The 104,150-nt window shown below is 44.7% G+C and overlaps 9 protein-coding genes across 16 annotated transcripts; 6 read left to right on the plus strand and 3 right to left on the minus strand.

Annotated features, from left to right (window-relative positions):
- Positions 1-16,088: 16,088 nt before the first annotated feature.
- On the plus strand, positions 16,089-17,534 carry LOC108599139. Its single transcript, XM_017985927.2, has 2 exons — positions 16,089-16,424; positions 17,260-17,534. The coding sequence occupies exons 1-2, from the start codon at positions 16,290-16,292 to the stop codon at positions 17,473-17,475; spliced, it is 351 nt and encodes a 116-aa protein (XP_017841416.1). The 5' UTR covers positions 16,089-16,289; the 3' UTR covers positions 17,476-17,534.
- Positions 17,535-20,502: 2,968 nt separating this feature from the next.
- On the plus strand, positions 20,503-24,280 carry LOC108597949. Its single transcript, XM_017984564.1, has 2 exons — positions 20,503-21,257; positions 21,319-24,280. The coding sequence occupies exons 1-2, from the start codon at positions 20,503-20,505 to the stop codon at positions 24,200-24,202; spliced, it is 3,639 nt and encodes a 1,212-aa protein (XP_017840053.1). The 3' UTR covers positions 24,203-24,280.
- A 19-nt stretch (positions 24,281-24,299) lies between these two features.
- LOC108601167 (probable leucine--tRNA ligase, mitochondrial) lies at positions 24,300-27,192 on the minus strand. The gene is made up of 4 exons (XM_017989099.2): positions 27,023-27,192; positions 25,178-26,969; positions 24,886-25,127; positions 24,300-24,830 (listed from the first exon to the last, which is right to left on the minus strand). The coding sequence occupies exons 1-4, from the start codon at positions 27,110-27,112 to the stop codon at positions 24,345-24,347; spliced, it is 2,610 nt and encodes an 869-aa protein (XP_017844588.1). The 5' UTR covers positions 27,113-27,192; the 3' UTR covers positions 24,300-24,344.
- A 268-nt stretch (positions 27,193-27,460) lies between these two features.
- On the plus strand, positions 27,461-44,653 carry LOC108599839 (dynein heavy chain, cytoplasmic). 8 transcript variants are annotated; one of them, XM_017986950.1, is made up of 15 exons: positions 27,461-27,704; positions 28,567-29,138; positions 29,196-30,030; positions 30,088-30,691; positions 30,747-30,852; positions 31,095-31,133; positions 31,294-31,449; positions 31,501-35,550; positions 35,640-35,666; positions 35,738-36,890; positions 36,949-39,057; positions 39,205-39,400; positions 40,516-40,633; positions 40,689-44,296; positions 44,356-44,653. In XM_017986950.1, the coding sequence occupies exons 1-15, from the start codon at positions 27,461-27,463 to the stop codon at positions 44,519-44,521; spliced, it is 13,983 nt and encodes a 4,660-aa protein (XP_017842439.1). In that variant the 3' UTR covers positions 44,522-44,653. The 8 variants fall into 8 exon arrangements, with proteins under 8 accessions (XP_017842439.1, XP_017842438.1, XP_017842441.1 ...); XM_017986949.1 differs by lacking the exon at positions 39,205-39,400 and adding an exon at positions 39,984-40,182; XM_017986952.1 differs by lacking the exon at positions 35,640-35,666.
- Positions 44,654-45,423: 770 nt separating this feature from the next.
- On the plus strand, positions 45,424-46,741 carry LOC108600802 (uncharacterized oxidoreductase YjmC). The gene has a single exon (XM_017988585.2). The coding sequence runs from the start codon at positions 45,523-45,525 to the stop codon at positions 46,711-46,713; it is 1,191 nt and encodes a 396-aa protein (XP_017844074.1). The 5' UTR covers positions 45,424-45,522; the 3' UTR covers positions 46,714-46,741.
- A 452-nt stretch (positions 46,742-47,193) lies between these two features.
- LOC108597948 (platelet glycoprotein V) lies at positions 47,194-49,269 on the plus strand. Its single transcript, XM_017984563.1, has 5 exons — positions 47,194-47,861; positions 47,916-48,226; positions 48,287-48,435; positions 48,485-48,744; positions 48,800-49,269. Exons 1-5 carry the CDS (start codon positions 47,194-47,196, stop codon positions 49,233-49,235), a joined length of 1,824 nt encoding a protein of 607 aa, XP_017840052.1. The 3' UTR covers positions 49,236-49,269.
- A 6,698-nt stretch (positions 49,270-55,967) lies between these two features.
- Positions 55,968-91,547, minus strand: LOC108600374 (AF4/FMR2 family member 4). The gene is made up of 7 exons (XM_017987912.1): positions 91,483-91,547; positions 81,958-82,061; positions 79,708-81,898; positions 58,789-61,643; positions 58,336-58,731; positions 57,103-57,330; positions 55,968-56,283 (listed from the first exon to the last, which is right to left on the minus strand). The coding sequence occupies exons 3-7, from the start codon at positions 81,893-81,895 to the stop codon at positions 56,152-56,154; spliced, it is 5,799 nt and encodes a 1,932-aa protein (XP_017843401.1). The 5' UTR covers positions 81,896-81,898; positions 81,958-82,061; positions 91,483-91,547; the 3' UTR covers positions 55,968-56,151.
- Positions 86,952-87,434, minus strand: LOC108597946. The gene is made up of 2 exons (XM_017984562.1): positions 87,429-87,434; positions 86,952-87,248 (listed from the first exon to the last, which is right to left on the minus strand). Exons 1-2 carry the CDS (start codon positions 87,432-87,434, stop codon positions 86,952-86,954), a joined length of 303 nt encoding a protein of 100 aa, XP_017840051.1.
- A 10,491-nt stretch (positions 91,548-102,038) lies between the features above and the next one.
- On the plus strand, positions 102,039-103,298 carry LOC117134763. The gene is made up of 3 exons (XM_033293406.1): positions 102,039-102,074; positions 102,137-102,289; positions 102,844-103,298. Exons 1-3 carry the CDS (start codon positions 102,066-102,068, stop codon positions 103,180-103,182), a joined length of 501 nt encoding a protein of 166 aa, XP_033149297.1. The 5' UTR covers positions 102,039-102,065; the 3' UTR covers positions 103,183-103,298.
- The last annotated feature ends 852 nt before the right edge of the window (positions 103,299-104,150 follow it).

Raw genomic sequence — 104,150 nt, forward strand, 5'->3', positions numbered from 1 at the left:
AACATTTCTCGAATTGCGCACATTTTTTAATAAAGCGCAACAAATACGAGCTGGCGCTGGCGCTGGCTCCTACCTCTGAGTTTATAAAAGGATAACGTACACATCCTGCCTGCCCGCCGTCTCGTCTCGTCTGTTGTAAAGCCGTTGCTCTCTCTCTTCTTTTTATGTCTGTTGTAGCTTGGCTGTGTATTTATTATGCCATCGCTCTGACAAGCAACGCACTTGCGCTCGTCATTGAACCTGATTATATGTTGACAATAATAAAAAATAATAATAATAATAAGCCAAAACGTGTGCCAATGCACATAATAAGATACTAGCGCTGTTGCTGCTCCTTTGTGTGTATTAATGTTGGCCAAGTTGAGGCCATGAAAGCTTCAGCTACTAAATTGAAATTTTTCTTGCCAAGTTTTTAATCTTTTGCTTTTAACTAACATTAACGCATATCGATATAATCCATAAGCCTATCGCTAGTAAGTAGTTAAATAATTGAATTCACTGTTATTTAAGCACACATACGAGTAATTATTAAAATATTTTTTGTTGCTAGTGCTGCTCATTGTTTCAAGTCAAGTGAAGCATCAACAACCGCCAAACCGACACAGCGCACAATTATCGCTGCAATTAATTGTGGCAAATTAATTGGAAATTTGATTAATGGTCAAAATGCTAACGCAGTTGGAGTTGTGGTGCCCTGTTTACCGTTTACAAGGCATTCAACTTTGACCAAGGCTCACTTGGCAGTGCAAGTAGCCTGTGGTTACATCTGTATCTGTGTGTGTGTTTGTGCGACGCTCAAGTAGTCGTGGGAATAGCCACAGTCTGAACTTAAACCCGCTCCAACAACTGACAGCGCATTGGGCTGTCACGTGCCTAAAGCTGCAGCAAGCGCAATTTGCCGCACGCTGACGACTTTGCAGGTGTCATGATGGCCTGAACGTTGCGCCGTGCCGCTGCAGTGCGTCCTAAAGCCATGCGTGACAAATATTTATTAACTGTCAGTGTGTCGAGGCGAGCGCTTAGAAAATTGTTGCAATAACAAAACAGTAGGAAATGAGAACAAATCAACTGATGCAGCTCATCAATTGTCACAAATAATGATTACTACGCATTTTTGCAACAGTTGTCGCTACCCCAGTGGAGTGGCAGTGAATGGGGTGAACTGCTCCGTGTGTGGGCATGACACGCATCAACTTGCATTTAGTTTGTCACTGAGCGGGGCTGGGGCGGCAACAATAGGGCAACACGCCAGTCACGTGACCTCAATGCTAAAAATAGACAAACTCTGCACAATACGAAGAAGCTTTGCTAATATCATTAAACTTAACATCAACATCATTATTAACAAAGTCAAGCGAGCAGACACTTATTGGCAGCGCATTATGCGAGGACGCTGTGTCATGCCTGCACGCTCACACACACACACAGACAACAAACTGCAGACAGCTTTAAGATGGCGGCAGCCTCAAGAGAGAAAGAGAGTTCCCTATAGCATAGGAAGTAGCATGAGCTTTGCTTTCTATGGTCAACATACAAATTTAAAATTCATTGTTAACGATTGAAAATTTCTTTTAAATTTGAACTATTCTTTACTTTCCAATATGCCTTTATCTATATATTGTTATATATGCTTGTTATTTGCTTTGCATGCAGTGGGAGACGCATTTTATCCATGTGATTAATGAGCTGGCTGTAAAAAGACGTCGCGAGTTGAAAAATTACAGCCAAATAAACGACACAAGGGCGGCCTGGACGGTGCGGCATTTAAAAAAAAAAACAGCCTGTCACACGTGAGCCAACAGAAGCGTGTTGGCATTATCTTGGGCGATGGATCAGCAGCAGCAGCAGCAAGGACAACAGCAGCACGTAAAAGATGCAACAGGACGCGCAAAAGCAAATGCCGTGTGATTTACACGCAACTCAGCGCAGCGCTAGAGTTTAAAGTAAAGACGTCGAGGGGTAGCAAAGGGCAAGCGGGTTACTGTGCAAATTAGGGGTTGACGTTGGATTCGACCCATACAGGCAGCAGCAGCAGCAGCACTACTGTCAATTGAAAACGTGCCAACAATTTGCAACGACGATTAATCGTGGAAGCAGAGCCAAAGTTACTGCTCCGTTGAGGGGAGCGGGGCGTGCGGAGAGGATTGAGCGTTGGCTGCTGTTACATTTGTGCATGTCGAGCGCATTTAGCGTTTTGTTTACGACATTACGCCAGTTACCCATTGGTCTGGGCAAAGTTCTGTCTCCTTGGCTTAGATGTCGTAGACGTTTTGACTAATTTGCGTGGGGGATTCTATTGTGCGTAAGCCACGCCCACAATTGGCTAGCGAGCACTGTTTGACGGACGTCTAATGAGCACTTAATTCCCAGCCGCTAATTGGTTTGCCAAAGGATAAAAGAGCATTAAGTTTGAAGTGTTTATGGAAAGCGTTGCGAGCATTAATTTCTACCCACTCATATATTTGTGCTATATCTTTATCAGCCATAATGCACACACACACACATACAGTCATAAAAAGCAAGGCGTGACCATCATTAAAAGCTTTTGTATGCAATTACATGCAGCATTGAGCAATCATAAATTAGCTTTTGCATAAAATAAATTCAATTAAAATTAACAAAAGGTATAAAATGCAAAACGTAAATTCTGTTGAAAAACTGAATTTTGCATTTGCATTTAATGCCAACAATCATCAATGCAAATGCCAAAAGTTTCAACTCTGGGGATAGGTGTAAAATCTAAATTTTTTCTATATATATTTTTCTATATTTAACGTTAAAGTTTGGTTAACACTTTGCCATGTCTGCACATTCTGTTTAGTTACTTAGCTACACAAACATTTTGCAACAACAATTTGGCAAATATTTGTTGCAAATATCTTGCCAGCAACTATCTCTCTGTGTGTGCGTCCAGTCCACTACGCGTGGGCTTCTAACATATATATACTATATGTATATTGCCATGCGTAAGCGTAAAATTTTTGGTTCTCAACGTCGTCGTCGTCGACGTCGTCATCATCATCGTCGTGAAGTTTATAGTAAAGTTGACTTAAAATATGCTAGAAAATATTTACTCATGAGCTTGTTTAGTTAATCCATAAAAACTTGGCATGTGGCTGCTGCTGCTGCTGCCTGCTGCTTGCCAAAAAGACAATGCAACATTTAAGAAATTTTAAGCCGCAAGCAGCAACTGCAAAATGAAGCCGAGTCCTTTTATTTTGTTTTGTTTTTTGGACTGTCGCTCTAGGCTCTAGGCGTTCATATGATTTTGCTATGGATTTGACTTTATTTTTTGTTTTGCAGCTTTTAAGGCGACAGTCAAAGAGACCCCAAAATTGCCTGCAGGCTGCGACTAAAGCCTCTGAGTTAGATAGACAGGCAAACAATTGCTGTTTGTATCCCTCTAGCCTAGCTTTGGCTGCTGTACAAATTAGTTTCTAATACCTTCAAGTCAAACAGTAGAGGGCCAACAAGCAAACACAGTTAGACAAACAGCTTCGGCCCACTGCAAGCGACACGCCCACAAAATCAGTTGAGCATATGTGTGCGTGTGTGTGTGTTTGGTAGTGCGTCTGTGTGTGTGTTTGGTTCTCTAATTACAAATTTCAAAGCGATTGATTTAAGGCAAACTGTATTTTAAATAGTTTCGTTTAAAATGTTAGCAGCTGTTGAAGACTGCGTAACTTTGTGGTTAACAGCAGCCACGCCCAAACGCCCCCCAAGCTTAAACATGTGGCCGTTTTTAATGAGCTTTCGTCGCTGTGCGCTACGCTCGTTCGTTGTTATGCTTTTGGCTAAAAGTTTTTAAATTAAATTTCAATTCAAACTTAACCAAAATACGCAGCAGCGCAGTATCAAAATAAATAAACATCAGTCGTTATCAAAATTTATAACATTTGCTTTGTAATAACAATAATAATAAAAATAAAATAAATTTGTAAGTCTAATTTTTGATCAGCGCCAAGCTATTTATTTACTGTTGACCTTGGCTCAAAAGCTCGCAAGCAAGCGTTATTATTTTTCAACAGCCAACAATAATCAGCTACAAATGAGTTGTGGCAGTGGCAGTGGCAGAGGCAAAGGCAGAGGCAGTGGCAGCATAAACTAACAGAACTTATGGATCATTTGCATAACATTGCGACGAAAGAAAGAGTTGTCGGCAAGTTGTGAAGCGCGTGTATTTAAAAAAGTTGGCACAATGGAAAAGCCAGCACAGCGAACTGCTTTATGAAAGAAAATTATGCAAATTGCTAATAAATTACAGTGAGCCAGGCGAACGATATGTAAAATAATAACCAGTAGCAGTTGAAGCTGCAGTCCAAAGGAGGAGGGCCAGGCCAAATTGAATAACAAATGTAAGGGACAATGAGTGAAGTGTGGGGTGAGGAGAGGGCGACTGACTGCGTCGGACGCTGCAAAATCATTAAAATAATAAAGAGCGCGTCGCTTGTATGCTTTTCAAGATGTCAGCGGATGGCACTGGCTTGCCAGGACATGGACTTTCGCATTAACAAACAAACTGCGACTGGGAAATAATGGCAAAAGTTTTCTGACATTTATTGTGTTTGTGTCGAATGTTTATTTATGATTGCGCGCCCCAGCGTACATATATTAACATTACAATGGGCATAACTAACGTTCGTTCGTTCGCTCGCTTGTTCGCTCTCAGTGTGGCCGCCTTGTTTGCGTATGCGATGCGATGCGTATGCGTATTAAATTAATGCTGCTTTCTAGTTCATAAAATTTGTTATGTTGCGAAAAAAGCAAACGTATGAATGTCAACATCAAAACACAAATCAAATAATCACATAAATGAGAGCGCAGCAGCCAGCGAGAGGCTGCTCTGTGTCTATTCAATTGTAACAAATTGATTGTCATAAAACATCGTTTATATATATTATATTATAATGTGTCATTTGGTTGTTCATGCCTCAGTTCAGACCAATAAGCGCCACACTCGCCACACTTGCCACAAAAGCTGCCGCTGCCTGTCGAAAACTTCCTTTCCATTCCCACTCGCCGACTGAGATCCTCACAAGTGTTGCTGTGAATGATTACGCTAAAGCTGGCAAACTTGAAGTGAGAGTTGGCACTGGGGCAGGAGCAGGGGCAGTCACCAGTCGCTTTGATGGCTGTGATAGTTGCCACGCTTGTACATCCCACACTGAATTTATGACTGTTTACGACAGATTGCACACTCCATTTGTTTCTGCTTTGCACATAGCTGCTGCTGCTGCTGCTGCTGCTGCCCCACTTGACACACATGCGAGCCAACGAGCCTTTGCAGGCTCAAACTTTTTGGGGGAGCTCCTTTAATTAGTTGAGTTCGTTGGGTGGGGCTTGTATGCTTGGAGTTGAAAAACAGCTGTGCAGCTGACATCATATGCATGATTTGTATAAAAGTTTTAACTGTCCCATATGAGACGACTAGGCAAAGCAGTTTGTCTTGGCTCAAGTTTATGAATTTCATAGACAAAGTTTTTTTCGAGTTGTTTTAGTAGCTCGTTTATATCCTGTCGGCACAAACAAGACAACAAGTAGTCCCAGGCCAGCTCAATTAGCTGATAATGCTAGCTAAAAGTCGCAATTACATACAAAATGATGTGCGTCATGATATCATCGCCAAGAACCCAGCAGCAAATATTGAACACGAGCCACCAGCGACCTTTCTATCCATCAAACCTAACTTGGTTCAATGAACCAGCTCAGAGCTGTAGATTGTAGTACGCAAATTACCGATAGATACTTGAATAACTCGACTAAAAATATAACAATGAAGCCTCAGCGTGAGCTGTCATTAAAGTTTATCATTGTTTTGATTTGATTTGATTTTTTGTTATGTTTTGTTTTTTTTGCATTAAATCTTATTGTGCTTGTATGTAGCTTGACCGTGAAGCATTCCATACACAGCACCTAATGAAAGCGAAATGACAACTTTAGTTCCGTACTCTGACGACGCCACAGCTTCTGCCGAACCGGCTTACAGCATGAGCATAAGCATGAGCATGAGCACGAGCTTGTGCGCTCGAGTTGATTAACTGAGGCTGCGACGTCAAGTGAGAGGGCAATGGGCTTGGACACTTGAGGGTCTAAGTGGGTAACATGTTTGGTTTGCAAATGCTCTACTCAGCTCGGCACTGCTCGTCTTAACGACCACCAAGCCAACCAGATGCTGTTGCCGTGCCTTTTGTTATTGTTGTTGCCGTTTGTGGGCAAACAAACCGTTGGTCATTGTTTGGCTTCGCACCGAGTGCTGAACAGCAAACATTAGAGCGTATAAATATGCCGACAAATTGCGGTTATTAATCATTCGACCCATAGATTCCATCGATAATACAATTAGCGAGGAGATCTATAACAAAATGGTAGGTAGCACGCCAGGATAATTCATCAGCATCTGACTTTAACCCATCACACCAACTATCATTTCAGAAACTATTTATAGCGTGCATGTTTATTGCCGCCGCGACGGCTGCAGTGATTCCTGTCGAACAAACCAGGCACCGTCGTGATGTTTCCGAAATTGCCAACGAGTACTTGCCTCCAGCTGAGGAGCTGACCACTCTGGCTCCAGTTGAGGAAGAGCCTGCTCAAGATTCTGCTGTTCTTGGTACTGATGGATACGAATACAAAACTGTGCGTCGTTCTAAGTATCGTCACGCCGTGATGTTTCAGGTGCACGTTACTTGACCATGTGAGGAGGTTGCACCGAGCTTCTTGAGGGAAGAGCCGTCGGATTCTTGCTGTTCTTGGTACGATGGTTACGCATACAAGTGGCGTCGTTAAGTATCGTACGGTCGTGATGTGTCTCGAGATTGCAACGATTACTGCCCCAGCTGAGGAGGTTGCACCGAGTTCCAGTTGAGGAGAGCCGTCGGTTTGTGTTCTTGGTACTGATGGATACGTCAAAACTGTGGGCGTCGTCCTTAGTTGTCACCGCGTGATGTGTTCTGAGATTGCACGAACGTTACCGCCCAGTGAGGAGGTTGCATCCGAGCTTAGTTGGGAGAGCCGCTCGGATTCTGACTTCTGGTTTGATGGTACGAATACAAACTGTGCGTCGTTCTTAGTATTCGTCACGTGTGATCGATGTCTTGGGGATTGCCTATACGATTACCTGCGCCAGTGAGGAGGTGCCACTAGCTTCGTGAGGAAGAGCCGCTCAGGATTCTGCTGTTTTGGTTCTGATTTGGTACCGGATACAAACCGTGCGTGTTCTGAAGTATCGTCACCGTCAGCGTGATTCGTGTCTGAGTTGCAACGATACTAGCCGCTGAGGAGGTGCACGAGTTCAGTGAGGAGGCCCGCTCAGGTTTTCTGTGTTTGGTTTACTGATGGGATACGATAACAAACGTGGGTCGTCTAAAGTATGTCACCGTCGTTGATGTGTTTGGCATTGCAACGGCTTAACTGCCCCAGTGAGGGAGGTGCCACCGAGTTCAGTTGAGGAAGAGTCCGCTTCAGATTCTGCTGTTCTTGGTTGGATGGGATACCGAATACAAAACTGTGCGTCGTCTTAAGTTCGTCCCGTCGGTGATGTGTCTGGATTGCAACGATACTGCCGCCAGCTGAGGAGGTTGCCACTAGCTCCAGTTGGGAAGGCCGTAGGTTTTGCTGTTTCTTGGTTTCTGTGGCTACGATCAAAACCGTGGTGTTCTGAAGTTCGTCCCGTCGTGTGTGTCTGAGATGCACGGACTACTTGCAACAGCGAGGGGTTGACCGAGTGTCATTGCAGACCCACTCAGGTTCCGTGTTCTTGGAACGATGATACGAATACAAACCGTGCGTCGTTGAAGTATCGTCCCGTGTGATGTGTCTGGTTGCCAACGATTACTGCCCCCAGTGAGGGAGGTTCACGAGCTTCCAGTTGAGTAGAGCCCGTCAATTTCTGCTGTCTGTGTACTGATGGATCGGAATACAAAACTGTTGGCGTTCGTCTTAGTATCGTTCACTGTCGTGTGTGTCTGAGATTGCCGATTATCTGCCCCAGTGAGGAGGTTGCACGAGCTTCCAGGGAAGCGCCGTTCAGGATTCTGCTGTTCTTGGTTCTGATGGATACGCATACAAGACTGTGCGCCGTCTTAAGTATCGTCAGCGTCGTGCTCTGTAAGCGCGCAACTAGTACCTGCCTGAATGAAGATTAGAAACATTCAACCCCACCAACTCCTCATAGGTTGTAAGTAAATAGCCAGTTTGCCATTATTTAACGATTGAAATCAACAAAATAAATCCAAGAAAATTGTTATACCATACACGCGCATTGTTTCAACGACCGCGCTGTACGCCTCCATGGCTGTACCTGGTCTGCTTGGTGGACGTTTTCATAAATTGTATACCTTTTCGCTTAGTTATGACAGCAACAGTTAAGCTTATGGCTCAGCGCACAAGAACGCAATTATCCAAAAAACAAGGCAAGGCAAAAGGACTAAACAAGGTAGAGCTTGGTCAGAGAACTACAACGTAGTCTAACAAATACTTTAAGCTATGCTTTTGAAGATGTTAATCTCATGTCAAGACCACTTTACACACAACGTTAAGGGTACACGACGTGGCCTGAGCAACAGTAAGAGCCCAAACCCAAGCCCACGAACCAAACACAAAGTCGCCATTGATTTGTATGTGTGCAGCGTTGTTTGGTGTTGGCAGCAACAACAACAACAAACAGGAGAAAAAAGTTGTTAAGTTAAAAGGCATTTGAACCAGAGCGCCAAGGATTTCGGTCAGTGCGCCTTAGGTTTCTAACAACTTCCTTTGCTCCGTCCCCCAAAATAACACATGACCAACAAAGCAACCGACAAACCCGACGTCCGTCCAGCCGACTGGTCGACTAATAATAATTTATCGATCCCCTAGCTAAAGTAGTCACATACGTAGGTCTCTCTATGATTTATGTTATGGCTGCATGGGACTTGTGTATGTGTATGTGTGGGCGTGCCAAAAAACCAAGACTCCGACTACAGCCAGAGAGCTCTGTTGGGTCAGTGCGAGTGCCAAATTGGTTTAATGTGTGGTTAGACAACTTATTTAACGTTTTCAAGTGCTTCGCAGGGACAAATCGCCAACAGACCCACGCAGGTGCCTTGCGGGCGCCTTTCATTTCATTTTTTGTTTGCCCACATAAATCATGCAACGCCAAAGCGAACCAAACGGGTTACATAAGCATACCACACATACACACACGCACCCACATGTAACTCACACACTTGTAACTGTAGCTAACTGCTGGTTAGCCTTGGGGGTAGTTGTGGCGAATCAAAGCCATGGATCGTTAATCAGTGAGCGACATCAAGTCGGCATTATGACATCATTAAAACAATTATCTACGACTGATAACTATTTTTATGGCCATGAAGTATGCGAACTTCAAAAGACCAAATCACATAATATTTTATGAATTATTACAAATATTTTCAATTACCAACAACAAACAAAGTATGTGCACAAGTCGAGTGGAGTGGAGGGGTCGCTCGAGTGGTCGCAAGCAAACCACATAAAACAGCAAATTTATGCGGCATTCAAGCGTGCCACATTAACACATACCAAGGATACGCTTGGGGTCCAAAACTCGAGTACATAAACAGCGCAATGAAAGTGAAAATATGAGACGCCAACTGCTGCAATATTTAGCTTGATTAAAATTCAAAAGTTCACAGTTCAGCAAATGAAATTGTTTGTTGTCTGTTTGCCTTTTTTGTTTGCAGCCATAACTTAGCATTTATGGCGACATTAACAAAAATGCCGAGGGGTGCTCCAATACATTATATGGGGAGCAACAAAATCAATTTCGAGCAGCTCAGCTCAGCTGCTTGCTGATTAGCCTGCACATGCAAAGCGATATCAATGGCGAAAGCTGCGAGGAGTGTGGGGCAGTGCAGTGAGGGGCTTTAGCCCGAAATAAGATGCTGCGCTGGCTCGCATTACCAAGTAAGCCCGGATATGGCCAGGACGTGGCTGTGTGGTAAACATGCTGCAACAACTTTATGGACGCTATATAATTTATTCAATGTCCACGAAGCATGCGGTGGGATGGGGTTGGGGCAGGCGAAGGCGAGTCCGCACATGACAAGCAATTGACATTTTTGTGACTTTTGAGAAAACTATAAAATGTGCAAGCTCGCCAGCCACAGCCAGAGCACGGCAGACCACAGCAGGCCAGGCGTAATGATGACAGGCATAACGACCACGAACAACAACAGACTTGGCGAAATGGTCCAGGGGGCTGGGAATGGCAGAGGGAGTTATAGAAAAGTAACCCACATGAGCACATTTGTTGTTCGACAAAATAATAAAGTTGCGCTTGATTATGTTTGTGCTATCTATGTATGTGTGTGTTTGTGTGTGTGTAAGGAGTAAATACCAAATACGACAACAACTAAACTAAAAAATTGTCAGCGTCATATGTAGCAGGACTTACAGCACATTACATGTACATGTCCACCCACGTTGACGTCTACAAGACCACAACGACGTCCATACAACGCGCTCCACTTGCTTCACTCATAAAGAGAGTGAGGGAGAGAGAGAGAGAGAGAGAGATACAGAGCGCCGCCAAGAGGCGAGTGCCGTCTGGCGGATATCCTTTTTGACATGTCATTAAATTTTATACACACAATAATTTTTCACAATTTGCTTTATGATCATTTTAAGAGCCTGTCCAATGTGTTTACGCTCATTGTGCCATGCATATGATATGGATAATGGAATAATGTACTATAGTTACCTTAAAAATTGTATTTTTCGTACGCATTTACATTTCTCTATTTAAAATGTTGTTAAATAGCGCATAGAGCAATGCTTCAATTACTCCAAACTAAGCACAAGGCCCAGCGCTTATGGCCCAACTATTGGCTTATCGTTTATGCCCATTGCTAATCAGTATTTAGGTTAGCAAAGCCACAATACGATTATAGCAACAAACATAAAAACTAAATACACAATCAGGCAGACAGAACTACAGACCGAGCACAGTTTAGCTTAGCATATGTACTATATAATTTTACGGCCATTAAATATTATATCGAAAATCAGACAGCTAAACAGACAGACAGACAGACAGTCAGACCGACCGACCGACAAACAGACAGTGCTTAAGCCCTTTTGTTTTGTTTGCTCATGTCCGGCATGGCATTGCTAAAATTATACGTTTTATTATGATACAGTAGTGGCAAGCAGCTCAAGTGTGCTACATCCACAATGGTTTACAATCGAATTGGCATTATGCGGCATTACAGGAAACCAAACCGTACAATAGCATGCCACATGCCCCACACACACACACACACACACACACGTACATATAAAAGACTTGCTTGCAGCAGCATGTAAATTGAACTTGAAAAGGTTTCGTTGGCAGGCAAAAAGACAGTCAATGCTGTAATATGTAAGCGTGTGTGAGATTGTGTGTGTGTGTGCGTTGCAACGTCAAGAAGCCATGAGCCAAAGGACACACATGCATATGTGTGTGTATGTGTGGCACTCTGAGTCCTAGTGGCACTCCTTTGCCAATAAAGGAAATCTTCTTACAAAACATTCGCTTAAGTTTATTCAAACAAACTTAGATAACTGCCACGCAGACATAGTGTGTGTGTATGTGTATGTGTGAGTGAGTGTGCAACGCACACTTAGACTTCCTTAGCTGCGCAGTGGCAGAGACAAAAGATGCTGCAATCAGTCAAGCGGAATAAGCAGCGCCCAAGCCTCGAACTTGAAGCTTTTTCCACCTCGTCAGTGGCCCGGCTCCCTTACCAATTACACTGTCTTTTGTTTTATATACACTTAAACAGTTATATGACTGTGTGTGTGTGTGTGTGTGTGTGACTCTTAGCTTACTTTCGCTCTCATTTCGTTGGCCATTTTGCCGCTTGGCTTAAATGTATGACCGAGCAGCAGTTCAAAACCATGATTACACTTCAATCTATTTTTTCTTGCTTTGCGCCTCGGCCATTTTGTTTTATGTGCGCCCCCCTTCCAAAGAAATAAGAAAGAAGTAAGGCATTGTCTTGAAGAAAAATGCGTTTCAAAGAGATATAAAATGTTAACATGACCAAACGACACAGCAAGCAGCAGCAGCTCAGTTCAGTTCAGTCGCAACGCCCACCACATTGGATATAAAACATTGAATTTAATCAAAAAGGATTTAGTTCGCTGTCGCTGTGTGTGTGTGTGTGTGTGTGTGTATCTGTGTGTGGGTGGCTAGCGGGGTCGGCGCTTTAGTTTAGGGGCAATGGGTTACTTTGGCTTGACCTTGAGTCTGGAAATATTCCGCGCTTGCCACGTGCGCTCAGATAACAACAACAACAACAGAAACAACTCACGCAACTCACGAGCTATAAAAATAATAAAATGCTTATAGTAACAGATTGACATTATTCTGCGAACTGTAATTAAGCTGTAAATAATGTAAGAGCTATTGCTGATTGAACAACATTAGCTAATAGAGAAATTTAAGAATAGCCACTGACTTGCAAAAATAAATAAATTCAAAATGCAAAGCATGCACTGAAGCTTAAAGTTGACAGACGCTGCCAGACAATGTTTGAGTGTATGTGTGTGTGGCGGCCATTTTGGTAAATGCAAAAAGGCATTTACAGTAATTTGCAGCCAATACATAATTAAGTTATTAACCCACGAACAACAACAAAAAAGGAGTAAAAGCTAACAGCATTATCTAAGCTGCAGCGGATGTGGCAGACAGTGCGCCAGACTGCAGACTATAGATGGGAACGAGTGAGAGGCGCCACCCAGTGGCAGCAGCAGCAATCAACCAACCAGTTGCTGCCACTGACTAAATGTCTGGCCAACCACCAAAAGCTGCATGCATCAGTTGTTGTTGCTGAAGTTTAAAAACATTTGCAGCAGCAGCCGCTCACGCGTTGCCGGCTCAAATTGTGGAATTATATTTCCTATGGGCGTTATTTTGAGGCACGCCTACTCTACACACACACACACACAGACGCATTTTTATATGTATATGTAGAGACTGAAGTGCCGGCGATTGCTCAGACGCTATAATTTGTAATCATGCTGAGTGCAGAGAGGCTTTTTAACAGAAAACTGAGGGTTGTCCCTTGGTCTGAGTCTCAACGCAGCGCTGCATGCTGCTGCGTGTGTGTGTGTGTGTGTGGCAAGTGGTTGTTGACTGCCTGATGCTTAGCTAGGTCTTAGCTGTTATTACGCTCATGTGTCACTTTTACAGTGCTGGCCAAGCACATAGATACACACTCACACACACAGATATAAGAGTTGTCGCCCTGTCTTTTTGTGCTTTTCATATTTTATTCAACAGCCATCTCTCTTGCTATCCCGCTTGCACTTCATTTTTATGCTGTGCTCATTTTTTTTTTGGCGACTGCAGACATTTTGCCAAGTTAATCTCCGGTTTGTTTTTCTGATAATGGGTTTGTCAACGCAGCTCGTTGAGGTCTTCTATTTGAGTTGCGTTGATCCCTGTCTCTCTCTCGTCTGTCTGTCTGTCTGTCTGTCCAGCTGTCTAGGCAGTGTGTGTGTGTGTCTGTCTCTTTTTACTGCAGTTGTAGTTGTTTTGCTTTCTTATTGTCACAACCTACTGGTTGCGTTCGTTTTTCATATTTACACCACAAACTGTAACAACGACTGCTGCATACGCTACAAACAGCAGCAATAAATAAACTTTCATTTAAATAAATTTATTCAATTGCTCTTAATAGTTTTCTCTTTATAGCATTTTGTTTAAAATTAATTTGATTTACTTTATCAACACTCGAACCCCCGAAATTCGTTGCCCATGGCGCGCTGCATTACAAAATGCTGTTGGCATTGCTTTGCTCTTGGCCACGCCCACAAAATTTAAGTCATTGGTTAACGCCCACAAATTAATCAAGCTGCTGTTGTAATTTTTTCGGGTGGCGGCAGCAGCCTTTGCGGCTCAATTGCTTCGCTTCCAGCTCACGCCACTTCACTTCAGGCGTACGTGACATTGGCCGTAACTGTTAGCTATGCCACTTGTCCGGCTGCTGCTGCTGCCGCTGCTTGGACTCACGGCTGCTCTGCTAGCTTGTCATGTTCGCACTTGGCCTCAGCCTTCAACTGTACTCAAAGCTATAGCTCATGGAGCTGGCTCGCTGGCTGGCTGGCAGCACAATTAGAGCTAAGCACGCTATGCTGGCGGCGCTCTTAGCTGGTTTTGGCAATTGCTTTAGCAAAGGTATTGGCTGCTGCCTTCAGCATTCAGCAATAATAAAATCCCGTTAAATTAATTGCAATTTTAAGCAGATTGCAACTTGTTAAACAAGCTCGCCATGTGGGTAGCGTTAATAGCAGCAGCTTAAGCCAGTTGCCAGTTGCCAGCTGCCTGTTGCCAGGTTGACATCAATTGCACGCACAAGTGGCAGCGGCAGCATAAAAGGCGTTACGGGTATTTTGGTGGCATGCCACCCACACGTTGCACTTAAGATGATAATCATGTTTACGTGGGCGCAAGTTAAATTGCTAACGTAATGGGCTAACAGCAGGTGAGAGAAGCAGTTGCTGCTGCTGCTGCTACTGCTGCTGCCACATGCAACTCATGCGTGCCCCCGCTGTCAGCGGCACAATTTGGGGCAGCTTGCAAGTGGCCAACAAGCCTGGCAGAAAAAGCATTTGTTTGGACGAACGAACGAGCTGGCGCTCTCTGTGTGTGTGTGTGTGGTGTTCGCTTCATTGGACAACTGAATATGCAAATTGAATTGAGCGTATTATCGACGCAGCAGCAGCAGCAGCAGGTAGCAACCATGTCAGGTAAGCAGTTACCCCCTCTCTTGCCCACTCTCCCATTGAGCACTTGCTCAGCTGCCATTTGCCATCAACATAATCGCTCAAGCCAAGGGCTTTTCGCTGGGATTGCATGCTCCAAAGAGCGGGGCAGGGGGCAGAGGTCTACTGTAAAGCCAAGATGGTAGTGCCAAATGGTGCACAAAATTAAAATTTTAATGGCCAGCAGCTGCTGCTGTTGCTGCTGCTGCTGCTTGTTTTGGACTCAGCACAAACAATGGGCTAAGCACCCATCAAGGCAAAAGAGCTTGGCTTAAAGCGTGCACACGCGTGCAAAAGCTGATCCGCAATCATTGCACTTGAGCTTAATGAAATAAACCTACCTGCCCAAGCTAAGCCCAACTCTAATGGCTGCTTAAATTTAATTGTTATTCGATATGGATTTACAGGTGTGTTCTATGGTGCGGCATATTCAGAAATTCTTTGATAAATTTAAGCCTTGAGCGGCTCTAACTCTGTTAAACGAAGTTTTTCAACTTTTAAATTTTTTCTGTCAGTTAAGCCCAGAAACAAAAAAAATTGCACAACAATATTTAAGGGCAAAACTTTTGAATGGCTTGTTGTTAGTCTTGACTTAGACGTGCTCGAAATGGTAATTTTAAATCGATTGTGTTTTTTGTAAAGCTATGCGTTCAATTTTGCAACTTAACTTGAAATAAATAATTTTGTATTAGCAATGGGCTGTTCATATTCAACAACCAAAAGCGATTGCATACTTCTAGGCAAAAACGCAAATTGCTGCTCATACTTTGGTATACTTTTGAGTCTTTCATATATAATTTTCTACCAAGCTTAAATAATATATAGGGTATATTGATTTCATTCGACTTACCGCATTCACAACGAACAAGGTTAATTATTGTATAAAAATAACTGCAATAATTAAATAAGAAAATATTTAATATATAAAAACGTCTGTCGTTGCTTAAAATAATTATCAACATATAAACTAAGCTAAGTAAATTTATAATTTTGCTGGCGATCACATGAGTGTAGCTTAGTATCTTGTATTTTTTATATTCCATGCTCTCTCCAAACGCAAAGCGAGAGAGTGAGAGAGACATTGCACTCTCTTTACGCGTGTCACTGTTGATTGACGCACGTAAACAAAACAAAAAACAGTCAGTCAAGTGCCGCAGGCATGAGACACATAACACATTAGCATGAATAAGCCCGCATACAAGCGCAATGCATGCATGTGTGTGTGTGTGTGTGTGTTGATGAGCAAATTGTATTTGTTTATACTCTTGGGGAGCTTGCGCTGCTATTAGCGCCGGCCAGTCAACGCCGAGCGCTTTGCCCGTGCGGCTGCCGTTTCGTTTGTTATCCCAAGCGCGCCGCTACACAAATAATAAACAAATTCACCTATGAATTGCTATATTTTTATAAAATTAGCGCAATGTGAAAGCAGCAAAAGCAAAAAAAGTATTTGCAACAAATAGAACAAGTGTTGTTGTTGTTGTGGTGGTTGCTGCTGTCGCTAACATAATTGACTCTGCAACATGACGACATCGACAACATGCTCGACCACGCCCACTCAGCAGCAGCAGCAGCAACTGCTGGGCAATGTGCAAAAGCAGCGCGGCCGTGTACATCAAGTGCTAAAATGTGTTATTAATTTGCACATTGAGTTTTTGGTAATTGAAAAAATGAAATAAAAAACTGTCGCATGTTGACTGCATAATAAATGAGCGAGTGAGCGAGCGAACAAACAAACGAACGAATTATTGTTGAAAGCATTTGCAATGCTGCTGACAATTAAACTCTTCACTTTGAAATTATTTTTGATTGCTTAAGCTTATCAGTTGCGACTTGCCTTGTGTGCTCGCAGCGACTTTCAGTCGAGTTCAGTGCTATCAGATAGAATGTTAAGTGTTGTAAATGCCAAGGCGCTGCACTTGTTGCGCCACCCTCATGCCCCACCCAGCCACTACTTAAATAGTGGAGTTCTGTTGCTTGTGGTTTTTGGCTTTGCATGTCTGTTAACAGTTGCGACACAGATTTCTTTTAACATGTTAATGCAATTATAGCGTGCGATTGGGGGCGAGCCCAGCCACCACCCCCACCAGCTCGAAGCACAGTCGCTTGCAGTTAGTCAACAAATTTAGTAAACAATGACAATTACAGTGGACAGAGAGCAGAGAGCAGAGCAGCGCATATAAATATTTATTTTAAAATGCATATGCATAGCAAGTGTCGCGCACTTTTGCACCACTGTGCCTTTGTCGGGGGGTAAACAGTCTTGCCTCTTAAGCTAACATGCACTTTGCATGGTTCACAGCATTTGCTAATTGGCTGCTAATAGCTGCTTCCACATTGATTGAAATTTGATATAAAAAACTGAGTACGTCACACTGGCGAGCTGCAGTGATTAACGCTAATCGGCTGCGCAAATCGAGCAAACTAAGCGATTTTAGTGCAGCTAATCTAATTTGCATTTAACAACTACACCTTCTATTTTACTATTTGCAGATGCTCGAGTCTGAGGTGGCCGCATTACTCAGCGAGGTGAGGACATTGAATGACGACTTTGCGGAGGTGCAGCGCCTGGACAGTTTAATTGAAGCGTTGCGTAATTACAGTGGACCTACCATATGCCACGAATGGCCATATCCTTTGATATTCAAGGGCACAATTGATGAAGCACATGTTGCACAAATACTCAACAACAACAGCAGCTGCAGCTAGAAATCAAAGATTAGTATTAAGCTGTAATTATTTATTAATAAATATATGAAATGTTAGAACAAAATGTTACTAGTTGCACGTTTAATTTGCCTGCGGTCTATTGGCAGGCGTGATTTGATTTATTAGAATTTAGGCTGCTATTGTTGTTGTTGTTGTTGCACTGTTGGCTGTGTTCGCAGCGTTATTAATTATAAATAAAACCAGCAAAATAAAACAATAACAAGCTGCTAGCCATGGCTATAATATACTATATAGTATATATAGCTGTATCTATGCTCTTGCCCTTGTCTGCAAGCATGTGTGCGTGCGCTCGTACGTTCGTGTGTGTGTGAGCATGTTTGTTGTAAATTATTCATAACGGTATTATCAGCTTTTCTGCGCGTTGGCAGACTGATTAAATTGCTCGACCAGCAGCTCAATTGTAGTTCAAGCAAGCTAATGATGATATATACCTTGTTCGCTCTCGCTCTCGCTCTTCAGCCCTCTCTGTCCCACTTTGCGCATTGTGCGCTGCTGCTGGTCAGGGACAATTGCTGACTGGCAGCCTGCGATAATTAATAAAAAATAAGCAGCAGCAGCAGCAGCAGCAACAAAGCGATAATGTGCTTAAAAGCGAAAGTGAAAATGTCGTCAAGGTTGTCCAGCTTGACAAAGCTCTAAGGGCCAAAAGGTCAGAGCTCTTAGCCACAATTGCAGGCAATACAAAAGTCTGCAAAAGTGAATTGCCCACAATGCCAGTATGCCAGTCAGCCAGTCAGCCAGCCAGGACAACTATAAACAATAACAATTGCAAACTGTGGCAGCGCCTATCAATGCCATTAAAGCCATGACGAATGCAACTTGGCTCAGCACTCAACAGTTTGTCGGAAGCTTTATTTGCCAACTTTAGCAACTTTTCAAACTTGCAATTTGTTGTGCAAAGTGGCAAGCAGCCTTTGCAAGCAGTCTAAACAGCAAATTGCAGTCAGCAGTGCTAACTGCTGTGTGATAAATTTGTTTTGCAATTTAAATGGTTGCTAGCAAATAATATTTAAGAAATTTAGCAAGCAAAAATAAATATTTAGAGCATTTAGAGCAGCAATAAAAGACACAGGAAAATAAATAAAAATTAAATCAAGCTAGCAGATAATAAAAATAGAATTTTAATAAACACGCTTTATTGTGATTTTTTTTAATTTACTTAGTATCCAAAGCTGCACAATGAAGTCTTTCAAGCGCAATTATAAACACAAATAGCTTTTACTTGTTGTTGTTGCTGTTCCTTCGTCAAGAGTGGCCTTAAAAAGTGGCAACAAAAACAAATCCTTTAACTCCTTTGCTTTGCACTTGTTGAAGGCTTCGAGTTCATTGTACTGGCAGCAACAACAATAACAATTATTGCTTAACGGCCTGGGCCTGAGCTTTAGCTCTGGTTGCCAATCAACAGTCGAGTTATTGGCCTCCACACGCCGCAGCAGCAGCTGCAATTAGCAGCGACCCCAGACGGCAATGGACTCCTGTTGCTACTTTTTGCAGTTGCTGCTGCCACTTGCCGCTTGCAACAAATGCCAACGCACGCACTTTGGGCAGCTTTGTGCCCATTTTTCTTCTATTTTCGATGTTGCTTTTGATGGCAACAATTAAATTCGAATTGTAGTCCCTGTGTCTTTGATTTGCCTGCCTGCCCACCCATTAACTCTCTCTCCCCCCACTCGTCGAGCTTATGATTCTAGGCTTGACTATGCCGGCATGCGTGCTAATTGTTTGGGACCTTAACTGAAGGTGTGCACGTCACTCACTCTCGCTCTCGCTCTCGCTCTGGCGCTGGCTCTTACGCCTTTGTGCACTTCGATAACCCCAGACAGGGCCACAAGGCACGTGAATCCATTATGATGGCAGCCAATTATGTGCGTGTCTTTCACTCAAAGCCTTTCACACAAGCCGCACGGCTTGGGCTCTGCCCGTACGCAAATCAGAACTGTTACCAGCAGCAACAACAAGTAGCAGCAACAACAGCAACAGTAGCAACGCATAAGCCACAAAATGTGTTTTTAATGCAAACGACTTTTATCGAAGTTGCACGGCCAAGGTGAATGTTGAGCACGCTTATGAAAGAAAGTAAAGTATATAGCGCTGGAAAATTGTTAAACAATTTGTGCGTATGAGTAAAAAACTAAAATCTGTAAATCTATTGCTTCGATTATTATGCAAATTGCAGTCAGAGAGCCACCAGAGCTCGCTGTAGCGTTCGACTGACAATGCTTTGGTATGTTTAGCGGCGCAGGCCACAGAGCCCAACATGCATGACAGACTGACTGAGTGACTGACTGACTGAATGGCTGAATGACTAGCTGGCGGACTGACTGTCCCGTTGTCTACTGCTGGCCCCAAAAGCGCTTTTAAATAAACAAACTAATAGCTCAAAACACGAAGCAATAGGAGAGCGACTGCTGGCGAGCGAGCGAGACAACAACAGCGGCTCAACATGGAGGTCTAACTGTCTTTGGGAACGTCTATAGCAACCGCGCCAATATATGTATATGTATAACCCGAATAAACAAACTAATAAAACATGCCCATGCCTCTGCGGCAGCGAGACGCGCGACCGACCAACAAAACATACCAAATGGAAAAAATTACTCCAAAAGACTGAAGCACAGACAGCAATCAGGTGCTGCACAGGAGCAGCAGCAGCAACAGCAACTCAAGTGTCTTGCAACAATTAGATAATCATACAGATATTTGAAGTATTAACTTTGTGTGCACTGCAAATATAAAAAAACAAACGCTACAACTTGAAGTGTCGCCTTGTTCAAGTTGCAACGCTTATTATGCAACGTTAGAGGCGAATCTATGTGCGAGCCTGTTGAAGCAATGCTCGTCTACCAATAATGATTATGAAACGCAAAAGTGGAAGGTGCTACACAGACGGCAACGAGCCAGACGCTGTGCAGCAGCAGCAGCAACAGCAACAGGACGACGACAACTGCAACTGCAACAGGCACAAGGCCAGCAGCAGCTGCCACAATTGCCAGACGACGCACGCTCATGTCCATGGCCAAATGTCGCGAACGCTCTATGCTCTATGATGATGCGCCCGAGGCTGTTGCTGCTGCGCCCCAACAACAGCAACCACAACAACAACAGAACTATTTACCTCAAACAAGCTTGCTGAAAATAGAACCATTTGTTCCTAGTTTTAATCAACGTCTACGTCGGCGTCCTATTGGTCGCTCCCATAGCACACTAAGCCACAATGTCATGCCCAAACGCAATGCCACGCCAGCCCAACAGCAGCAGCAGCTGCCCACACAGCCTGAGCTCATGGTGGGCCATGGACAGCTCAAACGTAACTATGCCGCTGGCGCTCAACTGCGTCAGCGTCTGCCACGTGGCAACATACAACGCCAACGCTCCAAGTCGACATCCAGCTCTGCTGCCAGCAACAGCTGTCGCCCGGCAACAACAGCAACACAGCCAGTGAGCGCTGCGCCAGCAGCAAGCACGCTGACTACGCTGGTGGGCAGCACTGGAGGCACGCTGGTGAGTGGCGCCATAGTGACGCCACAGCCCAATGGCATTTGTCGCATACAGCGGCTGGCCAAGGAGCGCGAGGAGCTGCCCGATCGCATAAACTACGATCGACGCGGCCTCACTGCCATACCCATATTCGAGCAGGAGCCCACACTGCGGCTGCTCTCGCTTCAACACAATCTCATCAACATATTTCACATACCCAAGGAGCAGCCACTGCCGCTGCCGACGCAGGCAACCAACAACAGTAACAACAACAGCAATGGTAAGCAGACACTGAACTCTGATTAAAACAATTAGTTAACTCTTTGGTGCAGCTTTGCAGCGCAGCAATGTGGAGCAACGTAGCAGCTTGCTGCGTGCTCATGGACCAGCGCCCTCGCGTCTGACGCGCGCGCTGAGCAACGCCTGCAATCCGCATACACAACAGCAGCAGTCACCCAAGTCTGGCAGTCCCAACTCGGGCAGTCCGTTGACCACTCAAGCACTGGCCATCAATGGCACCAGTGGCAATCGCTCCAAGCTGGCTAAACGCGGCTATAACTACGCGCCCGCACAGTTAACTCCTCCGCCCGCTTTACACCTGCGTTATGGCCTGGAAAAGTCCAAGAGCTTTGTCTCCAGCAGCTTGCAGGCAATGAAGCAGCAGCAGCAGCTTATGCAGCGACGACAACTACTCAAAGCCATTGGCGGCGCAGCTGTTGCAGCTGCTGCTGCTGGTGGTGGCGTGCAGCAAAGCTGCGATGAATCCAACAACAGCTTAATGTCGCTTTGTGGCGGCGGCGTCGGCGTCGGCGAGGAGGAGGAGTCTGCCAACTTACAGCTGGAGCAGCTCACTATAAAAAACAATCAGTTGAGCTTGAGTGCCAGCTATGGCAACATATTCGCACAGCTGGTGTTTCTCGATCTCTATGACAATCAGATTGAGCGCATTGCCAATCTGGATGGCTTGCCAGCGTTGTCGGTGCTGCTGCTCGGCAAGAATCGCATCACGGACATTGGCGGCTTGAGCTGCCTGCAGGCCACGCTGCGTGTGCTCGACCTGCATGGCAATAAGCTCACCAGCCTGGGCAGTCGCATCAACTGCCTGCATCAGCTCAAGTCGCTCAATCTGGCGGGCAATCAAATCAGACAGATAAACCAGCAGGACTTTCAAGGCCTGCGCTGCTTGCGCGAACTAAATCTGAAGCGCAACAAGCTGCGCCGCATCAATGGCTTTCAGCATTTGCTGGCCTTGGAGCGTCTCTGGCTGTGCCACAATGAGCTGCACAAGGTGGAGGACATGGCAAGCATAGCCAGAGCAGCCAGATTGCTGGAGGTCACAATTGAAAATAATCCTGTGTCATTAGCAGGCGACTGTGTGTCCTTTTTGGTGTCACACTTGCCGCTGCTGCAGACGCTTAGCCAAATGCCCATAAGCGAGCAAGTGCGTCGTGCTGCTTTGGCCTGGCGGCAGCACAAGGAGCAGGCGCAGCATACACATGGCAGCTCCGCTGCCTATCACAGCAGTCGGCGTGAGGAGGTCATCTCCAATGCGCGCACCAACTGGGAGCTGCTGCGCTGCAAGCAAACGCTGGAGCTGGGACGCAACAAGCCCAAGCTCACCAGCGAGCTGGCCAAGATAAACGAATCGAACGAAACACCGCTGGCAGAGGAAGTGGAACAGCAAGCTGAGGAGCCCGAAGAACTGGCAGCGGCTCTGCTCAAGCTGCCGCCTATAAGCAAAAAAGAAGAGGATGCCTGCTCGGAGGCGTCTAGTCTAGGACCCAATGTAGACTCCTCCAGCTGCTACAGCAGCGACAATGAGCAGCTGAAGCCAGCAACGCCGCAAATGGATGAGAACTGCAACAAGTTGCAAGCGCTGGAAAACGAAACGAAATGCTCGCCAGTGAGCAGCAGCTCAGCCTCGCCGCCTGCCTTGACATTGACGCCGCCAGCAGCGGCTACGCCAGTGCCCACAGCCACGCCTACAGCAACGCCTCCGCCCAACAATTTAACGCTGCCGCTGCCCAGTCAACGACCTGGCAGCAGTGGCAAGCGTCTGCGTGCCACGCCCATTACACAGCTGGGCTTGCAGGTGAGACAAGGCGGACCCAACGCCGCTGGCAACTACAAGCGCTACATGGCGGGCAGTCTGGTGCGTGCGCAAACCATCAGCAGCAGCAGCGCCAGCAACAGCAGCAGCAGCTGCAACAGCAATACACGAAACAAACAAAGCAACAACAACAACAACGTGGTGGCTTTAATGCCAAAAGCAGCGACGCCTGCAACGCCAGCGCCTGCCACGCCCACAACAACAGCAGCAGCAACGCCCACACCTGCTGCTGCCATTACCGTTTCCAAACCCAGCGCTGCAGAGCGCGAGCGTGAGCAGGGCGGCGATTATCTCATTGAAATCTGCGGCAGATATCTCAACATTTATGGCCAAGGCGCGCTGCGCTTCATTGACAAGCAATGGAATCCGGCCAAGGCCAACGATGTGCATACGCTAAACTTTAGCTACATCAATTTCAACAGCATTGTCTGCATGTTGAGTAGAATCAAACTGCGCTTCCCACACGCCGAGCACTTTGTCTTCAGAGAAACCAACATAAGCTGCTTGGGTCAGCTCAATGCGCTGGCCGAGCTGCAGGGTCTGAGCACGCTGCTCATCGATGCCGAGGGCAATGCTATCAATAGCAAAGCCAACTGGCGTGCTTATGCCATTTACAGGCTCTCGCACTGGGGACTGAAGCAACTCAATGGGCAGGACATAAGCGAAGCGGAACTGGAGCAGGCAACGGAGCTGTACAGTGGACTCTCCAATCTGGTGCTGTGGGCCATGCCCGACGGCATGTTGCAGCCGCTGCTGGCCAGACTGCGTCTCGATGAAAGCTGCAATGCCAGCAAGCTGTCGCCCAAGGAGTGGCTGCTGCGAGCGGACAACAAATCCCTGCGCCTTGTCGTCGGCAAGGAGGCGCTGCAGTGGAAGAAAACCAGCACGCCCAATACGCCAGTGGAGCGTGAGCAGCAGCAAGCAGGCAACGCCAGAGAACGCGGCAGGCAGCACTTTGCGCTGCTGCTGGAGCACACCTGCAACGCCGTGGAGAAGCTGCACAAACTGGAGACGCTCTGGCCCAGTCTGCTGCTGGACATAGTGCGCAATACGCTGCTGGACTATGCACAGCTGGACGTCTATCTGCGGCATCTGATGAGCGAAGTAATGAAGCCTTAGATTTGCACCCAACACACACAACTTTTACTTTTAGGATTACTCGTATGTAAACTGTAAAGCAAACCTGCCTAAACCAACTAGTCCAATTTTTATATAATATATATTTAACATTAACTACCAATAAATATAATATAATAGCCATTTACTCGGCTCTTACCTTATCCACATCACCACTGCTCTTTGCCTGCTGCGCCTTTGGCAGCTTGTCCACATAAATATTCAATATAGCCTCAATTCCTGGATACAACACAAAATTTGTATTCCTTATCTTTTTATCTATCAGATACGCTGTCACCGAATTGGTATTAAATGCTATATCCAACGCATCGCTATGGCCCAGCTTGTCCAGCTGCGTGCCCGACACTTTGATGACACAATTTTCAAATCCATTTACTTTAATGCTTAAATCCAACTCATAGCTCGCATCCACATCCGGCCAGCGTTGCTTTAACACATCCTCTGACCACTGCAGCTCCTCGCTGGCATTATTCAAGCGTCCCCGCACGCTTACAAACTTGCTCCACAGCTCGGAGGCAAAGTGCGGCGCCATTGGCGCTAACATAATAATTTGTGCTGCCAGCGCGCGTTCAAATTGTTTGCCATGTCGCTGCACGTGCTTTGGAGTGCGCTGCAAGCAAAGGGGGAACATTAGTGAGTTTACTTTGGCAGCTAGGCGCACTTACTCTCAAGGAATTAGTCAAGCCCTGCATCTTGGAGATCGCTACACTCAGCTGATGTGCATGGCGATAGTTGAAGGTGGCGCCTTTGATGTAAAAGTTGCGCGCATCAAAGAGCTTGGCGTCTTCGGCTAGAAACGCATCGCCGCCTGTGTCTACATGCTCTGGAGATTGCTCCTCACGTGCTGCTTGAAAGTCTTCCAAAGTAAGCCACAAACGCTTCTGCCAGTTGAGTATGCCAGGAAAAGCTAAAACAGCAAATTTTAGTATTGATATAAACAATTTAAGCTTCACTTACTTGCGCTGGACCAATTGCGATGCGATGTGGGCGCTACATCTGCCAATATTATCAGCCTGGTTGTATCCGTACCATACTCATCAAACATATCATCTGGCTCCACGCCATTTAGCTTCGACTTGGACATTTTTTCCCAGCCCATAACCACCGGCTCTTGTGTTTCCTTCAGCAGTGCTTGATTCTTTTTGGCATTAACTATTTCCACCTCCGCCTCGCGCACATAGCGACCACTGCCTTTCACTCTAAACGAGCGACCCATAACCATGCCCTGCACCAGCAAGCGGGAGAAAGGCTCCGAAGTAGGCGACAGTCCACAGCTATGCAAAAAGTGATTCATGAAGCGCGCATAGTAAAGATGCAGCACAGCATGCTCCTTGCCGCCTATATACAGATCCACGGGCATAAATTTCTGCGCCAGCGCTGGATCCAGCATTTGCTCAGCATTGTGCGCATCCAGATAGCGCAGATAGTACCAGGAACTGTCTACAAAGGTATCCATAGTGTCTGTTTCACGTTGCGCATTGGCTTCACCACACTTGGGGCATTCACAGCGCATCGCATCCTTGCCAGCTTCACGTGGCGGCAGCTGCACTGGCAACTGCTCCTCCGGCACACGCACTGCACCGCATTTAGGGCAATGTACAATGGGTATGGGTGTGCCCCAGTAGCGCTGACGTGAAATGAGCCAATCCTGCAGCTTGGAAGAGACGCGATAGCCACCCACATTAAGTCGCTCTGCTGCCTGCAGCACTTGCTTTCTTAGCTGCTCCCAATTGGCAGGATTTAGTTGTGCTGCTTCCTCCTCAGGCGTGGGAAACGCTAGTCCAAAGCCTTCCCACAGCTCACGATCCTCTGCACGAAAGCTGGGCGCTGCCAAGTAGACATCACAGTCGGCTGGGAAAACAGCCTCATCGCTGAACACTACAGGCATCGTTGTTGCAGCAAAGGGATTCTCAACGCTGAGTTGTCCTGCTTCGGGCAGCTTGGACAGAAAGTGTTTGCTACGCAGCACTAAAAATGCATTGGGATCTTTCAGATGCTCCGGATTGGCAGTCCAGACGCGCAGCAGATTCGATGCAGAGGTGAGCAGCGAGAAGGCATAGCCATTGCACTCGCCTATCCAATGACGCTGTAGATTTATAATATCACGCCAATCGCGCAGCGTCGGATCTTCCAAGCCATCCAGCAAGCGCTTGGCATACGCACTCGTGCGTATAAACCATTGCTTCAGCAGCTTCTTTTCCACTTTGGCTCCGGAGCGCCAAGAGCAGCCATTGGCATCAACCTGCTCATCGGCCAGCACAGTTTTATCCACTGGATCCCAGTTGACCAGCGCTTCGTTTTGATACGCCAGTCCTTTCTTGTGTAGCATAAGAAACAGCTGCTGCGTCCATTTATAGTACTCCGGAGTGCTCGTGGACAGCTCATGCGCCCAGTCAAATGAACAGCCCAAACGCTCCAGCTGCTGCTTCATTTGAGCAATGTTTTGTTGTGTCCAAGCAGCGGGCTCTACACCACGTTGATTGGCCGCATTCTCAGCAGGCAGCCCAAACGAATCCCAACCAATAGGTTGAAACACATTTTTGCCGCACATGCGATGAAAACGAGCCACAGCGTCGCTTATTGTATAAACGCGCACATGGCCCATGTGCAAATTGCCAGAGGGATAGGGAAACATTGACAGAACATAATACTTGTTGGCTGTCTGTTTTGTATCAAACTGTCCACCACTTAATTGTGGACGCCAGTGCGTCTCTATGCGATGTTTCACATCATTTGTCAGCTCCAGTTGCTGCAAACAGAACAACCGTTATATTTATGTGAAAAATATAAATGAAAACTTACCTCGTGGCCTGTACAGCTTTGCGTCAACAGCCGTCGGCACCAGTTCAATTCGAATCCACGCAAAAACCGTTTATGCCTCAACGCATGCATGTTTTTGCTTTTAATTTAATTGATTGTACATTCACGCTGCCTTTCCCATGGATTAAATAACAAATAAAAATGCGCTGCAACCAAACAGCTGATTTTGTACTAGCAGCGTTGCCACTTCGTTCAAGCGGCTTTTCAGCACGTGCACTTCTTGGCGGCAAACGTTTCACACGCACTGGCAACCTCTAAAACAGAGTTGTAGCTTAAAGCTTTTACAACTAACTGGCCACGCTGAACTGCACTTATGCAGCCATATTTTTTCACAGGGCGTAAAACATAACTTAGCAGTGTGAAAATTTTCAATTGGAACAATTTAATTGTGCAAATTCGTGCGAAATATAGTTGGAAAACATGGGTGACTCGTTGGACAACACCGACACATCGGTGGATCCAACTGTGAACCTATCTATAGCCAACTACGATGCTTTTGCAAATTATCTTCGCAAGGCGGTGACCATTCTGCTGCCTGAAGAAGATGTAGTGCCAGAGTCGCTGAATAACGCCCTGGACGATCCAGTTAACCAGGATACTATTCGCAAGTTCCTCTCCGATCCCCAAGTGCAGGCGTTGTATGTGCAGCGAAATTGCATTAAAGGTAAGCCGAAAAATATTTGTTGCGCTGGCAGCTTTTTTTCACACTGCACAAAATGGCGTCATCTGCTGTGCAAAAAGTGAAAAAAGCCTGCACGTGATATTGCATTGTATGAAATTGACATGTTTTATATAAAACAAGCATAAAAATTTAACTAAAAGTGGATGGACTACGCAACAAATTTGTTAAAAATCAATTTGCTATATTTGTTGTTATTTTACAACCGGTTTCTGCGCATGACATCACGCCAGCTGAATCATTCAGCTATCAAAATACAGGTTGCTTCATGTGGAAAGCAGCTGACGTCACATACCCAAATCCAATAGAATAGTCTGTTGCTTGCTCATTGTGACGTCACAAGCAGAGCGAATCTACAGGGTGGGTCAATCTTTGTAGTTACTCACCCTGAGAAGAGGAAGAGCTGCGCAGAGAATCAAACTGTTGCTCTGTTAGTGTGACCAGATATATTTCACTTTGCCGGTTGCCGGCTTGTTTATAAACAAATATCAGCTGTTTTTAATGAGTTTGTTTGCGGAAGCGACCTTGAGCTGTGTTTACACATTGACTGGTGACTTTGAACGTTGCCTCGCATCAGGGTCAATCGCTCTGGGAGCAATGTACGCTCAAGGTCCAGACCTTGAATGCGTGAAATTTCGAAGGTTTCACCTTGGCCGTTGAAATTTCGAAGGCTATCACCTTGATACTGAATGAGTGTCATTGCCATTGTGACAACTGGCGGCCAGATAATGTTTAAGCATTGAGCGAATTGTGGGTGAAGGTGGTAATGGTGGCGATAGTAGCTTATAGATTGTGATTGACGTAAGCAAATTGACTAATGCTTGTGCTATTTGCTTTATTGCAACAGAGGATAGCGAACCGGCGACTGAAAGCGAGGAGGAGAAGGAGCAGGTGACTTACCAAATCAGCAACGATGTGCATTTTACCAACAGCCGCATGGCCTCCCTGGCCTGCATTAAGCGCGGCGTGGTCGTCGAAGCTGATAAGTCTATACACTCGCAATTGCGTTTGATTAACTTTTCTGATGGCTCGCCATATGAGACGCTGCATGCGTTCATCAGCAAATCCCTAGCACCGTATTTCAAGTCCTACGTGAAGGAGTCGGGACGCGCTGATCGCGATGGCGATAAAATGGCACCTTCAGTGGAGAAGAAACTGGCAGAGCTGGAGATGGGCTTGTTGCATTTGCAGCAAAACATTGACATACCAGAGATTACGCTCATAGCGCATCCAACTGTTAACCAAGTTATCAGGTCGTGCGCCGATGAGAACCGCAAGGCCAAGGTGCTCGACTTTGGTGACCGCGTGGAGGACTCTTCATTCCTTAACCAACTGCAGAACGGTGTCAATCGCTGGATTACCGAAATCAAAAAGGTGACCAAGCTGAATCGTGATCCCGGCTCAGGCACTGCGCTGCAGGTAAGTGTTATACATTCTTATGTGCTTTGGCAGTTGCTAATCCTTGTACCTTTGCAGGAAATATCGTTTTGGCTTAATCTGGAGCGCGCCTTGTATCGCATACAGGAGAAGCGTGAGTCTCCAGAGGTTGCCTTGACACTGGACATACTCAAGCATGGCAAACGTTTCCATGCCACTGTGTCCTTTGACACGGATACTGGATTAAAGCAGGCTCTCGCTACTGTAGCCGATTATAATCCGCTTATGAAGGACTTTCCCATCAATGATTTACTCTCCGCCACGGAGCTAGAAAAGATTCGACCTGCTGTGCAGCAAATCTTTCTGCATTTGCGCAAGGTGCGCAACACCAAGTATCCCATACAGCGCTGTCTTAAGCTCATCGAGGCTATCTCTCGTGATTTGTCTCAGCAGCTGCTTAAGGTCTTGGGAACGCGTCGTCTCATGCACATACCCTTTGACGAGTTTGAGCGTGTGATGAATCAATGTTTCGAGATCTTCAACTGCTGGGACGATGAATACGACAAGTTGCAGGGTTTACTCCGCGACATTGTCAAGAAGAAGCGCGATGAGCATTTGAAAATGGTCTGGCGTGTATCGCCGGCTCATAAGAAGCTGCAGACGCGCATGGAGCATATGCGCAAGTTCAGGCGTCAGCATGAGCAACTGCGCACCGTTATTCTGCGCGTGTTGCGTCCCACCAAGCAGGCAGCCAATGATGATAACAATGCTGTAGAAACCAAGCAGCCCTATAGCCTGGATGCGGCTGATGCCAATGCTATTGAGGAGGTTAACTTAGCCTATGAGAATGTCAAGGAGGTGGATTGCCTGGATATAACCAAGGAAGGGTCAGAGGCCTGGGAAGCTGCCGTAAAGCGCTACGAGGAGAAGATTGGTAAGCAGATTGCATTACATTTCAAATAAAATTTATTTACATTCTGTTTGTTTGCAGATCGTGTTGAGACACGCATTACGGCGCATCTGCGCGACCAGCTGGGCACAGCCAAGAATGCCAACGAGATGTTCCGCATCTTCTCACGCTTCAATGCATTGTTTGTGCGTCCGCATATACGCGGCGCCATACGCGAGTATCAAACACAACTTATTCAACGCGTCAAGGACGATATCGAGGCACTGCACGAAAAGTTCAAGGTGCAGTATCCGCAGAGCAAGAGCTGCCGCTTGTCCTCGGTACGTGATTTGCCGCCTGTGGCAGGTTCCATTATATGGGCGCGTCAGATTGACAACCAGCTGACCATGTATCTCAAGCGTGTGGAGGATGTGCTTGGCAAAGGTTGGGAGACGCACATTGAGGGCCAGAAGCTAAAAGCAGATGGCGATAGCTTCCGTGCCAAGCTGTCCATTGCGGATGTGTTCCACGAATGGTCGCGCAAAGTGCAGGAGCGAAACTTTGGCAGCACTGGACGCATTTTCACCATTGAATCGACGCGTTCACGCATTGGACGCGGCAACGTTTTGCGCTTGCGTGTCAACTTTTTGCCAGAGATCATTACGCTGGCCAAGGAGGTGCGCAATATAAAGAATCTGGGATTCAGGTGAGTGAAGCAAGTTTACGCTTGCAAGCGTTTTTTAAACTTGTTTGCTTTACAGAGTGCCGCTAACCATTGTGAACAAGGCGCATCAGGCCAACCAGATATATCCCTATGCTATATCCTTGATTGAGAGTGTGCGCACCTATGAACGCACGCTGGAAAAGGTAAGAAGCATTGGCTTATATTCATAATAAGCACACATCAAACACTTACATCAATATATCCAACATCACTGCTCGTTTTGATTGCCTCGCTTTGGTCCTTGGCGTGCAGCTAATTTTTATTCACACTACACAACATAAACATAGTTTACAAGCCAATGCATTACACCATCACTTCACTCTCATAAGCTTAGACCGTACATAACTCTAGTTATATCAATCCAACGAACCTTTCTTTCATGCAGCTTAATAATAGGAGTCTAGCACTTAATTCAGTATTCAAGGTAGAGTCCACTGTGCCCCAAAAAACCAAAAAAAAAATAGTATAATGCTACCATAGTTCTTATTATTCTTGTTGTTCAACTCCCGCATGCATTTTTTGAAATCCACTAGAGTCCAACACTTAAATTTACACATGCTAATAGAATTTTATATGTTGCACAGATTGAAGATCGCGCTAGCATTGTGCCACTCGTGGCTGGACTACGCAAGGAGGTTTTGAACTTGGTCTCCGAAGGCATTGGCTTGATCTGGGAGTCCTACAAGCTGGATCCGTATGTGCTGCGCTTGTCTGAATGCGTAACGCAGTTCCAGGAAAAGGTAAGCTGCTAAAATATTTAAAAGTTCATATTTATTAAAGTTTATGTACAGGTCGATGACTTGCTAGTTGTGGAGGAGCAGCTGGATGTGGATGTGCGCTCGCTGGAAACCTGTCCTTATAGCGCTGCCACCTTTGTTGAGATTCTGTCAAAGATACAACACGCCGTGGATGACTTATCGCTGCGTCAGTATTCCAATTTAAGTGTTTGGGTAACGCGTCTGGATGAGGAGGTGGAGAAGAAGCTTGCCTTGCGTCTGCAGGCGGGCATACAAGCCTGGACAGAGGCGTTGACGGGCAATAAGAAAGAGGTAGACACTTCTATGGACACAGACGCGCCAGTTCAGCCCACGCACAAGTTGGGCGGTGAGCCGCAGATTCAGAATGCAGTGCATGAGATACGCATCACCAATCAGCAAATGTATTTGTATCCATCTATTGAGGAGGCACGCTTCCAGATTATGCAGCAGTTCTTTGCCTGGCAGGCTATCGTCACCTCGCAGGTGCGTCTGCAGAGCACACGTTACCAGGTGGGATTGGAGAAGCCTGTGTCGCAGACCTATCGCAATCTGCTGGTCAAACTGCCTGAGGGCAAGATCTTGGAGAATGCCTATGGCGCCATTGACAACAAGGTGAGCGAGGTGCGCAACTATGTGGATGAATGGCTGCGCTATCAGAGTCTCTGGGATCTGCAGGCAGACACGCTCTACGGTCGCCTGGGTGAGGATGTCAACCTATGGATCAAGTGCTTGAACGACATTAAGCAATCGCGCACAACCTTTGACACGTCGGATACACGTCGCGCCTATGGCCCCATTATTATTGACTATGCCAAGGTGCAGGCCAAGGTCACGCTGAAGTACGACTCCTGGCATAAGGAGGCGCTGGGCAAGTTTGGCACACTGCTGGGCACAGAGATGACCACATTCCACTCTAAGGTGTCCAAGTCGCGCACTGATTTGGAAATGCAGAGCATTGAGGCTGCCAGCACTTCGGATGCTGTAAGCTTCATTACCTATGTGCAGTCGCTGAAGAAGGACATGATTGCCTGGGACAAGCAGGTCGAAGTGTTCCGCGAGGCGCAGCGCATTCTGGAGCGTCAGCGCTTCCAGTTCCCCAACAACTGGTTGCATGTGGACAACATCGAGGGCGAGTGGTCTGCCTTCAATGAGATTATCAAGCGCAAGGATACAGCTATACAGACGCAGGTGGCCAGCTTGCAGGCCAAGATTGTGGCCGAGGACAAGGCGGTGGAAACACGCACTGTGGACTTCCTTAATGACTGGGAAAAGACCAAACCCACTGGCGGCAAGATACGTCCAGATGATGCGCTACAGCAGCTGCAAATCTTTGAGAGCAAATACTCGCGACTCAAGGAGGAACGCGACAATGTGGCCAAGGCCAAGGAGGCGCTGGAGCTGCAAGAGTCTGCCGTGCCCAACAACAGCGCTGAGCGCATGAATGTTGCCCTGGAGGAGTTGCAAGATCTACGCGGCGTCTGGGGCGAGTTGAGCAAGGTCTGGACACAGATTGATGAGACACGTGAGAAGCCTTGGCTGTCGGTGCAGCCACGCAAGCTGCGCCAGCAATTGGAAGCCATGATGGCACAGCTCAAGGAGCTGCCCGCGCGTCTGCGCATGTACGAATCCTACGAGTATGTCAAGAAGCTTATTCAAAGCTACATCAAGGTTAACATGCTGATTGTGGAGCTGAAGTCGGATGCACTGAAGGAACGCCACTGGAAGCAGTTGACCAAGCAGCTGCGCGTCAACTGGGTTATCTCTGATCTAACGCTGGGCCAAGTGTGGGATGTGAATCTGCAGAAGAATGAAGGCATTGTCAAGGACATTATACTGGTGGCTCAGGGTGAAATGGCGCTGGAGGAGTTCCTCAAGCAGGTGCGCGAATCCTGGCAGAGCTACGAACTGGACTTGATCAACTATCAGAACAAGTGCCGCATCATACGCGGCTGGGATGATCTATTCAACAAGGTCAAGGAGCACATTAACTCTGTGGCTGCCATGAAGCTGTCGCCTTACTATAAGGTGTTTGAGGAAGAGGCACTCACCTGGGAGGAGAAGCTCAACAAGATCATAGCTTTGTTTGATGTTTGGATTGATGTGCAGCGTCGCTGGGTCTATCTCGAAGGCATCTTCTCGGGCAGCGCGGACATTAAAGTGTTGCTGCCAGTGGAGACGTCACGCTTCCAGAGCATTAGCTCTGAGTTCTTGGGTCTGATGAAGAAGGTATCCAAGTCGCCCAAGGTAATGGATGTGCTCAACATTCCCGCAGTGCAGCGTTCGCTCGAGCGTTTGGCTGACTTGCTGGGCAAGATACAAAAGGCGCTGGGAGAGTACTTGGAACGCGAGCGTACTTCCTTCCCACGCTTCTACTTTGTGGGCGATGAGGATCTGCTGGAGATTATTGGCAACAGCAAGAACATTGCGCGTCTGCAAAAGCATTTCAAGAAAATGTTCGCCGGCGTTGCTGCCATTTTGCTAAACGAAGAGAACAACGTCATCTTGGGTGTATCCTCTCGCGAAGGCGAAGAAGTGCACTTCATCAATCCCGTTTCGACTGTGGAGCATCCCAAAATCAACGAGTGGCTGTCGCTGGTGGAGAAGCAAATGCGTTTCACCCTCGCCTCGCTCTTGGCGCAAGCTGTGCAGGACATTAAGCAGTTCCGTGATGGCAAAATTGATTCCGAGAAGTACATGGAATGGTGTGACAAGTACCAGGCACAGATTGTAGTACTCGCAGCGCAGATTCTCTGGTCTGAGGATGTGGAGGCTGCTCTGCAGCAGGCTTCCGAGAGCAACAACTCCAAGCCCATGCAGCGCGTCCTGGGCAATGTGGAGAGCACTTTGAATGTGCTGGCAGATTCGGTGCTCATGGAGCAGCCACCGCTGCGTCGCCGCAAGCTAGAGCACTTGGCTTCGAGCTTTGTGCATAAGCGCACAGTGACTCGTCGCCTCATTACCAATGGCGTCACTTCGCCCAAGTCCTTCCAGTGGCTCTGCGAAATGCGCTTCTACTTTGATCCACGCCAGACTGAGGTGCTGCAGCAACTGACCATACACATGGCCAATGCGCGCTTCTTCTATGGCTTTGAGTATTTGGGTGTGCAGGATCGTTTGGTGCAGACGCCACTCACGGATCGCTGCTATCTGACCATGACGCAGGCTTTGGAGTCACGTCTGGGCGGCTCGCCCTTCGGCCCCGCAGGCACAGGCAAAACAGAGTCTGTCAAGGCTTTGGGTAATCAACTTGGACGCTTTGTGCTCGTCTTCAACTGCGACGAAACGTTCGACTTCCAGGCCATGGGTCGCATCTTTGTGGGTCTGTGTCAAGTAGGCGCCTGGGGTTGCTTCGATGAGTTCAATCGTCTGGAGGAGCGCATGCTCTCTGCCTGCTCGCAGCAAATTCAAACCATACAGGAGGCGCTCAAGTATGAAATGGACAGCAACAAGGAAAGCATCACCGTCGAGCTGGTGGGCAAGCAAGTGCGTGTGTCACCCGACATGGCTATCTTCATTACCATGAATCCTGGCTACGCCGGTCGCTCCAATCTGCCCGACAATTTGAAGAAACTGTTCCGCTCATTGGCCATGACCACGCCAGATCGTCAACTGATTGCTGAGGTCATGCTGTTCTCGCAAGGCTTCCGCTCTGCCGAGAAGCTGGCCTGCAAGATTGTGCCCTTCTTCAAGCTCTGCGACGAGCAGCTGTCTAACCAGAGCCATTACGACTTTGGTCTGCGTGCTTTGAAGTCTGTGCTAATCTCAGCTGGCAACGTCAAGCGCGATCGCATCATGAAGATTAAGCAGGCGCGTCAGCATGACGAGCACTTGGATGAGACTGCGGTGGCTGAGAATCTGCCAGAGCAGGAGATACTCATACAGTCGGTGTGCGAGACGATGGTGCCCAAGCTGGTCGCCGAGGATATTCCGCTGCTCTTCTCGCTGCTCAGCGATGTCTTTCCCAATGTCAACTACACGCGTGCCGAGATGCAGGGCCTGAAGGAGGAGATACGCAAGGTGTGCCAAGAGGACTACTTGGTGTGTGGTGAGGGTGATGAGCAAGGTGCCGCCTGGATGGAGAAGGTGAGTTTGAAGCCGCATGGCTTAGCCTTAGTTTAGTTAACAATCAAACATATAATTAATTTAATTACACACACGCTTACTAATCACAGGGACTCGGCTCCACATGGGTCGACAAAGTAACTAAACACAGCTCCAAAAATTAACTTTTAGTGCAGTTATTAATTCCTCTTCTTTAATTCCACGCCAGGTGCTGCAACTGTATCAAATCTCCAATCTCAATCATGGTCTGATGATGGTGGGTCCTTCGGGCTCTGGCAAATCCACAGCCTGGCGCACGCTACTCAAGGCATTGGAGCGCTTCGAAGGCGTTGAGGGTGTGGCGCATGTCATTGATCCCAAGGCCATATCCAAGGAGGCTTTGTATGGTGTACTGGATCCCAACACACGTGAGTGGACCGACGGTTTGTTTACGCACATTCTACGCAAGATTATTGACAATGTGCGCGGTGAGATTAACAAGCGCCAATGGATCATCTTCGATGGCGATGTGGACCCAGAGTGGGTTGAGAATTTGAACTCTGTGCTGGATGATAACAAGCTGCTGACGCTGCCCAATGGTGAGCGTTTGTCACTGCCGCCCAATGTGCGCGTCATGTTCGAGGTGCAGGATCTGAAGTTTGCCACTTTGGCTACTGTGTCCCGTTGCGGCATGGTCTGGTTCTCGGAGGATGTGCTCTCCACAGAGATGATCTTTGAGAACTATTTGTCGCGCTTGCGCAGCATTCCGCTGGAGGATGGCGATGAGGACTTTGTTGGCGTTATGAAGCCCGCCAAGGACAAGGAGGAGGAAGTGTCGCCTTCGCTGCAAGTGCAACGTGACATTGCCATGCATCTGCAGCCGTTCTTCTCCGGCGATGGCATTGTGGTGCGCACACTCGAGTACGCCATGGAGCAGGAGCACATCATGGACTTTACGCGTCTGCGTGCTCTGAGCTCGCTCTTCTCCATGCTCAATCAGTCGGCTAGAAATGTGCTTACATTCAATGCTCAGCATCCCGATTTCCCCTGCTCAGCAGATCAGCTGGAGCACTATATACCCAAGGCATTGGTTTACTCCGTGCTCTGGTCGTTTGCTGGCGATGCCAAGCTCAAGGTGCGCATTGATCTGGGCGACTTTGTGCGTAGTGTAACGACTGTGCCGCTGCCAGGAGCTGCCGGCGCACCCATTATTGACTACGAGGTGAGCATGAATGGCGAGTGGGTGCCTTGGAGCAACAAGGTGCCAGTTATTGAGGTGGAAACGCATAAGGTGGCTTCGCCGGATATTGTGGTGCCTACACTGGACACAGTTCGTCACGAATCGCTGCTCTATACTTGGCTGGCGGAGCACAAGCCTTTGGGTGAGTATTTGAAGTTCGTAGCCACAGCTAAACATATATTGATATTAATCGATTGCAGTGCTCTGTGGTCCACCTGGCTCTGGCAAGACCATGACGCTGTTCTCTGCGCTGCGCGCTCTGCCCGACATGGAAGTTGTGGGCTTGAACTTCTCGTCGGCCACTACGCCGGAGCTGCTGCTGAAGACCTTTGATCATTATTGCGAGTACCGCAAGACGCCCAACGGCGTGGTGCTCTCACCCGTGCAGATTGGCAAGTGGCTGGTGCTGTTCTGCGATGAAATCAATTTACCGGACATGGACTCGTATGGCACGCAACGTGTCATCTCTTTCCTGCGCCAGCTGGTGGAGCACAAGGGCTTCTATCGTGCCAGCGACCAGGCTTGGGTGTCGCTGGAGCGCATTCAATTTGTTGGCGCCTGTAATCCGCCCACAGATCCGGGACGCAAGCCGCTCTCGCATCGCTTCCTGCGCCATGTGCCCATCATCTATGTGGACTACCCAGGAGAGACTTCACTCAAGCAGATCTATGGCACCTTCTCGCGTGCCATGCTGCGTCTAATGCCCGCTCTGCGTGGCTACGCCGAGCCGCTGACCAATGCCATGGTCGAGTTCTATTTGGCATCGCAGGATCGCTTCACACAGGACATGCAGCCGCATTATGTTTACTCACCACGTGAGATGACACGCTGGGTGCGCGGCATCTGCGAAGCTATTAGACCGCTGGATACGCTGCCAGTGGAGGGCTTGGTGCGTCTCTGGGCACACGAGGCGCTGCGTCTGTTCCAGGATCGTCTGGTGGATGACACTGAGCGTCGCTGGACAAACGAAAACATTGACTTGGTGGGACACAAGCATTTCCCTGGCATCAACCAGGAGGAGGCACTGCAGCGTCCCATACTCTACAGCAACTGGCTGTCCAAGGACTATATGCCTGTAAATCGCGAGGAGCTGCGTGACTATGTGCGTGCGCGCCTCAAGGTCTTCTACGAGGAGGAGCTGGATGTGCCGCTCGTGCTGTTCGACGAGGTGCTCGACCATGTGCTACGCATTGATCGTATCTTCCGCCAGCCGCAGGGACATTTGCTGCTCATCGGTGTCTCTGGTGCAGGCAAGACAACGCTCTCGCGTTTTGTGGCCTGGATGAATGGCCTGTCCATCTTCCAGATCAAGGTACACAACAAATACACCAGCGAGGACTTTGATGAGGATCTGCGCTGCGTGCTGCGTCGCTCTGGCTGCAAGGATGAAAAGATTGCCTTCATATTGGATGAGTCTAATGTCTTGGACTCGGGCTTCTTGGAGCGCATGAATACATTGCTGGCCAACGGCGAGGTGCCTGGTCTATTCGAAGGCGATGAGTACACCACGCTGATGACGCAATGCAAGGAAGGTGCTCAGCGTGAGGGACTCATGCTGGACTCCAGCGATGAGCTGTACAAATGGTTCACGCAGCAGGTGATGCGTAATCTGCACGTGGTCTTCACCATGAATCCATCCACGGATGGACTGAAGGATCGCGCTGCCACATCGCCCGCGCTGTTCAATCGCTGCGTGCTCAATTGGTTTGGCGACTGGTCTGACTCAGCGTTGTTCCAAGTGGGCAAAGAGTTCACTACGCGCGTGGATCTGGAGAAACCCAACTGGAGCGCACCAGACTTTTTCCCCTCGGTCTGTCCATTGGTGCCGGCCAATCCCACACATCGCGATGCTGTCATCAACAGCTGCGTCTATGTTCACCAGACTCTTCACCAGGCCAATGCACGCCTGGCCAAGCGTGGTGGACGCACAATGGCGGTCACTCCACGTCACTATCTGGACTTTATACATCACTTTGTCAAGTTGTACAATGAGAAGCGCAATGATCTGGAGGAGCAGCAGCTGCATTTGAATGTGGGTCTCAACAAGATTGCCGAGACTGTGGAGCAGGTGGAGGAAATGCAGAAATCGCTGGCGGTGAAGAAACAGGAACTGCAGGCTAAGAACGAAGCAGCCAATGCCAAGCTGAAGCAAATGTTCCAGGATCAGCAAGAAGCCGAGAAGAAGAAGATTCAATCGCAGGAGATACAAATTCGTCTGGCCGATCAGACAGTGAAGATCGAAGAGAAGCGCAAGGACGTCATGGCCGATCTGGCCCAGGTGGAACCTGCTGTCATCGATGCACAACAAGGTAAGTCGATCAGGCGCCAAGCTGAAGCTATGTCTATGCTATGTCCACAAAGCTCTTGTCTAAGTTTAGTTTATAATATTATAACTTATATTTAAATGACAAAAACAAAAAAACAACACACACAAACACACACGCACCTACGTATAGCTGTTAGCTCGATTAAAAAGAAGCACCTGGCCGAGGTGCGTTCCATGGCCAATCCGCCGGCGGTTGTGAAGCTGGCACTGGAGTCGGTTTGCGAGCTGCTCAATGAGAGTGCCACAGACTGGAAGGCCATACGTGGCATCCTCGTTAAAGACAGTTTCATATCCTCGATTGTTAACTTGGAAACTGATAAGATCACGTACGCAACTATTCTCTATCTACCAATCTCACAATATCAGATATAACCATCACTCCGCACTCATTAAACACACTCATCCGATTAGGCTCGAAATATAAATATATCCATATCTGCGGTTGCTGTGACGTAAATGTGAAACTAATTGGCTAAACTCAAATCACCATTTCGAATATATAAATAATTCATACAAAACCCAGTTTTATATATTCGAAAAGATATATATATATATACTCGATTATCTAATACTACTTACACACCCAAACAAACACACACATGCATACGCAATGCACTGGCAAATATATTAAATTATGATAAACTTAATATAGATCTATATAAATATATATATATAACCAATGTAAAAACGATCTAATCGTTGTGTGTTCAAATTCTAAACTAAGAAGATTTGAAATCATCTATAAATGAAGCTAAAGGATATGGAGCAGCAGAGTTTAGATTTACTTTAGCTTTGTTAGCTATAGTCGTCAAGTTAACTTAATTGTAACTAATTTAAATTAACATTTAGTGCGCTAAGCGTTTAATACAACTCTGTTAATCCTTCATGTAAATCTGATGATTCCCATAGCGGTCAAGTCGATACGCAAACAGCAGCTCGTTGAGGTGCGCACAATGGCGAACCCACCGTCGGTGGTTAAATTGGCACTTGAATCGATCTGTCTGCTGCTGGGCGAAAATGCAACAGATTGGAAATCCATTCGCGCAGTGATAATGCGTGAAAATTTCATTAATTCAATTGTATCTAACTTTGGTACCGAGAACATAACGTAAGCATGAAAACAAATTCCAAACATTTTTCTTTAGTTCTCGATTTGTTACTTAATTTTGTTCTTTTGTTTTTGAAACCCTTTTGATCTTGTTGTTTTTATTTCGTTTGTTGAGCGTAGCGTTCTAGTAGTTTGATGCTGTAATTATTGTAAATATTTAAACTTATTTTAAATTAATACTGGTTAATTGGTTTTAATAATTTTGCTCAATTGGTTATTGGTAAACATTTGCATATAAAATAACAAACTGCTTTGCTTGCTTAACTTCATAAAAAAATAATAACATTGAAAACTTGCGTTTATAAAAATAATTAATATGCAAATCATTGACAGCGATGAGGTGCGCGAGAAGATGAAGTCCAAGTATCTGAGCAATCCGGACTACAACTTTGAGAAGGTTAATCGCGCCAGTATGGCCTGCGGTCCTATGGTTAAGTGGGCTATAGCTCAGGTAAGTAGCTGCTGCTAACTATTGCTTAAAGCTTTGCTAATTTATTGCTTTGCAGATTGAATACGCTGACATGTTGAAGCGCGTGGAGCCGCTGCGTGAGGAGCTGCGTTCACTGGAGGAGCAGGCAGATGTTAATCTGGCTAGCGCTAAGGAAACCAAGGATCTGGTGGAGCAACTAGAGCGCAGCATTGCTGCCTACAAGGAGGAGTATGCTCAGCTTATTTCACAAGCTCAGGCCATCAAAACGGATCTGGAGAATGTGCAGGCCAAGGTGGATCGCTCGATTGCGCTGCTCAAGAGCTTAAACATTGAACGCGAACGCTGGGAGTCCACCAGCGAGACTTTCAAGTCTCAGATGTCCACCATCATTGGCGATGTGTTGCTGTCAGCTGCGTTCATTGCCTATGGCGGTTACTTTGACCAGCATTATCGCCTCAATCTGTTTACCACCTGGTCGCAGCACCTGCAGTCGGCCAGCATACAATATCGTGCGGATATAGCGCGCACCGAGTACTTGTCCAATCCGGACGAGCGTTTGCGCTGGCAGGCGAATGCTTTGCCCACTGACGATCTCTGCACGGAGAACGCGATTATGCTCAAGCGCTTCAATCGCTATCCGCTCATTATCGATCCTTCGGGTCAGGCAACTACCTTCCTGCTTAATGAGTATGCTGGCAAGAAGATTACCAAGACTTCGTTCCTGGACGATTCGTTCCGCAAGAATCTGGAGTCGGCGCTGCGCTTTGGTAATCCATTGCTGGTGCAGGATGTGGAGAACTACGATCCTATATTGAATCCAGTGCTGAATCGCGAGCTGCGTCGCACTGGCGGACGTGTGCTCATCACGTTGGGCGATCAGGACATTGATTTGTCGCCCTCGTTTGTCATCTTCCTGTCGACACGTGATCCTACTGTGGAATTCCCACCGGACATATGCTCCAGGGTTACCTTTGTCAACTTTACTGTGACGCGCAGCTCGCTGCAGTCGCAGTGCTTGAACCAGGTGCTCAAGGCCGAGCGTCCGGACATTGATGAGAAGCGCTCGGATCTGCTGAAGCTGCAGGGCGAGTTCCGCTTGCGTTTGCGCCAGCTGGAGAAGAGTCTGCTGCAGGCGCTCAACGATGCCAAGGGCAAGATTCTGGACGACGACTCAGTTATCACCACGCTGGAGACACTGAAGAAGGAAGCCTATGATATTAACCAAAAGGTGGATGAAACGGACAAGGTTATTGCAGAGATTGAAACTGTCTCCCAGCAGTATCTGCCTTTGTCGGTGGCCTGCAGCAGCATGTACTTCACCATGGACAGCCTCAACCAGGTGCACTTCCTCTATCAGTACTCGCTCAAGATGTTCCTCGACATTTTCTCCACGGTGCTGTACAACAATCCACGCCTCGAAGGACGCAGCGATCATTCGGAGCGACTGGGCATTGTCACTAGAGATCTGTTCCAGGTGTGCTACGAGCGCGTGGCACGTGGCATGTTGCACAACGATCGCTTGACCTTTGCTCTGCTCATGTGCAAGATTCATCTGAAGGGCACAGGCGAGTCCAACTTGGACACCGAGTTCAACTTCTTCCTGCGCAGCCGCGAGGGACTGCTGGCCAACCCAACACATGTGGAGGGTTTGAGCGCCGAGCAGATCGAAGGCGTTAATCGCCTGGCTACGCGTCTGCCCATCTTCCGCAAGCTGCTGGAGAAGGTCAAGGCCATGCCGGAGCTTGGCGCTTGGCTGCAGCAGAGCTCTCCGGAGCAGTGTGTGCCGCAGCTGTGGGATGAGTCCAAGGCGCTCAGCGCCATCTGCAGCTCAGTGCATCAGCTGCTGCTGATTCAAGCCTTCCGACCGGATCGCGTCATTGCTGCTGCCCACAATGTGGTCAACACCGTGCTGGGCGTGGACTTTATGCCCAATGCGGAGCAGGAGCTGGACTTTACCGCCGTTGTGGACAAGCAGCTCAACTGCAATACGCCCGCTTTGCTTTGCTCCGTGCCTGGCTTTGATGCCTCTGGACGCGTGGATGACTTGGCTGCCGAGCAGAACAAGCAAATCTCCAGCATTGCCATTGGCTCCGCCGAAGGCTTCAACCAGGCCGAACGCGCCATCAACATGGCCTGCAAGAGCGGCCGCTGGGTGCTGCTCAAGAACGTGCATCTGGCGCCGCAGTGGCTGGTGCAGCTGGAGAAGAAGCTGCACTCGCTGCAGCCGCACTCGGGCTTCCGTCTCTTCCTTACCATGGAGATTAACCCGAAGGTGCCAGTGAATCTGCTGCGTGCTGGACGCATCTTTGTATTTGAGCCACCGCCAGGCATACGCGCGAATCTGCTGCGCACTTTCTCCACCGTGCCGGCGGCACGCATGATGAAGACGCCCAGTGAGCGTGCACGTCTCTATTTCCTGCTCGCCTGGTTCCATGCCATTGTGCAGGAGCGACTGCGTTATGTGCCCCTGGGCTGGGCCAAGAAGTACGAGTTCAATGAGTCGGATCTGCGCGTGGCCTGCGATACGCTGGACACTTGGATCGATACCACTGCAATGGGACGCACCAATTTGCCACCAGAGAAGGTGCCTTGGGATGCGCTGGTCACACTGCTCTCGCAGTCCATCTACGGCGGCAAGATCGACAATGACTTTGATCAGCGCCTGCTGACCTCGTTCCTTAAGAAACTCTTTACGGCGCGCAGCTTTGAGGCGGACTTTGCCTTAGTGGCCAATGTGGATGGCGCCTCGGGTGGACTGCGTCACATTACCATGCCCGATGGCACGCGTCGCGATCACTTCCTCAAGTGGATCGAGAATCTAACCGATCGCCAAACGCCCTCTTGGCTGGGTCTGCCCAACAATGCCGAGAAGGTGCTGCTGACTACACGCGGCACGGATTTGGTGAGCAAGCTGCTCAAGATGCAGCAGCTGGAGGATGACGATGAGCTGGCCTACAGCGTCGAGGAGCAATCGGAGCAATCTGCACAGGCTGCAGTAGCGCGCAGTGAGGATGGCCGTCCATCCTGGATGAAGACGCTGCATAACTCGGCCACCGCCTGGCTGGAGCTGCTGCCCAAGCAGCTGAACACGCTCAAGCGCACAGTGGAGAACATCAAGGATCCTCTATACCGCTACTTTGAGCGTGAGGTTACTAGCGGCGCGCGTTTGCTGCAGACTGTCATCTCTGATCTGCAGGATGTGGTGCTGATTTGCCAGGGTGAGAAGAAGCAGACGAACCATCATCGCTCCATGTTGTCGGAGCTGGTGCGTGGCATTATACCCAAGGGCTGGAAGCGCTACACTGTGCCCGCCGGCTGCACTGTCATCCAGTGGATCACTGACTTTAGCACGCGTATCCAGCAGCTGCAGAAGGTCTCGCAGCTGGTGTCGCAGGCAGGCGCCAAGGAGCTGCAAGGCTTCCCCGTTTGGCTGGGCGGCTTGCTCAATCCGGAGGCATACATCACTGCCACCAGGCAGTGCGTGGCACAGGCTAATAGCTGGTCCCTGGAGGAGCTCGCTTTGGAAGTAACCATTACAGATGTGGGACTGAAGACAGATCAGAAGGATAGCAGCTTTGGCGTCACAGGATTGAAGCTGCAGGGCGCGCAGTGCAAGAACAATGAGCTGCTGCTGACCTCCACCATAATGATGGATCTGCCATTGACCATACTGAAATGGATTAAGTAAGTAGTGCAAGTACCATTCAAAAAGAATCCTTTACTAATTTATTATTGCTTTAAAGGATCTCTTCGGAGCCACGTGTCAGCAAGCTCACCTTGCCTGTCTACTTGAATTCCACGCGTACGGAGCTGCTCTTTACCGTGGACTTGGCTGTTGCCGCTGGACAGGATCAGCATAGCTTCTATGAGCGTGGCGTTGCTGTTCTCACCTCTACTGCTTTGAACTAATTGCTTAGCATATAAATTATATTTATAACCAATATATATCCACTCTATAATGTAATCCTTAACAGGTTTTGAAAACCTGCCCATATTAATCACCAATTTTCCATTTTAATTCAAAAATATATATTTCATTTCTAACCCTCAAATAAACGTTTTTTGCCTCATAGCAAATAGTAGCCCCTGTGGGTATGCAATGGATTTTGAAGCCAAAAAAATGCAGTAAAAAATTGGCCCAAATCATAAAATCTATGTTTTCTCCTAAACTATAAGGACAATTCGAATGTCCTTTGGCCAGTTGATAGTCCTCTTTCATAAGCATCGATTGGCACTAGTTTCGTCATGAACCTGCAAAGGATACGGGAGATACAGGCATTTTTCTGTATACAGAAAATGCTGTTTAACTCAGCTCCTGTAAGGATTTTCGTCCTGTAAGTTATATATTCTGAAAGCTCTAAAGGAGCACTATACGTATGCCAAATAACAGCCTTGTAGTCCTTGTAGTTTGCGAGAAAAAGGACAACTTGTGTTTTTTGGCCACTTTTTGCGACCCATGAATTTTTTTCAAAATATTTTTTGTGCAATTTTGAAAATTCTTGAATGCAGTTCCTTTGCAGGTCCTTTTCGAATCGGAAGGATACCGAAGGAACAAGAGCTAAAGTGCCATTAAATTTAGCCCTATAAAATGTAAACAAAAGAAGACTTAGGCAACGAACTCGATAAATTTTTATTGGTGACATCCTGCATATACTGGGATGCAGTTCAATAGATTCGATGAACAGGATTACAAAAATGTCAGTTGTATTAGAATTGTAAGGATAACGGCGGAGCTGACGCTAGGTCCTTGCTCTTCTATAAACTGCCGACTATGCACATTTATAAATATTTAATAGAGAATTATTTATGTTTTTGAAACTAGGTCGTCTTTGATTTCAAAACATTGTTAAAAATGTTTAAATGTACATACTTAACTAAGCAAACTTATAACATAACTTATATATAGCAACATGTTTAGGAAGCTCGCTGTGCTGCATCTTTCGCCCAGATGTTGGTTATCCTGCCAGCGTTCAGCCAGCAAGCGTATTCCGCTGGAGGATCCGGCAATCAATATGCAGACCTCGCTGGTGCTCATGGATGATGCGCGTCGTTTTATACACGACTGTCTGCGGCGTGTGGGCGTGCCCGTGGCCAAGCTGCGCTGCATCAGCGATGTAATCCTGGCTGCTGACTATAGAGGCGTCTACGGCACCGGCATTAATCGGCTTGAGCTGTATTTGCGTGATATAAACCAACGCTATTGCCGCTACGATGTGGAGCCACAGATAATAAGCGAAACGGTAGCTGCAGCTCATGTGGATGGCAAGAATGCCATAGGTGCGCTGGTGGGCAACTTTTGCATGGATCTGGCCGTGGAGAAAGCAAAGAAGGCGGGCATAGGCTTTGTGGTAGCGAAGCGCTCGCATCACATTGGTCTGGCCGCTTGGTATGCCTTTCGTGCAATGGCCCAAGGCTTTATTGGTCTGGTCATGTCCAATGCGGCGCCCATGATGGTAGCGCCAGGTACGCAGACGTCCACGCTGGGTGCCAATTGCCTGGCCTTTGGCGCCAAGGGCAAGCAGTCGCATATTATGCTGGACATGAGCACAGCCATGAAGGAAGTGGGCGCCATTGAGTGGGCTATGATGAAAAATGAGCATATACCAGATAATTGGGCAATGAATGATTGTGGCTCACCTACCTGTTTTCCCAGCTTGGCTCTGGCGGCTCAGCGTCTGTATCCTGCGGGCGAGCATAAAGGCTATTGCCTGTCGGCCATGATTGATGTTCTATGTGGCGTCATGTCGGGCGCTAATTATAGCACACGCATTCCACGCTGGTGGGCCGAGTGTCAGGGTCACAGTCCCGACCTAGGATTGGTTATGCTCGCCATAGATCCTGCAGTGTTTGTGTCGGACTTTGAGGGACGCCTCGACGACTTTTGTGAACGCATTACCAGCAGCTGCCCAGTGGATGAAAATTGTCCAGTAAAGCTGCCCGGCGAGCTGGAGAAGCAGCATATGTACTATGTGGATGATTTGCGTGCTCTGCCGTATCCCAATGTGCTGCTGTCCAAGTATAAGTCAATTGCGGACATGCTATGCGTGGAGCCACTCAAATTGTCCTTTGAGTGCAAGATTAAAAAGAAGGAATGCGATTAAATAAGCAATAAATATAATAAACGTTATTTAAAGCGTGTTATTGAATTGCTCTAGTAGCGCCATCTATCGTTAAATTCAATGGGAACAGTTTATAGTGGGGGTTGAAATTTAAAGGGTAGTTAACAAAGCAGGGAATTTCTTTAAGGGCAGTTACTTTCAAGGTCTGGCAGCGCTTTTCATTTCGCGCATGATTTGAAATTCATATTTTAAGCTTGAAATCTAGATTAGACAAATTAAGTGTTCCTATTCAATTTGCAAATCAGTTTGCATCAACGCTATTCCATATTTTTTTATTGTTTATATGCATTTTATTGCTTGTCGCTTGAGCTTGAATGTCTTAAGTGGAACCTGCTGTGCTTTGAGCTACTTAAAGTAATTGCTGCATGCAAATTTCTAAAGGCAAATTAAGCAAATTAAGCAGCAAATGAATTGGACCTAGGCCGCTATATAAAGCGCAGTCGGCTGCGATTCGCTTTAATAATGTCAAAGTGGATTTCAACTTGCCTGCTGTGGCTGCTGCTCAGCTCTGCGCTGCTGCAGGCGCAGCTGCTAAAGGACATGCAGAGCCTGGAGGATTTTCGTCAGCGCTATCTACAGCCGCTTTTTGCTACTGGCACGCGCAATTGCTCCATCAATGCCTGCGAGTCGCTGCGCATCGTTTCACAGCTGCTGATACTGCTGAAGACGCTGCCCAATGTTGAAGCGGCAGCTGGCCGAGCTGCAAGCAAAACAATTATGGGACATGCAGAGGCTGTCAGTGGCAGCGAAGCGAGTGTTATCTTAAACTTACCCGAGTTTGATAAGCGTGTGCGTCAGATCGAGAGTCGTCTGCGTTCGGTGGAGCAGCCAGTGTGGCATTTGGCCACGGGCAGTCAGCTGGAGTGGAATCACTGCACCTCGGGCATTTGTCGCTGCAATCCGGACACCAAGAGCTTCACCTGTTGGAATACGAATCTCAAAACTGTGCCTGTTACCCAAGTTATACCCATGAATATGGTGGCCATTGATCTGTCGCGCAATGCGCTGTCCACTTTACACAAAGATACATTTCGTGGTCTGACGCTACTCAAGGAGCTGGACTTGAGCAACAATGTGCTGGACTTTTTGCCGTTTGATTTATTTCAGGATTTGGACAGTCTGCTGCAGCTGTAAGTAGACTCAAAGTTTAGCATTAGCATTTTAGCTTGACTGTGCCTTGATAGTCGCATACAAAACAATCAGCTGGAGGACATTGATGCGCGCACTTTCTGGAAACTACGCAATCTAAATTTGCTTGATCTGAGCCAGAATGATGTAACGTTGCTGCCCGAGTCTGTTTTCTATCATGCTCAGCGTCTAACTGTTATCAATCTAAGCGATAATCAGATTACAAACTTTCCACCAAACTTGCTGCGCGATCAGCTGCTGCTGGAGGAGCTGGACATGTCCAGGAATCGCATAGAGACGCTCGCATCGGGCAGCATGCGCTACATGACAAAGTTGAAGACTCTAGACTTTGGCTGGAATCAAATTGGCAAGTCTAACAATTGTAAAAATTAAATTTAATTGCATGTTAATTTACTTTTCGCCTCAGCTAAGATCGATGATGACTTCTTTGAGGGTTTGATCAGTCTGCGCAGTCTAATGTTGCACAATAATCGCATTACCACTTTAAGTGGCAACATCTTTAGCAGACTAACTAATCTGTATACGCTGGATTTGACTATGAATCGCATTAGCCATGTAAGTTAAACAGTTAGCAAGTTCAGTAACAATTCTTGCTTGTCTACAGATTGATGGCCGCACCTTTGCCGAGCTTAAAAGTTTGAATGAGCTGCTGCTCGGCCAAAACTCGTTGTCCAGCATACCCGCAGATTTATTTCTCAATGCCAGCGCTTTGACTCGTCTAACGCTCTTCAGCAACAATTTGACTACACTGGAGGCCAATGACTTTGAGGGCTTGTCCAGCCTGCGCATACTAATGCTGAACAATAATGTGCTCAAGTTCTTTGATGCGCGCGCCTTTCAGCCGCTCAGCCAACTGGAGAAACTGTAAGTTCAACACACTGAGTTATAAGCGCTCGCTGCTGATGCATTTGCTGTTCAGCCGCATCGATTCCAACAAGTTGATGTATTTGCCACAAGGCGCGCTGCATGGGCTGGATAAATTGCTGGCCGTTAAGCTGGACAAGAATCCGTGGCACTGCGACTGTCGTGCTTTGTATTTGGCGCGCTGGATACGCGAGTTTGTGGCCAAGCTGTGGGATGGCCAGCAGCCCATGTGTCGTGGTCCTGGCGATCTGGGCGGGCATGAGGTTGGTTTACTGCGCTATGATGATCTCTGCGATGGGCAGTGGGCCAGCATGTTGTCGCTCTCACCGCGTTTGCCTGTGAGGAAGCATCAGATTTCCACACCAATGAACTATACGGACTACTTTAATTTGTATTTGAAGCATATTTACAACTCGACGACGGATGAGGAGCTCAAGGGCGCCGAGATAACCAATGTGGCTATCAAAAAGGTGCAGCAGCTAGTCGATTAAATATAAAGTTTAAACATAATTGTTGCTAGCCATGTTAAAGTGAGCGAGCGTGGACTTTTATTATTAATTTTGCTGTACTCAAGTGTGAGTTGGGGCCAAAGTTATGGCCATGTCTCGCGTGCTGAGGCTTTTAGCTATGTGTCTATGTCTAGCGCAAGCTTTTTACCTAACCAATTTATTGCTTCCGCTTTGTGTGTTGTGTCTCACACTCAAACTGAAACTCAAACTCGAGCTGAGCCTCCACCTGGTGGCTACGGTGGCTTCGTTTAGTTTTTTGCAAGTTTTTACAGCCGCTTGGCTTGTCCTTGCAATTTCCATGTGTTGACATTGCGCCAGCCTGGTCGCCCATTCACTTTTCCTACTTCCCACCTTGCGCTTTTGTTGGCGCCGTTTGCTTGCATGCAGACAATAAATGCATTTTATACTATCAAATTTGCAAGGCAAATATACAAAAAAAAAAAAAAAAAGAAAGCAGCAAACAGTAAAGAAAACAAGTTTGTGTACAGACGCCCCCATTGTTGTTGTTTGTTGGTTATATAGGGAGCGCTGATTGCCTTAAAAGTGTCAACCCTTTTTCTTCCTTAGCCTTAGCCCCACACACACACACAGCAGTTTAACAATATGTAATCATATTTTCTTTTTCCCATTCTTGTTTTTATGAGGAACGCACGCGTTTACGCTCAGTGTGAATCTTTGCTATCAGCCGCATCTGTCTCTCGGCCTGCTATTGTTGCTGGCACTGGGCTTTGCTTAAGGCGGAAGTAAAAGGATTTGAATTGCCTGCCTGCCCGCCCCCTCGACTCGACTTGACTCTGTCGGCATCTAAAAAAAAAACACACCCCTTAATGTATGTAAATTCCCCAAAGTTGCAAATCCTTTCTGTCATGCCGCCGCCTGAAGTAAACAAAGCCCAAAGCTGCTTCCGTGTTGAAAAGCAAACTTAGCCAAGTTGCAAACCAGCCAAGACACAAGACGAGCTGCCATGAAATTTCGCTAAACTAAAATTTGGCGTTTTGCCAACTTCAACATACTCAACTGTTGAGTTTGACTCCAACATGTCCAACGTCTGCTCTTGAGTCTTTATGCTCAAGGCTCAATTTCAATGCACAGGCGCGCTCTTTATTCCGCATTTGTGCTCTTCTATAGCTGCTCGGCTTTCGTCTCATTTGCCGATGCCAATTGACACACTGAACTCGGCTTTGCAGTCGGCTTTGGCTTGACTTGGCTGCTGCTGTTGGCACTACTGCTCTTGTTTTTTGGTTGGTCAACAAAATTTAGGGTGATTTATATGAAATTTAAAATGATTTTGCAGTTTTTCTTTTTTTATTGTGTAAACTGAAACGCTTTGAATGTAACTCAAAATTAAATGCAAATTTTTAGGCACATCAAGAGAGAGAGAGTGTGGGGAAGAGCGAGCGAGCGAGCGATAGAGAGCGTGTCTTAGCCCCAAGGAGCAGTTGAGTTGAGTAGTACGTGGCCATGCCCTGACCTAAGGCAATGCTAGGCAAGCCGCAACAAAAATTTGACTATGGCAAATTCACTTAGACGAGGCAGCTCTTGTGCTCGACGCTGCCGTTGCCGTTGCCCTTTTCCACCAACTTTCTTTTTTCAGCACACAAATATATATGTATATGCATATTTAGCACATGCTAAAGGCAGCATAGAAATTGCGGTTGTGTGTGTGAGTGTGTGTGTGTGTGTGTTTGGCTGCCACTTTGGCTATGTGTGCTACAACGCATAAAAATGCGAGTGTTTGTTTGTCTCTACTACACACACACACACACACACACATGAACACACTTACATGCGTGTGTATAGTGAGTTGGTTTTCGTGGCATTTTGGTTAGCTATAGCTGAGTTGGCTGGCAAACGTGGCGTATACTTAATTCGGTTTATGCTCGAACGTGTCGCCCATTATTCTTATGACGACTACTGCAGCAGCAACAGCAGCAGCACAGCCAACGCTACGATGTGTAAAATATGCTGTGTGTACGCCAATGCTGATTAGATATACAGACAGTCGGACAGACGGGCAGACAATTGACACTTGGCAGTCTAAACAATTAAAATTTGGTTTGCCAGCTGTTTGATTTGCACTACAACAGCGCAAAATGAAAATGAAAATGCAAATGAATCAAAATATATATATCTATATTGCCCATTGACCTTATTGAGCGCTCAGCTCTGTGCTTATAAAAAGAATTATGCTGTTGGGGGGTGGCGCCATAAGCTCTTCACTCTCCACTCATTGCCATCGATTTACACCTGGGCACAAGTTTATTTTTTTCCTTTTGCTGGTGTCTCGGTCAGCGCTTTGTGGCTCTTGGCTCATAATTTTTATGACCTATTTCGTGTGCAGAGCACTGTGAACTGTGTCGGTTTCATGTCTAAAGTCCAAGAGCTAAAGTGGCAACTTTTAATTTCAATTTTTTATTACTTCAAATCTGTTTTTGGCCTGAGCTACCTTTTTTTTTTTGGTTTCGTTGTTTTCGGGTTGAGCAGCAGCAACTTTTTTGTGGCGTTTTAAATGCCGCAATGAAAATGTTCTAACTCGTGCTCGCCTTTTTTATATTATATTCCTCAACTTTCAACAGTCGTCGTCGCAGTCTGTGTGGCTTATTTTTTTTTTTGTTCAGCTGGCCAGCCAACCCGTGGGCAACATTTATTGGCTTTGGCGACAAATTTTTATTGCCCAGTTTTAGTTTTCGTTCTGCGGCTGCATATGGCGCTGATTTCATGTCACCTACTAGGACGAGCGAATTTTCTATCTCTGTCTCACTCACTCTTTGCTATTGTCTATTGTACACTTTACTGTTGTGGGAGTTGGCAGCAAAGTTTCCGACGCCAATCTGCGGGTCTAATCACATTGCCAAACGCTGGCGTTAACCTTTGGATTACGTGATGCATTTCTTTTTTCCTCAAGACCTTTTCTCTGTCTTGGGCTGCGGCATTTTGATATATAGTTCATTTCACTTGACTGCCCACAATTTGACTGCTGAGCTGATGTGGGTGTGTCGTTGTCTGTGTGTGTGTGTGTGTGTAGCTAAGCTTTGGTTTATATTTTTATTTCAACTGTAGGCACAGTGGGCATAAGCGCAGCGCTTCTCTAGCAAAAATAATCTAAATGTGACTTGCTTAAAAATAAAAAAAACTTACTTAGCAACAAGAACTTAAAAGCTCAGCAGCTGTTAAGCTTTGTCGCTCTCTTGCTCTGACTTAAATATTGAACAATGAACGGTTTGCTTTATTTTATTTTCGTGCATTGCGCTCTTCACTTTTTCAATGGCACAATTAACTGTTCTTTTGCTTTTATTCTCTGCTCAACGCGTGCGGTTTAATTATTCGCTTGGCTTTGTTCTTTCGATCATTGTTTACTTGTTGCTTCTTCCATATTTATTTTACTGCATTTCATTTCATTTAATACGCTTCAGTTTTATTTTGACTGCAGGCACAGTGGGCCTAAGCGCAGCGCATCTCAAATTAATTACAATAAGAATATAGTAAGTAATAAAGAAAACTTACTCAGTCTCACTGTAAATCTCAGCAGCTGTCTCGCTTTGTCGCTTTGTTTTTACCGTTTTAATTCATTGCCAGCTCTTCTACTTCTTCTTTATCTCGCCTTTCATATTGAGAAATTAGCGCGTTGCTTTATCTTTATCTTTATCTTTATCTTTATCTCTTGCATTTGCACGTGTTCACTTTTTCAATGGCTTAGAATTAACTGTTCTTTTGCATTTACTTTCTGCTTAGTGCGTGCGTTTACTTATTCGCTTGGCTTTCCTCTATCGATCATTGCTTATTGTTGCTTCTTCTATATATATTTTACTACTTCAGTGACTGCAGGCACACTGGGCCTAAGCGCAGCGCTTCTCAAATTAATACGCACTACCTTTCATAAAATTAGAATATACTAAGTACTTACTTTTACTTTTATTAGCTTTGTCCGTCTGTTGTTTTGTCGCTGTGTTCCTTTCGTTTCTTGCATTGCCTCTCGTACTTCTTCATCATCTCGCCTTTGATAATCAGAAATAAGCGCTTTGCTTTATCTTACATTATTGCATTTGCACGTGTTCACTTTTTCAATGGTTTAGAATTAACTGTTCATTTGCATTTACTTTCTGCGCAGTGCATTTAATTATTCATTATATGTTTGTCTTTTTAGCTGTCGATCATTGTTCACTTGCACATCATTCAATATTTACATTATAATACCATTTAATTAGCATTTTGCTTAATTTTAATAATTTACAACGCGCGCTTTTTACTTCACCACCGCACTTGTTTTCACTTTAAAGGCCCGAGAACAACTAAACGAGCGCGCGCAGCTTGGAAGTCAGCAAGCCTAAGGGCTAAGGGCAGCGCTGCTCGTAGCTCTCAATTGCAGCCTCACATTCGATCATTTCTTGGAGAGCGCAGCGCTGCCTTTGCTAAGAGAACGCTGACTGCGCTTAGAGACTGCGTCGCCGCCTTTGCTTGGGGAGCGCTTCGTTCTTGCTGCTTAGAGAGCCAGACGGCGCCTTTGCTTGGAGAGCGTTTCGTTCTTCTTGCTTAAAGAGCGCGTCACCTCTGCTTCGAGGCTGCGTTGCGTCGAGACCGTTTTGTTCTTGTCGCTTGGGGAGTGCAGCGCTGCCTTTGCTTGGAGAGTGTTTCGACCTTCTTGCTTGAAGAGCTTGCCCCCTCTGCTTCGAGGCTGCGTCGCCGCTATTGCTTGGAGAGCGTTTCGCTCTTCTTACGTAGAGAGTGCGCAACCTCTGCTTGGAGCCTGCGTCGATGCATTTGGAGAGCGTTTCATTTTTAACGCTTGAAGAGTGCTGCGCTGCCTTCCCCTTGGAGAGTGCTGCTCTGCTCTGCTTGGAGAGTGTTTTATTCTTGTCGCATAGGGAGCGCGTCGCTGCCGATGCTTAGAGAGTGCGCGTATGTTTCACTGCTAGCGGCGCTGCTTTTCTCACGTGCATGCCTGATCTTGTCCACAGTTCTTTTCTCACAAACTTCTGCCCGCACTTGAACGTTCTTTATAAGTTTACCATGCATTATTATTAATAAATATAATTTATGCTCAATATATTAGTTAATCAACTAGCTTCGATTACTTTGCACACATTAAATATGTATGTTGGGCTTTTAGAAATATAAATTTGGCTGGCCTTGGACCAATCTAATTTGCGCTGGCACATATAAAAATTTGTAATCAATTTTATTAGCGCTCTTATGCTATTTGGCAGCCATTGTGCGATTTCTTTTTTTGCGCTTGGTGCATTCGACATGCCAAAGAATTTGTGGATATTCTGTTTAAATACCGTAATGAAGTCTGCTTATACAATATAATGTACCGTGTTTGTGCTACGTGCCTTGGTTATGTTATTGCACGCTGATCCCAACATCCGTTTAGCTTCCGCCAGTGGCGACGAGGCGAAAACATGAGGGGCCAAAAAGGGTAGAAGGTAGACACCATGGCTGGCTGGCTGGCTGGTTGAATGGCGGTAGACAGAGGAAACTGCCGGCAATGGCTGTGTTTTTATTTGTGCCGGCAAATCTTAAACTTGTTTTACTGCTCGTTAGTGTTAGTCGGGCACAGCCAGTGAGCCAAGTCAGGCTCCATGCCATTGCCATTGCCACCCTATTGTTATAACACGTAACGCAAGCCAGTCAGCAGCATCAACATCAGCATCAATTGGAGCATGAGCTTGAGGTGAGAGAAGCAGCAACGACGACGACGACATCGAGACACAGGCTAAAGTCTAAAGTCTGTGTTTGGCAAGCAGGCACTGGAGTACACTAAAAATAGTGCGCTCACCCCACCCCTGGCCGAGCTGGGAACAGCTTGTGTGTGTTTATGCGTGTGCTAAGGTGCATGCTAAGTGCCATATCCTGGTCATGCTGCCACAGCCCGTCATGAGAGAGTGAAAGAGAGTGCAAAAAATGGAGCAACTGCTGCTGCTGCTGCTGCTGCGTTGGGTAAATGTTTGTCCAGCATAATTGCGCTCAGTATGCAGTTTTGCAAGTTCCAGGAGCTGCCTTTAGGTTTTAGCTGCAGCAAGATATTTTTTCAATTTTCTTTGGCAAGCGCTGCGCTTTAAGGGGATTTGAAACTTGTTTACGTGGCGTATTAGTTATATTTACAGCGCATCAAAGGCAGCCCAGCAATTATAACGAAAGCTACAGCTATGCAAATTGTTATTGCTCTTGCTGTTATTGTTGTTATTGTTGTTGAGCAGTATATTAATTACAACTTTAACAACTGCCAACGCTCAGCATAAATAATACATATTTTGAAGCAAGGACGAACCACACAGCACAGCACAGCACAGCCAGCAATTGTCACACAGCAATTGCTCGGCCAGGACAATTACAGTTACGTGTTTAACCATAATAATCTGCAACAGTTATTCGTGTAATTAAACAAACAATAAAATCCCCAAACAGAGAGACTGGCCAAAGTCAAATCCGAATTTGTTCAAGCCACAAAAGTTGGTAACCACTTGGGCGCCATAGTTGCTGTGTTTGTTGTTGTTATTGTTGTTTGTTAAATGTTATGGCTGCTTGTATTTTAAATGGTTTAATCAACTATTTTAGCTGCAAATTGTTAGAGTGTAGAAATTTTATAAGAGCGCGCTGCGTGTTTGCATCATAAAAGTTAATAAGATTTATATGTGTGGCCATAAGACTCAATTAAAATGCAATTTGGAATTATAATTAATGAATTCTGTATATATTGCATTTATTTATAGTTATTGTTATATAATTTTGTATACAAGTAGTGCGCGCGTAGAGTAGAGAAGTATATAATAATTAATAATTATAACTGTAAACACTAGCTCTATGCATAGTTTATGAAAAAGTGAGAGCATAAATTATGCGCTAAAATGCGCTACGCCAAAAACTATTTAAACGATTAAGTATTTGTTTAAGCTTTAAACTAACTGCGGGTTAGCATGCCATTGATCATAATGTTGGCCAGAGCGTTGCGTCTCTTGCGCCACGCCCCCATGCCCTGGGCGTGGTACTGCAGCTGTGTATACCATTGCTTGGTGCGTACGCCATCCTCAGCCTAACACAAAAAAAAAGGCAAAAAATGTAGAAAATTTACAAAAATATATGCAAAAAGCTTTTAGTTATATATATTTTTTGATTGACTTGCGCCATTTTGACAGCCACCAAGTGTGCATGTGTATGTCTGTGTGTGTGTGTGTGCGCAGTTGCGCGTAACTAAACGTTTCAATTTATGCAGCATATCGCTGCTACAAATGTTAACACTGTCCACATTTTGTTGCGCTTGGCTGCTTTGGCTCGTTTCTTTTCGTTTTTTTTGTTGAATTTCAATAAATGTCATTCATTTTGGCAGCCGCGCTTTACGTGCGTGTAAAGCCAAAAGTAGACTAGGCTTAACGCTTTTGCGTTTGAGTTAGATTTTGTCTGCTGGCGATAAAAAAGGCAGCAAAAATTCCAAGAAAATCTGTGACGCTGAAAAGCGTGCTACAAAAATTTGACTTGCACAAGCGGCTTAAAAAGTTTAAAAAAATTGCTAAGCTAAACGCTTTTAAAGCCTTGAAATTAATTCATTTTGATTGTTGCTGCTGCTAATTGTCTTGTGTGTAGTTTATTAAGCGTCTGAGCTTTGGCGCAGAGCACTGCGCAAAAACTAACGAAGCCCAAACATGGCTCGGTGTGCAGTCAAAAGGCAAACGGCTCTAATTCAAAAGCCAACTGAACTGGCACACACGGCAAACTTGCACTGAAACGAAACGGATGTTCAGCACCCAAAAAAAAAAGGGCCAAAACAAAAGGCAGTTGCCAGCTGGCCTGCCTATTGGCTGTGTGTGTGTGTGTGTGTGTGGTACGTATCGAGAGAGAGACTATGACTACTCACTTTGAATATGAATGTGTCCTTCGATGAAATTTCCTGCACTTCGAAATAATCATCCCAATCCGCTTCGCTGCACACAACACATCTGTCCAGATATAATGGCTCCCGTATCAGCGTATAGCGTCCGCATTTCTCCTTCACCAGCAGCAGCGAGGCCTCTCGTATGCCCGTGTGCTTCGGGAAATTCAGTTTATCCGACATGGCCTTCTCTGCCCTATAATTGGCACTTGGCTGTGTATATATTTGATAGAAAAAAACGAGAGAGAGAGAGAGAAAATAGAGAAAATTGTGTAAAGCGAAACTAAACAAAATTACAACTGCAAAATGTGTGTGTGTGTAGATAGATAACGCGAGTGCACAAAGCATGTCAGGCAAGGCAACTGCCGCAGGAAGCGGCAAGGATATATAGCACAATCAGCAAGTGTAAGGGCAGAGGCAGAGTGAAGCTCATTCTTGAATTGAGCAATTGTCGGCTGAGGCTTTGGCAAAAATTTAGAGCACACACTACGGCGCATAAAAAAAAAACGAACAAACGAACGAACTGAACCAAACAAGTGACATACGCACTGCGTCCAGCAGCACATGTGGAGCCACCCACTAACACCCACCTAGCCAGCCTCATGCCTTTTAGCCATTTGCTAGCACTCTGGCTGTCACTTGATGCGAATGGTTTTTCTTGTTTTTGCTTGGCAACGAGCGCACAACTCGTTTTTGTTTTTAGGCAGCAGCAGAAGCAGCAGCAACAGCAGCAGAGATAGTTGCTTGGATAAGCACTTTTCATTAGAAGCAGAGCTGGCGCCCATTTCCGTTGCCAGCACTGATTTGTTGAAATCTTTTATCTGCAAACGGTAAACCTGACCTGACATCGAACTGAATCAGCAACAGAGAGAGAGAGAGAGAGAGAGAGAGAGAGAGCGAGAGCGAGGGTGTGAGCCTGGCTAAGGCTATTAGCTGCAAGTGCCGCTCGCTAATTGCCCTCACCTCATGTCAAACGGCTCTGCCTGAATCACATTGGCGCGCATTGCTTGTCGCTTGTCGCTTGTCGCCTGTCAAACGTGACCAGCAAGCAGCGCACAAAAAGTGATGGAAAAAAAGGCACAAGCGACTCGGCTCGGCAACTTGTTAACTAGTGTAATGGCAATTGTTGAATGCGAAAAATGTTTAAGTCGCTGCTTTGGCTTCTAGTTTGAATTTCTAGTGAATTTTGCAATAGATTTTCGTTTGACTGCTGCTTACCTTGCCATTGGTCACGAGCAGCGCATTGACGGGCGTCAGTTTGATAGTGCGCGCCTTCTTCCAGTTGCTGTCGGTGGGCTGAGTGAGCAGCAGTTTGCCTTCCATGGCAAAGCGCACCTCATCATGATTCCATTCGAGTATGTCGATGGCCATTTTGCGCAGCTTGATGTTTATCATATCAATTTCGCAGGATGCGCGTCGATTGGGGCTGGAGCTGCTGATGCGGCGCCAGAGCTTGGTGGGCACATCCTTGGCCTCCTGGTTGATGTGATTCAAATGCAATTCAATTTTCTCCTGTGCCTGCTTCAGCAGCTCACGCCCATCCAAATGTGCAGGCGTCACCTTATAAAGCCGAGCCAGCAGCAAAGGATATTTGGTCACTCGTTGCACGGGCACCTAAGAGCAAACATTAAAGTCAAGCCATAAAAATAATAAAACAGCAGCGCCACTCACCATCAAAAAGGAGTTGAGATTCATGCGACGCAGCACGGCGTTCTCCATTTGCGAGACTTTCAGGAAAATGCGCAGCAGCTCCTTCTCCTTTTCGAGATTGGCCAGCAGCAGACTGGCGCCCGCCTGGCGCACACAGTAGCTCTCAAAGGCGTGCAGCATTTGCGTAAAGTCCAGAAAGATGCGTCCAATGTTCACGGTCAACAGATCATCGTCACCCTGCTCCAGTGCTATATCCAAAGCGTCCCGCATGCGCTCGGCCAGCGTTTGATTGTTCTCGAGCAAGTCTTCCGTGTTCAAGAAGATTGCAGAGAGCTGCTCCTGCGTCAGCAAGCCAGCCACCAGCATGGGATGGCAGAACTCCTCCAATATAATTTGCAAATCGCGTCCGTATTTCTCCTCCGTTTCCACAATCTCGGTAATGATTTCCTTGCGCTCCACGCGCTTCTTGCCGCACTTGCGACACACAAGCGGAGCGAACAGCACGCCCGTCTCGCTTAGCTGCGTCTCCACAGCGCCATCGCAATCCTCGCACAGATGCAAAGGACTCACAGCCGGCTGATACTTGCTGCGTGAGCTTTTGCTTGTCTCCGAGCCCACGCCGGAGTCTTGACGCTCCACATCGCTGCCGCTCTTGCCGCAGATGAAATTATGCGGTGGTGGCGATAGCGAGTGCATATTGCTGTGCCCCTCATCTGAGATGCAGCTGACACGCTTGTCCAGCTCGCTTAGCGTATCGCTGGCTTCCTCTTCGATAATCTTGGGATTGTTGCTATAGTCGAAGCTTTCTTCGCGTGCCAGTCCACGCTCCTTGGCGTCCACTAAATAGGACAATATGTCGTATTTACTGGCGCCTTCGAATATAGAACGCGCCGACTTTTTATCCAGCTCAGCATCGTTAAGCGGCGGCGCTGTTAGCGGCAGCGGCGGCGGCACTTCATTGATTTCCTCATAAATGGGATCGCCATTGTGTCTGATGGATTCATAATGATGCTCCGCCTCCACATGCGCTGACTGCTCAATCTCCGCCAGCGTAGCATCCACCAGCAGCTGATAGAACTTGGCGCGCGTGCCTGCATCTGTTTCCGCTGGCTTCACCTGCTGCTCCTCTTCGATTGTGCCCGCTGCTGTGAGCTCACTCGAGCAGCTCTGATAGCAATCGGATTCATTAGCATTGGCCTCAAAGTCAAACAGCTCGTAGTTGTGGGCGGAGGCAAAGCTATTGGCGGAACTAATGCTGCCGCGCTGCGACAGTCGATCCTCCTCTTTGGTGCTGCTGTGCCGCTCAAGACGCACGCGCTGCAGCGAAACGTTAATCAAACGATTCATATCGTCGTGATCTTTGGTGCCGCTCATGTCCACGCCCTGGCGCGTCTGCTGCAAACGCTGCAGCGAATGTTCGATAAGCTCAGCTACAGTATCGGTCTCCAGGCCATCGGCCAGTTGAGCCAGCATGGGATCCAGCAGCAGCTTGGCTATGAAACTGGACTCCAGCGGCGGCTTGGCCAGCGCGCAAACATGCGGCACTAGATTGAGCTTCACAGCTTCGACCGGATTGCGCAGAATCTTCAGCAGCTCCGACTCATGCGCCACTAAAGGCGGCGTAGGGCTGGCGCAGGGCGTGGCAGGCGTTGCGCTTATGCTGGGCGTATTTATGGGCGTGCTGCTGGTTAACTTGCTGCTGCCCGTTTGCTGCTTGCCATCAAAGTCCAGTCTGATGAGCGTGCGTGCGCGTCCGCTTGAGCTGTTGCTGCTGGCCGTGGAGTTGCTGGAGCTGCTCGAGTTGCAGCTCGCTGAGCGCTGCAAGTTCACGCCATTCGGTTCGCTGCTGCGTATGGGAATAATCGCGCCCAGCTGACTGTTGAGCAGATTATGCGCGCGCTCCTCGGCGCTGCCGCTGACGTTGATGCAAACGCTGGTGCTGCTTTGGCTATTCACCACCACCGAGGATTGGTACAAAGGTTGCGCTGCATCGGCGCTGAGATTCATGGTTGAGTAACAATCGTCGCCGTTAATCAATATCGATGTCTTCTTGGGCGCCACATCCTGCTCCTCGCGACGTCTATCACTGGCACACCTCAAGACCACATTGTGCTCCGACTGCAGCTCAGCGGCTGTTGCCTCACTGTGCGATATCTTCAGGCGATGCACCTCGCTGCTCTTGTTAAAGGGCGCCACTCGCACTACGGTGCGTTGTTGTTGCTGCTGCTGCTGGCTTGACTTATTGATTTGCTGCGGCTTTGGTTGCTCTGCTAATCCGTTTGTGGTTGCTGCTGCTTGCTTTGCTGTTGCTGTTGCTGCTGCTGTTGCTGGTGGCGGCGGTGGAGGCTCTGTGGGTCGCTTTTGAAATAAATCTCTCGAGTCGTTGCGGTTACTTTTTATGCGCAGCGCCATTGTGTCCTTAAAATTTAAAATGACAGTCTGTGGCGACTCCTCATCCTCCTGCCTCTTCTCGCTCCTCTTCAGCTGCGGCTGTCCAGGCAGCGGCCTCGTCGTCTCGCTGGCAGACAAATGCCTTTCACTGTGCGCGCGTCTGATGGGATTTCGCGATTGTGTCGCTTGTGCTGCACGCTTTTGACTTGCCCGCGGCTTGGCTCTTTGCTCCAACTCCAGCTCCTTCATCTGTGTCTTGCCGCTTACTTTCGTTTCGTCTTCAAGCTGCTGCTGCTGCTGTTTCTTATCCTCCGTCTGTTGCTGCTGCTGCTCCTTGTCGTCGTCGCCGTCATTGTTGCTGTTGCTATTGCTGCTGCTGCTTTCGTTGTGCTCGTCATCATCGTCATAATCGCGATTTGCTGCTGTCGTCTTTTGGGCTGACGCCGCTGCTGCTGCGGCTGTTGCTGCTGCTGTTGTTGTTGTGCCTGCAAAACAGTAGATGGGTAAATGTTGAGTGGCAAGTGGTGAATCGCGTGTCGCAGCTAGCAAAATGTTGCTTTTGTAAAAGTAAATCTCAGACAGCACAGCCAAACCAAATGCTTCACACACACACACACAGACACAGACACATATACAGTTACAACTAAGCAAAGGCCTTGAAAAGGCGCAACCAGGCTGAATGACTGGCTGGCTGGCTGGCTGGCTGGCTGGGACTTGGTACTGCCAGTGTTGAGTACTTTAGCGAGTTTATGCTTCAGGCTTGTCTATATAGTACATATATGTTTGGGTCTGAGTCTTAACGCTGTGTAAGTTACATGTAAGCGATACTGCTGCAAAAACAGTTACAAGTGGTATCTTAAATTGCAATAGCAGCTAGGCCAAAGTAAAGTTTCTATATAGCACATTAAAGTACTTAAAGATTTTAAGTGTCTGGATTATGTATAATAAAGAAAAAGAGTTCTTTACTATAATTTGAATAGATGTGTTAAGAAATATGATTGAGATTTAATCGAAATATGAAGATTGTAAGTATAGTTATGTAACAGAAGAGAGAAGAAGAAGAAGCGAACACTTGCAGTGCTACTTTCGTGGCATTTGCTTGAGTTTTGACTGAGTTAGGGAGATTGGCAGATGAATAATTTTGGAGTACCCAAGTGTTACTAGAAATTCAATGAAAATGTCATGGAATTTGATTGAGACTTGATCGAAGACTCATTAGAATTGTATGCCTAAGGAAGAGAAGAAGAAGTTGAGTTTGTTGGTTGAGTTTTGAGTGACTTATGTAGTCTGTAGTATAAATAATTTAAGGGATCCAAAGAATCACTTGAATTTCAATGAAAGCGTCATAGAATTTGATTGAGATTCGATCGAAGATTTATAAGAATTGTATGCCTTAAAAATAGCAGAAGAAGTTGGTTTAGTTAGTTGAGTTTTGACTGAGTTATGTAGTCTGGCAGTTAAGTATAAACAATTTTAGAGTTGGCATTGTATAAAATATATATCAAATAACAATATAAACGGTCTGTTGCTTGAAAGAAAGTAAACTATATATATAAAAGCTATAATAACAAGCCACGTCTAATGAATTTTGATTGAGTTTTGTTGCTGAGACTTTTAAACGCCAACAAGAGTTAGTGTTAAATCAAGTGAATAGCACAAAGTTTGTTTCGTAGCAACTTGAAATAAATTTTGGCCATTTTTAGACATTTTTGTTTTTTGGGTAGCACACTCGATGGCTTTATGCATGCAGATTTATGCGCCTGTCGCAGCAAATAGTAAACGCGAGTAGTTAACTGAGAGTTGCCCAAGCATTTTTGGGTGCCCGTGCCCAGTGGGCCATGCACTCGCTCCCACTCCCAGCGATGCCGAGGCCAAATGCTCGGCCACGTTGACAGCCACTTAAAGATGTGCTTGCCAGCGATAAGGTGTTTTGTTTTGTTTTGTGTATATATGTGTGTGTGTGTCTGTGTGTGTTTTGGGGCTTGTTGTTGGCGCTGCGGCTTTGGTCGCCATTCATCGCAGTTGCTGGATGCCAACACGGTTCGGTACGCTGACAATATGTACATATCTTTATTTATGGTAAATTGGGTGATTTACGTAGCGGCCGATAAGCGTCGCTTTTCAGCGGCGGCTTCTACTCGTAGCATGTCCTTGACGCTGCTGCTGCTAAATGGCTTTGGCATTATTTTGTGTGGAGCGCTTTTATTTTTGGTTAGCCGTGGGTTAAGAGCATGCCAACCAAGATGCCACCAAAAGACGCAGCGCCTGTCACCGCAGGCTGAGCTGAGCTGAGCATGGCAAAGCTGATGCTGAAAGTGGAGCTCAGAGAGCAACCAACGTTGGGCTGGCTGTCGGCGTACCCCAAACAATTTGTGTCGGAATTAAGATAATAGATTACATTTAAATGTTTGTGCGAGTGGCGTAACCAAAAAGGGTTTCGTCTCAGTCTCTGACGTCAGAGAGCGGCAAGCAGCAGCAGAGCGTAGATAAGGCAATGATGTGTCCTTGATGTGATGCTGTCCCTGCTTATCACAGCCAAGCGCTCGTACATTTTAATGAGTGTGAAAAGTGAGCTGCTTTTATGACACACCGAAGAGAGTCAGAGAGAGAGCAAAGTACCTTTTGGGTTTTTATGGTAATGAGTGTCATCAAAGTGGAGATTCGAGCTGCTCAAAGCAGCTGCACTCTGAACCCGAAATTGCGGCACAAAGAGCGAGAGCGAGCGAGCACCTTAGTTTAAATTAATTAATTGTGGCTGCACACTTGAATTTCAATTGCAATTTCGCATCGATCGACTGGCTGCATGCGCTTCACTTGGCTTTGGCTTTGTCTGCGCTAATCGCATTCACCAAAAAATAGCGACAAATTGCAATAAAAACAGCAACGCGTTGACTACAATTACAATCGCTTAAACAAAACCCAAATTGAAACAATGCTAACCAAGACAAAGCAACGAAAAAAGGCAGCATGAGATTTTAGTTTGAAATGCGCGCTGCTACTTTTATCTATTTACTATTACGCTTTGGCCCAAACTAAATGCCAGCTGCTTAGCGCGCAACGGCTACAGCTCTTAATGAGATTTTGTTGCTGTTGTTAAAAAATATTTAATTAACGCTCTTTGTCGCAATGTAGCAACTGCTATTGAATACTCGAGTTGATTTGGCAGCTGGCATAGACTTTTTGACAGGCTGCTGCTGCTGCCAAATCAAGATTTAAACAACAGCCAATGTATGCAGCAGTTCGCATTGTCTCTGCACCATTTGTATGGACTGCTTTGATGAGTAAGTAATTACATGAAACTACAGGGCGTATGCTTAATGTAGGCTGACTTTTCAGCTAAAGCCAGTAATTGCTTAAGGTTGCAGGCAATGTACAGCACACGTGGCGTATGCTTGATTTCATATTATCTTTTTCTAGCTAAAAATACAATTATTGCTGGCAACCATAATATTTGTAAGTAATATATATATTTGGATTTAAATTTCAATTAAATTGCATGCAACAAAAACTTAAATTTTGAATTTCACAGCAGTTTGCGCAAGTTAAAAATCAAAACTATGTTTGTGTGCAAACAAAAATAAATAGAAAACTTTATAGCCATGTTATTATAACAGGCAAATAGTAAATGCAGAGCGGCAGGCAGATAAAGCGAGTGAGACTAAATCGAATTGAATTGAGCCCAGTACTGACAGTTGGCATGGGCAAGGGGCGGCTGGCTGGCTGGCGCTGGCTGGGTAGGCGTGGCCCATTACAATCATGTCTGTGTGCATTTGAGAAGAAAAAGTAATTAAAAGCGTAACTTGTCTGGATTAGTAGAACATTTTAATTTAGTTGTTGCACAAAAGCGAGCAACGAACAGTAAAATGCGCAGCGAAATCAACGGTGGGGCAACGCAAAGTGGGCGTGGCAGCAGTCAAACTGAAATGGGTCAATAAATCCAAGCTTAATTTTATTGCGCTCTTTTCACTAGTTTTTCGGGCTGGCACAACAACAAGCGAAAACGAAAGAAAATATAAATCGCAATGGTAAACAAATCAAAATAAATGAGTAACAAAAGCAGCAGCAGCAGCAGCAGCTGCAACGCCCCGAAATACACTCAACTTTTCTGCTGACAAGCTGACAAACTGACTCGCTACTAGAGACTAGTCCGTGATTCTCTCTGCAGGGATTGAGAGCTTTGAGATTGGTATTGCGATTGAGCTTTGGAGTTGCTGTTGTCCGAGTCCAAACTTGGCAATAATAATATTGTGTGCTTACAATACAAACATTGTTTTGGACTCATTTCAATAAAGCAAATGGCGTTGGGCGAATGGGGGCGAGTAGTAGCTCGTAAAAGCCAGAAGATGTTCTCTCGTTCGCTCGTTCGTTTGTAGTTTGTTGTTTGATGAGAAATGCCTTGGCATAAAAACATATAAATTCGCATTAGAAATGCACGAGTTGATTTGAGTTTCATTTTGACAGCAGCAAACAATGCCCAAATGCAGCAGCAGCAGCAGCAACGTGAGGTAAGTGTAACAGCAACTCAGTTTGTTGTGGCACGTGCTTCATTTCCTGCTGGCGCGTCCATTGTCTTGCCACTGTTGCAACTGGCCCACAGACCTTTTGTGCGCAAGCATATTGCAAATGCGCCAACAGCGCCAAGCATAAGATGCGTTGAAAATCTTTTATCAGCGCTGTATTTATTTGCCTAGGGACAGCGACAAAAGCAACAGCAACGAGCGAGAGCGAAATGAAATACACAACAATGCAAAAGCAGCAACTGGGCAACGCCAAATGTGTTGGAAAATTGTTGCTGCCTTTCTTTTATTCCTCGCCGTGGTGGTCAGTAAAAATCTGCGCTAACTTCTTCTATACTTTGCTTTTAATGGCCGCCTGCCCTGCAAGAAACTTGCGCATAAAGCAGCAAAGCAGAGCAGAGCGCACCAAATTCACTTACAGCGCAGCAGCGTTATGAAAACTCCAATGGTATTGAAAACAGTTTATATACGAGCCCCTTGCCGCATTGAAAATATCTATTTAAGCTCTCTATATATTTTAGCATTGCCTTTAGTACTTTTAGCTATTAACAGCTGTGTGTGCTAGCGCCAAAAGCAGCCATAAAAATGCCAAACATATTGCCAAACTTGCTGCTTACAGCCAGCTTGGCTCAATAATTTATCGAGCTTAAATATTCTCTGCAGTTTTACCTGCTTTAGTTTATTGAAAATGCGAATTTTTTAAAACACTTTTTAATTAATTGTGCAAAACGCTGCTCTAACAACAATATTGATGTGATTTTGTTCAATTTGCAATTCACAGTAAAATTTTATTAAAAATGTGCAAAGCTTTGAGCAGCAGATAAATTCCGAGTAAAGCCAAAATGCATGAATTTTGCTCAAAATTAAAAGCGAGTTGATAAATGCAAGCAGCATATGTATGAAAAATAAATACGCACTATAATTTGGCCTACAGTGCGTCTCACTGGTGAAAAACTGATTCACCAACGAGAAGTACACATCATTGTTGATATACACACCAATCATTAATTCAGCAATACAATTTAGTGCTAAATCAATAACGTAGCATTCAAAAAGGACTTGTATGATAACATTTATAATTTTTTAATAGCTAGCGTTGGTGAATTGATGAAATCACTAACAAAATTCGACAATTGCTACGAATTGCTAGTGAAATCAATAAAAAAATGAATTAATTCAATTCTAAAACGAAAGTCTGGAATTCAAAGAGCAGTTGTATGATAACATATTAAATGAATTGATGAAATCACTAACAAAATTTAACAATTGCTAGTGAAATCACTAATAAATTCACCAAATCAATTCTAAAAGGATAATCTAGAATACAAAAATGCCTTTTGACATAAGCTACAACTTTTAAATAGCTGGCGTTAGTGGAAATCACTAACAAAATTCAACAATTGTTACCAATTGCTTGTGAAATCAGTAATAAATTCAATTCTAAAACGATAATCTAGAATTCAAAAAGGCAGAGCTAAAGATTTTTAATAACTAGCATTGGTGAATTCGCTTTGCAACGATGAAATTCAACAATTGAGTGGATATACTTATATGTACAACTGTACAATTTGCTTAGCTTTTTTCTTTTTCTTACTGCTCAACAGACTTTCCTTTGTTAGCTGCCATTGCATTATTTAAAATTTAAAAACAGCAGCAACTGCAAAAGGTAAAGTGCAAATGCAATTAAAGCAGCAGCAGCAATGGCTCCAACCTTATAGAAATCTACTTGCAGCATATTTGGCACAACAACAACCAAAAGCAGTTTGTGCACACAACTAGTAAAAATACTAAAAATACTTAATTTAGCTGCAAAAATGTCGTTGGCTTTTGTATTTTTTCATTTTGTGTCGTCTCTTGTCTTCAGAGCGCGCATAGCAAAGTTTACAATGGCCGTGCAGACAACAGCGCTTCCTGCTTTCAAGTTTTGCCAGCTGCTGTACGTGCGAGTTAGCAGAAAGTAACTGTGTGCGTGCGTATGTGTGTGTGTGTGTGTGTGTGTGTGCTAAGTGCAGTTTGTGTATGTGTGTGCATTAGAAACGCTTATGACAAACGGATATTAAGTTCAGCAGTCACGTAGCTCAGGTAAAATTCTTTTACGATAATTTTTTTGCTCTCTTTAGCTGCCAAGCGCTAAAACAACAACAACAACAACAACAACAACTTTTGAGTTTCGAGTACTGCCTGCCACAAAAAATGGTTTAAGCCAGGCTTAAAGCTCTAATAGTTCTGGCGCACTCTCTCAATTATGTGTAATTTACACAATCTATGGCTGGCTACTGTTTTAGCCCAGTTTGCATGCATATTGGCAACAATTAAATGCAGCTAAATGCTACTAAATGTTGTTAACTCTGTTGAGTTTTAATTGTTTGCAATTTGTGCAGTCCATAGATAACTTTGCTGTAATACGCTTTTGATGGCAAACAAATAAATATTGTTTAATTAATTTTATTTTCTGGTTTAACTGCAGCAACTGTTAACTAACAAAATGTTTTACAGTCTGTGGCTGCAACATTTGTGGTGTGCACACAGAGAGAGAGAGAGAGAGAGAGAGAGAGACAGAAGTTAATTTTTATAGTAAACTATATTTACATGATTGTGCTATGAAATTCAAACAAAATTTGTGCTTAGTTTTTCTCCGAAATTTTTAGCAAAACAAGCAAAGTTTACAAAATGTTTAGCCCATTTTCTCTGATATATAGAGTATGCGCTGCCCACTACATGTGTGTGTGTGTGTGTGTGTGCTTAGCACCTTAGCAATTGGTTTGCAAGCTGCTTGCAGTTTATTAAATTACATTTAATGCTGCCACTTAAATTTTTCAACAATTAGCTAAAAGGCAGGGCAGGGAGTGTTGCCTGCATGTTCTTCGCTGCTAATGCTGGCAATTATTTAATGTTGGCGCTAATAGCCAACATCCGCTTATAGCCATAACAACAAGCAAGTTGGCAGACAGACATTAGCCCTAGCGCTTAGCCAAACTGTTGTTGTTGTCCAGCCGCAAGTACCGTTGTCTTCTACATGAAAATAATAAAAAAACGAATGCCCCGATTGTAACTCAAGCGCAACGCGCAATTGCTTTTGGGGCAACAAAACATGTTTAATATCCAGAAAGCAGCAAAAAAGAGCAGCATACAAATTATTACAAGACAGCAAACTCCAGCTACAGCTCTAATTGCCGAGTGCTATAAAACTGCGTGCCAGGGGTGGGGGGGGGGTTTGCTATTGTGCTGTCTGTTTATATTTTTTAATTTCTTTGGCGCGCGCGCTCGCTCAGCAACAATAACGCGTCGCAAATACATAAATTCATGTCAATTAATAAGAAATTGTGGAGCGTGGCAAGCCGTAACAAAATGGCGCAAGTACGTTCGCTCACACACACAGCTTATTACACGTGTGTGTGTGTGTGTGTGTGTGAGGTCCTGGCTTTTGTTGCGTACGAGTACTTCAGTCTTAATTGCGCACTAAAGAGCGTCCCAGTCACCATCTCCCGTTACCGTTGCCTGGGCTAAATTACGATGCATTTAATTGCTCGGATTTGGCGCACAGATTTATGTCTGTGTGGCACTAAGTGGCCTGCTTAAGGCTTAAATGGCCGCCAACGTGAGCGAGCGCCAATGCCAGGGCAACATACTAAAAGTGAAAGCGACCGACGCACCCGCATGTGTGTGGCAGCCAAAGGCCAAGCACCTGCCACAAGCAACTCGCGCTTTGCCAGCGCTGAAAAACTAGGCAAAGTCTTTCAGCGCTGCTGACCAATACGCTGCTTAACCCTACAAAGCCTCAATATTATTAAATAATAAACTGTATAGCATATGGCATATATATGTATTTATATTATGTGCTGCATTGTTGTTGCTTTTGCCTTAAGTTGCCAGCTGAGTAATTTAAGCAGCTCTCATTCATTTTAATTCATTAAGAAGCAAACAACAATTGACTGATGTGTGCTGATGTGCGCTTAAAAAAATGTGCATAAAAAACAGCTTGACTAACTTTATAGTCGATTGAACTATGCGGAATGTGCACTTGGCATGCAAACTTCGACACTTTGGCTTTTATGCTTGGCCATATAGTAAACTATGCACAGCTTTATTAAGAAAATCACAGTTTTTAACATACACACAGTGGGTTAAAAACGGCGTTAAAATAAAGTGTCTGCGTGCGTGTGTGTGTGTGCTTGTCTGCTATGGAGTGTCGCGCGTTAGAGAATTTAATTGGCGCACGCCGTGAAGGAAGCGAGCATTGCATGCAGCAAACATAATTTTAATTTAATAATTTCCCGTGTGCATTCGCAGGACACGTTACATATGCAGCACTAGGACTGGGTACTGGTCAGAGAAAATCAGTTTAGGAATGTAAATTGATTTTCGTGCTAATATGCAATTTGTGTGTCGACTATGTGGGCAATGGTGCGTATGCGTAATGTTGGGTCAGCATTTTATTGCGCTCGCCCCCGAAACGAACTGAGCTTCGAAGTGCATGAGAGAGTTTAGTATCATTTGCTCAGCACATTGAGCACACAATTTAAGCAACTTAAACAAAATATAAAGTAAGAAAAATTTAACTACAAGGGACAGCTGTAAAAAGTTGGTCGAAAAATAAACAGAGAATTTGCTAGGCCGCAAGTAAATAAAAATGTTCAAGCAGAAAAGCTGCTCAAAGCGGCAAGTGACCGTCTAGAGTGGGGTGGGTTGGGGGCTGGTTGTTGTTGTTGTTGAGTTTGTATGACATTCCTTGCTGGCATACTTCGCATGAGAAATTTTTGCTTTTTTTTTTTAAATTCTTTAAGTAATGCAAATTAAATTTAAATAGCAAATAGGCAAGACAACAACAACGAATTAAATGCCCAAGTGGTCTAAGCACGAAGCAACGCAGCCAGGCAGGCAGTCATGTTGCCGTTCAAGAAACAAATTTCAAAGACAAATAAGCGCCGAAAACAGCAGCAATTAATTTGCGCTGTGTGTGTGTGTGTGTGTATGTGTGTGTGCAGAACTTTGTGTGTAGCACAATACCAACAAGCGTTGGGCGTGCCTTTTAGTGGAGACAATTGCTGTAGCAAGTGGTGCAAGTGGCAACTTTTGCTGGCCAAAAGCACCGCAGCAACTTTTAGCTGACGCAGCCGTATGCTTAACTGTTCTAAGGAAATAGCAGCAACAACAACAGCAACAGCCACAACAGTTACAAGCAACTTAAGCTTCAACAACTTGATGTTGTTGCCTAGGCTAACAAACAAACCCACACGGCAAAAAGCAAGAGAACTTAGTTTGGGGCTCGCTTAACAATTTTCACACAATTCAAATTCAAAACGTACAATTAATTTCGCATGCATACTAAAAAATAACGTATACGTAACGTCTATGCCGCAGCCTGTAGCTGTAGCTGAGGCATATGTGCGCCTTGGCCTGTAGCTTATTCTTTTTATCTAACGCTGCATTTGAATTTTAAATGTTATTATGGCGACGGCAGCGCGTTCTAAATTGATCAGAGCCAACGCATCTACATCTACTGCTAATTTATTCATGGCGCATAATTGTTTGTTAAAAGCTGCGCAGCAGACAATCTACAGCAATTTTTTGCTGGCTTGTTGGCCTCTTGGCCTTTAAAATTTTACGTAGCCGTGACGCTGCCTAAACATATGCGCCTAATTGATTTGTATGCATAAATTAATAAAGAAAGACTTTTAGACTAAGGCCAGAGACTATTTTGGCAAATGCTGCGACATATTGAATTTCTCAATTAATCTTGAATGTTTGCACACTTGACAAGTTTGCATAATTGGTGTCGGAAACTCTTCAGCTGCTGGGCATACACAGCACAGCATTGGGCTGTGTGTGTGTGTGTGTGTACAGATTGATCTGAGAGACGGCTCGAGGTCATTTTGCTTGGCAGTTGATTTCCATTAGCAAGTACATAACTTAAAGCCAAATGCTGCCTGCGAGGCCAAAAGCACATGCTTAGAAATTCGTGTATGCGCATAACTATACAATATATATATATATAGTATGTGTGTGTGTGTGTGTGTGAGGCGCGTTAAATTTCAGTGCAAACAAACCTAAGGACATGTCAAGCGCAGCAGGCAAACAAACAATCACAGAAAGTGAAAGAGAGAGCGACAAGCTGAGCGTGAGCGAGCGCAAACGTTTGTAGCTGTTGTCGGGGCATAGACAAAGATTAAATGACGCTCATCATTCATATGCTCCAGTCAGTGGTAGCAGCGAAAGGAATTGCGAGGGAGTTGCCCTTGTGTAATGTAGTTGGCCATAATCCTGGGCAGCAAAACGTTTCGCCTGTTTTTATTTGCAGACAACACAAAATGCTTGAAATGCCGCCACCTACACCACAATGAAAAGTACTAAGCGTGTGTGTGTGGCTATGATTTAGCGCTTTATTATTTGCCAGCAAGAGCACTGAAATATACAAGTGGGCGTAGCAGACAATACAACACGCTGTACAAGCAAAACTAACAGACAAACTCAACTTTCGTTTATAAATTTAACATAAATATTAAAAAATATAACGGACGTCACTTCTTGTTTAAAGTGAACCGCTTTAGCTTAACCGACAAACCCTTTTGACTGCTCTACAGCGTCTCGAGACTCAAACAGTTTGTGTACTGACGACGTGACCGTCGTACAACTGCTTGTGGCATTGTAGCCACTTCATCAATTATTCTTAAGCATAAAATATTTGTCACTTTTACTAAATTTATTGTGACACACACACCTATCAACACCTGGGCAGGCACAGGCGCTGTTACAGGCCCTGGCATATGAATCACGTGCGTAATGGGCAAACGAGTCCTTTGCGCCTTTCGCCTTTGTGTACGTTTTGTTTGCCACTTCCGCTTTGTATTTGTAGTCGACTCGACTTTTTTGTGCCGTTTGGGGGCTCACGCTACGTATGCGTAATATAAAAGTCGCATTGAATTAAAAACGTTGTCAAACGTTGTCGCTGGTGTCAAGTGACGAACGAGCCAGCCGAACGCCCAGCAGAAGCTTTCAGGCACTTCATCAACTTTTGCTCGAGCCTTTGCTTTGAACTGAACTGTGAGCCCACAAATCAGATAAGAGCGCGCATTTATTTATATTTTTGTGACTTGAAGTTGCCGACAGAGTTTGGTGCTTTCTAATTTTCATCAAACATGCGCGACGGCTTGTGGCAACTTGCGCTGTGGCAGGTCAGCGCGCGGCAGTTACAAAAACCCATTTAATCCCACGCTAAATGGGCGCAATGTAAACTGTTGACATTTCAGCCTCGACTCACATGACACTACTATAGAGAGTAGGGAAAGTAAAGTGTTGCTGCTGTTGTTGTTGTTGTTGCTGTTGCAGCAGGTGCTGTTGCTGTTGCCGCTGTAGTGTTGCTGTTGTTGTTAAAGTGAAGTGCACTCGCCTCTAAACAGCAACTGCAATCGTCGTTGTCGCTTGCCGTGTGTTTGTTAAACACCTACACAAATGTTGCCCCCACCCCACTCCGCACTAATCTTGCATCCGGCGCAGCAGCTTGACAAATATTTTTGAGCCCTCGCTCTCTCTCTCTCTCTCTCGTGGCGCAACTAAATGAAATGCCTGCATACATGAGCATTGCATTGGGCGCACGCCGAGGCAATGAGAAGCGCTTCAGCTCCATGACAGTTGGCAGCGCGTTGGGAGCTTAGAAGGCGGCGACAACATGGCCGCAATCACGTGCCAACATGCAGGTAAAATGCAAATAATTTTTTGTCTTCCCATACCCTCCACCCCGCACCCCTTGTTGTTGGCATTCTGTTTTTGTATTTATTTCCACAGTTGCAGCTTGCACTCTTCTAAATACAAGCAACAACAAAAAAAATAAAAAACATTTTTTTTTTTCTAAAAACATGCAACCATGAAATGGAACAAGAGAAAGATAAACAAGCGAGACGCAATCGACTATGAAATACACTTTGTCAATAGAATTAAAGCAATCTACAGCTGTTGCTTTGGTACATTAAATCGCAAATTGAAAACTTTTATAATAAAATCATAAAATTCATTGCCATAAAATTAATTTAAATAATTTGTAAAAAAGTAATAATGGGTGATTTTATATATTTTCAATTATTTAATAACTACAATTAAACTGTTTGCTATTATATGAGTAATTAAAAATAAATGAAAATAATGCAAATGTATCTACGCCCATCGATTTCATGTGCTTGCCTTAGATGAATATTTCTTTAAGCTTTTGTATAAATCACCTCCTAAAAACACAAAGTGTATCAACAAACTGACACAATTAAGCAAAGTAGAGCAATTCACATGCCTTTCATATTAATGCGCAACTTACTGAATTGAATTTGTAGCTATTAAAATTTTGCTAGTTAATACTAAATTGCAGACAAGTTCGAAACTTTGCCACGCCTACAGCCGCTCATAACTCTGTAGCAACTCTGTGCTACAACTGAAGTGTGGCTGCTGCTCAGCCATGCAACCTCAATCCCAAAAAGGTGCCATGGACCCAGGGAGAACTAGTTGCATTTTTATAAACGCAGCGCCAACATTTTTCCGCACTTTTATTTTGTGCCTGCCTGGCTGCCTGGCTGGTTGCATGTCTGGCGCTGTAATATTTACTGATGCCACGCCCCCACGTTACGCAGCCGCAGCTCTCGCTGGAGTGCTGTCAAGTGCACTTGTCGACGTCATGGCTATTTTGCCCGACACAAAAACCCCCAACCAGCCAAGCCAAAAAAAAAAAAGGAAAGGAAATCATGTCAAAACTGATTTTATACAGTTCAGTTTTTTTTTTTTTGGCACCGACCTCAGTGGGGGCTGGGCTGGGGCTGACTGAGCCGATTTACTAAATATTTACGCCAGCAGCTCTTGTCGGGAATTTCAATATTAGTTTGCCAAAGATATATATTGTATATATGTTGGAGCAACAGTGCGCGATGGCGTTGCGGTCGAAGCTGCAGCTCACGTAACGCTTCAAAGTGTAGTTAATTGATTTTTCAGGCACAATGCGTGCGCTGCTGCAATTGCTGTCAAACGTTAAGGTTTTTATGCAACAGCAACAAGCATTTGTGTGTGTGTGTGTGACGCACTGTTTGAGCAAATTGACAGCGTCAGGGCGCCGCTTTGTATGCAATACAAAAATATTTTTGTGCTGCCGCATTTTGAGTTTTTTTTTGCTTTTTTTTGCAGTTGCATAAACTGCCATAAATTGCTTGCTGTTGACAGTTTTTGGGGGCATATACCTTAGGGCAAGCTTATGGGGTATGCAGGGTATGCACATTCAATTTGCAGAGTTTAAATACAAATTAGAGCGCAGCAGTACTCAATTTAAAGTAAAGCTTTATAAAGCATACGCAATGTGCGCCGCCTATTGTTTGTCTCTGCATTTAAAGCTAAAAGCGACTTGCACAAAATCAACACAATTTTTGTTTAGTTTGCTGCTGCTTTTTGACAACAGTACAGGTTCTTGCTGGGGTAGGCAACATGTTGCAAGCTAACATAAAAAAAAAGCAGAGCAGTCGCAGCTGTTGCAACAACGACAGCAAATGTGTTAATGTATGCACATAGCTTAGATTAAGGCAAGCTCAATGCGCCGCAGCAAACTGACAAACTGGCAAACTGATTGAGTGACTGACTGACGTTACGCACTTTTGTATGCTTGTCTAACTGACTGACAGAGAGACGTTTTTTGGCATTAAATGAATTTGTTATTGCTTTGCTGCGTATGCATAAAGTTTAGTTGTCATTTGTGAAGAGAGGCAGAGAATCTGTTGCTATTGCAAATTGCAGCAACAATGCCATAACTATTTGCAATCAAACTTGTGCGAGTTTCTCACACACAGCAGCAGCCAAAGGAGAGTTCACTTCCTGTAACCTCAAACCTCAGCACGTACATTGCCAGCCAATCAAAAGCAAAAAAAAAACCGCAAAAGAAATAAAGCAACAAAAAAACAGAGTAAGAAAATAATATGCATGCATTGCTTGCAGCTCTCCAATGGCAACAGCAGCAGCAACATGCTGTGTATGCCGCATGGCTTTGATTTGTTTCGTTACGTTTCATTACAAGCCAAAGCCCAGGCCCAGGCCCTGGCCCAGTCCCAGACTCAAGTCGTCTTCAGACTTTATCGCATTAGAGACTCTCAGTTCTCAATGCTGGAGAGTGAGTTGCTTATAGTTTGTGGTTTTTGATTTGCTGGCCATTGGCTTTGTCATAAAATTCTCTCGAGTGGCAGCCACAAACACAAACCCCAGTAAAACAAATGCTATTTATAAAGCAATAAGCAGCAACAACAATCGATAAAAAATTTTACTTCCACTACTATTTTAAGGCAATCAGTTAAATTGCAACTGCAACTGTGTGTGTGTGTCCTGCACTTTTACACTTGTGTTACCTTTTTTTGCAACTAAGGCCGAGCCGAACTGCGACTCTGGCCAAACCGCATGCACATGATAGATTTTACTTGTAGCTTGTAGTGCCACTTTGGCTAAGCATCTGCTGCTGCTGCTGCTGCTGCCAGTGACATGCACTGTGAGAAATTGACACTGACAGTCGATATATTTTAATGCCCAGCCAGGCACTCAGTTGAGCTCTCTCGCTCAGTGGCAGTGGCAGTGGCCGTTGCATTTGTCTTGCTTGCTGCTGTCTGCTTACATCTTCTTCATCTGCAATGCTTGTAAACTTTGTGGCTTGCCACACACTCAAAATACAAAGAAATTTAATTTATTTTGCAAACTAAATCGATAGCAGACACAACAACAACAGCAACAAAAGTTGAGTTGAGTTGAAAAGTTGAAGCGGCATTTGAAACTTTAAGTCGCCTTTTCTTTTGCTAGTTGAAAGTCGAATTAAAATGGCGCACCTGCAAATTAGTTTTCTTTATGCCATGTCTCGAGTAGAGTGTGCCACAAAATGGCTGCCACACACCAACACAAACACTGTGTATGTGTGTGTGTGTGTGTGTGCCTCTTTGCCTAATTGCCTGGCGTTTTGCATATGTTTTTTGCATAAATTGCCACGCTTGACTTCTAAAGACCTCAGCACTCTCTACGCCTGTCACTCGCTCTCTCTTTCTCTCGCTCTCTCTGTATTTTTAGCCAAGGTAGTACGACACTTGACTTGAACGTCAAAAAACCTTGTGCTTTGTTTATTTGGCATGCCAAGTGGCACATTATGTCAAAATACAGTCAAGCCTAAGAGCAAGCGTCAGCAAAGTTTGCGCTCGCTTTGTCAAGTGGCTGCTCGCTTTGTATTTAGTTCATTATATGGCGGCTTAACTGTACTTTTTTCTATTGACAATTGTCGAAAAACATTTTGCTGCAGCTGCTGTGATCATTTTTTTTTTGCATTTTTTGAATGTCAAGTTGACTATGATAGTCGCATAAATGTTTTATAAAGCTGCACGACGGATTCAAATAGACAGAGACAGAGACAGAGACAGAGACACGACATGCTACGTTTTTGTAATGCAAAATGCGCATCAGGCATTTGTATGCATTAGCCTGGCAAAACGAACATTTTATGGCATTAAGTTGCAGCTAAAATGGGCGAAAGGGGTGGGGGTGGAAGGGGTGGTGGCTGCTTATTCTGGTTTGGCTTTAACACAAATATGCATGTTGGGCACAGCGGTGGTGCATACTCTTGCATAGAACTGCACTTAAACGCAGAAAATGGCACAAACATAAAAGTGCAACTAGAGTGGGACAACAAGAGAGCAAAAGAGAGAGCTAGATAAGCGTAGAAATTGTGAGCAGCTTGTGCCCAGGGCTCGGCAGCAGCAGCTTAGTTTAGAACGCTTACGGCGCAATTCAAAGTACGTCATGAAAATCAGGAAACAGGATATATTAAGTTTGAGGCATGGCCAGGACACACACACATACGTATGCAAATGTTGTCGCAGCAATTGGACAACTAGCCCCAGCAGCAATGGCAACAACAGCAACAATAAAATAGCCACAGCAGCAGCTACAACATTGAGTCGTAAAAACTGCCCCTTGGCCTGCGTTGCCTGCAACAACAGCAGCAGCAATTTTTATTGCAGCATATAAAACAGGAGCAGCGGCAGCAGCAGCAAGTTTGTCATGTCCTTGTTGTTGTCCTCGCTTGATTTTTTTTTCAATTGCCAAGCACATTTTCTATTAGTGTAAATATGCAAAGTACATGAAGACATGAGGCTCCACTTCCGTTATGAGCAATGTGCATAAAAAGAAAAGCAAAGCGAACGCGTTTACTTTGTGTGTGCCACGCCCTTTTTGGCCTTTTAAATTGTATTTTATAGTTCGCTCTCTCAGCTTAACAATAATAAATTTTAAATTTGCAAACCGAAAATTTCAATAGCAACGGGGCACAAAGGAATTTCTGCAGCTATTTTTGCAATTTTCTTTTGATTTGGTGCCATACAGAATATAAAAATTAATAAATATGAGAAATGCTTGAATTACATGAACGGGGGCAGATCAGTTAGTTTTTCCCTTTAAAAATATGCAAATTAAACTTTTATTATTGCCAAAGAATTTTGCGTCATAAATCAGACTTTTGATTGAGTATTGAAATTTAAGCCTAGCTTGACTTTAAATAAACGAGCCTGCCCCAAATTTGCGGCCCATTGCTTTGCTTATCAAAGACAAATATGAAATATTAATAAAAGCAAAAGAAAGTGCGCAGTGTAGGCGAAAAATTTACATTTTTGCCGGCTGCCAGCAGTTTAATGCCTTTCACTCTAAAATTTGTTGGTCTGGCAAATGCAACACGTGCCACATAAATCATGCGCCAAGGCGCTGCGCCTGACAAACGTTGGTGTTGGTGTTGTTGTTGTTGTTGTTGCTGGTGTAGGTGGCTAAAGGCTTCGTGTGAGCACGCAAACCGTAGGCGACCCATTTCACAAAATCAAATCAAAAATTGTTTGAAAAGTTCCAAGTGCTTAACTCTTGGCCGCTGCCGCTGCTGCCTGAGCTGGCGACAAACAATGCAACAAATTGCAGCAGCGAGTGCCAAGGAGCAACTTTGTAATTGTCTAGCATAGACACGTGGGCACACACCACGACCACGATCACGACCGAAAGCACCTTTGTGTGTGTGTGTGTGTGTGTTGCAGTAATAGGCAGCCCATAATCATAGTCATTGCCATTGTGTGGCGAGTTGACTCAGACGCGCGCGCGCCTCCTACGCTTTGTCTAGCGGCATAGCTGAAATAGCAAGAGAGCATTTGATATGCCAGACAAAACACACACGCATGCATAGCTAAAGACCTGGCCACACTGTGCAACAAAATGTGGCAGTAGTCGACACTAAAACTGTGCACTTGTAGTTCAGTGTAATGGCGCGACAAAGACTGTGTGTGAGGCAAAAGTTCTTCTTGGCAATGTTTGCCATTGGCGCAGTCAAAATTTAATTGAATGAAAACTTTTTGTGTCGACTGTTAATTTGCTTTGAATGAAGTCGAACATGTGCACAGACAGACAGACAGTTGTGTGTGAGTGGGTGGCAAATGTCAGCGCGTGTGTCAAAAGGCAATGACTGCGCATTAGCCTGGGCTCAGAGCTTGATTATAGTGTTAACCCACTGAACTTGCGTCAGGTGCAGGCGCCCAAAAATTCGTTCACTCTCAATTGTTCAAAGCGCTCGCTAGCCACTGACAATGTTTAAATAGACACAACGCTATGTAAGCATGCATAAGTGGCGTATACGTAATGCACAGCATGCTGATGAGCAATTAGCAAACAATTGCAACGTTTCTAGACGTGACATGACAAAGAGCGCAAAAGTAACTAAAAAAAAAAATGTGCCATTATTTTTATATTTTTAAATACTTGTACTTTTCTTTTTATAATTAAAATTTATATAAATACTTTGGCGTTGGGCAAACCTAATTATATAGTTAGAATGCCCAGACTCTGAAAACTGCACACATTGCATTCTTTTCATAGAATTTTTGCGCTCATAATTAAAAGCTAACAAAAGGCAAAAGTTGCATAGCATGCGCATATATAGACAGATATATGTATATATCTATGCACGTTTGGGTATAAAAACTGGCATTTGCTTGTCTAGTGTTGGTTTTGTACTTACCCGACGCTAAAGCGCTGACAACATTTGCAGTCACATGCGGTTGGGTTGCTCCTGTTTGGGTTGTTGTTGCTGTTGACCCAGCATGACTCGAGCTCAGCGGCGACAATAATAATTTGGCGCTAGCAGCATCAGCAGCTATGGAGTTTGCCGAAATTGCTGCAACTTGACTAACATCAGTTGCCGAATTGCTGCTGCTGCTGCTGCCGTTGCTATTGTCAAATATTTGATGCACAGTCGGCAGCACATCTTCATAATGCGTGGACAGTGTTGTCGTTGTCGTTGTCGTTGTCTCTGCCGCTGGAACGGAAGCTGTAAAGTTATGCTCATCATCAACGTCAGTTGCAAGCGCTAACAATGTTGGCAGTTGCTGTTGTTCTTGTTGCTGCTGCTGTGCCAACTCCTGCTGTGCGGCTGCATTGCGCTTGCGTTCGTAGTACTCATAGTTGGCAGTTACTGCTGCTGTTGTTGTCTCTTCAGTTACAGCAGCAACATCATCGCTGTCATCAGTTGTCGCCGTCGCAGCAGCAGCAATGGCTATAATTTTATCCTCCACCATAAATTGCACTTTTTTGCGTGCACTCCCCAGCCCCGACGTGGGCGTGCTGACAGCTGATGCCGTTGGCGTTGGTATATAGAACTGTGAATTGCCCGAAGGCGTTAGCGGTGTGGCTGCTGTTGCTGTGGTTGCTGCATTATCAGCAATTGGTAAATTTGCAGCGGGCAACTCCAGCGTTGTTGGACGCTTCAGTATGGATTTGATGCTCGGTGTTGTGGGCGTTACAGTGAGCATTGTATAGTCAGCAACAACAGTTGCTGCACCATCGACAGCAGCAACAGTTGCAGTTGCAGGCGTTAGATTTAGCGGCTCAATGCATTTCTTGCTGCGTGGCATAGGCTTAGCTGTTGCCGTTGCTGGCGTGGGTGTTGCTGTCTCCACTGCAATAACAATGCGCTCATAGTTATCGCTGCTGTCAGTAAGTTCGCTATGTTGCTGCTCCTCGCGTCCAAGGCTAATGCGCTGGCCTGCAATTGCAGCCACTTTGTTGTTGTTGTAAAATGCGCTTGCATCCTCAAGCGGCTCGTCCTCCGCCAGCTGCGCATCGGCCACATCAAAGTCATCATCATCGTTGGTAGCTTTGGCTTTGGCTTTAGCCTTGGCTGTCGTCTGCTTAGCGCTTTCGACTGAGATCAGCTCGTAAGGATTCACATTGCAGCGCAGTATGGAGCGACGTGAGTTGCTGCCGCTGCTGCTGCTAACCAAACCGCTGCACTGCAGCAGCGACTCGTTGTCCTCCATCAGCCAACAGTCGGCGGGCTCGGGCGTGGGCGTTGCTGCTTTGCTGCTTGGCTGCTTCACTGCAGGCGCTGGCGCTGGCGCACGCGTGCGACTGCGTCCGCGTTGCATGTTGCTGGCTGTGTTAGCTGCTGGACGTGACTTGGCATCCTTAGCGCCGGCTGTTGTGCTCGATTCGGCGCTGGGCTCGGGCGATAGCAAACGCGTGCGTCGCATCAGGTCGTAGGGATCCTTTTGTGGATCCAAAATCGTCGGACGTGACTTTTTGCTGGCGCTTACTACACGCATCGTGGCTGCCATGGGTCGCTGCCTCAGCGACGTGGCGGCACTGGCAGCTGCTGGCGCTGGCAGACGCAACGTGCCGCCCGCGCCAATTGTGGCCAGCGGCAGGCGCGAGCCTTTGCACTTCTTGCACACGCTCGCCTTCTTCACATCACGTTTGGTGCCGTTCAAATACTCCACGCACGAACAGATCACAATTGCCAGCGCGGTGGCCTGGCCCTGATGCTCGCCCCCGTTCTCTGCAGCGAAAATGGCCGCTGCATGCGGATGGCCATAGCCGTAGGAGTGGCGCGCGGGTATGCCACGCACAGTGCCATAGATCCAGGGCTCTGCGTACTTCATGGAGCGCGACAACGCGCTGGGCAAGAACTCATAGCCAGGCGGTGGTGCAGCTGGCGGCGGCGGCAGCTGATACGCTAAATGTTGCAAGTGATGATGATGATGCTGCTGCAGCAAGTGCTGCTGATGCTGCTGCTGGTGATGTTGCTGCTGCTGCTGCAGCTGTTGCAGCTGCATCGCCTGCATGCCGGCAACTGTGGCTATAGTTGCGTGTTTGCTGTCGCTGCTAAGCTTGAGCCGCTGACTCCAGCTCTTCTTTGATTTGTCATACATGTGCTGCAAACAAGAAGAAAATTTTAGCAAACTGCTCAACTTTAGTTGAAAACAAAGCTTACCTCAGTGTTGTTGTTGTAGTTGTTGCTGCTGCTGTTGTTGCCGCTGTGCTCATAATCCCCAATTTAAATTAATGGCTTTGATGTAGTTTGTGTGCCCAGCCAGGCTGTAATAAAAATAAAACTAGATATAGCATAATAGAAAATTTATTAAAGCGCCGTCCAGCGGGAAATCCGTTTAGCAAAAGTTTATTATTGAAAAAGTTTAAAATGCGATTATGTGTGCCTAGCTCTAGTAGTAAATGAAGTGCTGCTCGTGCTGCTTGCCTTGCCGCTTGCCTAAATTTGACTGTTGCACAAACACAATGCGCGGCCGCTTTGTGTTGACTAATAGCCGAGATTAGCCGAAAAGAGGTTTGGGCCAGCCAAACAGTTGCCTTTTAAAATGCAAACAAAAGAGAAACAGAATAGAGATGAGCCAAAAATTTAATATCGAAGTGCAGACGCAGACGCTTCGATTGGGTATATCAAAAATTTGTTTATAGCATATATATATATAGCTTAAATATTTATTTCATTCAACAATTGAGCGAAATTATTCAGCAGCGCGTTTATGTTTTGGGAAACTTGCTTAGGCGCCAAATTAATCGCCAGCTGTGCCTATTACTATTTTTAGCCTGCTGCTCACTTGGAATGGATGAAGGCAACACAATCAACGTTTAAATCCAATTTGTAGACAAATCCTACGTAATTTTTTATAATTTTCACCCGCTGCCCACCCACACAAAAGAAAGCTGTGGCACGCTTACACAAAATCAAATAAAACAGAATATGAGAGCGCACTCAGCTTGCCGCCTGCCACTTTTGCTTTGAGGCGACGACTGTCGTGAAAGTTCTCTGTACCTCGAGCTCAGCTGCTGCTGCTGGGAGATAGATGAATAGAGGGCTAAAAAAGGGGGCAAGGGTGCAACTGCTGAGTGGCATTACTGCTGCTGCTGCTGCTGCTGCTGACCAGCTCACCAAGCAAGTTCAACTTTGTTTTCATTTTGGGCGAGTAAATTTTTGTTGTCATCGTGCGCACTTTTTACAATCAAGCGAAGGCAAGCTTAAGTTACTGTTGTTGCTGCTGCTGCTGCTGTTGCTGCATTACTTGCAACAAGCAAGTTCATCTTGAGCGCTGAGCTTGCCGCTTGCATCCTGCGGGCCGTTTGCGGATATTAATCAAAATGCGCTGCAATACAATCGCCTGACCGTGTCTACAACAACAACAACAACAACAACTTTTAGTTTGTCGTGGGGGTCTTGGCTCTAAGCTTAGTTTACCGTTAGCACTATTGTTGTTGCTGTTGCTGCTGCTGCTGTTGTTCTAGTTATTGTCACTGTGTTGTGCCTTGGCTTGGCTCAAATGCTGGCCAAAACACGTCGCTGCATGTCGAGCGAGCCAACGCGCGCGCAGCGTTGAAAAATGTTGATAAATGTTGACAATTTTTCCGGCAACCACTCGTGATAAATCTAATTTTTCTCTTGTTCGCCTGCCATTGCGTTTGCTGCTGCTGCTGCTGCTGCTGCTGCTGCTGCTAGTTGGCACCCAAAGGCATTGTTGCTGCTGTTGTTGTGACTGTTGCTCTTGCAGTTTTGATTACATGTTGCTAGCTGCTTGTTGCCAAGTTTTTCTTATATCTATCTGGCGCTGGCGCTGTGTCTGTCTGTCTGTCTGTGTAGGTGTGAAGTAAAATTAAAAACGTGTCATTTTTTGCTCTATCGCTGTGTGCGCACATTTTTAGCAGGCACTGTGTCACAACAAAGGTTGCCCGCGAGCCAAATGTCAAACAAAAGCGTTGCAATGGCGCTGAGTGAAATTTGAGCTATGCTATCAAAATTAAGTATACGCACGCCACAGCTTTAGCTCAAGCTTAGCGCATTAATTGCTATAAACATAAATAAATTAGCTGCTATGCAATTAGCATAGCAAATAAATTTAGAGTTAAGCCGCTTTTTGTCCGTGCAGCTCTCTAAGTCAGTTTGGCTTTTACAGTTGAGCGCGCGCATCATAATTTTTCACGCTCTATTGGCGCCGAGGAAATGGCTTAAGATTTTCGCACGTTTCTTTTTCATTCTTTATATTCTGCTGCACTTACGCCAAATGCAATTTGTCATTATAAATCAGTTTAGGCAAAGGCAGCAGCAGCAACAGTGCAAACTTTTTCGACTTTGCGCGGCGCACAAAAGTTGCAAAAGCGCTAAAAACTTTTTTTCCTCTTGCCATTGTCTAGCCTGCGCTTGAACTATCGAGTCTGATATATAAAAAAGTAGTTAACGCTAAGCTGCACCGCACTGAGCCGCATTTGGTGGCTTAATACCGAGCGCCGAGCTAATTAAGTGACTGCAGGTTAAAGTTGCAGCTAACTAATCATTTGTCAATTCAAAATGTAATTAGAACAAATACGCTATATACGCTTGATCTTGTTCATAAGCAGCTTACGCAAGCAATTAGCAGCGCTAAGCGCTGTATCAAGTATACGCGACGTAGTTGCAATTGACAATTTTCATTTTCTAAATTATGCACTAGCAAAAATTGTTTAAGCTGCAGACCAAGCAGCTATAGAAGTTGCCACATGTCAGTGGCAGCAACAGCACACACAGATGTGGCAGATGAAGATGAAGTGGCTGGCAGTGCTGACAGGCAGTCTATTGACTATTGCATTTAATTTATTGAAAATACAAATGAGTTTGCTTATTTTCCAACCAAGTTGACCAAATGTTTGTCAACAGTTTATAACATAATTTATGTTTAGGCCCTAAGCGACGCTGGATTTATAGCGCCAACAACTTGCAACTTAAAGCTGTGGCAGGGAGTTGCACTAATTGAATTTGCTGCTTTTGTATAATGTTAACAAGTTTTGCTTGCAACTGCTGCCTCATAGGCAAAAGTTTGTCAAGTAATTCCACAGACAGACAGACAGACAGACAGACACATGGGCAAATATTAAAGCGACTGTGACAAATGCAAACGGCAGCAACATCAGCTAGGCCATTAAATTTGTGCAATTAACCAGCAGCCAGCCAAGCTCAGCGCGCCTTGACTCACCAAACTGACTGACAGTGGGTGTTTGGCTGTGTTAGTTTGCAACTTTTGCTAAACTAATTAAAATGCATATTCTGTGCTGCACATAAATGCAAAAACTTTCGTTACGTAAAGGCAACAGCAGCAGCAACAACAATGCGCTGCGCTGGGCTGGGCACAACTGCAAATAAAGTATAAACAAATAAATGATAGTCTTAGCCCCAGCAGCAGCAGCTACACCACACGTTGAGCCACAGTGGCAGACACGTTGATGACAGTTTTGCTGAGCTCTACACAGAGCGGCGCTGCTGAGCAATTTGTATAACATGCTGAGGCGAGGACACAGGGCCTGGGCAACGAGCCTGCCCCTGCGCCCTGCGCATTTGTTAAAGCAACAAACTTTTTGTAAACTCATTAGAGCAGTCGGCCAAGCAGGCCAAAACCAGGCAACCGGGCCAGTCTAGCAGCAACTAAGCAACCAGCCAACAGTGCGGCCAGCGGTTCACAAGTTTTTGTGTAAGAAAACAGGCAGCGGCGGCAGCGGCGGCGTCCTGGCAAACAAAGCCAGCTTAAAAAACGGGGCCAAGATAAACAGCACAACTTGTTCTTATGCAACGGGGCAACGGCTCGGCTCGGGCCGGGCGCCTTTCAAGCGACTAAACATGCCCAACGGTGCAGTTGGAAATTTATTTATTGCATTAACTTGAGACCAAGCAGCCCACCAGACTGCTGAGGCAGCGCTTACTACTACTCATAATAAACATAATGAAAATGATGTTCATAATGAAGCGCACTAATCGACTGCGTTGCTAAAACAAGACGCAGCTGTCTCTCTGCTGAAAATAAAGACTCAAGGCTCAAGATTTATTGCAATTTATCTTTTGTGTGTGGTTGCTAACATATTTTCAATTTTAAATGCAGTTGCAGGAAGCTTGAACGATTAAGCAAATGCTTAAATTATATGTAAAATTAACATATGTGTAACGTTTGTTTGTATGCGTTTGACATTGGGCAAAGAAATTGATTGAGTGGAAAATTTCTACTGTGTGCATCAATTTTCATAGCATACTTTTGAGAGTTTTGCAAATTGCATAATTGCAAGCATATGTAATGAACAAATTGACAAAGTGTGCGTGTGTGTGTGTGTGACTGTTAAATGGCCATGCACACACTAAAGCATTTTTTAATGTATTGTTTGCACATTTTTACAACACTTTTTGGCAAATGTTTGAGTACGCTAACGAAATATTTATAAATTAAAATTTAATTATTTATTTATAGCATTTTAATTAGTATGTTGCTGCTCTAGTCGTATGCACGTTAGTTAATTTGCTAGAGTATTTAGTGTGTCAACAAATTCATAAAAAATTGTGCTGGCTGCACATTTTATTTATAGTTGCCACATTTATTAATAATTTCACAGTCGCTGCTGCTGCTGCTGCTGCTGGCGCAATTTATTAATATTATTTAAGTGAAAACAATGATGTTGGCGTTAAGTTAAGCGTAAAGCACTTTGTTCAAAATTATGTGCAATTAAATGCATTGTATAAAAAAGTGCCACGCCCACACACCCAAAACCGCATACTCACACATGCAACATTTAACACACACACAGCTGTCAATGCGCATATTGTGATGTCTACATATCGAAAAGTTGTCAAACAATCAACTGACAGGTCAGCAGCAAAGTCGAACTCAAAAAAACGAGAAAATCAATGCAAAAGTTCGCGCATAAATTGTGCATAAATTAGTAGAGCTCAGAGAGGGTGAGGTGGGGGCATGCAACATAGCTTGGCAGCTTAGCGACTTTCATGTGACATGTGTCAAAATGTTAGAGAACTCAATTAGTGCAACACGCTGTTCAATTTTCTATTACAGTTTGTTTATTTGTTTAAATTTAATGCAGTACCCGCTACTTAAAAGCTATATATATATATATTTTAAACTGCTGCTGCTGCTTAGAGCTAAGCTGCAGGCTAAGCGCTGGAACACTTTACAGTTCAGTGCTCTGCATGTGCGGATTGGCGTTCTTAATACCCAGAGATTGTAGCTTGCGCAGTCGATATATCTGATGCTTGAGCTTGTGCTTAAACACAATCTGATTGTTCACTGTCCTCAGCTCGTCCATGGAGCAAGCCTTCAAGTTGCGCACCGTCTTGGCCAGCAGCGTTTCCGTAATGAAGTACTTGGCTTTAGATAGACGCATGTACTCCACATTGCGACGCGTTAGTTGCTGACGATACCAAAACAGATGATAGCCCACATTGAAAGGTTGCTGCTGCTGCTGCTCCTGGTTGTTGCTCTGCTTGTTCAGTTGCTGATAGGTTGACATGTTCAAGTGTTTGCTGTATTGATGTTGCTGCCACTGAGTTTGCTGTGCGTTTGCTGCTGTGCCTCAAGCCAACGCTGCTTTTTATACACTCAACGCAACTCAACTCGCAGCTACTACTACCTGTTGTCCTTTTTTTACCTGCATGCCCGCTGGGCTATACCTGTGAGTTGACTTGTGCTTGCCGCCATAAAAAACAATTCATTCTCTAATCTGTCTGCCCTTGCCATAAAGTTCATTCTTAATCCGTTTGTTAATCCAACTGTGTATTGCTGCTGGCCAATTTAAAAAAGAAATCACTACGCTCTGCGCTATATAAAAAGAGATTAAACGCTCGCGTGTACCAATGTACTTTCCACATATCCCAAGCTACAGCTGACAAGCAATTGCATGTCCTTACTGGCAAAAGGGTGCAAGGCGCTAAGCCGTTAAGCAGCTGCAAAAATATTTCATTAATGATCAGGCAGCAGCGCCAGACGCTCGAAAATTTAAACAATATAGTCAAAATATTGCTAACAAATTTATGCACTTTTTATAGCTAAAAAGGAAGTTGCAGCTTAAGCTAAGCTTACAACTTAGCGCTGTAATCTATTAGATTTAGGCAGACTTTTTAGCAGCATAACATAGTTTGCGTACCTTTCTTTTCTTTTTTCGCATGTCAATTTCTTATACAAATAAAACTTAAAGAAAGCAAAGAAAGTGTTAGAGCTGCGCCGCTTGCTAAAAATTATGGCAAGCTTTTGCTTTTTTATTTTTTGTTTTAAATCTAACGAAACGTAGACAAGGCGAACTTTTACAAAAAAACTTCAATGTTGAAATAAGCAATTTTCGCGTGCAACTCAAACACACACACACACACACACATAAAGGGCAACTGTTAAAGGCAGCAGCAGCAGTAAAAATGAGAAAGAAAGCGCAGCATAAAAAAAATTGAAAAGTAATTGCATTCAAGCGCTTTGCAGTTAAAAATTTATAGATGCATTGCACAAGAATCTGAGAGCGCCGCTGCAAGCGCTTGAAAAAAAATATTTGTGTATGTATATTAAAGTAAAAAGTGCAATATGGCTGCAGCCACGCCCACAGGCTACTATATTTTCGTTTTTTGTGAGCAGACAACATGCAAATAAAACGTAAGTTAAATTGAAAATGAAATGAAATCAGCTCTTTAGTTCATTGCTTCATTTACTGAAGGCGCCAAGGCAGCGTCTCTTAGCTGCTGCTTCTTCTTTTTGTAGTTGTTGTTGTTTCCTCATTTCAATTTTCTTTTCTCATTTTCCATTTGCATTATTAACGGGCATGAGTGGAAATCGTTGGCCATGTGCACTAGCATTTAATTTTTTTTGCACTTTTTTTTTCTCGTATTTTATTTCCTTTCCTTTGCTAACGTATACGTAATTGTAATTGACTTTGAAAGATGCGCACATCTCAATTACTAAGTTTTATTGTTGCGAATTGTGCAAATTTTAGCGCTGTTGCTCATTTGCTGACTACCCCGCTCCCCCCCTCTAGTTTATTTGCTTGCCAGCCGTTTACAAAACTCATCGATAGCGCAATAAAATTTTCATTAATTGCTTTCAGCACACAGACATTTAGTTGCTGGCAATGTGCAACATGCAACACACACACACAGAGAAAATGCAAAATATGATTGCAAGCATTCAACGTATTCAACGTCATAGCTACGGCTTTGCCTTTTGGCCTCATTTAATGGCTTAATTTCAAGGCAACTTGTTTGAATTGAATCTGCCAGTCTGCGCGTCCGTCTCTCTGTCTGTCTATCAGTCGCTTTGTATGCTTAGAAGATTGCTTTGGCTGCATAAAGTTTTAGCTACAGAGGTGCTGAAGAAAAGTTTATGCAAATATTTAACAATTTCTTTTTGGCAAAATGAAAGCAAACAGTGCAGAACTTTTGAGCATATGAAATTCAACTAAAGTATACACTGAGTAAAAATATAGCTGCAACTTTATGCATTGACATTGAAACTATGCTTAGCTGTCAGTTTGCATTAACTTGGCAGTGTGAGCAACACTTAACGCATAATCAAAGTGCCGTAAATCATGAAATTTGATATGCTGTGTACGACAATTTGATTTGACAGCAAACGCATTGTACCAAATTATTGCTGGCTCTGGGCCCTTTTGCACAAACCGGGCCCAAAGCGTACAAATAGCTTTTACAGCTGCGGCGTTAATTGCATACAATGTAATGGGGTGGGGCAGGTGGATGGCTGGGTGGCTGGCAACGTAAATCAAATCAAATGGCAATTAAAGCGCCATTCGCTGGCTAAAGCACTTTAAAATGCAAAAGGCATGCGAAAAATGCAGCTGCTGAAACGGTTGACAGGCAAGGCTAAAGCGCAAAGAAAATGGGTGGTGGGGTGGGTGGGTGTGCGACAGTTTGGTTGTTTGGTTGGTTGGTTGGGTGGTGGGCAATTAATTAAGGCAAACCTCAGTGACGCTCAAAAGTATGCAACACACGAACCGCAAAGGCAATGAAATATTGCAATCAGCAAAAGAATGAAAAGCCACTAAATGCACAGAATCCGTTTGTGTGACGACAACAACAATAACAACAGCAACAGTTGCTGCTCGAGTTGCAGCTGTCTGGCTGCTTTGGTTGGCAGCACCCGCTTGCCAAAATTAGTTTCTGTGTCAAAAGTTTTGAAATGAGCAAAGCTTGGCCTCCCATAGCTGTTGGCAAGTGCTCAAGGATATATAAAAATAAAAAAATGGAAAGAAAAGGCGAAACTAAAATGCAGCGAAAAACTCGTCGCTCGTCGACGCTCTTGAGGACAAAGTTTGGGCGCTGATGTAGTTAAGAATTGGCAGCAAATGCTGCTTAATTTCAAAAGAAACTTTACGTATTTGTCATGCGGTGCACATTCATTGCGGTGTTCATTTGAGCGCTCATTCAAGCGGCGCAGTCACCGCAGCAGCAGCAAACGCATTTTCGGCAGCGGCAAGCAGCGTTAACTTTTGACAAACTTGCCACACAGCACAGCGCTTGCCTTGGCTGCAGCTTCATCAAGCGGATGCTGCTTGGCTGCTCTTCATTTTCACATTGGTCATTTTTAATAATTCATCAGCGTTTTTTTTTTTCGCAAAGAATTCTGCGCGTTAATTTGCGGTCGCTTTGCGGTGTGTTGCAACTTCTCAAGCAAGCTGCCGTTTGACTGTTTGACTGTTTTTTGGGGCCACTTGTGCGCTTCATTTCCTGCGGCCCAGCAGCAACGCCATTTGACTTGCAGTTTCCGTTTCCGTTTCAATGACGCTTTGATTGGCCTTGCGGTCTGCGCTTGACATGCCCACGTCAAACCACCAGCCAATGCCCACAAATTCAACTTTATGGTACTTTAAGCAATAATTATGATGCAACCGCAATGCAAACTTCATGGCTTATGCGACACTTGAATGATTTTTCTAATTACAAACGAAAATTGTTGTCTCTGAGTGGCGCAACAAGAGAGAGAGAGAGAGAGAGAGAGAGAGATAAGTGGTTTGTATATTGAGAAGGAGCAAGTAGCTTATGTATATTGCATTGATAATGATATGAGGCAGTTGCTATGCATTGGGAAGAGAGGAACAGAGAGAAAAGATCCCTACCTATGCTAATTTGAGAAATAAATATTATGTCAACTTACGGCAATTGAAAACTAATGAATTTATCAATAAAAAGAATTGAATTGAATAGAAATTGATAACATAAATGCCTTAAATTTTTTATAAGAATTTATACCATGTGAACTATATATCGAAAGTATTTCAAAAACGAATCTTCAATCTTCTTCAATAACTAATTTTATATTTAAGTTTGTATTCTTGAATATATCAATAAAAATAATTGCATTTTATATATATATATATATTTTTAAGAATTTATTCCATGGGAACTTTTTTTCAAAAGTATTTCAAAAACGAACTTTCTTCAACGTTTGCTAGCTATCAGTTGATCAGCTACTAATTAATTATTTATTTATTTATTGAGTTTCTAGTCTTCCCAGCTTAGCAGCTCCACTCTCTGTTCTTTCTTTACTGCTTGTTTTTCTTAGTCTATCCCCAAACTTCCGCTAACTAACGAACAAACACAACTAATGAGCTGCATAAACATTGAATTCAGTACCAAGCACTTAAGGCTAACTTGCAACTGCAAACAAAACAATTCAACTGTTTATTTTCATAGACATATTTCGCTTACCTTGGTGTATAACTAATTTGGGCAATTTATGGTTCGCTGTTGTTGCAAATATTTTAGAGCTGCAATGAAAATATAAATAAAACATTATCTCATTAAATGCTGCGTTAACAATTCGGTTGTATGATATATAACAATGTAAATTTATACATTTATTTTTGGCACGTTTTTGTGTGTGCCTGCCAAACTGTAATCTTTACATTTAATTTTGCTGCCCGCAAAAAAAAAAAACAAACGCAGACAATTGAACAGCAATGCGCACGCAAATGTTCATTTTATTGCAGTAACTAGCAATCGTTTTTTTTTGACTTTTTTTTTTGGGCTATAGATAAACAAACGCAGCGTTGATTTCACGCCTATGGGCGGGGCTTCATTATCGCTTGACTGCTGCTTGTTGTTGCTGCCGTTGTGCGGGTGCCTGGCGGCATTTCTTTTGGCCATAAACATTTCCGCTCGCAATAGCGCGAAAATTTTGTGAAATTCGAAATGCAGTCGTGTGTGAAAATGATTTTCAAATTTTCGACTGTTTGTGCGCTATTGTCTGTAGGACAATCAAAGCTGTGTGCGTTAGATATACCAAAGGTATTTATGATATAAAATTTTGACAGCTTTTAATTGTGCAGCGAGGCGCACACACACACACAAGTGTAAATTTAATGCAATTATAAAACGCATCATGTCAGGGCCAGATCCCTTTCGCTGGCTGATAAGAGAGCGAGAGACTTTTCGCTTGGCTGTTTTATGCCTCAGCGAGCAAAGGCAAGCCTGAGGCACAGCTTTAGTAATTAACGCGCGCCACAATTTGCAGCGCATTAAAGTACACTTCACAGTCGTGTGAATTATCATTAATAGCGAGCGAAAAGTGAGAGTTGCGCTAATGGCAAACTAAGTGCAAGCCCCAAGGCCTGTGTGCCAAGTCGCAGGCACGCGCGATATAAAAGATTCAGCTATGAAAAGTTAGCAATGCATAATTGCGAGCTAAGCATTATAGTCCATGTCTGTTCGACTGACTGATAAGCAACAATCAAATGCCAGCAAACTAAATTCCAACTCAAGTGTAATCAGCTGTAAAGCAAAAGCAACAAACGCAAATTATTGTGCGCACACAAATTAAAAGGCAGCCCACAAAGTTCAACCAACGAAGAGCTTACAAAATTTGAAAGTGGCTAAGGTTTCGTTATGGCTTAAATTAGTTGGCAGCAGCCGTTGCCCAAGTTACTTATATCTAAGCAGAGTCGATTAGCAGCAGTATTAGTTATAAATATCGAGTGTATGTTGCTTTGTATGCAACTTATTCGACGCTAACACGTTCCGTCTACACTGCTTTAAAAAAAAATCCCCCTAACGTTTGCAGTCCATGCGCGAAAAGCCAACGAATTGTGACGCGTTGAGATTGCTGCAGCCCGAAAGTTGAGAAAATAAAGATGACGACGAGTGTCTGTCTGTCTGTCTGTCCTGACTCTCTATTCTGTTATTCTACAACTATCAGCGCTGCTTGTTGGCTGTGGCCTTTTACTGTTGCAAGCGGCATAGAGAGCGAGCGAAGCGTGCCCCTTCAGCAAATTCAATTCAAGCGTAACGAAAACGTTTTGCGCTGCGCTTGTTGCATGCAGCAGCAGCAGCAGCAATTCGTGGCGCCCCTCTATTGCCAACGCTTATTGGCATCATTGACTTCGACAACAGGCGGCGGCAACACCGCAGAGCTGAGCCGCCGCCAGCCACAGACGCTTTTTGTCTGTTTGATCTGCCTTCAATCTTTTTTTTTATACACATTTTTTTCATTTGCTGCGGAAACACAACTTGCCAAATTTCTGTGTGTGTGTGTGTGTGTGTGTTAACATTGTTCAATATTTGGTTGAGTTCGGCATTCATCTTTAGTGTCTCCCACGCCTCCCTTTTTGCCTGCTGGCTTCTGTTCATTTTCTTGACTGCCGATGTTTATCTTCAATGATTTGCGATTTTCCGGCAATTTACGCAAAAATATGTGACGAAATTTCAGCTACAGCTACAGCTACAGCTGCTGCTGCTGCTTCTTCTTCTCATAGTGTGTACTGAACTGCAACAATTTCGTGTTTTATTTTGAAATGTCTATCAATACTTCCGCCCTCAACCCGCACACGCTTCTTACTCTTTACGCGTTGAGCGCGGCGCGCGTGATGTCAGACCGAAATTTACCAAGGAAATTAGCGTACAAAAATGTTGATGGCAAATATTTGCGTAGCGACGGCAACGAACTACGGCAAAACCAAGAGCATCCCACGCTTTGCAATTCGCTTTACGAATTTTGCTAGATTGGCTTTGCCATTTGGCTTGCAGTTAATTGAATTTGAAAGGTGAAAGGCGCAGCGCATCGCAAGTTACAAATTTTTTGCTCCCTCCGTTAGCGATAACAATGAAGCATTTTGTTGACTGATTTATATAGCCAAAGAGTCGAGCCAGCGATTTGCTGTTCGCTGCTTTAGTTGTTGAGTAAAGGGCTGCAATTTGATTAGTGCATAACAGCACGTCGCTTTTAGTTAGAGATTGCCAAACTGAGACAAATTGCAGCAGGAAAAGTACGAAAGAGGAAGTGTTAATCAAAGTCTAAGTGACGCCAATGAAACTTATATAAACGCCAGCAGCAGCAACAACAACAACAAGCGAAAAGTAAATAACACTTGGTTAAAGTGCAATTCAATTGCCAAAAGACAATAAGCTGAGTATTATTATTACAACAAAAAAAAATTAAAACCAAACTCACTCACACTTTGCTGCAAACTCAAACGAATTTAATAAGAAAATTTTACTGATGCGGATTTGCAATCGTTTTTAGCTTATATAAGATTCAAATAAATTATATATAAATAAAAAATATATAAATTTATATTATAAGAATACAATTGAATACCAAGGTAACTGATTAATTTGCTTTAAATTCTAATGAACTTTGGGTGGTTAAGACAATCAAAGTTTTACTTATGCAGATCTGCTATTCTCAATGTAAATCATTTAAGTTTTGAGCTGGCTATAGTATAAGTTTCAGATATAGTATAAACTATTAGTTAAAGTATTTATTATCGAATGCCAAGCTGTTGAACATTCGGGTGCGCAAAACAATCAAAATGTTAACTAAACAGCGCTGCCAATTATTTGAGCTTTGATCACATTATATAAGTTTCAAATTTACTATGGAGTGAGTCAATTCAGTTTATTAATTACCCAAATGTATAAGAATTTAATAAGCTTTCAAAAGCCAAGACAAATGAGCATAAAAGGGAAACTGATCATTATCATCATCAGCTTAATTTCTGTCAGTCTGTTAATGATCATGCGATGATTTGTTAATTAAAAGCAAACATTAAGCGAAAGAGAAAACCAGCGCGAGTAATGAACAGCGCTGCAAGTGTGTGAGTTATATGTGTGTGTGTGTGTGTGTGTGCAAGCGGATGCTGACCAGAACATAGACTGCATTCAATCTTAAGTCTAACAGTAGCTAAAGCCAAAACTGTCGCAGCGATAACAACTTTCCAACTGAATGAGCTGCTGCTAAGCTAAATCTTTAACTGTTGCTGGGAACATGTTTTTGTTTTTGTTTTTTATGGCCATCAAGGTTTTGTTGCAGTTGATGAACTCGAGCAGCCAACGCAGTTTTTAAAGCGGTTTACAGCCGCCGTTACACATTTGTGTGTGAGATGAGCGCACGCACGCCAGACCAGGCCAGGCAGTAAACCAGACCTTGTGCCAGTTTATGATTACCAGAATACAAAAGCAACAACAACAGCTGACAAATTGATTAAACGTTAAAACGCCGCCATTTTGTGCAATTATATAGCAGCTAATTTAAAAGCGCGAGGGGGAGTGCGCGCTGGCAGTTGCCAGCGGTTGTGGTCAGTCAGCTTAGCTTTGCGTTTTTGTTTTTTATTTTTGGGCAATTACATTGGCGCCGACGTCGTTCAATGCCTCGTCGCTGCTTTCATCGCAGCCACAGAGCAACAACAACAACAGTTAACTGCAACAACTTTTTTGACAGCGACGCACAAAAATCTTGTTTGCCCAATAGCCGAGTTCAAGTTGAATGTCTCAATAGCCTGATCGATGTGCGTTGACGTTGTTTAATTAACTGTGCACAAGTCCAACTAAATTAATTACTACAACAAAATATTTAACGAACTTGTCTAGGCGAAAGGTTCAACTGGTTTTTACAATATCCGTTGCGCTCTGAGAAATGCCATAAACCACGCAGAGCTCTCAGATAAATGTTTAGTGCCCTCGTTTAGTGTGTGTTTGAGTTTCGGCTACCGATTTACACGCGCCTGACACTTGAAATCATTTAAAGCCGCATAAAGAAAAAGAACTAAAACTACTTAAGACAAAGTTCATGAACCCTAACACCCAAAGCAGACTGCAAAAGTTCCCACACACACACACAGAAGAGAGCAGCTGATGGCAGCGATGCCATCAACGACGGCGACGTCAATTACATGCGAGGCGCTAGGCTACTTACAACTTTGGGCCACAAGACGACGTGCACTTCGACAGCGTTTTGGCCACTTGACTTTGGCTGACCAAAGTCAGACAGTCAGACAGACAGACAGATAGACAGCCAGACGGTGAGGCTGGCAACTAATTAAAAAGGCAACAGCGGCGCAAGCAGAAGCCTTCCGGAAAGTGTTTGAGAAAATGGAAAATTACAAGAATATTGAGACGCAAAGCCAAAGCTAAAGTTGTGACGAGTAGTTTATGCTCTAACTTTATAATATAAACTAGTCTAGTCTATTCCATAATCGACTCAATAGTCGTATAGTGTATTCTATAGTCCATATATATTCTCTACTCTCTACTCTCTACTCTCTACTCTCTACTCTCTACTCTCTACTCTCTACTCTCTACTCTCTACTCTCTACTCTCTACTCTCTACTCTCGACTCTCTACTCTCTACTCTCTACTCTCTACTTTACTTTATACTCTAGACTACTACTACTCATACTCTACTCTAGTCTAGTCTCTCTGCTCTAGTCTATGCTCTACTCTATACTCTACGCTATAGTTCAGCAGCTGCTGCGGCATCAGACTATGCGTCAGACATTGCTCATTTCGTCGCTTTCGTAATTAATTAGTCTTAAAAGTTAAATAGCCCAAATGATTTTGGACGGCAGTCGGCAGAGCGACGCGTCTGCTAATAGAAAAGCTGGCAACAGCTACAGCTATAACCATAGACTTGGACTTGGACTTGTACTTGGACTTGGGCTTAGTCTTGGCACTGGACAGCGGTCGTTGCTACGTTTCAGCAAATGAAGATAAGATGCGGCTTTGACAGGCCGACATTGCTAGCGGCCAGCGGCAAAAGGCATTTGAGGAAGCGCTAGCAACACGCATAGCTACGTATGTATGTATATGTGTGTGTATGTGTTTGTGCATATTTGTGTAAATTTTTGTATTTTTATAGCAATAGAGTTGGCTGTCAGCAACGGAGCTCAGAGCAACGCGTTGCTAGCACGCATTGAACTAAGAATTTATCTAATGCCAGCCAGTCAGGCAGCTGCTCCGATTCTGTCTGTGTGTGTGTGTGTATGTGTGTGTTTGACAACTAACTGCCTTATTGATTGAGACAGAATTTATTGGCAGTGCTTAGCGTCTTTTTTTTTTGTAAGCAAACATCGTTGTGACTTTTTGACATTTGCCAGCCACTAAAAAAATATAAAAACTTGCTTCTTGTTGATACTCTGTGTATGAAATGGCAGCAAGTGCAATTGCAAATACTTTCAATCTGGCTGGCTCGTTAGTTTGCACACACACACACTCGCACACAGTCGCACACTTGGCATATTTAAATATTATGTTGCCATATTCTCTCGACTGTGCACAAATTGGCAAAAATCAACTTGCAAAAGTTGCAATACACTCAAAGCAAAGCACTCTGCTAACCTGGCCATTACCTGCCAGCCATATCAATTTCGAATTACTTATTTTTTTTTGCCAATTTATTTTACACTCTAAGCCCAGTAAATATTTGCAGCCGCTTTGGCAACTTGCAATTAAAACTCTGTGCAGAGAAAAGTATTTAAAGCTTAAGCTCTGTGCATAGTTTGGCATTAGGTGCAACGCTGCGTATACGCATTATATGCAATTTGATTGCATTTTGGCCTGCATTGATGCTATAACCAAATGCATTGCCAAATGCATCCATTTCATACTCGAAACTGGGCCAAGTGTGTGTGCTACACAAATTGCCCCCAACCCAAACCCAAACCCAGCCCAGCCCAGTGGGTGGGTGGGAACTGCCACTGCACTTGGCACTTGGCACTTGTGCTTGGGCTGCACATTGGCAAACTCTTTGGTCAGGCCGTGCGCTTGACCGCCGCTTGAAATTTGCAACTGATTCAACATTCAAGTGGCTGCAGCTAGCAAAATATAAAAACGTTACGTTACGTATACGAGCTGTTGCCATCAAAATTGAAGTTGCAGCTCAGGCTGAGCGGCAAGCTGTTGCTGCTGCTTTTGGCTTACATTATTAATAGCCAACTCTAGTCGCATTGACTTTGGACACATCTTAATTGCATTCGAGAGAGTCAACAAATTTGTTGATGATGCACAAAAATATTTTTGTTTATTATTATTGGTTGTGCTCGCTCTTGGTGAAATTTCGTTAGGCAAAGCCATAATAATATTTTGTGTGTGCGCAATTTTATGCAAATATTTCTTTGGCCAAGACAAATTGCAGTAAACAATTTGCAACAATTTTAGTGCGGTTGCTCACACACACACACACAGATGAGCAAGCGCATAGAATAAGAGCATAGAGCTAAAGTTTATCCTCGGGCGCACACAGAGCAGCAATTATAGCTCATAAGTTGAGCATTTTTGAGGCTAAAAGCTAAAGCTAGGCAAACTATATCTATGTGTGTGTGTGTGTGTGTGTGTGCGCTTGCTGCACTTGACCAAAAACAGAGATGCAAAGTTTATGATAAAATTATCCAGCTTAATTGCCGAGACGAGGCCATAAGTCATAAGAGCGTAGTGCACTCAGCTAATTGCTGCAGCAGCCAGAGTAACATCATTAAATTTGCAACAGCTACAGCAGCAATTGCTAGTCTAAGCTGCATGCAACATGCTGCTGCAATCGATCAACGAAAATAAAGGCCTAAAATCACTTTTACAGCGCTTTGAACTGAACTGGTTTGTTGGCGTTTTTGGTCAGCGAAAGCAAAAGTTGCAGACAACAACAACAACAACAACAACATTGGAGTTGAGTTGCATTTGCATGGCACTTGTCCAAATGCTTTCAAATTGGGTTAACGACACTTCAACTTTGGTTGGCGGCGTAGCAAAAAAAAACTAAAAGCAGCTTAAAATACAAAACAAAAATTCACTTTCATAGCAAGTGTCGCCATGGCAATGCGTTGGCTCCTATAGAAAGTGAAAACTGCAAACTGCAAAAGTTGTTACAGTTACAGCAACAACCAACAACAGCAACAACAACAACAACTTTAGCGCTAACAATTACATGAGCAATGCGCTTTGATTTAGTGCAGAAAGAAAGCTTAAGCAATTGAGTTTCAATTAGTTGTCAGTGGGTAACGAATATTAACTAATGTTGATGTAGCTGCAAGTCACTTCAAATTTAATGCTTAATTTATATAATAAAAGAGTTCATTAGCTACGCAACTTTAGCTAATACACAGCTACAAGTCATAGGAGTGCACAGAGAAAAATAAAATGTAAAATATAAAAGCAAAAACAAATACACGAATATATCAATTAAATATTTTTAACTAAGCTAAGCTTGGGTTTTTGATATATGCAGCTAGGCATAAGCTCTTAAATTAATACTGCTTTATTATAAAAATGAATGCCTTAAAATAGTTTGTTAGATTAGCTGTGTGACTTAATGAACAGCAGTCTGCAATGGATGGGGAAGGGGCTCGATTCTTGGTTCGACGCTTGGCTCAATAAACTTGTGTACTTCTATTATATGAAATCTAAAAGTATATAGTACATATTTTAATAAGCATATTCCATTCATTTATTTAGTACCAACTTATTTGGCTTCATTTCTTTTTCTGTCAGTGTGTGCAAATAATTCGCTGCATGAGATGTGCGCTGCTGTTGTCGAGTCAAGGCACCCGTAAGCGCATACAAGGAGTTGACAATATGCTACAGCTAAAGAGACATGCTAATTATGCAACATTTATGTGGCACATATAGAAAACACACAGCCGGAACTGAATGCAATGCAATGCCGCTGGCAATGGGAATGGCGCATTGAAGTGCAACCAGCATCAAGTTTTGTGCAGCTGCAGGCGGCAAGAGGCAACTTAAAACCTTTGCCCCCCCCCCACACTCGACATGTGGCAGACATTGATGCTGCCTGCCGATGTAGACTTTGACAAGAACGCGACCATCATGGGGCCATTATCATGCGCCTCATCAGCAGCGGCAACGTCGTCGAGTTCTAACGCCAAAGTCATTAAACTCGCGCAGCAACGACGACGACGACGACGCCGTCGACGACTAACGACTAATTTGCGCATATGACAGCGGCTGCAATGCCATAAGCAACTGCGTCGACTGCTGGGACTGTGAGCTCATGATGTCAACATTATATACGCTTCACTCTCTGGCCTGGCCTGGCATTTGTCTATTGGCTGGGATTGCGTTGTGCGTTTGCTTCCCAAGCGAACTGCGAGCTGGGATTGGGTTGTCTGCCCTCTTGACTGCACTTTGGGCCTGTCTCTGTTGCTTATGCGTTTTAAATGATAAGAAATGTGACTGTTGCTTGCCGCTTGGCCGTTAAATCTAATGATTTGGCCAAGGCAAATAATCAACAGCATGTTGTACGCGGCGTATGCGCAACGCCAACAAATTATGTGCACTTGTGAGTAATTTATGCACAGCCACGCCCCCTTTTTTTGTTTAGTTAATAGCGCACGCAACAGTAAATCAAGCAACTTGCCAGGCTAAAAAATAAACAAAACTGCACTTAATTGCTGCGAAATCACGTGTCAGCATACATACAGTCATGCTAGTATGTATACGCACACACCTACGCTAACATATAAAACAATGCGCAGCGTCAACAGAGATTAAAAGCCTTTAAGCTATAAATAAAATAAAATAATGGCAAACTCTAACGAAGTGGAGCAAGTCGCTGCGGCAATACACTGACTGTAAAAATTTAGGACACAACGATTTACAATATAAACTTAAATTTTATGTATTTTTAATAATTATTATTGCTAAGCTTAGTTGTAGACATTTTATAGTAATTTTTAATTATTCTTTGCTCAAAGCTGTAAATAAAATAAAAATATTGCTAGCATTTGTGTTGTCAGCAAGTCGCTTTAGCAATACACTGACCAAAAATAATGCACATAACTTTACTTCTAAACTAAATTGAAGTCATTGATTGTGCTTTTAAATTATTCTTTGCTTAATATCTCAAGTTATTAACTCACTTAAGCATATTATGAGCATTGCCTGCTGGCAAGCATGTCAGGCTATGAAAATGCAGCAGACGTTGCAGCTTGCTGCTTGTGGGTGTTGGGTGGGTGCTGGGTGGCAGCTGCAGCTCTAATTAAACACGACACTGAAAATGTGTCCACTGCTGTCATTGACACGTGTGCACAGCACAAACGGCAACACCCACAACAGCAGCAACAGCAACAGCAGCAACGACAACAGCAATAATAATAAAACTGTAGCATGCTGTGCAGTTGGCGGATATGCAGCAGCCGATAGGCCGTTAATACACAACACAAAAACATGCACGCACAACAGCGTGAGCGAGAGTGAGACAGCAACAGCGTCTGCTGATTTTCCGTTAACCCACACACACACACAGAGATCGGCAGAGATTCACGCACGTGATTTATGTGCGTGGGTGCGCATTTTAACGCGTTGCGTGGACAAAAACAAGAGCGCAACCTATAGCAGTTGCATGCAACTACAATGTGGCAGCGGCAACTTTATTGAAATTCGCATATTTTACGTGCAGCTGAGCAATTCAATCAGGATATAATTTTATGCGTAACTTAAACACGCAGGATATGTTAATATTTCGCCGCAAGTCCAGCGGCGCCAACAGCAGCAGCAGCAGCAACAACAACCAATGGGCCGAAATAAATTGTCGCTTAACTACGCTTGAAATAACAGGCAGCTCACTTGCTCACTCACTCGCTCTGCTTAAACAACTCTGTGTGTATTTTCATGATTAATTAATTGTATTTAAAGCATAATTGCCTCTAGCTTTCGTTTGATTAAATTTCCAAGCATATACACACCTGTGTATATATAAATGACCGACATAAAGTTGAGGTCAATTGGCTTGCTGACTCTTTAATGCAATTTCATTTAAATGCATAACTTACTAGACAATGAGTGTTGATTTTTATTAATTATTAACACTAATTTAGTGCAATTGCTGTGCTGATTTTTTGATTATTTTAACAAGTACAAACAAGTGCAAGATATAGCGACGTGTGCTATATAATTAAATGTGCTAACAAGCATATAAAAGCGTCAGTTATAGCTGCAGCTAGTTAATCAAAATGTTTATACTACGTTTGCTGCTGTCAGTTTGCATATTTTGGCTGCTGCTGCACTGCTGCATGGGCAAGGTAACTAACGAGTCGAAAATTAGCTGCATAACATATAAATATAAATTATATTGGAATTGCAGCGCCTTTGGGACTACGAGCCTATATCCATAACAGGATATAGCGAGGACGAAAGCAGACTTAAGCCCGATATACGTATAGCAAGAAAAGGGCGTCAGCGACCTTGGTTCGAAGGCAGCATTGATTGGAATTACGATCCAGCGGAAACTGATACGGTGAGTAAGCGCAGCAAATAGAGAGAGAGAGCGGAGAGGGAAACAATGTGACAAAAATAAAAGCCACAAATATAAGAAGCAACATACAAAAGTTTGTTGATCTAGCTCTTATAGTTTCCGAGTTCTTGTTGCTCATACAGACAGAAAGACAGGCGAACATGGCCATATCAACTCAGCTTGTTGCTGATCTGCATTATATATATTTAAGCTACAACTGCTTCATAATACTCTTTTCCACATGCCCTTTTGTATATAAAAAATGTATCAAAATAGTGAGAGGGAGAGAGAGAGAGGGGAGCGAGACAATGTGACAAAATTATAAGCTACGAATATAAGAGTCAGCATACAAAAGTTTGTTGCTCTAGCTCTTATAGTCTTCTGAGTTCTTGTTGCTCATACAGACAGCAATACACAGGCAGAACATAGGCTATAATCGAACTCAGCTTGTTGCCTGATCTGAAACTATATATATTTAAGCTACAGCTGCTTTATAATAACTCTTTTCCATATACCCTTTTATATATAAAAATGTATTTACTTTAAATCTTTGGCAGGTTGAAACAAAAGTCTGGCGCAGTCAAACTGGCTCTGAGTACGACTATGTTCAAATGCCTTACGCTGTGCCGGCCACAACTTTTCCAGATGCTTTGAAGAATTTATACAAGAATATGGTGGTGGACAATTTTGGGCATTGCATGCAGCTGCCCGACTTGGGTGAGAAGCCTCAGCTGCCAATTCCTTGGGCACACTACGTCATTGACGCCTGTGTGCTAACCGGCACTCACTTTCCAGAGCGTGTACCCGATGGCCACTATAAAATCGTCGTTACATTTAGAGGCGATTTTACATGGAGCTTGACTATTGTTGCTAAAATTTTCCAGCCTCCAAATTAAGTGGGCTAACTTTTAACTAATATATGCTACTGCTTTAATATTTTCTACTGCGCATAATCGAGCTCGTTTTTGTGGCAAACTGCATGACAATAAGCAGCTAGAATTAAATTCAATATGACAACGTAGAGTTTTTCATTTTACATTTTACAAAATCGCCGGCAGCAGCAGCGAAAAAACTTATTTAATTGATTAATTGCATTTCGGCGTTGGTTTTATTTACTGTTTGTGTTTGATTAATTTTGCAGCTAATTTGGTTAATTAAATTTTAGCTATTTCTGTTACGTGACGCGACTTGCATGTTGTATAAATTATTAATATGCAGAGAGAGAGATATATATATAATTTTACTTTAGCGATTTCACGCCCAGCAGCAGCAGCAGCAGCTGACGTGGCTAACAACTGTCAACCTGTACCATCTTATAATCGACAGACGACAAAAACTTTTTTTTCGGGCAGCCCCCCCTTGGGACATATTGCCTGGGCAAGTTATGAAACAATATACGTAAATCTCTTTAGTTGGCTCATAATTATGACATTAAACGGCGATGCGACTTGAATTTTAATTGGCGTGCCGTCAGCCTAGGCGCATGACTGGAGCTAAATTTATTATAGAGCGAGCGAAGCGCGCGCTGCGCATTGTTGTCTCGCTTTTATGTATATTAATAAATAATTCTTGTGTGTATAGAGCTGTAGCGCTAACGTCTTTGCGTTTTATGGCCAGTTACATATGTTCGCGTTAGCCCTAATGGGCTCGACTCGGCACGGCTCTAGGCTCATAGCTGGACATAAACATATTAATTGCAGTTGTTAAAAGCCAAGGTAAGTTGTAAACACGTTGAAAATTTTAAGCAAATATTAGCTCAACTTTGTTTTAAACTCTTTCACTTTTTAAGCAGCCAGCAATGGTTTAACGCTTAAGCTTGTCAATAACTTAAATCAAATTGTTAAGCTCTTTCACTCACATTCAC

Source organism: Drosophila busckii, chromosome 3L, assembly GCF_011750605.1.
Source record: "Drosophila busckii strain San Diego stock center, stock number 13000-0081.31 chromosome 3L, ASM1175060v1, whole genome shotgun sequence".
NCBI lineage: Eukaryota > Metazoa > Arthropoda > Insecta > Diptera > Drosophilidae > Drosophila > Drosophila busckii.

Excerpts from the sequence above, each read along its gene's own strand:
- LOC108599139 (XM_017985927.2), top strand. The coding sequence starts at position 16,290 with ATGACGACATCGACAACATGCTCGACCACGCCCACTCAGCAGCAGCAG. Across the intron at positions 16,425-17,259 it reads ATTTGCACATTGAGTTTTTG|ATGCTCGAGTCTGAGGTGGC; the intron begins GTAATTGAAAAA and ends TACTATTTGCAG.
- LOC108600802 (XM_017988585.2), top strand. The coding sequence starts at position 45,523 with ATGTTTAGGAAGCTCGCTGTGCTGCATCTTTCGCCCAGATGTTGGTTA.
- LOC108597949 (XM_017984564.1), top strand. The coding sequence starts at position 20,503 with ATGTCCATGGCCAAATGTCGCGAACGCTCTATGCTCTATGATGATGCG. Across the intron at positions 21,258-21,318 it reads AACAACAACAGCAATGGTAA|CAATGTGGAGCAACGTAGCA; the intron begins GCAGACACTGAA and ends TTTGCAGCGCAG.
- LOC117134763 (XM_033293406.1), top strand. Across the intron at positions 102,290-102,843 it reads ATCCAGCGGAAACTGATACG|GTTGAAACAAAAGTCTGGCG; the intron begins GTGAGTAAGCGC and ends AATCTTTGGCAG.
- LOC108600374 (XM_017987912.1), bottom strand. The coding sequence starts at position 81,895 with ATGTATGACAAATCAAAGAAGAGCTGGAGTCAGCGGCTCAAGCTTAGC. Across the intron at positions 61,644-79,707 it reads TGTCAGCGCTTTAGCGTCGG|GCACAACAACAACAGCAGCA; the intron begins GTAAGTACAAAA and ends ACTGTTTTGCAG. Across the intron at positions 58,732-58,788 it reads ATCTCAACTCCTTTTTGATG|GTGCCCGTGCAACGAGTGAC; the intron begins GTGAGTGGCGCT and ends GTTTGCTCTTAG.
- LOC108597948 (XM_017984563.1), top strand. The coding sequence starts at position 47,194 with ATGTCAAAGTGGATTTCAACTTGCCTGCTGTGGCTGCTGCTCAGCTCT. Across the intron at positions 47,862-47,915 it reads TTGGACAGTCTGCTGCAGCT|TCGCATACAAAACAATCAGC; the intron begins GTAAGTAGACTC and ends GTGCCTTGATAG. Across the intron at positions 48,227-48,286 it reads CTTTGGCTGGAATCAAATTG|CTAAGATCGATGATGACTTC; the intron begins GCAAGTCTAACA and ends TTTTCGCCTCAG.
- LOC108601167 (XM_017989099.2), bottom strand. The coding sequence starts at position 27,112 with ATGCATGCGTTGAGGCATAAACGGTTTTTGCGTGGATTCGAATTGAAC. Across the intron at positions 26,970-27,022 it reads AAAGCTGTACAGGCCACGAG|CAACTGGAGCTGACAAATGA; the intron begins GTAAGTTTTCAT and ends TTCTGTTTGCAG. Across the intron at positions 25,128-25,177 it reads TCGCAATTGGTCCAGCGCAA|CTTTTCCTGGCATACTCAAC; the intron begins GTAAGTGAAGCT and ends TTGCTGTTTTAG.
- LOC108599839 (XM_017986949.1), top strand. The coding sequence starts at position 27,461 with ATGGGTGACTCGTTGGACAACACCGACACATCGGTGGATCCAACTGTG. Across the intron at positions 27,705-28,566 it reads GCAGCGAAATTGCATTAAAG|AGGATAGCGAACCGGCGACT; the intron begins GTAAGCCGAAAA and ends TTATTGCAACAG. Across the intron at positions 30,031-30,087 it reads GCGCTACGAGGAGAAGATTG|ATCGTGTTGAGACACGCATT; the intron begins GTAAGCAGATTG and ends GTTTGTTTGCAG.